A 144179-nucleotide genomic window follows, 5' to 3' on the forward strand; every position below is an offset into this window, starting at 1 on the left:
TTTTCCAAACTGCGTTCCATTGTATGCTAATATATATTGTTTGAATAAAATGTTATATGCTCAAGAATATTTAAAAGATTCTTTAACATAGGAGTCTTTAAGCCTTCTTGGGATATTTTATACTCATGTAAATTAGAAGTACCCAAGAGGGACGTTTATTTAAAAATTTTACCCATAGGCCATTAAAATATGGTTATATCTGAAGAACAACTAATTCTGTGGAAATCGCTTGTAATTCATTTTATGATGGAAAAAGAAATGATGAGGGCTTGGAAGACAAGGCTAAAGTTACATGAAAGATAGAACAGGAATATTGTTTTAGTGGCACGGTAATTTGGATTTCACACAAAGATTAGATGAATTGTTAAGAAAATGACTCAATATTTCTTTATATTCAAGAGGGATAGAATTCAACACAATTTAGTCCCTTCCCAGAGAGAAAACACAAGATATTTCACATTTACATAGATGCTGAGACCCATGTGTTCTGGAAGTGAATGTGAATACAGTGGTTCTCAAATTGCTCATATATCCAGACTATTTGTCATTTGTTGTACTGCAGTTATGACATAGGGTTATTTGTTTTTGCTTTTGTTTCAACTATAAACACACTTTGTCTCGGATTGAGGAGAAGGTAAGTAACTGGAGTAAAGAATTTACCAAGCTGTAAAGGTTCTTTCTTCATCCACACTTTAGGACAACTGTAGGAGAAAGGCTGAGGTATCACAAACAAAATCAAAGCAATTTCTTTTTGAGGTGATGAAAAAGTTTTAAAATTGTCTGTGGTGATGGTTATGTATATCTATGAACATAAAATCCTTTGGCTTATACACTTGAAATTGTATAATGTGTGAATCATATCTCAATAAAGCTTGGGCCACGCACAGTAGCTCACATCTGTAATTTTAGCACTTTGGGAGGCCAAGGTGGGCTGATAACGAGGTCAGAAGTTCAAGACCAGCCTGACCAACATGGTGAAATCCCATCTCTACTAAAAAACAAAATTTAGCCATGTGTGGTGGTGCATACCTATAATCCCAGATACTCAGGAAGCCGAGGCAGGAGAATTGTTTGAACTCGGGAGGCAGAAGTTGCAGTGAGCCAAGATTGTGCTGCTGCACTCCATCCAGCCTGGGTGACAGAGCAAGACTCCATCTAAAAAGAAATAAAATAAAAATTTTTAAAAATTATCTATCTATCTATCATGACAAGAGAACTAAATCTTAGGAATCAGTCATGGAACTCTGTAAACAGAATCTTGGCCTTGGGAAAAAAGTCACTGCTGCACTAAAAGTACTAATTTTACTCATGAAAAGCTATCTTTAAAATCAACTACTGACAAGATGTCTGCTCTAAATCAAAACTAGTTTTTTTCATATGTTGGTCTTTCATTTGAAGTCAAAGAACATTACTGTGGATACACGTGGGCTATATTTACATAAAATGTTTTGTATTTAAATTCTACTCAAATAGCTTTATCATATTAAAATATGATATACTTTAAAAATATTTTTAATGGGGACTTTTTAACTGTCATAACTGATCTATATCACATGCTCCTCAGACAATTTTTCTCTGATATATCTAAAAGGCTCCAAACTGTTTCATGTTCTGAGGTATTTTACTGCATACATAACCTTTCTATGAAACTCACAGCATATTTGGAATAATCTGCTTCAACTAAGCTAGGTTCCTATTATGTTTTTATTATTCTTCTGTTTTATTAAATATATCCTGAATCTTTTATCTGTGAACTTATAATTTTATCAGTCAGCAATTATATTCTTCAATTAGAAGGAATCCAACTTCTTATCTTAGGAAATTGCATTCTGAAACGAAGTAAATATATTTCATGATTTAAAAATATGAACCATAGTCCACATGAGACGCCCAAGTTTTCAAACTCACTTAAAAAGAGCTGGCAGAAAATATGCTGAACTAAGATAAGTATTTTAGTAAGGAAATGATTTCACTTATTTAAATCTGTCATTAAATATCCTAAGTTTTGTGAAATAACTGCATAAAACCCTGGATTTCATAGTAATTAAATAAGTCCATCTTTGACTCTTTGTCAAAGATAATTCAGTCTTTAATTATTACTAACTTGGCTCCCAAATTTAGCTGTACTTTATAACTTCTGGCCATCAAATCAATCACAGGATGAAACCAATAAAAGGGTCCATTTTTAAAAGATTTTATGCTATAACTGTTTTTGGTTAAACAGATACATTCTGAATCTTTGTTAAAATAAGAAAATTGGGTAATTACTTATAGTCTGACTTAGAACTTAACAATTACATAGATGTGTGTTTTGCCTATAGCAAAATGATTTTACAATCAGAAGAATATCCAGTGTCCTTGGAATGGTGGTTCTCACTAAAGAAAGATTGGGGCCTCTAGAATGCTAAAAAAAAGTCACAGTAGGTTGATTTCATGGTTCTCTAGATGATTGTTTAGGTAAATCCAACCTCATCACCATAAGACTTTGTTTGAATGTTCTTCATCCAGACCATGCAGGACTCACCCTTTCTGTGTCTGCATTCTTAGGTGATCTTTTAGCCCTACTCAATTTCATTCACATCAAGAAGAAATTCATTCTATCAGCAACAGCATATTAAGACCACTTAAAAGACACAAAACACACTAGAAGTAAACGTAGCAGACAGTATAAAACAGATCTTATATTCTAAGGTGTGGGAGCATGGTAGACAGACAACTAAAAGACTAACACGTATACAACAGTCTGTCAGGTGGTGTGAAGAAATCTTGAGAAAGTAGGGGTAACAGAGAGTTTATGTTCAAGTGAGGAACATTACTTCAGAGAGGATATAGTATCTCTGAATGAAGTGAAAGTTTAAGTTAGCAAAGAACTAGGAAATACCATTACAGGCAAGACAAGAAACAGCAAAAACCTTGAGGTGGCATTTTTCAGTAACAAGAACTCCAGTAAAACCAGAAAATAGTGATCCAAGCAGAGAGAGTTTAGGGAACATGATGCGTTTTGAGCTAATCGTGACCCTCAAAATGCATTTGTTGAAGTCCTAACTCCTACTCTCTCCGAATGTGATTGTTTTTGGCAATAGGATTTTTTAAATTAATTAAGTTAAAATGAGGTCATTAGAGTGGGCCATAATACAATACAACTGGTGTCCTCATAGGAGGAGATTTGGGCACAAAAAGGTACAGGAGAAAGACAGCAATCTACAAGCCAAGGAGAGGCTTTAGAAAAAATAACCCTGTTGACATTTTGATCCCATACTTCCAGACTCTAGACCTGTGGTAAGGTTATGTTGCTTATGCTACTCTGTCTGCAGTAATTTTTTATGGTAACCCTAGCAAACTAATGCAAGGTGGAGGAGGTAACTAAGAGTTAGATCAAGTGGGGTCTTGGGTTAGTATTTGGCTTCAATTTTGAGATAGATGGGAAATTATTGGATAGTATTCAGGAGGAAATGAGATTATTGATTTTCTTTTCAAAGACATCCCAACAGTTGGGTAGAACACTTCATGGAAAAGAGTATATTCTAATAACAGCCTTCAGACCACAACTAGTGTGAACACTGCCTCCATCTCAAAGGCACATGATCAATCTCTAGAGTTACTTTTGACACCTGTGAGAACCCAAAATAGTAGCAACCTTGGAAATGATTGATAGAAGGAATGAAGGAGAGAGAAGTATTTTTATATGCAAAAAGGAATAAAAATTAAAAAAAGAATCCAAATTTTGAAATTATAACCATACTCTATCACATTGTGATTTTAGTATAATTAACAGAATCTGGATAGTTTTATTAAAAGAGAGGCTGGAGAATATTGATATGAAGATTTTTACTGAAAATTATATTTTATTTGGAGTTTAATGTTAATTTAATTTATATTTTATAATGTAAAGTATTATACCATTATACTATAATAATGTATCTTAGTCTGCAAAATGAATTCAACATTGATGAAAATCAAGTGTATTCTCACAAATACTGTTTTTCAAAATGTGATAATAAGCCTTCAAAAAATCTTTTCATTCTTTATTACATTTTTATTTGGACCTAAAAAGTCTCTTCACTAAGATACAAAAATTGGGGTCTATATTAGAATATTTTAATTTTTAGTTTATATTGAATTCAGCACATTAGAACTCTAATAACTTCAAATAATTTTCATCAGTATAAAGGAATGGTCATAGATACACAATGCACAGATTTACATATGGATTTCAATCTAGTATCAATTCATTCAAATCAGCAAAGCATAAAAATAGCCAAAAAGAAAATGCTGCTGTGACTAAATGTAAGGTTCTTAAAATGGCAGTAGAAAAAACATAAACAATAGTACTTAAACATTATTTTATTTAAACCTATCAAATACCATTTTCATGAAAATAAAAATAAATACAATTTGTTTACAATTATATTTACTAGCCATAAACAAATGCAAAATATAATTCAGTGTTATTTAATATGAGCTTTCATCACAGGCATATTTCTAGAATACATTTCTGAAAATGGCATTACTGTATAAAAGAAAAAAAGTTGCAGTAGACAAGATTAGCAGACAGAAGTCAATTTTATTCTGATATTATTGACAGCAATAAGGGAGAAAGCACAGAGCAATTCTCAATACCCCGATCCACCATACCAAGACAAAGATCTGGAGGGTTTTTAAGCTCTGGGGTGACCTAGCAAAAAAGTTCTGGAAGAAATTAATGGGGTAGTTGATAAATGAAATGCGTTGAGTACACTGAGTTATTCTTGAGTTTGCAGATGGTTTTCTTGGGGCTTAGGCCATCTGTGTTTGCTAATATGTGTCCACAGAAGATAGGCTTCTCCCTCCCACAGATACTGAGAGATAGAAGCACTCTCTTCCTTGATGGTTACATTGCAAAGGGCTGGTTCCCAGGCCCTCGGGAAAGACACTCTTAGGTTGTAAAATTGCAAGAGGCTGAGGATATTTACATACGTTTAAAATTGGCAGAGAACAAATATCTAGGTGGAAATGCTCTAACAAAAGAGGAGATGGAGGCCTATAGTCAAAGAAGCCTGTCTAAAGTTTAGTCAAGCTGAGAGGAACATTAAGTCAGTTTAGGTAAACTGTAAGGTGGGTCATATTAAGCATTTTAGTTAAATTTATTTTTTTTAATTTTAGGATTAATAATTGTAGTTTTAGGTTTTAGTATGTCATTTTCTTAAAATTAGATATATCACATAATTTTACACACTCCTCAATTCTTATATACAGCAACATGCAGAAGGAAATATTTTTAGTTAGGGAAAGTATGGGCTTCAGATATCACCCTGACTCAAATCTGCCGCATAATAGCTGTGTGACCTTCAGTAGACGGTAACCTTCTTCTGTCTTGTAAAATAAAAACAAAGATAGCCATCTGACACAACCTTTGGCTAAATCTAACAAGATATAATTGTAAAACATCTAATACAGTGATCAGCACAAATACGATGGTTGTCAAATATCATTTCCCTCCTTCTAATGCCCATAAAGGTGTTGGAATAAAGCTTCGATTTAAAAAAAAATAAATAACAATTTTCTGATGGGAGAAGAAGTCTTTATTCTCTACCATTTTTTTTCCCTTCAAACACATATAATATAACTCATATGACTGAATGTTTAAAACAAGGTTGTTGAAGTTGCCAGTTTGGGAATCATGCCTTAGAGTACCAGTGGCTTCTGTGACCTTAATTGTATCTCTGGGCCAGCACTCATTCATTTCTGAAATAAATACAATACGGGAAAACATCTCTATCTCACAAGGGTGTTTTTCACATTACTGAAAAAAGTATTTTTAAGGTACACGAGATGAAAGCACTGATGATATTAAATATGTGATGAATTGTTAGTAATTCATACTCTGTGATGCAGTAAGGGTCAGTAGCTTCAGGAGACAAACACTCTCAAGAGTCTTGGGCAGAAGAAGCTGTATAATGGCAATTGAATTAGCTGCTAAATTGGAAAAAATCATTGAGAAAATCCAGTATCCCCATGGAAACAAAAGAAGCTATTATATCTCAGTAGAATAGTTATAACGCTGGAAGAGAAGTTTAAATGATCTCATTTCTTGCCCATATCTGTAAGCGTCAAGTGCTTCACTGGGACATAGCCAAGACATTTTCTTTTATAGAGCAATGCACTTTAAAAAAATTTTTTAGGTATTTAATATTTGTAAGAACTTTGTTCATATTAAGAAATTAATACATACTAATTAATTTTATCACACATATATTAATATATTGCTCACCTGTATGATCAGTAAATTTTTTTAAATTTGCAAATGGTAAAATGAATATTGAACAAAACCTTCCCAAAGTTTACAAGGTTTTTTTATAAGTTGTAAAATTTCAGCCTGAGAAAAGAGAAATTTTTTATTTAAGATGAAACAAATTTTGATAGGAAAATTCATGTTTTAAAGAAGACCAATACCTACTGGTGAGGAAATGAAGTTTATAATATTGTAGGAAGTTACAGTTAAAATACTGAATTCATTAATTATAAACAATCCTTAAAAGTTCTTCATGAAAACCCTGAAACTTGAAATCATAGCTATAAATCGCCTCTTTCTAAACTGTCCTAGCGGATCCTGACTAGCAGCACTGAATAGCAGAAATTCCTTTTTTCATTGGTCAGATAGTTTTTTTTTTTTTTTTTTTTTGAGACGGAGTTTCGCTCATGTTACCCAGGCTGGAGTGCAATGGCGCGATCTCGGCTCACCGCAACCTCCGCCTCCCGGGTTCAGGCAATTCTCCTGCCTCAGCCTCCTGAGTAGCTGGGATTACAGGCACGCGCCACCATGCCCAGCTAATTTTTTGTATTTTTAGTAGAGACGGGGTTTCACCATGTTGACCAGGATGGTCTCAATCTCTTGACCTCGTGATCCACCCGCCTCGGCCTCCCAAAGTGCTAGGATTACAGGCTTGAGCCACCGCGCCCGGCCGGTCAGATAGTTTTTAAAACACCAGGTTCTCTGTAAAACACTAGAAACATAAAGACAGGTTAGGTGTGATTTTACTTCTTGATAAGGGGCCTACAGTCTAGATGAGAAAAAAAAAAAACCGTAAAGAAATAATTCAAATAAAATAATTAGCTGCTATGATAGAAGTCTGTACATAACATAATGCAAACATAAAGAAGTCACTCTACCTGGCAGAGATAAAGGGAAGTAAATATTAATAAAGGAGGTGATATTAGACATAAGCTTTGATGACGAGGTAGATGTTCTTAAGGTGGACAGGAACAGGAAATGGTAGGTCAGGCAGAGGAGATGGAATGAGAAAAATCATAGATGAATAAAATTCTCCAGTGAATCTGAGAATTGTGTATGGGGAAACAGAATTTTTGCTTTGGACCAAGACTTAAAGAGAGGGGAGGTAGATTTTTAATATGAGCAAATGCAAACAGATGGTGGAGGAACAGATAAACCATAATGCCACAGTTCCAGAACTGTGTACCAAGGCAACTCAGGATGCCAGAGAAAACACTCAAGAATACCATGGGATACATTAAATTTCAGAAGGAAACACAGCAGTATCTGTGAAACACCATAAACATGACACCTGTTAAGTTGTTGGAACCTAACTACTTAATAAATAAAACTGCTCAATATTTATTTTGGCTGAGAAGTGCTTTGAAGAATGGACTCCAAGAAGCAAGAAAGTCTGGAAATCATGGCCTGGATGGCTTTTTAAAAACAGGGAAAGTCAGAAGAATTTTAAGCAGGGGAATAAAATGGACAAATATGTATTTAGGGATGCTCATTCTAGCAGCAATGGGAGAATATATTAGAGATTTGCCATTTTGGACACATTATGAGATGTCTAGTAGATGATGAAAATCAAAATAATAACAAAAAAAGTGTTTTTCCTTTAATATGCTAGAGGTTTTTGGAAAGACTCTTGAAATTAGTAAGTTATATGCACATTTACTTAAGATCTTCATTTAGTCACATTGTATTCACTGTTTGGCTATTTGAGTAAAGCCATTTAAAGTCTGACACAGAGCAGCAATCTGGCAGGGAGCAACATTTTTGCATGTTCCAGTAATACAGTGTGTTTAAAATACTAGGTTGGCATCACACTACACCTTTCACTTTCTTTGCAAAGAAAGTCAATATTCTACTAATTGAAAGCCAGTGATTTAGACCAATCAGGCTAATGGAAACCAAGTAGCACACATGACTCACACAGTATCTTCACATTTAACCAAAATTCCTGGTTAGCCACATCCCAAAGCTTCCCTTGCTACTGAAGTCCTTATTTATAAGATCATTTTATGACCTCAGCAACCCAAGTCCTATATTAAAAGAGAGCTCAAAATATGTTACGGTTAATATTTATTAGATTAAAATTTATTTCTATGAGCCAGGCAGTCTTCTCAACATTTGACATGCATGATTTTACTTATTCCCTACACCCACCCCATGATGAAAATGCCATTATCAGTGTTCCCAATTTACACATAAAGAAACTGCAACATAAATTGAAGTGTTCCAGGTCACATTAATACGAAGGTGGATCTGAGACACAAGCCAGATTTTATGATTCCGGAGTCCATAGTCTTAACAACTTTATATCGCTTCCATGTGGGAGAAATAACTAAATTTTGTGTTTATTCTTAATTATTTATTTTAAGCATCTTATGTGTACCTATTTGTAAAGCTTTCTTTAACTTAGATTAATTGAATAAAATTGTTATTAATTTCATTGTAAGAAAAATATTGTAATTATGGAGACATGTTAATAAATATCACAAGCCTGAGTAGAGCAGTGAGAGGGAGGTAACATTAAAAAGACAGCTTCACTAGACACACTTTGGTGCTCATGGCATAGTCCTTAAGTTTGGGAATGAAAGAAACTTGGGTTTATCAATTCTTTTAGATTTATATGGTCCTCCGGTACAGGTTGACATTAATAAAGTCATAAAACATTGATGTTTAACTTCAAATGTTAACATGTGGACACTGACATACTAGACAGGTCACTGGAATCCTGTGCCTACCAGCTGGGTACTTGATTATATCAAAGTGCTTAAAAGAAACATTTGAAAATAAATCAAATGGTTGGAAGATTGCAAGATAAAGTTAGGTCAAACAAAAACAGAAGGTCTTTGGAAGACCTTCTTCTTCCGTGATAAAGCTTAAATAATTATAACAAATTATATCTTTAAAACTGAGGTGATCAAGGGTGGGGAAATTTTTTTTTAACTTTTATTCTTCCCATGATAAAACTTAAATACTTATAATAAAGTATATCTTTAAAACTGAGGTGATAAAGGGTGGGAAAAGTTTTTCTTTTATTTTTATTTTAGGCTCAGGGCTACAAGTCCAGATTTGTTATATAGGTAAGCTGTGTGTCATGGGAGTTTGATACACAGATTATTTTGTCACATAAGTAATAAGCATACTACCTGATAGATATTTATTCTGATCCTCTCCATCCTCCCATCCTCCACCATAATTAGATCCCAGTGTCTGTTGTTTCTTTCTTTGTGTTTATGTGGTCTTGTTATTTAGTTCTGACTTATAAATTAGAACAAATGATATATTTGATTTTCCATTTCTGCATTTGGTTTTCCATTTCTACATCTGGTTTTCCATTTCTACATTAGTTTCCATTCTACATAATGACTTCCAGTTCCATCCATGTTAGTGCAAAGATTATGGTCTCATTCCTTTGTATGGCTGCACTGTATTTCATGGTGTCTACTACTGATGGACATTTAGGTTGATTCCATGGCTTTACTATTGTGAATAGTGCTGCAATGAATATATGAGTGCATAGGTCTCTATGGTAGAACAATTTATATTCCTTTGGGTACATACCCAATAATGGCATTGCTGAATCGAATAGTAATTCTCTTTGAATTTATTTGAGAAAATACCACATTGCTTTCCACAATGGCTGAATTAATGTACACTCCCACCAGCAGTGAATAAGCATTCCCTTTTCTCCTCAACTCCAGCAGTATCTTTTATTTTTTGACTTTTTAATAGTAGCCATTCTGAGTGGTGTGAGATGGTATCTCATGGTTTGGATTTGTATTTCTCTGATGATTAGTGATTTTGAGTATTTTTTGAATATGCTTCTTGGCCACATGCATGTCTTCTTTTGAAAAGTGTCTGCTTAGGTTCTTTGACTATGTTTTATAGGATTGTTTTTTGCTTTTAAATTTGTTTAAGTTCCTTATAGATGCTGTGTATTAGATCTTTGTTGGATGCATAGTTTGTAAATATTTTTCCCATTCTGTAGGTTGTCTGTTTACTCTGTTGATAGTTTCTTTTGCTGTGCAGGAGGTCTTTGGTTTAACAGGCTCCCATTTGTCAATTTTTAGTTTTGTTGCAAATGCTTTTGGTGTCTTTGTTTTGAAATCCTTGGCAAGTTCTATGTCCAGAATGGCATTTCCTAGATTACCTTTCAGAGGTTTTATAGTTTTAGGTTTTACATTTAAGCCTTTAATTCATCTTGACTTATTTTTGTGTGATATAAGGTGGGAGTCCAGTTTTAATCTTCACAAATGGCTAGCCATCTATCCCAGCAACATTTATTTACTGAAGGGCAGGTCATTTCCGCATTGATTGATTTGTCAGCTTTGTCAAAAATCAGATGGTTGTAGGTGTGTAGTCCTATTTCTGGGCTCTATTCTGTTTCATTGGTCTATGTGTCTGTTTTTGTACCAGTACCATGCTGTTTTAGTTACTGTAGCCCTGTAGTAGAGTTTGAAGCCAGGTTAACATGACACCCCCACTTTGTTCATTTTGTTGAGAATCTTCTTGGCTATTCAGGCTCTTTTTTGGTTTCATATAAACTTTAAAATATTTTATTTTCTAATTCTGTGAAAAATGTCATTGGTAGTTTGATAGGAATAGCATTGAATCTGTAAATTGCTTTGGTCTATGATCATTTTAACAATATTGATTACTCCTACCTATAAGCATGGAATGTCTTTCCATTCATTTGTTTCATTTTTTGAGCAGTTTCTTCTTGTGTAGTATCTTGCAGAGGTTCTCTGCATTTCCTGAATTTGAATGTTGGTCTCTCCAGGGAAGGTTTAAGGTGAAAGTGGGTGATCATAAAGAAAGGAGAAAACATGACAAAGAACAAGGGAAAAGAGGAAATCCAAATTTGGAAACACAAGTATTTTTAAATATCTGTTTATCTACTAATTAATAGATAGGTATACAGAGATTATGAGTAACAACTACAAGAGAGGATATAAGACTGGTCATATAATGAATGGATGTTTTCTTGAAAGCATTGATAAAATTTAGTGATGTTTACTTTAGCTACAAAGCGGAGAAGTATTTGGAGGTTTTCAACCATAGACATATTTGAGAGGCTTTTCAAAAATTACTACCACTTAATGAATCTTACTCTGTGGCAGTGAGTAAGTGAATACTTTGGATATATTAGTAAAAAGATAATTTTTCATATATTAGCTCATACAATGTTAAATAACTATTTTTGTCATAGCATTTGTTAGGAATAGAAAAAGTTATTATAAAGAACAAAAGCTCTTTATAAAAATTATTGTTATAGTCTGAGTGCAGTGGCTCACACCTGCAATCCCAGCACTTTGGGAGGCCTAGGCAGCAGATCATGAGGTCAGAAGTTCGAGATCAGCCTGGTCAGTATGGTAAAACCCTGTCCCTAGTAAAAATACAAAAAATTAGCCAGGCACGGTGGCATGCACCTATAGTCCCAGCTACTTGGGAGGCTGTTGCTTCAACATGGCAGGCTGAGGTTGCAGTGAGCCAAGATAGCACCTCTGCACTCCAGCCTCCAGCCTGGACAACAGAGCGAGACTCTGTAAAACTAAATGGAGACATTTTTTAAGTGTTAAGTTATTTTCTGTTTTGGGGGAAAATAAATATCAAAGAACCACAGCTACAGTTCCAGGTTCAAGGTGGCAAGCAGACTCCTAAGACACAGATCAGCTTTAATCTATTGCTACATTTATTTATTGTTTTGACAGAATACAAGGCAGAAACTATAGCAACTAGAGCATCTTCAACTTATGTTTTTCTTGTTCAGCAACTTCCAAGTACACAGTTGTCTGTCTCACTATATAGATATTTGGCTTTCATAGATGAGAGTCAAGATGCGTGTGGATCACCTTGACAGGTAGAAGCGACAGGCTGTGCTTTCCAAGTAATCCTTTATGATCTATAGGCCCAAAACTGCATGCCGGCTTGCAGTTCTCCTAACTCAGAGCTGACTTCACTCAATATCCAGAAATATCATTTCTCATTTTTGTTGCTTCATTCCTCCCAACACAAGAGTGCCATGGGAAACTGAAGTCATTCTCTGAGAAGCCCACATCAGGTAAGGCCAATGTTAAATTCTTACTCACAGTTTCATCTCCATGACCTCAAGTCAATATTTTCACAAAACATATTCCTTAAATGTTCCATGATATTTTTTCTGATAGGCACATCTCTAATATTTTGTACATAGGAAAAAACAAACTAGTACACTTGTGACCACCAAATTTGTACCGTTAATAGAGTATAGGTAACTTCTTCCCAAAATATGTTCATCTTAACCAACATACTAAACAAGTCTTTTGATAACTAAACAGGTCTTTTCATACCTTATTAGTGAATTACAGTTTCCCTCTCACTTAGTATCACACATACCTTTTAAAAGTTTTTAGGGACATTTAGAAGTGTGTTTAGTTTCTCTAAGGACAATTAGTTTCTATGGGGTTGTCACCAAGTGGAGAATTCAAAGCAGTTTCTCAAAATATCTTTTCATCCTAGGGGGTCAGGATCATTATACATTTTATTTCCTTTAAGTTCCATATATGAGGCTATAAAATACTTTATTATACCAAATAGCAGTAAATGAGAGATTAAAGTTATGCTTAGCACACAAACTACTTGTTAACATTACAGCAGATAGCAGCAGCTAAGGTATTAAAGTAATACTTAGCACACCAAACACTTATTTTTATTACAGTGTAATTTCCTCATCCTTCCCAACAGAACTATCTCTTACCCATATGCCATACATTTTCAATGACAGGAATAGTCACTAGAGTATTCAGTAAATTCAAAATTCTTTCTGGCCTAGGGGCCTAATCATACCTCTGCTATGAAGAAGCAGGATTTTTTTGACACTGGTTCCCACATACAAAAATAGAGCACAACCAACTTACCCTATAAAGAGGACACAGTGTTCGTCTTTTGATGGCCACTAACTGCATCACCAGAAATGGTGGCTCCTTTTAAATTCATGGTACATATATTGTCAGAATCACTTATCCCAGTGACATCCTGCTATAGTTCAGGTGGTCCTTAGCATTTTTATAGTGCATCTGTCTGGCTTGGATTTCCAAAGCACTCAGGCATTTTCCTTTAAGCACAATAGAAATAAAGCATAGCAGAGAGCACTTCTTGGATGAGCAAACAGGCCCTCTCCTAGAGGTTTTGCACAGGATAATATCCCAAATGACTTTTCCCTCCAGATAAAAATAAAGCCTCACCAAATCCCATTCTTATAAATAGATGATAGGTTTGCAGAGGTAAAAGATAACAGGTCCTCCTCTAACACTAGGTAATAAAGCAGTACTTAGGGTCAGTCCTATCTAGGTCACACTGGGCAAAATAACTATCTACAACATGTCCTTAGGAAAACATATATCCAAGTGCAAAGGAATACAATGTATTAAGTAATATACTTTAGTTGGACGAAGGGCAAATGCAATGCTCGTCTAATCCACTTGATCTGATAACACAAAAGGAAAGGTTTGTTAGGTATAAAAGAAAAAGATTTATGTCACAGCATCATTTCCCAGCCCTTTATTCCCAGTACACAAAAACCTTTCTTAAGGTTGTTCCTCCGTCAATGCTCCCCATGTTTGGGTGAAGCACACACCCCCTTATAACCTTCCTAGCCAGCCCTTCTTATGCTTTACTTCCTTAGCATCTTCTGTCATTTAAAATGAATGTTTTAGTTCACCATTCCAATTTTTAATTAACCCACTCTGATGTGGCTGGTAGGAGTATATGTCCATTACATAAGGTTCTTTTGGTCTCATTCTGGAAACTTGACTACAGTGAATTGCATTCTCCATGAAGTATAGGGAGGGGACTCAAAACACTTGTCTATCCCCAGAAAGACCCACTGGAATACTCCAGGAGCAAGAACTGGGTCTGTATGTATAATCCATCTGCCAGTGATGCGTTTGCCATTGACCTCAGGGAATTCTCTGCCATTTTTTGACTTTTCTTTTTCTTCTTGATAGCATTCAGGACAGCCTGTCACAATAGTAATGGCTTTTCTGGATGGCACTGGTCTATACCAATTGCTTCCAACTGCTGTGACATGGCTTGAGCACCACTGTCGCAGCTCGTCTCATACACTCAACTGATTTTCCCCTTTGGGAGACCGGGGCATTTACTTTGACTTTCCAGTGCTTCCCTAAGACACTACTGGGTTTTCTTTCTAGCCATCTAAAAATGTACTTCTCCCTAGGAGTTTTCAAAGAGACTTCCACAATTGCATCTCTGCACATCAAGATAATCTTGTGTATCTATGTATCAAGGAAGCATTTGCCTACCTGCCCATGCAACACAGTCCTGGGGAAGGCTCAAGGGCTTTACATATTTAGAGATAACCCTGAGGCCAAGAATCAAGTTCTTCCTGAACTATTAACATGCAACATACACTGACTTCTATCCAGGCCACTGTGTATGCTTATCATTGCCTCTTCAGCTCAGATTTTTATAGTACATTGGCAGTTAGCTGAAGCCTTCCATGGAGAGTCCCATCATTCAGTACAAGAACTCTCATTAGCAAGTAAGTCAGATATTTTGTCTCAGCAGTGTTCAGAGCCTTTGGCAATAAGGGTGGGTAGCTTTTCAGGATTGTCATTGCAGAGGCAGAGATGTTACCTGCTCATGGATACAGTGCATTTCCTCAGAGTCTATCTCTTTAGCATGTTTCCAAATATAACGTATTATTCCATTCTCACACTGCTAATGAAGACATACCCAAGAGTGTCTAAATTATAAAGAAAAGAGGTTTAATTGACTCACAGTTCAGCATGGCTGGCAAGGCATCAAGAAACTTAAAATCATGGTGGCAGGAAGGAGAAGAATGAGAGCCAAGTGAAGGAGGAAGCCCCTTATAAAACCATCAGATCTCATAAAAACTTACTATAATGAGAATAGCATGGAGTAAACTATTTACCTCACTAAGTCAATTACCTGCCACTGGGTCCCTCCCATGATATGTTGAAATTATGGGAAATTATGTGGAAACAATGGGAACCACAATTCAAGATGTGATTTGGGTGGGGATACAGCCAAACCATACCATATGTCATTTCTATTTTATTAGGGAACTTGTTGTACAACTCCCTTTTTATTGAAGTATCTTTTTTATATCACCCATGACATTGTAGATAACTCAAGCCTCAAGTCATCATAGGTAATGCAATGTAATCTGATGCTCTTTGAGTATAAGGGCTGTTTCTTACTAGAGCCAAAAAACAGCCTAATACCTGTATCACAAATAGGCTGTTTTCAGATACAATATGAGGAATGTTTTAGTCCAGAACTCCTGCAATCACCTTTAAGTAGCATTCTAAGGCTTTGGCTAGGGACTCAAGTCTGTGTGTTTTAGTAGTGGACTTCCCTAAAACCACTAGTTATATCAGGATTATAAAATCCCAAAAAGACAGCTTGACCTACCTCTGCTCTGGATCTCATTCAAATCCACTGCTTTTTCTAGTCACTTTATATATTGTGGCCAACAGGATTTCCAAATATGGCATATGTGTCCTAGAATCCAAACAACCCTTTGCGGGTTTGTACCTCTCTTGCCAGTAAAAATGGCCCAGGACAATTTGTTCTTTATGGTGTGTGAAATGCTTCTAATGGCCAGATTATTCCCAGGGAAAAGACTGACTAATATGGGTCCTGAATCTTAACCACATTATTCAGGCATCCCTTGTCTAGTCCTATTGCAGCTACAGTTTGTAAATCTTCCTTCCCTCCATTTTCAGCTTACTTCCTGAGAAGGAAAGTATCATATCATCAACTTCATGAATGAATGGGATTTCAGAAATAAAGAGACTCAAATCTTGTCTTATAGTGCAGTAGCTAAATTCTGGAGAATGTGTGTAACCTTAAAGGAAGATAGTAAAATACATGTGGTGAAATATCTATCATGCAGATACAAATGATACTTGACATTTTTTCCAGATTCCATGCTTATCAAAGCACATTCCCTGCCAAACTTTCTGGTAGTTTTGAATCATGCCTGGCATAACAGAGACTTTGGGGGAAAATTGTTTTTCTTAATTCTGTATTTTCTCACAAGATAGACATGCCTAACATGAATGAGCACAACTGCTTCCATGACCTCTTTAATCAAGACTGAGGTTTCCTGTTGCTTTCCTGGAAAATGATGCAGTTTAGTATTTATCACAGAAAAGGGCAATTGTAAAGCTTTCCACTTAGCAGATCTGATAAAAATCTGGCAAAGGGCAGATCACTAGCATTCAGCTATAGACCAGTAAGAAGGGCAAGACCTTCCATTTTTGCTTCATATCCTTTCCAGTTATTCATTCAAGTAAAGAGAACAGCACCACTATTCTTATCTATTTCCACTATTTCCTTATCATGTTCCTCTCTGGAGCTCTACTAGGGCTTTGGTGTCTTCTCTCATAGTACCTCCTTCCCTGCCCAGCCCTTAGCTTACTCTTTGGCTTCTTAATATTATATTTTTGCTCCCCACATATATTATAGTACATTATGTACCAATATTCAATTGTCTCAAAAAGTTTTGTTCACCAACCCGAGGATATTCTACTTTAACCAAAGCACATAGTCTTTGAACTGCTCTGTGGGGTGGGACAAAATATCCTGGCCTTCAAGTTAATCTTTATTGGTTAACTTGTTAATTCCATTGCCTCTACCAATGGCATTTATTTATCACGCTGGTTCAACAACTTTTGTTACTGTCCCTCAACAGCATCACTGGATTTTTAGTAGTGGACTTTTCTAAAACTACTGATAATGTCAGGTTTATAAAATATAATACAAAAGGGACAGCTTGGCTTGCCTTCTTCTCTGGATCTCATTCAAATCCTTTTTTTTTCCTAGTCTCTTTGCATATTGGGGCCGAGGGGGTTTCCAAATATGGCATTTGTGTCCTCCAGAATGCAAACAATCCTTTGAGGATTTATGCCTCTTTTACTAGTGAAAGCAGGTCAGGACAATTTGTTCTTTACCATTTGTGAAATGCTTCTAGTGGCCCTAGGCCAGATTATTCCCAGAGAAAGGATTGACTAATCTGGGTTAAATTCATACAGATTGGCTTAAAGGGAGCAATTTCATGGGATTCACTAAGGAAGACAGCTGGCAGATATGGAGCAAATGTTCCCCTTCCCAACTGGTGATAATAAACCAGTATATCTTTTCAGAGAATTCAATAAATGTCTTATCTTTTCATCCTGTGTCTTAACAGGCATCTAATGACAGCTGTATCTGATTCACCCTTTTCTTATATCTTTAACTGCCCACTCCTCTTGCCTTTCTTTGTCTATCCATTTTAACAGTTTCCTAAGAGATAAATCTGTGTAACTCAACCATCCAGGCATGAAATGTTCATCAGAATCTGCTCGCCAACCCTATGCTGTCCTACTTCCTGCATCACAATGATTTGACTCAAAGGCCTGAAAGCCAAGGCTACTTCTGACACCATTGTGTAGCATTTTGTCTTCAGCTAGAAAGCTGAGTCAGAAGACACAGGCAAGCATTAATATAATACTGTTTACTTAGCATTATAGAAGGAAATAGGCAATCCATAAAGCAGGTGTAGCATCTTCATCTCATCATCACCTCATCTCAGTAGCTACCCAAGTACAGAAATGTAATTTTTTTTAAAAAGGTTTCTTTTACATCTTCATACACATATGTATGCATGGCTGCCACAGATTATTGCCAAGATGTGTGTGCAACCTTGAAACATGGAAGCTACAGCCTCTATTTCCCACCAACTTTTTATACCATAGTTATCACACAGGCTCAATGCCCATGTGCATGACAACTCACAGCCCTTCTAACCTGAGGCAGACGTTGTGTTCTGCAAAACAAATGAGCCAGTCAAAACATTCCTCATTTGTGTTAAATCTACTGTTTCCATGGAAACAGTCCTATGAAAACCTAAGATCTTTCAGAAGCAGTCTTGATATGCAGGCCTAATAGTAACTCTTTCTTTGCAAAAGCTTTATACATATGTATGTATGTATGTATGTATGTATGTGGTTAAATGTCATGTGTTAGTCACCTTTTTAAAATTTCTGTATTTATATGTAGTTTTGATTTACCACAATCCTAACCATTTCTAATTTGTGAAACACAAAACAAACAGAAAGGTGCACAAAATATTAAATACAGTAAAATATATATATGTGTGTGTGTGTATATATATATATGTGTGTGTGTGTGTGTGTGTATATATATATAAAATCAATCCATCCCCCAGATTGAGAAACTGAACATTGTCATGACCTCAAAAGCCTCCAGGTTGTTACTTCCCCAACTAAGACTCCTCAATATTCCTTAGTCCTGTGCACGTCTTTAACTTTTATAATAATCGCAACTACATGTTGTTTTAGTTTTATCACTAAGTATGCATTGCTAAACAATACAGTTAAGGTTTTCCCATTTCAAATTTTTCATAAATACTACCTAATTATTTTTGTTTTTTTTTTCTTTGCTCAACATTCTCTAAGATAGTGCAATAGCCATTTGCTTTTCATTACTATGCAGTATTCTATTTTATAAAACGGTCACAATTTATTTAATTCAGTCTCTTATTGATGGCTATTTTATTTCAAGTTAGGGTAACACAGTGTCCTCATAATATTCTTTGCATTTCTTTAAGGTAAGCATTATCAGTTTTGTTTTGTTTATTTTAAACAAACAGAATACTATATAGAGAAAATGTCATTTACTCAACATCATGCTGCTGGTAGAATTGTACTTTAAATCTAATTCTAGAGTTGCTGTGCCTCCAGAGTCCATGTTCTCAATTTCTTCAATACTTCCTGCAATAAGAAGCATGTTGTAACGAATACAGCGACAATTGAAATTAAGAAAATTAACAAATTCTAAGAATACAGATTCAATACAATTTTATGATTAAGGCAGTTGCTGAAGGAGATGGAAAAATCAATAGTAACACTGATTAAGCACCTGGCTTGAATAAGTGATTGGTGATATCACTTAACGAAATACCAAACACAGAAAAATGACCAAGGTTGACAGATGAGGAATTCAGATGGACTTGAACATATCACATTTGGTACTGGAAAGACACCCCTTGACTAAATAACAGCTAGCATTATTGAAAACTAACAGTATGCCAAGAATTGTTCTGAAGTTTCTACATGCATTAATTTGATTCTCACAAACCTAAGGAGCAGATCCCATTGGAGTGCAATGGCACAATCTTGGCTCACCACAACCTCCGCCTCCTGGGTTCAGGCTATTCTCCTGCCTCAACCTCCTGAGTAGCTGAGATTACAGGCACGAGCCACCATGCCCAGCTAATGTTTTGTATTTTTAGTAGAGACGGGGTTTCACCATGTTGACCAGGATGGTCTCGAGCTCTTGACCTCGTGATCCACCCGCCTCGGCCTCCCAAAGTGCTGGGATTACAGGCGTGAGCCACCGCGCCCAGCCATAAGCAGCCACTTCTAAAATCCACATTCCTAAGCATAAAATATGTAAGGTCTTTTGATAAAAGGTCATGGACAATAGGCAGTTAGTTATAGAGTGTTGATGCTTAGGTAGGAGATCTGGGCTGGAATATAGATCTGAAAGTATTTACATGTCAGTGCATATATGCAGGGTCAATTACATCATTAATTCTCAGCCATAGGTGATTTTGCCCCCCAGAAAACATTCAGCAGTGTTTGGAGACATTTTGTCATAACTACAGTGGGTGCTAGCTGTATATAGTGGGTGGGGGTCAGGGATGCTGTTAAACATCCTACAATGCACAGGATAGTCCCTCACCACAACAAAATTATCCAGTTCAAAATGTCAATAGTGCCAAGATTAAGAAACCCTGTCCTACACAGCTTAATCACTGGATGGAGGCCCACCTAGGAAGAGTGATGAGGACTAGGAAACTCTTCAGTGGAGACTTGTCTACTGACAGCACTTATAGCAGGGAGGATATTATTCCTAACTAGGAATGTATCAGTGTGTCACAGCATCTGCAATAATTATGGAAGGGAGATAAAGAAACACAGCCAGATGGGTCTCCGACACAGGGGGAACCCTGCTTTCAACCACCTACTGGGTTCAACAGTGTATTAAGTCATGCCTTTCTGTTTTCTGCAATTCTGCTGCTTTGACATCTTAGGGTTTTGCTGATCCTGGAAAGCCTATCCCTTCCAAACTAGTCATCTCCTACGTAGTAAATGACTAGCCCAGGAGTGTGAGGATCAAGTGCAAACCAACAATGCAGAGCTTTCACACCCCACAACCTCCTCTAGGAGGCTCTCACACTCAGGGCCACTATCTCCTGTCCTAATCACTCCAGAGTCAAGTACTAGACAACTAGGGACAGCTCCTATACCCCAGAGTCTACTGGGATTATTCAAACAAGCCAATTCTAAACCTGTTTACTTTGCTGCAGAAACCACCATAAAGGCTCTTGCTCATGCTGTCCACCACCCCTCAACTCCTTCTGCCTCCTGACTGAACCTGGTGCTTCCCAAAGTGGCCCTAAGTGGCATGGCATACCCCCTCATCTTGGGAACAAACTGTCTATACAACGGCAATTGTCTCCTGATTTATTGGCCTCACAATATCTCAATAATAATGAAACCTACATTTTAAACTGACTAGGTTGTTTGAATGATTAATTTATATGTTAAAGTTTTATTTTTATGTATTTCTTTTCTTATTTCTTATCTTTTGTATTGAAAGCATTTAAAAACTAACTATCTGCACATGATTTGGCTATAGAGTGGGTGCTTGTATTTACTGTATTCATGCACATTTTCATTTTTAACAAATCTGTTTAATCTCTATGAGAAAAAGTATATCCACACATAGTATTTGGTTGTAAACATTATAGATGCATTGCCCTTGTCTTATTCACTATCTATTGCTAGTATATCCCACTTCTCTGATTTTGAGCCAGCCAGTTTATGAACATAAAGCTTCCACCAAATATTTAATGAAGTATTGTCATTTGTATTGCTTTGTAAACAATCTGTAATCCCCTTTGATCTGTGTTAATGAGGCATGAATTATTTTCAATTAATTTTTAACTTTTGCTATTAATATTTTGTGTTGTGACTTAATTTACATAGCATGCACAACTTCAGCTTTTCTTTTTGTAACTAACACCATTTTTCTGGCCTATTAGATGACTAGTTTTTCAAAAGATCCACTGGCTTTTAAAATAAAGTGTATATTCTTTTTATTTGGAATATACTTGGTCTCTTTATTAAGTAATTTATAAATTAGAATACTATATAGTCTTTTTCTTTTTTTTAACTTTTTTTCTTATGTGAGTATTCAAAGCCAGGCAGATGTTTCTTCCAAGCTACAAGTTTTTTCTTTTCTAACTTTACTTTGAAAAATGTTATAGCATAGATTTTACTTTAAATATATTGTAGCTACATTATTTATCATATAAAGGTTTATGATTCTAATATTTTTATTGTGAATTTCATTTTTCAATATAAAATTGAAGTCTTTTTTTATTTTATGATGATTTATTTGCCTCAAAATCTGATGTTGCTGATTTTAATGTTACGATCTTTCTTTTGTTTGCCTTTACATGATGTATTTGTGCCAGTCTCTTTTCCTATTTTTCTTTCTTTTTTTACCTCTCTAGGTCATATTCCCTTAGGTACATCTCTTGGAAATCGCATATAACTGGACTGATCTTTAATAGAACAGTTAAACCCGTTCAATATCAAAACTTTTAAGTTGTTATATCTGAAAACTTTGTTCATTTGCCATTTCAATTTTAACTTTAAAAAAATGCTTCTTTACTGTCTTTTTCTCATCTGGATCCTTATGGAATACAATGTTCTCACCTTTATTGCTAATGCTTCATATAACATACATCTTATTTTAAAATTTTACAGATACATAAAAGTTTAAAAGGCTGGGTGCAGTGGCTCACACCTGTAATCCCAGCACTTTGGGAGGCTGAGGTAGGCAGATCATGAGGTCAAGAGATTAAGACCATCTTGGCCAACATGGTGAAACCCCATCTCTATTAAAAAATACAAAAATTAGCTGGGCATGGTTGTGTGCTCCTGTAATCCCAGGACTAGGGAGGCTGAGGCAGGAGAGTTGCTTGAACCCAGGAGGCGGAGATTGCAGTGAGCCAAGATTGCGCCACTGCACTCCAGCCTGGAGCCTGGCAACAGATCAAGACACTGTCTCAAAAAAAATAAAATAAAATATTCCCTTTTGAAACACTCTTGAGGAAAGTTCTCCAGAGAAACAGAAGCAAAAAAAAAAAAAAAAAAAGTTAAAAATAAATCCCAATAATCAGTTTCACAAACCAAATAATGCTTTAACACCACCTAATAGAATTCTGAATGTTAGTATTATTTTACTTTACTTCCTTTAGCTTTTTTTCATCCCTCAGTTGTGTGAAAGGAGGTTTTTATAATCAGGAATTTGAAATCTGAATTATTATGGTTATTTTTAGATGTCATATATTCTATTTTACAAATTTCCTTTATATTTTGTTTTAAAATCTATTTAGAATATTTAATTCAATTTATTCGGTTTCACCATTTATAATGCCTAACGGTGAGCATTCTTTAGTCTTTTATGTGAATTAATCTCTTAGCTGGATATATGTACATCTTTCAGTAATATTTTTCCTCACAGAGAGATCTTGCTATTATATCTGTCATTTCAATTTTTACCTTCCTCCTCTCAATTAATATCCTACTTTTGTCAATCGGTTGATATTTCATCTAGTATTTTCATCTTTTGCACCAGAGACCATATTTTTAAAATTTGTACTAAGGACACAAGCAGATGCTTTAAAAAATGTGCTTTAAATTTCTGATAATAAACCTTTTCCAAAATATGTCCTTGCAGCTTAAATGCTGCCATATTTCTTTTATGTTGCATTTGTCAATATACTCACATATCTTTTATATATCTGCTTATCCCGATGAGGAAAATGCATATCCAAACAAGGTATTTTTCCATAACCATTGTGGGTGAAATTACAGGCCATCTGACTATTACAACCTCCCCTCACATGGATTTTGAGCCAGAGAGTTTATGGATGTGCAGAACCTCTATCAGAATTTTCTATGTCCAGAAGACATTTATCTTTTCTGGCTATCTAGTTGTTTTTTGAAAATTATAATTTATACTTCAATGATTGGAAATATTCTTTGGCTTTTCAGATACAATGAGAAGGAAATGGCAGCATTCAGAATATAGGGCTTTGCAGCTCTTTCAATCACAGTATCTTCCAATGCTGCTGCCACATGCCTCAGCAGAGAGCACCAGTTGCCTTCCATGTCTGTCTTTGGCATGAATAATATAACTTTTTATTTTATTTCTTAAATGAATAGAAAGAGCTACAGATGAGAGAAATTGGAGGATATGGTGGTCTTAGATATTTTAGAAAACAGCTCCTTTCACAATATTAGAGCATTAAAGGGTTAGTGTTGTGGTTATGTGACGTGGTAAAAGCCCCATAAAACTGCATAGCTCAACCATACCTCGGTTTTCTGTTGAAACTGCTCTCTGTAACCCTAATGTGACAGGCAAGGAGTCCAAAACCATGCCATCTTCACCCCTGTGACTTGTAATAAGTAACTAAGGTCTGTAATTTCCTAACCAGACAATGTATAAACTAACACTTATCTTGACTTCTGTGAATTACTTAAGTAACAATTGGAATGTCCGAAGCCCCTCGCCTTCACCCCCACCCAGGAGGTGGTTTACGGAATGTCCGAAGCCCCTCACCCTCACCGCCGCCCAGGAGGTGTTGTATGGGCATAAAAGGTCTTGAAACCCTCCTTTTGGGGCCATGGGTTGGAGAGACGTGAGTCCTCCATGGCCGCTGGCAATAAAGACCCTGCAATTTGGCATACTTTTGTCTTGGTGTTGACTTTCTATGCTTGCTCTGGTACAACAGTTAGTACAGACATTGGGCATTGAGGCAAGAAACTCTGTGGCACAACAATGCAGACTAATGATTTTTAGGTTTACACCTTTATTATTCCTCAAGAGGCAAAGTAAGTGTCAGTATCACCCATTAATTGAAGTTTCTCTTTCACTATTTTTCACTTGTTAAGTGTCTGGCTATCCTCTGCTCCCTGTTCTCTAACAGCTGGGGTTACCTAACCCCCACCCACAGCCCTGTACGTGCTAGGGCAAGATTTACCTAGATAGTTGTACCTATCCCAACCTCTGACACTGTAGGTTCCCCACCCACAGCCCTGTAGGTTATAGGGCAAGCTTTACCTAGATAGTTTTATCTGTCCTAAGCTTCTGACACAGCTTTGTCATCTGTGCCGCTGGTCTTGTTATTGTTTTGAAAATTTGTCCTGCCTTCATTCTCACATGAAGCTCTGAAGACTGGGCACCTGCCTTTCCCTCTGTGGATTCAATTCCCTCTCTTGGTTACCTTCCCAATACTTTAGATCCTCTGGGTTTACCCATGCCCGTGACAAAGAGAGGAAATGCAGTCTTGCCTTGAAATTCAAAGCCTGTTGTCTGGTATTAGGGGGACTTTCAGATGCCACCTTTAGCTAGTTTAAACTAGCTAGGTAAAGCTTGCCCTAAAACCTCAGATTCTCTGAGAGCACCCTATACTTTTTGTTGGCAGCATTAATATTTTGAAAAAGTATTTGTTTGAATATTTGTTTCATGTTTGTGTCTGATATTATCCTGCAAGCTTCATGAAAGTATCTGTTTAGCACATCACAGAGACTCAAACATATTTGCTCAATGAAGAAAAATGGGGGTGAACACGACATGGAAATGTTAGCATTTTACTCATAATACTAAATATTTCTTATTAATAAATTATATGTCTAGTGACAATATTAGGTATTCTGTGAAAATAGTGTTTGTGAGGAAATCTATTGCTATTTTCTTCACATACAAAAAAAGGGAGAGGGCGTAGAATATAGTTTAGTGAAAGGGAACAATATAATGACAAGTTGTAGGCCTCTGAAGAGTCTCATTTCTGAAGATATGGCAAAGGTCTTTGAAACATTTCTTAATTGTTCATATTAATATTTATCTAAAGCTGGAAAGGTGCAACCTTTATTTTTTATTCCTTTAGAGCTAATAGTGAAATAAATTTAATTTTTCTTCAAAATTTATGTAGCAGTTAAGAATATAAATGAAAATTTTTAACTTTCCATCCTAAGTGTTGTCTATAAAACTGCCAATAAAGCAGGTTCCTGCACCCTCCATCCTCTCCCCATTCTGTGCACCCAACTCTCCATTTATCTCTCGTCATGTTGTCTTCAAATAATCTAGACTTAATACAGAATGGCCTATGACACATCTGAAGTCAGCTGCTCTCAAAGAACCAAGTAATGACCCTTGTTTACTCCTCTGTGACTTTCCTTTTTCCCCTCCTGTTGATTCTTGCCTATGACCCTATAAGCAGCATTTCACAGAGGTTAATGTACAAGACTATTTGAAGGATTTGGTAAGGTTTGGGCAAAAAATCAGATTCCTAGGTCTTACCCCAGAAATTTAGATTTGATCAGTTTGAATCAGGGCCTAAACATCTGAACTCTTTTACCAACTTTTAAGTTCAGGGTACATGTGCAGGATGTGCAGGTTTGTTACATAGGTAAATGCGTGCCATGGTGGCTTGCTGCACAGATCATCCAATCACCTAGGTATTAAGCTCAGCATCCATTAGCTATTCTTCCTGATGCTCTTCCTCCTTCTACCCCCAACCCTCCAACAGGCCCCAGTATGTCCACGATGTGTCCATGTGTTCTCATCATTCAGCTCCCACTTATAAATGAGAACATGTGGTATTTGCTTTTCTGTTCCAGTGATAGTTTGCTGAGGTAATGGCTTCCAAGTCCATTTATGTCCCTGCAAAGAACATGATCTTGCTCATTTTTATGGCTGCATAGTATTCCATGGTATACACATACCACATTTTATTTATTCAGTCTATCATTGATGGGCATTTAGGTTGATTCCATGTCATTGCTGTTGTGAATAGTGCTGCAATGAATGTATGTCTGCATGTATATTTAAAACAGAATAATTTATATTCCTTTGGGTGTATACCTAGTACGTAATGGGATTGCTGAGTCAAATGGTATTTCTGCCTTTAGGTCTTTGAGAAATTGCCACACTGTCCTCCACAATGGTTGAACTAGTTTACACTCCCACCAACAGTGTAGAAGTGTTCCTTTTTCTCCACAACTTTGGCAGCATCTGTTGCTTTTTGACTTTTTGATAATAGTCATTCTTTTTTTTTCCTTGTTTTGAGACAGAGTCTAGCTCTGTTACCCAGGCTGGAGTGCAGTGGCATGATCTCAGTTCACTACAACCTCCACCTCTCTGGTTCAAACAATATCCCTGTCTCAGCCTCCCGAGTAGCTAGGATTACAGGTGCGTGCCACCATGCCCAGCTATTTTTTTTTTCATTTTTAGTAGAGATGGGGTTTCACCATGTTAGTCAGTCTGGTCTCAAACTTCTGACCTAATGATCCATCCACCTCAGCCTCCCAAAGTGCTGAGATTACAGGCGTGAGCCACCACTCCCAGCTAATGATAGTCATTCTGACTGGCGTAAGATAATATCTCATTGTAGTTTTGATTTGCAGTTCTCTAATGATGCATTATGTTGAACTTTTTTCATGTTTGTTGACCATATGTCTTCTTTTAAGCAATGTCTGTTCATGTACTTTGCCCACTCTTCAACAGGGTTGTCTATTGTTTTCTTGTAGATTTAAGTTCCTTGCAGATGTTGAATGTTAGACCTTTGTTAGATGAATAGATTACAGCTATTTTCTCTCATTCTTTAGGTTGTCTGTTCACTCTGATGATAGTTTATTTTGCAGTGCAGAATTTCTTCAGTTTAATTAGATTCCATTTGTCAGCTTTTGCTTTTGTTGCAATTGCCTTTGGTATCTTTGTCATAAAAAATTTGACCATGCCTATGTCCTGAACAGTATTGCCTAGGTTTTCTTCTAGGGTTTTTATAGTTTTGGGTCTTACATTTAAGTCATGAATTCATCCTGAGTTTATTTTTGTATACGATATAAGGAAGGGTTCCAGTTTCAATTTTCTGCACAGGGTTAGCCAGTTCTCCCAGCACCATTTATAAAATAGGGAATACTTTCCCCAATGCTTGTTTTTGTCAGGCTTCTCAAAGATCAAATAGTTATAGGTTTGTGGTCTTATTTCTGGATTCTCTATTCTGTTCTATCAGTCTATGTGTATGTTCTTATCACTATGCTGTTTTGGGTACTGTAGCCTTGTGGATAGTTTGAAATTGGGTAGCATGATACCTTCAGCTTTCTTCTTTTTGCTTAGGATTGTTTGGCTATTCTGGCACCTTTCTGGTTCTATATGAATTTCAAAATAGTTTTTTTTTTTTTCTAATTCTGTGAAGAATATTTATGGTAGTTTAAAGGAACAGCATTAAATCTATAAGTTGCTTTGGGCAATATGGCCATTTTCACGATACTGATTCTTCCTATCCACGAGCATAGAATGTTTTCCCATTTGTTTCATCTCCGATTTCTTTGAGCAGTGGTTTGTAGTTTTCATTGAAGAGGTCCTTCACTTCCCTTGTTAGCTGTATTCCTAGGTATTTTACTCTTTTTGTGGCTGTTGTGAATGACAGTTTAATAATGATTTGTTTCTCTGCTTGACTGTTGTTGGTATACAGGAATGCTAGCAATTTTTGGAAATGGATTTTGTATCCTGAGACTTTGCTGAAGTTGCTTATCATCTTAAGAAGCTTTTGGGCTGAGATGATGGGGTTTTTTAGATACAGGATCAAGTCATGTGCAAACAAAATTTGACTTCTCCTCCTATTTGAAAACGCTTTCTTTCTTTCTCTTGCCTCATTGCACTGGCCAGAACATCCAATACTATGTTGAATAAGAGTGGTGAGAGAGTTCATCCTTGTCTTGTGTGTGTTTTCAAGGGGAATGCTTCTAGTTTTTGCCTATTCAGTATGGATATCATAATTTTTAAAAAAACACAACAGCTACCCCTTATGCTTATGATCTATAGAAAACCCGTTGAAGAAAATAAAAAATAGTTTTGTTTTTTCATCTGGTCACTTATTGCCCAAAGTTGTCACACGCATCAACAAATTTTGTCACTAAAACTTCCACCTATGCATAGGGTCAGCTTCAATTAAAAAATGTTTTTCATAAATTATGATTCATTAATTTAGTATTACTTTTGATAACTTATAATCATTTACAATTAATGTGAATTTATTTCTGTTTTAAACCACTTTATTTACATATGATTGACATGTAAAAAGCTATATGTATTTGGCATATACAACTTGATATGTCTGGAAGTAAGCATATATCCATGAACCATCACCATCTTCAAGGCTATAAATATCCATCACTCCCCAAAGTTTCTTCCCACTCTTTATTTATTTTTTTAATTTGTGTGTATGTGTGTTAGAAAGAATTAACATAAGATCTACTATCTTAGTAAATTTTAACAATAAAATAGTATTCCTACTTATGGTCACTATGCTGTACAGATATCCAGAACTTATCTTAAATAACTGAAACTGTCAGAAACTGTTAGTTAATGTTCTGAAAGGCATAAGTTCTTTAATTATTTTATTTTATCTGGCTGTCAAGATAATGAATACAAACAAAATGGATTCAACTTTTGAATTTGTATATAATTTTTCTTATTCTACCACTTTGATTACATAGGTAAAAATGTTTTCAGAGAGTGCAAAAAATAACAATATACTTCAAGTGACTTTGGCAAGATGACTAAATATGCAATAATTTTTAAAGTACATTTCAACAGTTCAAATATACAGATAAAATCTGTATTATGTTACCTTTCAACTTGATTACCATATAGTACTAGCTTACCTCCAAGAAGCCTTTTTCCAGTTAAAAATGATGATAGAAATGTCATGTGTTGCATAAGACACTTGACTGAAGTATTTCTACTCATCAGACTTCTGAGACTCAACCTGCAGGTGGTTCTGCATTTATTTTAGCTGTCTGCCATATTTCTCCATTTTTAAATCTCTTTCAAGTAAAACAACTTAAAGGAATATCAGGAAGCAATTTATGGGAGATTATGTATTTATTTTAATCAACATAGATAATTAACTCGATGAGTACAATACATCATCTGGCTGCAGCTACATTCTGTGTTTTCTCATTTTAGATGAAAGACTAAAATTCTCTGTGGTTCATTAAGCGTGGTATGGTTTCCTTTCTTTTTAATTAAATTTGAATCCATATAAATAATTATTTTTCACATTAAGTACTGTTCTTCACTCCAGTTCAAGACATACTACCTCATGTTTCTAACTCATAATCATGTGCCATCTGAAATAATTTTCTATGCCTCTCAAAATCTTTATTAATTTGATTACCTTTATACTTTGCAAAAACAAATGAAATCTATATTCTTCTAACTATCTATGTCAGGGTTGAAGCAGTATATGCTTAATTGCTGATTTTTAAGATGAGGAAACCAGTATGCTTATTCTTACAGCCCCAAATTTTTGGCTCTATAATTGACATGTTTGAAACAACATAACTTTTTAATGTTATTTAACTTTTCTTTCAAAACTGTTTGTATTCATTGCCTTGTTTTACACAAAATTATAATTATTTTTTGAAATTATTTATTTAAATGATCACAGCCATAAATGACTCAATTCTTATTAGTTCAAGTTGATTTTTCTATTTTAATAGAAATAAAAGCCCATTGTTAAAAGGAAGACTATCTAAAATTGTAACAGGAAATAAAGGTCCTGTAATATCAAATAATAATATCTTTGTTTATCTTTTCACACATTTTTATACCTATATATAAAAAGTTTTATACAGCTACCTATAGCATTTCCCTATCCTTGCTGTTACATAGTCTGCTTTCCACTTAACAATGAATCATGGGTGTCTTTCCATATCGCTATACTGTACATCTTTACATTTCAAATGTATGTGTTTATATGTATATTTATATCACATTTCAGGTTGAAGCATAACATGAAACTACAGAAATGTATTCTCCAACATATAACCAATTTTTATGAACATTTACATTGGTTTACATATTTTTGTTATTATTAGCAATACTGTGATAAATATCCTTATTTTTATGTATGGTTTCAATTAGTTCCTGTAGATCTATTCCTGTAGGAAAACATGCTCAATCAAAAGTATTCACTTTAAATTTTGATATATTATTCTTGATTATTTGCAAATGGTTGAACTAAAGATGTATGAGTGTTTCTTCTAATTTCTGATGCTATATAATATCATAAGGGCTTTTATTTTATTGTTTTCAACCTGAAAAGGATTTTTAAAAATCAGGTTTTAATTTATATTTCACTGAGTATACGGGAAGCTTCACTAGGACAGCTACATAACTTGCAGGACTGAGTGCAAAATGAAAATCCAGGGCTCTTTGTTCCAAAATTGTTAAGGCTTTCAAGACTGTGACAACAGAATATCAAACCAAGTATGGGGCCATTATCAACCATTGTCCTGTGTGAATCTATAGGTTGGACACTCATAAAACTAACCCCTTAGCTTTTTAAATACATGTTATCCTTCTGACTTTGATTTCTGGCTACTATTTATGAGTGGATTTCACCCATTAAAAAAAAATGGGTGGGTGAAAATGGCTTTCACCTACTTAAAATGAATCTGCTATATTTTGTAATTGATTTATTATAAAATTACCATATAGTTCCACATCTGATTTATAGAAACACTTATCCAATTTTATTTATATATTCATGATTGTTTGATTTTATATATAAATATTTAATGTATTTACATTTTTGTTTCTTGAGGTCATATCTTAACATTTGACCTAAAATAGACCTAAAATATTTTATCTTATCATCTATAAGCTCCCCTGTGATTAGAAATGCCACAGTTTTCATGTGCCCATAGAAATTTAAGAATCAATTTCTTGCTTTTCTATGCAATTAAACTGATCTAACTTACTGATCTTTCCCCCAAATCGTACTATTTTAATTATTGTAGCTCTATGATTCTACTCATTTTTCTAATTTTTCTACTATTTTCTGACTATTTAATTTTCTAACATGATTTTAATTTTTCAAGTTGTGAAAGAGAGCTCTTGAGACTTTGATTTCAAAAATAATGACTATGTTTACCAAGGTGGATAAATGGATGTCTTTAAACATTAACTTTTGACACCTAAAATCAAGGCATAAGCCTTCATATATCTGTGTATTTTTTCATGTATCTTGGTAGAGTATAGTTTTCTTCATATAGATACTGCATATTCTTATTTTGTTTTTTAGATTTAACCTCTTCAAGGAAAATACAATCCATTAATTTTGTGTATAAATTTTATGACTGGTCACCATGCTGTTTGTTTCTCAAGATCAATTTTCCCCACCTTGCCCTGTGCCACAGGAAGAGGTCCTCTTGAACTGAATTAGTTGAGTGCCTTGTATTCTGATTTCCAGTTGGTTCCCATCAATGAAAAACAGCAAGACAAAACTGGAGAGTGAAAGGAGAGTGCAGTTAAGTGAAAGTCTTGATTAGTCCAAGGGAAAGGACTTTTTTCTATTTTGTCAGCCCAGAGAGGATATCATTTTCAATTTTCAAAGAAAATAACTTCCAAAAGAGAGGCCACATAGCCAAGTCAATTAATTCTAAGCAAAATGAACAAAGCTGCAGACATCACACTACCTGACTTCAAACTATACTACAAAGCTACAGTAATAAAAACAGCATGGTACTGGTACAGAAACAGAGATATAGACCAATGGAACAGAACAGAGGCCTCGGAGGCAACGCCACACATCTATAACCATCTGATCTTTGACAAAACTCACAAAGACAAGAAATGGGGAAAGGATTCCCTGTTTAATAAATGGTGTTAGGAAAACTGGCTAGCCATGTACAGAAAGCAGAAACTGGACCCCTTCCTGACTCTTTACACTAAAATTAACTCTAGATGGATTAAAGACTTAAACATAAGACCTAACACCATAAAAACTCTAGAAGAAAATCTAGGCAAAACCATTCAGGACATAGGCATAGGCAAGGACTTCATGACTAAAACACCCAAAGCAATGGCAACAAAAGTCAAAATAGAAAAATGGGACCTAATTAAACTCCAGAGCTTCTGCAGAGCAAAAGAAATAATCATTAGGATGAACTAGCAACCAACAGAATGGGAAAACATTTTTGCAATCTACCCATCTGACAAACAGCTACTATCCACAATCTATAAGGAACTAAAACAGATTTACAAGAAAAAAACAAACAAGCCCATTCAAAAGTGGGCAAAGGATATGAACACACACTTTACAAAAGAAGACATATATGAGGCCAACAAACATATGAAAAAATGCTCATCACTGGTCATTAGAAAAATACAAATCAAAATTACATTGAGATACCATCTCACGCCAGTTATAATGGTGATCATTAAAAAATCTGGAGACAACAGATGCTGGAGAGGATGTGAAGAAATATGAACACTTATACACTGTTGGTGGGAGCGTAAATTAGTTCAACCATTGTGGAAGACAGTATGGCGCTTCCTCAAGGACCTAGAAATAGAAATTCCATTTGACCCAGCAATCTCATTACTGGGTATATATCCAAAGGATTATAAATTGTTCTATTATAAGGGCACATGCACATGAATGTTAATTGAGGCACTGTTTATAATAGGAAAGACTTGGAACCAACCCAAATGCCCATATGATAGACTGGACAGGGAAAATGTGGCACATATACACCATAGAATACTATGCAGCCATAAAAAACGATGAGTTCATGCCCTTTGTTAGGACATGGATGAACCTGGAAGCCATCATTCTCAGCAAACTGACACAAGAACAGAAAATCAAACACTGCATGTTCTCACTCATAGGTGGGTGTTGAACAATGAGAACACATGGACACAGGGAGGGGAGCAACGCACACTGAGGTCTGTAGGGGTAAGTAGGGAAGAGACAGTGGGAGGTGGGAAGTTGGGGAGGGATAACATGGGGAGAAATGCCAGATATAGGTGATGGGGAGGAAGGCAGCAAACCACATTGCCACGTATGTACCTATGCAACCATCCTGCATGTTCTTCACATGTACCTTAAAATGCAGTAAAATATATTTTAAAAAAAGAAAATAACTTATGTGCTACAAGAATATTGTAGAATTCTTCTATGTCTTCTATGTATTGTGCTTCATTTTATCATTCACGTAGAACTCAGTTGAAGGGGCTAGAAAAGTACAGTGTTTTACCATCTGCTTAGTTGTTTAGCTGCCTAAGGAGAGTATGACCTACTATTTCAGTCTATCAAGCAACAAAATTTTTATTTTTTAAATTACTTCATTAGATACTACACTTACCAGTTGTTGCAAGAACTTGCAATATGAATTATTCTCCCATATTACGGAAAATTTGCCACACTGGTGAAGAGACAAAAATGATAATAATAATAGCATGATGCTGGTATTTTCTTTGTTGCATGACTGCCTATTTTCTCTGTACTTGTACCTTTTTACCAGTAGGTTTTCATTTACGGATTTTGGTCTAAGCAATTTTGGTGCATCTTTATATCCAAGTTTTACGTGTCCCTTTATATTATAAAAGCCCCTACTGTTAGCCAACCACCAGACCAGAGAAGCATAACAAAGTATATTCCTATGGGTAGTTTCCTGTCCAGCCACTCATTCAGTCTGATGTCCATAGTCTTTTGCTTTGACAGGAGGTGGGTAATGAAGTCTCACTACACATCTTCAGCCCAAATTGCATAAAATTAAGTAATATTAAAGAGTGTGTGTAGAATTTGAACTTAGTATTTTGTTCATCACTTCATCTTATATCTTTTGCTGCAAGAGTCCTTGTGAACTTTTTTGACAGCATAAGACAGGGACATTTTAAAAAAAATTTTGTTTGTTTCTCAAGGAAGGTGTTTTTTTTTTTTTGGTAACAATCCTTAGAGTTGTGTTCTACTACTATTATTAGAAAAATCAATTCATTTTGTATTTTCATCTTTGTTTCTCCTTCTTGAATGAAAAGAGGTCATTTATGGCCTTGTATGTGCCCAAATAGCACATGGGAGAATACCTTTTTGATGTCTTCATTGCACACCTGAACTATATTTCACACACACACACACACACACACACACACACACACACACAATATTCCAAATATATTTTTGGAACATTTCTTTAAAGTTTTAAACTGGAAGGCAATTAGTGTAAGTTTTAATAATAGAGCATTCTAAAAAGAATCAAAAGGAAGGTAGGGCATGAGCAGATCTAGTGGAACAATTTAATCTGTGTATGATTTCCTCTCTACCATTTATAAGGTTGCTGTTCTAGGGACCAGTTCTCTGTGTCTCCTTTTCCATTTGGCCCAGCCTTCAGTCTAGGAATATTATGGTATCCAATTACCTTTTCAAGATCAGTGCCCAAGCTATTAGGAAGAATCAAAAATCAGAGAAAAATTACCATATGCTGATTTCCTTTTTGAGTAGCTTACTTTCTTGTATGTCTCCCAGTACAGATAATTACAAAAGCTGCTTATCATAGAAAGCAAGGGTCTGACTTGCTCGATGCTGTGTTTGCCATTGCCTTCATTCCTCCCTACTGAAAATTATGAAGTGCCAGAATTTCCTGTATTTGCTTTCTTTAATGTCATACTACTCTTAGGAAAAAGCAATGCATCTTTCCTTGATTTGTTCTGAAGTAAATTACTTCAAGTTCAAAGTAAACTGATTAGCCATGGTTCCTACACCACGTAGGCTCACTATTTTCAGGTTCTTTTAGACATTTTAGCATTTAATTACCAGGTAATTAAGAGCACTAGGTAGCCAAAGTGTTTAGTTATACCCATGTTTAACACATTTACTTTTCTGGAAGTCATTGTCAACAGCTTCTCCTTCCCACACATTAATTCTTACTAATTTTTAACTGCTTGGAGTCCTTTGTTTTTTGGGCTCGAGTTTTTACTCACTTGATTTCAGGTGTAATGTGCTTTCACCTAAAAACTGATATAAGTATTACCAAATGTTTCATCATTTCCCATTTTCTTTTTTAACCTATATTTTCTATAGCCAATTTCATCTAGTCTTATGGCTTCAACTATATCTACTTTGTGGATGACTCTCAGATAACACTCTACTTTTGTACTTCCCGTAAGCTCTGGTTTACCCATGCAGATGATTTCCTGCTCCTGCTTGAATATTCTGGTAATGACTTTAGTCAAAGCAATATGCCCAATATTGAGATCATCATCATCTACCTTCCCAAATGTCTCTACCTGTTCATTCAGATGTTCATTGGTTCACTTATTCATTGTTGTATTTAGCAAATACCTCCTTTGCAGCAGGTCCTTTTGCTGGGGGTAATCAGTGAAAGAGGTAGATTAGGTAATGCTCCTGAGGAAATTTGCACACAATTAAGAGACACACATGCATATAAGAATACAAACATGATGCAATATAATAAGGCCAAGATATAATGAGTTTGGGATTGGACGAAAGAACAAAATGAGAAACCTAATCTTACCTTGGGTGTCAGAAAAACTTTTAAAAGGAGCAATGTCTAAATTGAGCACTAAAGCTTGAATAGTAATTAGCCATGCAAAGGTGAGAAGGAGAGAACAGTAGTGTGGATATAAGAACAAACATGGCACACAAGCAAGTCTAGAAAAAGAACTAACGTGAAGGGAGTATGGAGTAGTGAGTTTTGAGACTGAAAGGGTAATCACTAGCCAAATCCATAAGCGTTCTTTATGTTGTGTTTTAGAATTTGGACTTTATCATGAGAGACAGGGGAAGTATTGGAAGATTATAAGGACAGGAATCACATGATCGATTGAAATTTAGAAAGATCATTCTGACTGCAGTGTGGCGGTTGTATCACAAGGTAAAGGCAGGTGAAAGATCAATCAAAATGAGAGGCCTTAGATGAAAGATAATAAAATATTTCATTGGAGTGGGGATATTAGAAATAGAGATAGGTTAAAGTAATACATATTTTGAAAAATTTGGTAATTTCTCTGTTTAAGGCCTGAGGAGGAAACAGAGGCCAAAAATTATGACTTGATCATTGAGATGTATAAGGACACTTTCCACTGAGATATAGACCAGAAGAAGAGAACAAGGTTAGGGAGGAATACTTTCCACTGAGATATGGGCCAGGTTAAAGAGGAAAACTTGAGTTCAGTCTTGAACATATTATATTTGAGTATGCAGCATGGTATATGCAACATGCTTATAAATATCCTGTGGTATTTATAAGCATATATGGTTAATAGAAAGTTAATGGTCTGAAGGTTAGGAGAAATATTTGGAACTGGTATTTTGCTTTAGTAATCCTCAAGACACTGATATTTATTGAAGTCATGAAAATGAAGAGACTTCCAATAGTCAGTATGTATAATATGAGAGAGCGCCCAGACAGAAGACAGTCTATTTAAGGTCTAGAACACAGAAAAGAAGTCTACGGAGGAATTGTAGGATCCAAGAAAAGTAGGAGAAATAATATTACAACTTAATATAACATGTTTAGAACATGTGGGTGTGCACAGAGGATTGAGTTTGAGTGCAGTAAGCACTTTACATGGATGCCTAATGTCAAATTGGAGAATGTGAGGTCAAGGCAACTTGAGGAAGAAAGTGTTCAAGATGGATGGAGCTGAGTATAGAGCTGAATATAGCCAAGATATCAAATATGGTAAAAACAGAAATGTATTTACTGCATTTAGCACAAGAAATTCACTGGAGACCTTGCGAAAAGCAATTCCTGAGGAGTGTTGGGGGCAGTAACAAGTGTACAGTAGGTTTGAGAAGTCAGAAAAGGTGAGAAAATGTTTCCTATGCTTTGCCAGCAACTCTGTGAGTCTATGTATCTAGGATGAAAAATACAGTCATCTTTGATTCTTTTTTCTCATTTGTCTTCTGCTGCTCATTCTAATTGCACAATGACTCTTGGTTCTCTGGCTTCTCTTTGCCTCTAAAAGTGGCTCTAAAAGAGCCACTCTTGTTCAATCCTGCATTGATACTCTCACACTCCTACTCCATTCTTGTTTATGGAAAATCATACCATAGTTAGTTATTATTTAATACCCAGTATAAATAGTGCTTAATTGAGTAACCGCCCCCCCCCCCGAGTAATTTCATACCTAAGCAGTCTACTTTCTCTGAACTCTTACAACACTTCGTCGGAACCCTTTTTAATAACACTTATGACTTTTTGCTTTGAGTGTAGCTATCCATATGCATGTCTTATCCCCTTTCATAGACTGTTAATATCATGAGGGAAGAAATCTTATTTATTTTTATATTGTACATATTTCCTAAAACAGAACATCTAAGTACATATTTTGGTTCTGCACAATTTTGGCCTGTTGGACCTTGAGCAAGTGTTATCCAGGTCCTCTAAATATTTTTTCTTCCAAAAAGTGACAATTTTCTATGCTGCCTACTGAATATTCAAGAATGTTTTCAGAATTTATGAAAGTAATGAATTGAAAATGTTTTAGAAAGTGATAAAATAGAAAAGAAACTTTTTATATCTTTACTATGGTCACAGGAGTTAGTAGTAGTAAGTACTGTTATGATTATTATGTACTGAGAATTGCCACTCTATTTAGACATGCAGCAATTCAGCCAATCACAACTTTCAAGGTTAATTTCTTCGATTTAGAGCATGATACCTACAGTGAAGTCTGCCATTTATTTTGATGAATAATTCATGGAATATATATTTTACTCAGAGACTGTTTCTTTCCCTAGGTGTTTATACCAGAAAACATAGCAAGTGAATTTGATTGAGTGCCTGAGCCTAATTGATCAATCAATGTTTTTTTACCTTTTAAAGTACAATATTAATGTGTGCTTGTTGTACAAATACAAACCATTCTTAAACGTATACATAAAAACTGAAAACGCACTTTCTATAAGAAACACTGTTAAAGTGTTTGGTATGTTTATTTCTAAAAATTTATTCCACACACACACACACACACACACACACACACATGCGCACGCACGCACATACATTTGTTTTTTGTTCTTGATGGTCTCTCTCTCTTTATCCCTGTATGTAAACATATGTGTATATGCCTGCATATTTATATATAGTTATATTTATATAACTTATAGTTATATTTATATAACGTATTATATATATAATATAACATATATTTATATAATATAACTTATACTAAATGTACATACAGATACTGGGGTAGGTAGAATAATGGGCTCCCAAAGACATACACACCCTATTGCCCAAAACCTGAGACTATGTTATTTTATGTGACAAAGGACATCTGCACATGCAATTAACATTAAAGATTTTGAGATGGGGTGGTTATCCTGGATTATTCAGTTGGACACAATATAATCTGATATCCTTAAACACGAAATAGGAAAGCAGATGAGTGGGTTGGATAAATGTGATATGAGAAGAACTGGATCTGCCACTGCTGGTTTTGACAATGGAGGCGGAGGGCCATGAGCCAGATAATATGGAGACCTCTAGGAACTGGAAACTGCCTTCAATTTATAGCCAGCAAGAAAACATAGACCTCAGTTATACAACTGAATTCTGCCAAAAAAATTGAATAAGCAAGGAAACAATATCCCCAAGAACTTCCAGTAAGCAAGGAAGTCCTGCTGACACCTTGATTTTAGCACAGAGACCCGTGTCTGAATTCTGACTACAGAACTGTGAGATAACAAATTCATGTTGCCTAAACCACTTTAACTTGTGGTAATTTATTATGCCAACCATATAAAATTGATACAGACATAAATGTCTTTATACAACTACCTACATAATTTTGCAAATTCATTCTTTTTAAAAATTATACATGGACACCTTTTCATATCATTTACAAAGAAAACTCAGTGTGCAGTTTTTTCTCATTAGTGGTATAGTTTTGTAGAAAAAATAGCTAAATAGAACAGTCAAAGAGTAGTGCAGCCAAATTTCCCTTCAAGAAGGTTCTACCAATTAATACTCCTACCAATAAAATATGAGAGTATACATATCCCATATTCTGGCTACAACTGGATATTATCAGTCATCTTAATGTCACGGCCTTTGCCCTTTCCAGGACTCAAAATTACTTTTACACCTATTGAGTACCATTATTTCTTCTTTTTATGACTCTCACATATATTCTAATGAGACACATTAGAGATCCACACAGGATTTTATGAGAATGTCCTCTTGTTCTAGCAGATTTTCTTAGTCTTAGATGAATTGGCCATATAAAAGTTATTACTTCCGAAAACATTTAACGACAATTTTAATAAAAAGGTCCATACTCCTCGGTCTCAAAGATTGTGTTTAAACTCAACTGACTAGGCAGCTAACTCTGCAGTTCAGCTGGACACTTCCTGTACCACAATAGATGAAGTTACTAACACCTGTCTCAAGTGTAAATTCACTCCTCAGTCTGTTGCTACCATGATCACCCTTTCCACTGTAGGTTCTAAGATTACTAGTTTCTAAGCGACCTAAATGAAAACAGAGAGGTGTCTTGGGATAATTTATGAACACCTAATAGTTAATATGCACTAAATTAAGGTTAAGTTTCCAATCAAGTCTGACTTAGAAAAGTCATTCAGGGAGAATATACTTAAAATTATTCTTGCTTATCAAGTATTCCTAAATTCCTCCTAGATCTTCCTTTAGTTTTTAAATTACAAAATATTTTAAATTTGCTAAAACTATAAAAGGTATGTATCCACCACTAAGGTAAAATTTAGACCTATTTGCCTGAGATATAAGGTTATTTTGTTTCCCTGAATATTTTTTAGTTACCACTTGTAAAACTTTGTATGCCTAATGGGTTCTTGCTATTATTATATTATTGCCTCTGCAGTTGATGCTATTATTATTATTATTTTGATTAGTGTGAGTATATGTTTGATTAATGATCCATTCTTTAATATTTATTTGTCTCTTCAAGTCTTCAGGTTTCCTATTATTTTTCTCCTTCTCCTTCTTTTTTGATATGGAGTCTCAAGTGTCACCCAGGCTGGAGTGCAGTGGCACCATCTCAGCTCACTGCAACCTCTGCCTCCCAGGTTCAAGTGATTCTCCTGCCTCAGCCTCCCAAGTAGCTGGGATTACAAACACCCACCACCACACAAAGCTAATTTTTTTTGTTTTTAGTAGAGAAGGGGTTGGCCAGGCTGGTCTCAAACTCCTGATCTCATGATTTACCTGCCTTGGCCTCCTAAATTGTTAGGATTACAGGCGTGAGCCACTGCACCTGGCCAGGTTTCCTATTGAGTGTGCATTTATCATTTATACATTTAAAAAATTATATAAGTTTTCAAATGTTCCGGCAGTAAGTTATTCTTAGCATTCTCTAACGACTTTTTAAAAGTTTATGGTACTTTTAACACTCCTTTTCCATTCCTGATATTATTTGTTCCTTTCTCTTCTTGCCCTTCCTCATTTCTGTTGGAAGTCTATTTAACAGTTTTTTTTTTTTTAGACTCTGGTATCTTTATTTTCTATTTTAATACTTTCTTCTGTTATCACTATTTTTCCCTTTCTTTGACTTTTTGGGTTTATATTAATGTTCATATTTTAACATGAAGCCCTTTTAAAATAATTTTATTCTAAATATAATCTCTACTTTCAGTTCTTTTTCAATCCATGAATCATTGATCTGTGCCATTTAATTTCCATACCTGATGAATGGCTACTGTTTTGCTACTGTTTTTTAATTTCATTGAATATTTGTCAAAGAATACAGTTTATATGTTATTATTTGGTATTTCCTGAAACAATTTCTTTGTGGCCAAGAATGTGCTAAGGTTTCGTACATATTAATGTTTTCTTCAAATAAAGTGAATTAATTTTCAGGTACAGGATGCTATGTATGTACAATAAATAAATTCCCTTAAGTGCTCAGTTGAAATAATCTATATTCTAATATTTTTATACTTTACCAATTATTTCTGGTAGAAGCATGTTACAAATCTCAATATGATTATTAACCTGCAAATTCTCTTTGTATTTCTGTCAAGTTTTTAAAAAAGATTCTTACGATACAAGAATAAGTTGCCTCATTTCCTTGGGTGAATGTTACAGCTTCAGAAATTAGGAAGGAGTCTTTCATCCACATCTTCTACACCAAGCAACTGGCTTCAAATTCTTGACATTTAGAATTTTTTTTCTTTCTTTCTTTCTTTCTCTCTCTCTCTCTCTCTCTCTCTCTCTCTCACCTTTGTTACACATTAAAACCAAATATTTTAAAATTACACCTGATTTAGCATTTCTTTGTGTGGGAGAGAGATTGAATAGCCACATTAGTTAGTTCACCTGGGATTGTGTTCACCAGAAGCTTTCCCTTGAAATTTAGAGTTGATATGAAGAATCAGTGTCTCTTCTTTCCTCCTGACTGGGTATATCAGGTTGCATTGAGAATATTTTCTCAAATAGATTGTATTCTGTACTTGCAACTCATTTCTTTATTCTATTCTGGCTGTCACACTTAAAGATATTAGCAAGATGTTTTGCAAAGTTGCAGAGAATTTTTCAAGGGGTCAAAAATGTTTTGAAAGACGAGTAGAAACATATTCATTTGTTTGTAGGGCTTTTGTTGTTTCAGAAAAGGTATTATAGTATTTTGTACAGCTCCATAAAGACAGCTAGAGAACCTGTATGGAAGGAACAGGGAAACTAATTTAGACTTATTTTGGTAAAACCTTTGCAGTAATTTGTCCTTTGTGTGAATCGGTCGCCTATTCTTGGCTGATAAATATATAGTTACTACCTGTTTGGAGTGTTGTAGAAGGGATTGTTCTACTAAATAAAACAAACACTGTTCGGCTCAAATTTAATGTCTCTTAATAATCTGAAATTCTATGAGTTGCCATAAATCCAACAAAGTTCCAGCAGATTAAGACTGCAGTAATTAGACAGGAAGTTAATATGTAGCCTAAGCCAGGTACCGCTGGGCAGTAAGTGTTTTTGGAGATACAGGTTAGTATAGGTAGGGAACACCACTGAGCTGTCCACAGTAGGAGCTTGAGGGAAAATGAATCTCAGGTCTGGATGCCACAGGGACAAGTAGGAAGATGAGAGTTATCTGGGGAGCTTAAACATATGGAGAAGGAAATCACAATTGAAGGAGAAAAAATTAAGAGAAGCCAATAATTTTGTTCCTTGGTAAATAAACCCAGAATTAAATTTCCTTATCTTGTGTTTTTAATGAAATAATATCGTTGACATTCACTTGAAAAATATTTTTATAGTCAGTACTTTCACATTCTTTTGATCTTCATTCCTATACTTTTCCTGATCAAGTTATATAAATTATAAAAAAGTCAATGTTGTGGAATAAAGATACGTTGTATCTCTTAACAAATTCTATACTCATAAAGGCAGAGCAAAAGTATGCATGAAATTTGTATGTATGCATGAAATTTGCATGTATGTACTTTTAGCACATATTTTTGGGAGCACATTATCTATTTCTATGAATCATATTAGAGACAGGACATATATAGAATACATATAAATTTATATATATATATATATAAAATTACATATGAATACATATATAAAATTATATATGAATACATATAGATTATATGACTACATATATACAAATAATTTATATAGATATATACATATATTTATATATAAAAATCTTTGCTGTAAAATTATAAATGGTAACTTGATAAGCTTTGCTTTTATTGTTGCATATTTTTACTTTAAAAGATGAGTAGACATCATACTCAGGGAATTTATTTTGAAAGAAGCAAGAACAGGGAGATGTTACTACCAAATTATCATACATATGTATAAACACACACACACACACACACACATTCTTACACTGTGTTTCCTTCCTTCCTTATTCAGTCAATAAAGCATGAATTTCTGGCCACTAGATACATTCAATTAAATATTTCTGAAGCCTTACGATGTGGAAAATACTGTGCTAGATGCTGTAAAATAGATGGATGCAGAAAAGACTTCCTTGCAGGTGCAAAAACTCTTTTGAGATATAGACATGTACAAAAATAATTAAAGTAACCCAGACAGTGGTAAGTAGATAATCAATATAAATCACACAGTGTATATTTCTGTAATTTATGGCAGATGGCAAACTCCTAGGAGGTAGAGATTTGCCATGAATGTATGTATTCTGAAAGTAGGCACCCCTCAAGATTGTGAATAAATGCATAATCAAATAAAACCAATTATTATGAAGCTAACAAATTTGCCCTTCTCAACAAACCAAAATCAACCTAAACAACCAGAATAAAAATTGGTAAATAAGAGTTCAGTTTATATTAATGCAATCAACTTTTACTCTGCAGATATATTTAAAGAATGATGTTTCTCTCACATTCACAGAACCAATCTGGGTATCTTATAATTAATATAATATTTACTGAATCCCTACTGTTTATTGATTCTTTTATTCAACACATATATGTTGGAAACTGTATTAGTTTCCTGTGGCTGCTAGAAAAAATTACCACAAACTTGGTAGCTTAAAAAGCATACATTTATTCTCCTAGGCTTCAGGAGGTCCAAAGTGTGAGGTCTGTTTCGCTGGGCTGAAACTGAGGTATTATCACGGTCACTCGCCCTTCTGAAGGTTTTTCTTGCCTTTTCTGGCTTCTAGAGCTTGAATAAAACACTTGCATTCCTTTACTTTTGGCCCCTAGTCTAATCTTCAAAGCCAGCATATTGTTTAAGTAGTCCCACTGCCTTCTTCTTTGTCAAATCTCGCTTTGCCTCCCTGTTATAAAGACAATTGTGATTATATTTAGGGCCCATCCAGGTAACTCTCATCTTAACATCCTTCCTCACATCTGCAAAGTCCCTTTTGCCATTTGAATTATCATTAATTGGTTCAGAGGATTAGGACTTCTATATCTTTGGGAATTATTTTCATCCTAATATAAGCACCTACTATGTGTTGGCAGTTCAAACCCTAGTTCTGAACTAGATAATCTCTTGAACTACATTCATGGAACCTGACGTTACAGGGAGTACAAAAGATGTGCACAACACAGGCCTCCTATTTAATTGGGTTCTCTAACAGAAAATTGTTTATCAGAGAGTAAATGTACACTTTTTCTTTTTCTCCCTTAACAAGAGAAATTGTCAACTACTTCTTATAATAAGCAGGCACAGAAAATCACCCTGTAGCTGATACTGTTGAGAAGAATTACTATGGTCTCTCTTATATAAATAGAACACAAGTGAGCTCATCTATTTTGAGAAAGAACAAGACATTTTTTTTTCTTTTACTGACTTTTGCAAACTCCTACTTTTTCATGGCAGGAGAAAGATTAGGTTGATTTGGTTAAAGAACCCACGGAATCCTAGGAAGGAAGAAACCCAAACTGAATACCTCAGGAAATTCTCTGTAAAACCTGGAGTTTGAGTGATGCAACATTTGGGGAGTGGCTGATAGTGGTATGATGCTAATACTAAATCATAATACATGGGACTTCTTCCAACACACTGAGAGGCCCTATATCAAACCATGGAGTCATTTTCCAACTCAGGAAGTGCTACATCTTCCTTCTTGCTCTGGTTTCCACTAAAGACAAGCAACTGCCTTAGCTGCTACTACACCTGTGTGTAGAATAGGGCTTCCTTCGGGATAGGGTTTCCTTCAGGAGAAATGCCCCATATCTAGTAAATTAGCATCTAACAGCACCAATCAACCTGAGGTGAACTTTCTGCCTTCTTTATTTGGGAAGATAGAACCGTCTCCCATCTCTGTCACTCAGGGCCCTGACCTGGGAAAGTGCCCGGATGAGAGAATGAGAAAAACTTTCACCAAAGGGGCTGAGCCTGTTTAGTTAGAAATTACCAGCACTGAGTTTAATTCTGGGTTATATAGATCAATTCTTAGAAAAGCCTTATCCAATGGATTCAGAAGTCATCCTAAAACCTGTGACCACTCTGAGGCCAGTGAATTTTAATCCTGACCAGCCGAGGCAAGTTTTTTCTTTGGTCTGACCATAGTTCGTGAATTTATGTGGGATAGAGTTAGAATGGATTCCTTGCTATCAGGATGCTGGTAGGTATAGTGAAAGGATCAGAGCCTTAGGAGGAACAATGAAAGTTTGGCTCTCTGAATTATCTGCTGCTATAAACTGATGGAAGCTTGTGTTTTACTCATGGCACTTCTTGGGGTTACATTCTTTGCATCCCAAACCGCGTCAAGGGATACCCTAGTTACACATTCATAGATGCAAGATATAAAAAAAAAAAAAAAAAAAACAGAACAATTTAGTTAATAAATAAATTATTGTTTCATTTCACTCCTTATAAATGTAACAAGGATTAAAAGAATAAAACAATCAGTAAGTATAGCATAGCAAGGGAGAAAGTAGACTTTATATGGACAGTGAAATTGGACTATTGTTTGGGAATTTATTTTATTTTATTTTGTTACTTCCTAGAATCTAAAAATCCTTCAGGTTTTGGAAAAATAAGATATTGTGTGTTTTGTGCCCAATTTCCCATTAAAAAAGCCAAAATTTCTGGGCTCTACTTCAAGGAGACTATGGAGAAACAGACATACAGCCTAGGGTGAGTTAATCAAATGATCTCAATCCAAAATTTGAAACTTGAAGTAATGAGGCAGATAACACAGGCAGAGTTGAGAAGTCACTCACAGTGGTTTCAGCAGCATTGAGTTCAGTGAAGCCCTGAAAGCAGCAGTGCCCTAATCTGTGCTGTTATATGAGGCTGTGTTCCCAATTTCCTAGCCCCTCTTGGTTCCTATCCATTGCCATTACCTAATATACTAGCCTTCATCTTCATGCTAAACTCTATAACTTTTTGCAGTGTTTTTAGGTTTGCCAGATTCAATTTCTATTGCTTAGAAAAAATAACTCTGCTTAATTTAAGTAGAGAGTATAAGGACAGAAATTGATTTCTCATCTTAGATGAGAGGAGTAATGAGCAAAGGTACAAAATGGCATATGGCTAGGAAATGCTATAGGACAGGGGAAACTTATAGGACAGAGGAAAACTAGACATGAAATAATCAGGAGACAAACAATAGGGCCCACTAAAATAGAGGCAAGAAAAAGATGTTTGAAGGTATAACTGTTGGCCTAAGTCTCAGAAACACAAAGAAGACTCTTCATGCTGATCCTAAAAGGTAAGATAAATGACTGCTCCTTTTCTAGCAGCAAGATAGGATTAACCTCAAAGATTTTGGGGGATGGGGACTATGATTTTAATAAATGCTAATTAGGAGAAACTAAAGTCTACCATTAGTTTGTGTTAGAATCCTTCCTGACAAGAATTTGACAAAAAAGAAAAAAGAATCATGGATTTTTTAAAATCTATTCTTCCTTCTTTGGATCATTTTTGTCTTTGGACTCTCAGTGACTGATTACCCCTGATGCAACACATTTAAAAAGTCTATTTACTATACAAATGAATTTATATGCAGCCCTTTTTCTTTCCAAGAAACCATCTATTAGATGAATGGCATATTCTTCCGGTGCTGTATTTTTAATTAAAAATACATAAATATGGGCTTATATTAAAAAAAATAGCACTACAGAGAGTAAAAAGAAAATGTTCCTTCATTCTCCTTCCCTTATATCACTATAGGTAACAATGCATATATCCTTTCAGATGTTTTATATATCATACATGCACATATATATTTAAAATTTATATTAATATGAACTTCTCCTGTAAGTATTAACATACTAATCCCTTGATCATTTATCTTGGGGACCTTTCCCATCAGTACTTATTAATTTACTAAATTCTACATTGTTTACATTCAGAAAATTATTGAACTAATTAAAAATATATGTATATGAGAGATAAAAAATTCGATGTGGCAGTTACTAAGGCCATCCCATATTTGAAAATAAAATCAAGATTCAGAATGTAAAAACATTACCTATGTGATAATTACAATAAAACATTGTTTCTTTACTTTCCAGCGATGTTGAGGAAAAAAAGAAACATAATCTACATAAAAACATTTTGTGAAAAAAAGTGATGTGGAAAAAAGAGAATATTAACAACATTATTTCTATTACTGCCATCTCAACATTCTCTGACAATAGCAGGGGACAGGTAAGCAGTAAGAGTTACTAGATGAGGCACTAGCAGTTCTAATCCAGTTTATAAACACCATTGTGCAATGAATCTGACATATACAGAGGGTGATGCAACGAGAATCTACTTGTCCTAATTTATTTACACTGGCAATCATAAAGTACCCAGTTTTTAAGCAAGTGAGCATCCATTAACATGTATAAAATAAAATTCTCTCCCTCTCCTTCAACATCAGAAAATGTATTAATCATTCCCATAAATATATTAGAATAGGAAACAATGATTATCTCAGTAGATGCAGAAAAAGCATTTAATAAATTGTACTGTCACTCATGGTTAAAAAAAGCAAACAATAAAAGTTATGAACTGAAAACAGAACACTTAATAATCTTGGTAACGTATTTACCAAAAACCCACAGCAAACATTGTACTTCCTTATAAAACTTTAGCAGTATTGCAGTAACGTGAGAAATGGGACAAGAATGCCATTACTACCTCCATTAAACATTGTATTGGATGAGCTCTTAAAAAATAAAAGAAAAAACTGAGTAAGTAGTTTGAAAAGAGAAAAAGAAAGAAAGAATTCTTCTTATTCACAAGTAGTATGATTACCTATATAGGGCATCCAAAGATATAACAAGGAAATAAAGTAAACAATCAAAAAAATTCAGCAAAACTTCTGGAGATGGTACCGACATATAGAAATTGATGCTCTCTTAATACAGTATTTCTAAACAATTAGAAAACATAGTTTAAAGAGAGAAATCTGACATTTTAGTAATAAAACTAGGAGGGAATACAATGAAATATAGTCAATAAATTACAAAGCATAATAGCACATAAAGTACCTGAATAAAATAACAATACCATGTTCACAGATAGACATTTCCCTAAAATAATCTCTAAATTCAATTTTCAAGTTCCATATAATGCCCAATTAAAATCCAATTATTTTAATGGATCTTTGCTGGCTCATCCTAAAATTTAAATGAAAGAGTGAGGAGCCAAGTATAGTTAAGGTAATTTTAGAGAAGAACCATTAGGAGGAGGGGTTGCAAAATGTTGCAATACATACAGCTGAGTGCATGAGTGTTTATTACGTTATTATTTGTCCTTTTCTGTGTCTAAAATTTTTACAATTGAACTTTTAAACTTGTAGAAGAAAGAGAACAGTTTATCATCTTATGTTGGGAAGAATCTTGCAAGCAAGAAAGCAAAAAGCATAAAATTATGATGTAAAACATTATTAAATTCAAAAAGCTGTATACTGAAGTATAAAGCTTTTGACCATCAAGAAACATCATAAAAACTGGAAAGACAGTCCATAAACTAGGAGAAGGCATTCATAACATATGTAATTTACAAGAGAGAATTAAACTAGAAAAAAATAAATACAAATTTTCAAAAGCAAGCAATAAAAAAGGAGACAAAATTAAGAACAGGCTTTTAGCAAAGGGAAAAACGCAAATTAAAAGAGCAATCAGATGCTCTTGCCAGCAAAAACTTAAAACTCTGACAATAGCACATGTTAAGGATAATGATGTACCAGTCTAGTTAATGGGAAATGGACTTGCATATAGACGAATCACAAAACCTCTCAAAACCTAAATGGATAGTGAAAAAAAAGGGAAACAATGATTCACATATAAAATCAGGAAAATTGTATTTTTACGGAATTGTACATATATAACTATTTTCAGAAATGCAAGGGAATGAGTAACATAAAATTCAGCATAATGGTGAAGGGAAAAAAGAAGATGTTTTTAGAGAGGCCTTTCTAGAAGGCTTCAAAAACAGGTTTTTTGTGTGTTTTCTTAAGCTCTATAGTAGGTACCTGGGCAGTTTTCATTTTTCTTCTTTAAGATATACACATGAGATATACTCATATGTATACTTCCTAATTAAAATTGGTGTAAAAATTCTAGTGAACTTTTAAGGAGAGCTCTTACAAAACTGTTCACATCAGCATGTTCTAGCTCGAATAAGGATTTCCTGTTACTATTGGAATCAAACAAAATATAGTATTTTCTTGTTTTCTGAAACTAATGTAAGATGGAAACCTTCAGTTGCAATCCTATTTCAAAAGGTCTTGCTCTTCACATCTGACTTCTCCTCAATTATTTCTAGTATTTCAGTACTGATGTAATTTTACAGAATACATTCAAATGAAAAACGTCATCTGCATGTGCCTACCTTGGGTTTCCAAGTAAAGTTCTATTCTTAGAATCAAAACAGTTCCTCATCTTAAAAAATTTGAAAACCAGTGTACTCGGTTAAAAGCAACTTTTGAACGTTTCACATAAAAACAAACAAAAATACGTCCTCTGTAAGTTAGAGCCTCCCAACAGACCGTTTTTAAGGGCCGTAAGTTCTACTTGCAGAAATAGGACGGGAGCGCAGTTTAACTCCAATTCACGTCTTTCCGCTCTCAGAACGCCTCAAACGCCATTCTGTCTTTCATCCGCGCTCCTCCCGCCCTCGGCGTCCCAGACGCGCAACGGGAGGCGCCGGGAGACGCCGAGCCCCGCCCGCTCCGTGACCCCGCCCCCGCCCGTCCCGCCCCGGAGGGGGTCCCGGAACGCCCTGCGCGCGCCTTCGGGAGGCGGGGCTGGCTGGGCTCGCCGCGCGGCTGCGGTCGGCTCGGTGTTCTGAGTCTTAACCTCTCCGCTGGCCGAATCCCTGCAGGAAGCCAATTCCCCGACCCAGGTGAGTAGCTGCAGGATTCGGCCCCGCGGAGGCGGTTGCGGCAGGCACGAGGTCCACCGCAGGCGCCTGCGCGCTCTCCCGGCAGCCAATCTGGTGGCTGCTTTCCTGCTAGTGCCCTTTGACCCGGCGTCCCTCTGGCAGGCAGCTGCAGGCGCCGAGCGGCGAGCCTAGAGACCTCAGATGAGCCAACGCTGTCACTCTTACCCTTGTGTTAGTCTGCATTCTTTAGTTTTACTGCTTTTTACACTGCTTTATCACCCGTCCCACCGGCCCCCTTGCTGCCTCCTCTTTGGGACGGAACCTCCTGTCGCCTCGGTTTTTCCTTGTCTCCCCGGCAAGTTGGAAATTTCGGGACTGATGGAATCCTTTTTCAGCACCTTCTCCTTGTGCCCGCAGACTGCCTCTGGGCCTTGAGCAGACCGGGAGAGTGGAAGGACGGAGGCCTGCTGGGCTCAGGGTGCAGAGGAAAGGTAGCTGGCGCCTGTCTCAGCGCCTCTGGGCATCGGGAGGAGACTGCTGGATGGCGAGGCCGCTGGAGATGCTTTTTCCGTTCATCTGTTAACGTGTTTGGCACTGTCATCTTAGACTCTTACCCTTTACTAGTAAAGTCTCGGTATGCAACAGTGCTGGTTTAGTGTTTTTTTTGTTCCTTTTTCCAAAGAAGCAACTTGAAGTACAGGCAGTTATAACTATTTCGTTTTATTGTTACAAGACCCAACGGATAAGTGTCAGGGGAAGGGTGGAAGTGCTATAAAACAACTAGGGGGCCGGGCGCGGTGGCTCACGCCTGTAATCCCAGCACTTTGGGAGGCCGAGGCGGGTGGATCACGAGGTCAAGAAATCGAGACCATCCTTGTCAACATGGTGAAACCCCGTCTCTACTAAAAATACAAAAAATTAGCTGGGCATGGTGGCGCGTGCCTGTAATCCCAGCTACTCAGGAGGCTGAGGCAGGAGAATTGCCTGAACCCGGGAGGCGGAGGTTGCGGTGAGCCGAGATCGCGCCATTGCACTCCAGCCTGGGCAACAAGAGCGAAACTCCGTCTCAAAAAAAAAAAAAAAAAAAAACAAGGGGTGGGGGATACTGTTGATTATGAACTTGAAAATAAGAAAAATGGGACTGGAATAGGCTCTTCGCCTTAAAGTATTCAGGTAGTAGTTTGAAAAATATATATAAAGTAAAACAGATATTGGTGTTACTGTGTCACACTGTTTGCAAATCACTTTCATGACAACACATCTTTGTATCCCACCTGAAAAAACCAGAGTGCTGTGAATTTGTGGACTTTCAGGCTCAATGCAGAAAAACACCCTCTAAAACAAACAAGCAATAAAACATAGCAATTAAAATACCATTTCCAAAGCTGTTGCTGTTATTCGTGTGATAAATAGTGAATGTATGATCAGAAAAATAGAATAAGCTGCCTTTAGATTACGATTGGGCTACAGTTTATGAAGTAGGTAACACTTAATCGCTGTTTATTAAGTACATAATCTTTAATTGAAAACATAACCATATAGCAGCAGCTTTCATCTTATGTCACAAAAATAACCGTGATGTATCCTTTAAATTTGACTTGTCTAATACCTTAAAGGAAAGTAGAATAGTATCAGGCCAAGAACTTGAGTTCTTGAGCCAGACTTGATCTGCTCTTTGCTAAGTGATTAACCTCAGCTTGGTTGCTTGGCCATTTGCCGGCCCAGAGATTTTGAAAAAGTTACCAACTGCTCAGTTTCGTCATCTGTATAACGGGATTAAAAATTCTACTTCATAGGTTGTTGTGAAGATTAGAATGGAAGATGAAACTATATCTAACTGAATTTCTGTTAACCAGAGGGTACAAGTATTTATAGTAAAACTAATCTGGGCAAGGAAGCCTTGGTACAGAAACTGATTTTGAAAGTTACAGATGTGTCTTCTAGTATTGGGTTCTGTTTATCTCTGGTGGCTTCATATAGAATAAATTTAGAAGAAATTAAAAAAAAAAAGGCACCAGAAGCTTGTGTGATTTAATTTAGTTAATGGTAATTAAAAGGGGAAGTATTTTTGGCTTTTCTGAGTTACATGATAACAGCAAATAGTTTTTGAAGTACTAACTCATACCACCCTGCCTCTGAATCTCTTGGAGTCTCGTAGCTAGCCGGATATGTCCAGTAATTTTTTATTAAAATTCACTAAACTTCAGATCAGTATTTCAAAGGATTAAATGCACAAAACTCACAAAATAGAAGCTATAGCTTCAAAAGAACCTATTGTGTATGAGTAATGTAAAAAGGCTTTTGAGGAGAAAACAGGTTTTCAGTAGCCAATACTTTGAGTAGGTTCCTGTTTTGGAAACATACATCTGCAATTAACTTGCAATTTTTTCCTTATAGTGACTTATAAGACTTTTCTTTTTTTGAAGCTAAATTAGTTCCTCTACCCGTTTCCTGCAATATCAGATATTTCAGGGATCTCAAGGGTCATTGTGGTTTTGCAGTGTTGAAGATGGATGATTTTTTCTATTAAATTGGATTTTTAAAATTATTGGATCTTTATGATTCTATATAATATGTTCAGTATACACTGTAAACTTATCAAGTGTGTTTACTCTCAGTAATCTTTCTCTCTATATATGTATGTGTGTGTATACTCACACAAAAATATATACATATATACACATACACATATATATATATATATACTGCCCAAAAACCAATCAAACACCAAAGAGCCAGAAATTCACTTTTTTCAGCTGAACATTTAATGAACACCATGTGGAAGAGATGTTATACTGTACTAGAATGGGAAGATAAAGACTCCATTTCTGAAACTTAAGTTAGGAGCAATCTAGTAGGGGATATAAATGCATAGCATGATATAACCCATAAGAAATGACAATTTAAAAAGTAAATACTCTTAACAATAACATATATGAGGAGTAAGTACTTTTCACTGTGGAATCAAGAGGTATCAAGAAGAGGCAGCATTTCAACTTTGACTTGAAGGTGACTGGTATTTCAATAGTTGGTCGTATAGAGAAAATAGGCACTTAGAATAAAATGTGTTACATTTTAATTGCTTGCCAGACAACCATATTTAATCATCATCCTAGACAATTGTTCACATTTATTTAGCAAGCCACATGTTTCTGAGAGTTTTACAATATTAACTAATTTCATCCTCACAAAATATGAGTGAAGTTATAACTCATTTTATAGGTGAGGAAAGGAACTCAGAAAGATTAGGTCAGTTTTGTAGGTCAGATAACTAAAAAATGGCACACCTGGAATTTGGACTCAGTCATTTGACCTATAGAGATCATATTTTTATTTTTTTTATTTTTTTTTTTTTTTTTTTTTTTTTTTTTTTTTTTTTTTCCATTTATTTTTTTTTATTTTAGGTTTTGGGGTACATGTGAAGAACATGCAAAATTGTTGCATAGGAACACAACTGGCATATTTTTAATCTCCGTGTCCATCTGTGTTTATTTAGGTTGAGATGGCTTAATTTGGATACAGAGGATAAGCCAGAGCCAGTAGATCCTCTCGTAAAATTGAGCTTGTGTGTCATCTATAATAATGTGGTAAACACACATTTTAACTGAATCAACGAAGTAATGTAAAATGGGAAGATAGAGGGATCAGCTTAAGAAATTACATTTATAGGTAAGAGAGAGATAGAAAAAAAAACAGCTTCCATAAATGGACATTTTGTGCTTTGTATTCATGTGTAGATCCAGAAAATGAACCTAAGAAAATGTTTAAAGTTTCCATTGTTTCCTGTGTTTCTTCACTTTTCATTTATTTATAAATTCATTAGTATTTACTGTTTAATTAAAACATTACTCTTTCAATTTGTCTTGCATGATTCACAGAACAGTTTTGTCGTTAGGCAAAACAAATATCCTCTTTTTTAAGAAAAGGCTAAGTGACCTTCCGGGATCACACAACTAAGTCAGCATGACTGATTTGAATTTACATCTTCAGATTTTAAGACCAATATTCTTTTTATTATATATCTTGATCTTTCATGCATCTCACCATACAGCTGAAGTCAACATTTCAAAAATCAATGCCTTATTCATTTCTAAATCTGTTAGTTGTTTCTCCTTTCTCTGTAACTCTTGCAACATTGATTACCATTGATTTTTTGCTTATAGAATACCTACCTAAACTTCTTCCTTATGAAGTATTATGTTCTAGTTTTAGACAACAGAGTAAGAAAGTATCACTGTCTCACCCAGACGTAACTATTTTTTTTATTTTATGTTTATTTCCTTCTGTGTGTATCTTTAATATAGTTGATATGATATTACATCAAAATACTATTTTTGCTTCATATCTCATCAAAAATCTCCCTTTCTTTAAGAAAAGGGAAGTATTTATTGTGATGTCAATAATTTGAAAATTTCAGGAAACAAATTAAAGTTGCGTGCCAAAATGGTTGTATCACCATTTTGTATCTATTAGTGCAACAGGACTGCCACAACTCAAATGTAGAATTTCATTTCCTAGAGTCATGCAGTGCAGGGTCTGAAAGACTTTATGATTTGGCGCTTTCCAGAAATAAGAAGGTATTTAACAGCTCATATCCTTCAATTTACTGCTGGGATAAATAGCACAAATATTTTCTTTATATTTTTCCTGCACACTCACCAAATGGTAATATTTTACTACCTTTGCTTACCATTATACACACACACACACACACACACACACACACACACCCTTACCTATTATATATTGCATTGTATGTAAGCATATATATAGTGTATGTGGTGTGCATGTATGTATGAATATGTGTGTATTTATGTGTGTATATGTGTGTGTGTATCCTCTTTTAATATATTGTCTGATGCTTCCTCATGATTAGTTCTGGATTAATTTTTAACAGGAATACCATAGCAGTGATTCTGTGTTTTTCTCAGTACAACTTCTCTGGAGACTAATGGTCATACTTATTTGCCCAAAATTAACTAATGAAGCCAGTTTTGATCACTATAAATTGGTATTTTGGTAGCTTTTCCACTGTTGTTATGTCCCCATTTTTAATTAATTAGATATCTTCTGGAGGAACATTTTGCCAATATGTATATAGTTATTAAAAAAAAAATCTCCAGACCTGTCTACCTATTCCTTTACTAAAAGTTCATTTACATAGCTTTTTATTAGAGAGGGAGGGAACTGATGTGTTAGAGTGCAGGGATGGGGAAGAGTTAGGATATGAGGTAAAGTGTCAGAAAAGGTTTAGTAATCAATATTGTTTCTTAAGAGTTTTATAAATTTTAAATACATGTAATTATGTATATATATCATAGATATTTATATTATATGTAAATATATGTATGACATGTGTATCCATATATAACAAAATGCTTAATATGTAAATACACACATATGTATGTGCATGTGTACATATACACATGTATATGTGCCTGCATGCATTGATATATATGCACAGTATACATATTGTGTGTATACGTAATACATATACATACGTGTTCATAATTGTGTGTGTGTATATTTATATATATATATGCACACCATATTTACTTAAAGTTTGAAACAGACAAAACACAATTAACTTTAGTTAGATATGCTTGTGTGGTGGGAAAACTATAAAGAAAGATGAGGCATAATGGTAAACACGAAAGTCAAGCAGTTGCCCTTAGGCAGGGAGAAGAGCGGGACTGGATTCAGTGGGAATGCAAGAAGTGGAAAGGAGCTTTTAAGCTGGCATATTTCTTTTTGAATGTTTATATGTTTTAAATTAGACATGTCTTTTATACTATCCTTTATATTATTATTTATATTTATATTATTCACTATTCATAATTAAACAAGATTGACCTTAAAAATAATTCCTACAATTTTAACTGTAAAAGAAATATGCTTGGTTAGTGTTTCCGAAATACACATATAATAGAAGCAGCAGTTTGTAGGAAGTTTTGCTTGTCTGGCTTTTTTATTAGAGGTATGTTTTAACTTAATTCTCTAGAGTAACAGCACATGATATATCATAGAAACTCATAAATCAGTTAATGTCAGCATTGTGCCAAATACCTTTCTAATAAGAAATTTGTATATAAAATATTTGAATATTTCATTCATAAGATGTATATGTACTTATATAATATACTTACATATATATATATATGTACACCAATAATGCCTTTTCTTAATCAGCCAAGAAGCACTGCACTAATATGTGTCCATAAACATACTTACTAAAACAAAAACACATATAATACCATTTTAGAAGTTATAAGTTACTGTTTGTAATCTCTGTTCAGTAAGATTTTCAGAGTCATAAATTATTTTTTTATGTTTTGAGATGTTTTCTTGCTCTATCACCCAGGCTGCAGTGCAGTGGCACAGTCATGGCTTACTGCAGCCTTGACCTCCTAGGTTGAAGAAATCCTTCCCTCTCAGCCTCATGAGTAGCTGGGTAACACAGGCACATACTACCATGCTCAGCTAATTAAAAAAAAAAAAAAATAGGGCTGGGGCCTCCCAAAGTGCTAGTATTACAGGCATGAGCCACCATCCCCAGCCTAATGAATTTTGTTTAAAAAATTGGGAATATCTAACTGGTGGTTTTCTTTTTTCCCTACTGTCATTTAAAAAATTTTGTCTGATTCTATTTTACTTCAAAATGTTATTTAAAATGAGTAATTTTCCCTTTTATGAAATTGTTATACTAGTTAAAATAATTTTGGAAAATCTGTTTAATGTCTGGGATTTTTATACACTCATAAGTATATTCTTTTTATTAACTGTGATTTGTAAATTTTACACTTAGATTTAGAAAATTTTAGTGCAGGCCAGGGATGTAGTGACTCATACCTGTAATCCCAGTAATGTGAGAGGCTGAGACAGGAGGATCCCTTGAGCCCAAGACTTCAAGACCAGCCTGGTCAACATAGAGAGACCCCGTCTCTACAATAAAAAAAAAAAATGATTTATTAAAAGAAAATTTTAGTTAATATACATAAAATATTCCCTTTCTACATTCAGTAGACATGTAATCTGTTCAAGTAATGAAAACCATATTTTAATATCTTAAATACAATTTCCTAAGGGTTCATCTGACTAAATGTAGTTGGCATACACATAGTGATATATCCAAATGAATATTGTCATTTATTCTAGCCATAGACTCTTTTTGTAGACATTGATATATGATGATATAATTAATATCACACTGTACTTCCTTAATTTTACCAATATATTATGAAATCTGTTTTAATTATTCAACATAATAAAATTTATGGATTTTACTTTTAATGTTGAATATATTAGAAAATATTGTTGATAATACTAATTATCTTTTTTCAATAAATTGCAGCAAAACACTATTTTGGAGTTTAAAGTATGTCATCATGGCAAAGTTTCGGAGAAGGACTTGCATCATTTTGGCATTTTTTATTCTATTTATTTTCTCTCTGATGATGGGTTTAAAAATGCTGAGACCAAATACAGCTACATTTGGAGCTCCTTTTGGACTTGATCTTCTTCCAGAACTTCATCAACGAACTATTCATTTGGGGAAAAATTTTGACTTCCAAAAGAGTGACAAAATCAACAGTGAAACAAATAGCAAGAATTTAAAAAGTGTTGAAATCACTATGAAACCTTCCAAAGCCCCTGAACTTAACTTGGAAGAACTACCACCTCTGAATTATTATCTACATGTATTTTATTATAGTTGGTATGGAAATCCACAATTTGACGGTAAATATATACATTGGAATCATCCAGTGTTGGAGCACTGGGACCCTAGAATAGCCAAGCATTATCCGCAAGGGAGACACAACCCTCCAGATGACATTGGCTCCAGCTTTTATCCTGAATTGGGAATTTACAGTTCTCGGGATCCTTCTGTCATAGAAACTCATATGAGGCAAATGCGCTCAGCTTCAATTGGTAATTGTGTGTGTGTGTATGTGTGTGTGTGTGTATGTCTGTATATATGCTTATAAATTTTTTTGTGTAACTTTAAATTGCTAATCAGTTTTCAAATTATTATTAATTGTAGTGTTAAGCTCAAACCTCCAAATTAAACTATATATATTATCTTAAACATCCAGGCAACCACCTTTTAACACTGTCCTTAATGCCTTACTGTATATTGTTTAATTTTTAAATTTTGGACCATTTCTGGCTATATTGTTGATTTTTAATTTAATTCACTTTCTCAATTTTATTGAATTATGATGTACATTAAATACAGTGAATTTCTCACTTTAAGTTTACAGCTCATTGATGTTTCTCAAAGGTATATACCTGTATGAATATCACCCCAATCAAGAAGTAAAATATTTCTGTAGCCCAAAAAGTTTCATCATGATTCCTTTATTCAGGCCCACCTTCTACCCCACTGCTGAAAATCGTATACATACCAGCTGGGTCTGACCTCTGTCAGATCTGATTTCTATGAGATCCAGAAATGGATCTATCTTTTGCTCAGCACAATATTTTGAAATGTACTTAACTATCAGTAGCTTTGTCGTTTTTATTAATGAGTAGTATTCTATGATTTTGACAAATTTGCTTTTACATTCACCCGTTGATAGATATCGGGGCTGTTTCAAATTTTAGGCATGTAGCACATAATTTGGTGTTGCTTTTCTGTTTAAAATTATTCCTACAGTCTCTTCTTTCTTAATGTCCATTTTCATTTGTGTTTAATGTAATAATGATATGATTTTAAATCTGCTATTTTTCTGTTTATTTTCCTTTCCACCTATGTTTCTTTTTTTCCTCTTTCTTCCTTCTCTTACATTATGTATGTGTATTATTCAATTTTATATTTTCTTCTGGCTTATGTTTATTCATTCATTTTATTTATTTTATAACTGTGTAGCTTTTTACAATATACCCCTGTAACTTAACTGATTCTTATTGTTGTTCCCACCTCTTCTAACCTTTCCCTTCTTCCCTTTCCTTCTGGCACTCCAATTATATATATATATATATTTAGATAGAGTTATATTGTCTCACAGGTGAATTATAGAAAAAACATAAGTTGGTGCCTCAAAATTCTTGTTTGTTAATATGTACTCTTTGTAAAACCTTCCAGTTTCTGCTTTATTTATCTTGTTAGTGCCCCTACCAGTAGAGCTAAAAGAAGAAATTGGGTGTTCTGAATTTTTCTAGCTCTACATAAAGGCATAAATTCACTGTGGAGCTGCTGTATATAGAGAGAAACACAAGAATCTTTGGTAAACAGAACACTGTAGAATTCTGTAAATCTGTATCAGATATGTGCAAGATATCTTGTTTTCCTTGTATGGACTAACTTTTTTCCAGTAGTTATAAAATTTAACTTTCTAGTATACTAAGAACTTTAGTTTCTATGTTCTATCTGTGTTATGACATAAAATAGGCTTGGGCGGTTAAGATAACATTGACTTCTATGTGGTCAGTATGTATGTGTGTGTCTGTCTCTATTTTCTATTTGGAAGAATCTTTCCAAATGATATTTTTCTGTTTTTAACAAAATATTTGTGTAACATTTAAATCTTTATTATTATTTCAAGATTGCCTTGATATGGCTAAAAAACTATGCTAGATTGACAGAGAAAATCGTTGTGGTTTAAAGTTTTAATTTTCATTTGCAAATTGAATAGTATACAATGAGGGTTTTTTCCCCTCCGATATAAATATAACTATTATGTGAATACCTATTTATAATATATAAACATATATAAATCATATTTATAGTAAATATAAATTTTATATATAAATAATATTTCTGTTATACTATGTTTGGGATAGTTTGTAGTCAAGAAAATTTTCAGTTAATATGTTTGTTCTGATCTCATATTTATAAAGACCTTTTCCCCTGTGTAATATTTTACCATTATATCATATATATGAACATTAATTCTAAACATTTACAATAATACAGTCATTTTGATTTTAAATGTTGACAGCTTCACTACTGATAGAAATATTTTACTTTTTAATGATTTTTCTCCTAGACAAAATTAAAAAGAAACCTGGATAATAAAAGTGACATAATCAATTTATAAATAAATACTTTCTTAATGAGTTAAATATTGAATTATACTCATTGTTAGCAGGCAAAAAATAATTTGTTGGAATACTAATTGAGAACCCTACTTTAATCCAGGGAGCTGGCATGCTGACTCTGGCATTCTTTGAATTGAAGAAGTTAGCAAATAAAGGCTATTTAAGTTGTTATATGGTTGACTATGCTTTGACTACATATTTAACATTCATATTTTTCCTTTGATATAAATGGCTTCCCTTTTATCTTAAATTGAATTATTGTATGAAGTAATTATACTGTTGTATCACAGAGTACAAGTTGGTTGATTTTCTGCTTTTACAATTAGAAATGTGATGTGCATAAATCCTAATGGCTCAACCCTTCATTGAAAAGAATGATAAAATTAAACTAGTGATGTTATGTTTAAAATCCGATTATCATTATAATGTATCAGATACATTATAATAGCATGTGATAGATTTGTATCCTTTTCAAGTCTTTTAAGTAAAATATTGCGTATCATGTATTCTGTCCTCTTGTATTGCTATATTACAAATCTAAAAATACCAGATGAATACCTTCTTATTTTATACAGTTTTCTAAAACCTCAGTAGACTAGTCAGAAAATGGCCTCCAAGGTGTCCACATCCTAATTCCCACAATCTGTGAATATATTATGTGGCAAAAGAGAATTAGGGTTGCAGGTGCAAAAAGTTGCTAATCATCTGACCTTGAGATGGTATTATCCTTCATTATTTGGGTACAGATAATCTAGTCACATAAGTCCTTAAAAATAGAAGAGGGAAGAGAGAGTCAAAGGGATGCAATGAGAGACTTGACTCATTGTTGCTGTCTTTGAAGACAGAACAAGAAGTTCGTGAGCCAAAGAATGTGGTAGCCTCTACAAGCTTGAATGTCAAAGAAAGGGATTCTTTCCTAGAGCCTCCAGAAAGGGATGGTATCCAGTCCAACACCTGGCTTTGATCTTGGCATATTAAGATACATATCATCACTTCTGACATGCAAAACTGTAAGATAATAAATTTACATTGTTTTAAGCAACTAAATTTGTATTAATTTGTTATGGCAAAATAGAGGACTGCTACATTTAGCAAAACATAGTGTACTCTATGACTTTAAAATTACCTTCCCTTTCTTTCAGTTTAGCACTAAATACTGTTTGAGTTTCCATGATCTTCCAAGTTTGTGCTAGATTCTGGGGACATAAAGATGAGCAAGTTCTTCCTTTGTTTTCTTAATTCTTGTCTCACAAACACCAGATGGATGTAAACATTAGAATATTTCCTGAAAGTATGAAATATTTGTTTTAGTAAGGATACAATTCTTATTGCTGAATTTTCTGCCTTAAAAAAATGTGTACATAAAAGTAGAAGTTACAGTGAGATGAATTAGATGCATAATGTTTAAATGTACTTAATAACGTCAAATATGTTATCATAAATTTTCCTTTTATAATAACTATTTGTATTAAGTTTAAAGTTTATGTTTGTGACTGTGGAGTGGTGATATTCCATAAAGCTTTCATATTGCTATAGATGCCCAGCCTTTGGTTTCATTGATTTTCCCTAGAAAAGCATGTATACTCTGCTGTTGTTGAATGAAGTACTTTATACATTTGAATTGGTTCAGGTTCTTCCTAGCATACTAAGGCCTTCTCTATCCTTGAAGATTTTCTGTCTACTTGTTTACTGTCTACTGATAAAGGAATGTTGAAGAGTCCAAACAAATTTGTGAATATGTCTATGTCTCTTTTCAGATCTGTCAGTTTTTTCTTCATATGTTGCAAAGATCTTTTGTTACGTGCATTAAACATTTAGGATTGTTACGATTTTTGGATAATTGAATACTTTCTTACTATATAATATTTCCATTTATTTCTGGTAATTTTATTTGTTCTTAAGTCTGCTTTGACATTAATATAACTGTCTAATTTTCCTTGATCAGTGTTTGCTAGGTATATCTTTTTTCATTCTTTTATTTTATCTATGTCTTTGAAGTGGTTTTCTTGTACATTGCATATGGTTGGGTTCTCCTTTATTTAATACAACATGAAATTATATTTTAACTTGGTGCCATTATACTATTTGTACCTATGATTATTGATATGGTTGGATTGATTAAATCTACCATCTTGTTGACAGCTTCATGTTTTATTCTTTGTTTCCTTTTTTTTTCTGTTTTCTTTTCCACTAGTGGAACAATTTTTATGGTAACATTTAGTCTGCAGCATTTACTTATCATTTATAACTTTTTTCTTTTTTGTCATTAACTCAGAATTCTCCAAATATATCTTTATATAATCACTTTCTACTCGCAAATGATACATGCTTCATGTATAATGTAAGGTCTTCATCACTGATATTCCCAGTGTGTCCCTTCCATACTTTGCTATTGTCATAATTCTGTCAGATAAGACATGATATTTTACTCTCATTGCTGTAGACCAGAGGTTGGAAAGCACTTTCTATAAAGGACCACCGAATACATATTTTTGATTTTGTGAGTCCCTCACTCTCTTTGCATACCACACTCGGCTGTCTCCTTATCGTGTGAAATGGCCATAATCAATAGATAAACGAACATATAGATGAATTGGCCTGCAAAAGGCAATATTTGGCCAGTGGGTCATAGTTTGCTGATGACTGCTTTTGATAATCAGTTGTTTTTTATGGTTATTGAAAGTAAGAATGTTTTTTACATTGATTTCATTTCCAGTTTTCCCCTCTATATTTTAATGTAGATCTAAGTGAATGTCTGGTATCATATTCTTTCTCTCTTAAAAATTTCTTTTAACTTTTCTTGTTTTACTGGTCTTGCAATGAATACTTTCAAATTTTGTTTGTATTCTTTATTTTGAAAGATGTTTCATCTGCTGTGGAATTCTAAATGGGCAGGTTTTTGGGAATTGTTTTCTATTGAAATTTTGAAAATTTACTCCATTTCTTTTTTTCTTCTTTTTCTTCTGTCTTCTGTCTTTCATGGTTTCTGATGATTAGTGTGCTGTAATTTAAAAGAATCTTTTTATATCCTCATTTTCCTGTATGGATATGTTTGTTGTTGTTGTTTTCTGACTGCATAATTTTTTTTCGTTTTTTCTTTTTTTATATTTTGATTTTTAGTAGTCTGAAAATGATATGGTTAGTTGTTATTCCTGTTGCCTTTGGTATTTATCCTTCTTGGTATTCTCTGAATTTTTTAATCTGTTGCTTTGTGTCTTTCATTAATTTTGCAAAACTCGTAGTGATTATTTTTTTCTTTTTTTGAGGAAGGAGTCTTGCTCTGTCGCCAGGCTGGAGTGCAGTGGTGCGACCTCGGCTCACTGCAACCTCTGCCTCCTGGATTCAAGCTATTCTCCTGCCTCAGCCTCCCAAGTAGCTGGGACTACAGGTGCGCACCACCACTCCCAACTAGTTTTTGTGCTTTTAGTAGAGACAGGGTTTCACCATGTTGGCCAGGGTGGTCTCGAGCCCCTGACCTTATGATCCATTTGCCTTGGCCTCCCAAAGTGCTGGGATTACAGGTCTGAGCCACAGCGCCCGGCCCGATTATTTTTTTCAGGTGAAACTTCTACCTCTTCTGGGTTTCCATGTGTAGTAGAACTTTGATATTTATTTCACAACTACTAGATACATTGTTCTATTCTTTTCCCCAGTCTTTTTTCTCATTATGGTAATTTGGGTAAGGTAATTTCTTTTGACTTGTCTTGAAGTTTCCTGATTATCTCCTCCGCTCTGTCAGTGAGCTTATTAAAGGCACTAATTCATCTTTTTAAATAGTTTTTCATCCCTGGCATTTCTGTTTTATTTGTTCTTTTTTGTTGTTGTTTTATTGAGACTGGGTCTTACCCTGCCAGGCTGGAGTACAGTGGCTCCTTCTGGGTGCAAGCAATTATCTGCCTCAGCTTACCAAGTATCTAGGATTTCAGGTGCCCACCACCACACCTGGCTAATTTTCGTATTTTTAGTTGAGATGTCATTTTACCATCTTGGCCAGGCTGATCTTGAACTCCTGACCTCATGATCTACCCACCTCAGCCTCCCAAAGTGCTGAGATTACAGGTGTGAGCCACCGCACCCAGCCTGTTTTATTTGTTCCTTTTTTTGTTTGTTTTCTTCATTTTAAAGTTTTTCTTTCTCTATTTCTTTTTATTATTGTGATTATACTTTAAGTTCTGGGGTAAATGTGCAGATCGTGCAGGATTGTTACATAGGTATATGAATGCCGTGGTGGCTTACTGCATCCATCCCCGTGTCATCTACATTAGGTATTTCTCCTTTTCTTAAAAAAAATTTTTTTTAAAGCTCCCAGATGCCTTTAATATGCATCCAAGCTTGAGAACCACTGATAAAAAAACATAGGAAATATACAAAGTTTAATATATTTTTCTTTATGCCACCAAAGACCAATTACAAAATATGATGCAGAGAAAATTCCACTAATAACAGTATAAAGTATTCATATTAATAGAATTACCATGTGATTCAGTACTTCTAATTCTGGATATATACCCCAAATAATTTAAATCAGGAGCTCAAGGAGATATTTTTACACTCAAGTTTATATCGGCATTACTCACAATATCAAGAGTTGGCAGCCAATTAAGTGTTCATGGATGAATGAATGGATAAAGAAAAATTTGATATATATTATATGACAGAATATTATTGAGCCTTTAAAAGGAAAGAAATTGTGACTCATACTACAACATGAATGAAACTTGATGATGTTAAGCAAAATAAGCCAGTCACAAATGATCACCATTCGAAGTGGTATCTCAGTGTGGTTTTGATTTGCATTTCTCTAATGACTGGTGATTATGAGCATTTTTTCATATGTTTCTTTGCCTCATAAATGTCTTCGTTTGAAAAGTGTTTGTTCATACCCTTTTCCCACTTTTTGATGGGGTTGTTTTTTTATTGTAAATTTGTTTTAGTTCTTTGTAGGTTCTGGATATTAGCCCTTTGACATATGGGTAGATTGCAAAAAATTTTTCCCATTCTATTGGTTGCCGGTTCACTCTAATGATAGTTTCTTTCGCTGTGCAGAAGCTCTGGAGTTTAATTAGGTCCCATTTGTCTATCTTGGCTTTTGTTGCCATTGCTTTTGGTGTTTTAGTCATGAAGTCCTTGCCTATGCCTATGTCCTGAATGGTATTGCCTAGATTTTCTTCTAGAGTTTTTATGGTGTTAGGTCTTATGTTCAAATCTTTAATCCATCTGTAGTTAATTTGTATAAGGTGTTAGGAAGGGGTCCAGTTTCAGCTTTCTGCACATGGCTAACCAGTTTTCTCAACATCATTTATTAAACAGGGAATCCTTTCCCCATCGCTTGTTTTTGTGAGGTTTGTCAAAGATCAGATGGTTGTAGAGGTGTGGCATTTCCTCTGAGGCCTCTGTTCTGTTCCATTGATCTATTTCTATTTGTTCTTATAGTTCCCACGTCTCTTCTGAACTTTCTTACCAAAATTGTGTGTTAGGCACTTTTCCCATTAGATCCTTTAAGATATTTATTACAATTATGGTAAATTCTCTCTCTGATGATTCCAACATCTGTCTCATATGTGAGTCTGGTTCTATTGATTGCTTTGTCTCTTGGCAGTAAATTGTTTTTTCTTGCTTTTTTCTGTAACTTTTAATGGTTTTTAAAGGTGTGTCACCTGAGTAGGACAGTGATAGTTGTGTTTATGTCTGAAAATGATCTTGCCTTTTTTTCTCCTAAAGTTTTAGTTTGAAAGAGTGTTTGAGATGTTTAAAAGAGGCACTAAGTTTCCTATGAACATATAACACATTTTTAGGGGCTTGAGGTATCCAAGTTTATCTATAATTATACTGTCTCCTTGTTATTAAATGTTATTTGTAATCACTTTTTAGGTGTTTTTACTTCGTGTGATGCATTCTCTCATTTGTGCTTTTTAAAACAAACCTTTGGATTATCAAGTGAACTTATCCTTCATTTTACAGATGTGGAAGCTTATGTAAAATAATTTATCTAAAGATATATATCTATCAAGTAACAGAATAAGGACTCAATTCTCTAGGCCTATCTGATTTTTTTACCCTATATACTTAACTGTTACTTGAATGTATCACTTTACTAACAAAAACAAAAATTTGACTATCAGTTATATTGAAGGTCCTGTAATAAGGGATATGGAAGGATGACGTGAGCAACATGACATGATTGTTTGTAATTAGTTTCCTGATATTTTAAGATTGGACTTCAAAGAGCATCCTAGAATTTGCTAAGTAATTAAGATGACACAAATACAGAGTAGTAGATCTTACTTATAAGTGATACTCAGTTGGCTTATTTTGTAGATACTTCTCTGGTTACTGTATCAAGGATTCATGGCCATTGTAAATTGCCAACACTCCTCAGACATAAGACAATCACTTCCATGATTCCTACGCTAGTATTTATTCAGTGCTGTAGATCACTGTATAATGATTAATTGAACTATGGATCACAGTATAGGGATAGAATTAGATATCTGGAAGTCATAATTGATGCAATAAAGAAGCTGAAACATAACATTGTAAGAGAGAAGAAAGAACATTCCTCCCAAGCCATAGAGAGTACTTGAAAAGAGGGTAAAAGGGGAAGAGAAATTACTAGACCAAGAATGAGGTGGTTAGTTTATTAGGAGAATTAGAATAATCTGGCAGTGCTGTCCAGTAGAATTTTCTGTGATGATGAAAATGTTCTATATGTGTGCTGTCGAATACAGTAGATACATGGTCATATGTGGCTATTGAACACTTGAAATGTAGCTAGTTGTTTCTTCAAGAAAACTAAATTCTTTTAAATTTTAATTTATATGGTAGATCTGGGCATTATTTTGGATAGCATAAGACTAGAATGTAATCAAGCCGGAGGAAAGAGTAAAGAAATGGTGCAATGGAGATCATAGTATTAAGTTGCAAAAGATCTGCTGGCACAGTGGCTCATGCCTGTAATCCCAGCACTTTGTGAGGCCGAGGTGGGCGGATTATGAGATCAGGTGGGTGGATCATTGAGACCATCCTGGCCAACATGGTGAAACCCTGTCTCTGCTAAAAATACAAACATTAGCTGGGCGTGGTGGTACACTCATGTAATCCCAGCTACTGGGGAGCTGAGGCAGGAGAATTGTTTGAACCCGGGAGGCAAAGCTTGCAGTGAGCCAAGATCACACCACTGAACTTCAGCCTGGTGACTGAGCAAGAATACCATCTCAAAAAAGGAAAAAAAAAAAGATGCAAAAGATCGTGTGTGTACATGTGTTTGTGCATACTAGGAGAGGGGTATGGTTGAAGAGGGAGGGAAAAATGTGAGAAAAAAACAGAACATTGTAGTTGGACCAATATTTATTGAATACTATAGTCTATTAAATGGAATTTTATTTGTATACCTAAAATATATCATGAAAGGTAAGAATTATCTGTGTTTTGATGGTGAGGCCACAGAAGCAACAAGTTAACTTGCCCTTAGTTCATGTAGCTGAAAAGTGGTGAGATATTTAAATACATGTTTGAAGCCCCTGCATATTCTACTATACTGCCCTGCCTCTCACAAAAAGAAATGAAAAATAGTAGATGAATTAGGAAAAGGACAAAAATAACAATTTTCTGAATTTTCCAAGGTAAGTGCTGATTATCTTTTCTTTTTAAACTATGAAGATAATTGTTAAAAGTATGTGTAATGGCAATATCTAAAGTTTTCACAGGTTGTTTCTGTTGTCTTGTTTCTGCTGATTCTTGTGCATGGTGTATTTCTTTGTGTTCTTCCTTATCTTTGATTATATACTAATTATTGTTTTTTAAAAAAATACTTTTTGTAAATAATTTGAGGCCCAAGAAGAAGATGCCTTTGTGCAGAAAGGATTTTCTTTTGCTTTTGCCTGGTGACTGTTTGGAATACCATTTCTGGGTTACCTTAAATTAGGTTTAAAGCTAGAGGACTGTACAAGCATTGTGAACCTGCAATTTAATTCACTGTTTTGAGAGTTGGTTTACTTCTGTTAATTTTGCTTGGGGGAAACAGATCCTTGCTCACTTATCGTTCTGGGTTCACATTTTTCCTTCAATTTGGCCAGGAAGTTTGTTATACTTTTCAGCTCTTTGACTTTAAGACATTTTCTCCCCATGTTTTATGTAATAATAATGCTTATTTTCATGGAGAGTGCTTGGTCTACTATTAGAACAACTGTTATTTTAAACTAGTCCACTATTATTAGAAACAAGAGTCTTGTTTTATTTTTACTTTTATGGAAGAATACATTGCTTATAATTTTCATGTGATTCATGGCATAATCTTTCTGTTGTTTAATATTTACTTTTTATAATTTTTTTCTTTTTCACATATAACAATTTTTTGCTGGTCTCATGTTGATACAACTTTTGTTGTCTTTCTTATTTTCATTGGCGACATTATTCTTATAAGCTGGGCTAGTAATCTTACAAGAGTGTAAGTGATTGCTTATAAAATGTTGGATTAATTGTCTCCAGACATTTTTCTCACCAGCATTCCTCTCTAGGCTCTGCCTCCCTCTGGCTAGCCAGAGTTTCCCTGAAGCCTCATGTGTAATAGGTTGTTTTTTCTATCTTTTGTTCTAGTTGCCATACTTCTTTTCAGAGTAGACTGGGGACATAGGCATTATTTTTCTGTTAACTTTGATTTTGTTGCCCTAGATGGTACTTATTTGTACATGGCATGGCTAGCACAAAACTTAGGTCTTAAAATGTAGTTTTCTGGCAGCTTCTTTCCTTCAATTTCTTGATTTCCACATGCTTCCTTTTGGTACCAATGTTATTTATTTCCCTACCTTAAAGAGTCTATTGATTTATCTAGAAATCAGTGCCATCTTTCTAATGACTGTCCATTTCTTTATATATATAACAAGGCTTTGAATTAATTGATCTTAAATATTCTGTCTCTAGTTTGTGATTCCCATGTATTTTATGTTTCTAACATGTAATATATCAGTTTAAAAATAAGTAGACAGGCACTACAGAGAGGAGCAGTAATTATTTTATTATGTTCAAATCTTCTGTTAAAAGATATTGATCTACACAAAAACAGCATACAAATGTTTATAGCAGTTTTAATTATAATTGCCAAAAATCAGAAGCAACCAAGATGTCCTTCATTAGGTAAATGTATAAATATACATACAGTGGCATATTATGCAGCAGTAAGAAATGAACTGTCAAGTTATAAAAAGATATGAAGGAATCTAAAATACAAGTTGCTAAATAAATGAAGCCAGTTCTAAAAAGCTACATACTTTATGATTGCAACTACATGACATTCTGGAAAAGGCAAAATTATAGGCAGTAAAAAGCTCAGTTATTGCTAGGGGTGAGGGGGAGAGGGAACAGGGCTGAATCAGTATTTCACAGTGGGTTTATAGAGCATGTAAAGCTAGTTTGTCTGCTATTGTAATGGAGGGCATATGGTATAATGGAATTGTCAAAACCTGTAGAACCATACAACACAAAGCGTGAACCATAATGTAAACTATGGACTTCAGTTAATAAAAATCTTTCAACATTGGGTCATCAATTGTAGCATATATACCACACCAATGAAAGATGTTAGTAATAGGGAAAACCATGTGGAGGGTGGGGGCAGGTAGGAAGAAGAGTGCATGAGAACTCCATACATTGCTATTTTTATGTAAACTTAAAACTTACTCTAAAATAAAGTCTGTTAACTTTTACAAAAGCATATTAATGCCTTTTTATGACCTAAAGAGGTCGTAAATATTGACAAAGAAATCAAATAACTCCATGTATTCTGAAGGAACTTAACAAAACCACCTTGTGTAAATATGTTCTTTTATTGTTAACTATTTGGTACTTACTATGCCCTTTTAAGAATGTCTGCATTCATGTTCCTGTCTTTTCCCTTTGTTTTTGGTCTTTTCTATTAGGTGTACTAGCCCTCTCTTGGTACCCACCTAATGCAAATGATGAAAATGGAGAACCTACTGACGACTTGGTACCCACTGTTTTGGATAAAGCTCATAAATATAACCTGAAGGTATTTTATTTTATTTTCACGCTATACATAAGTTAATTCTTTTGGACAAGAGGATTGTAATAACAGTTTTTGAAATAGTTATTTTAATTAAAAATGATAAGGACTTAGAATCTTTTAAATACTACTATATTTCATACAGAAAATTTCTATAATTAATAGGAATTTCAATCTTATCTAAATTATATTTTAGATTCTTTACTGTGTTTCTAATCATGTTTTTAATTTTTTATTTTATTGTAGAAAAGAGAAATTGAAAGGTTCTTTTGTGAAGATAATACAGTAGTGAAGATTTTTGTGTCTAAATGTCTGAGATGTCAAACATCTACTAAAATCTAGTAGTATTGCCATATAACTTTACATATTTGTAAAGTGGTTAAAAAATAAACTTAGTCAAATATTTTTCAAAATCCAATTTTCATTTAAACTTTATTTAAAAGGCACAAACATACAAATACACACCTGTGTACATATAGAATACAGGTGAAAGTTTGAAGATAGTGGAAAATCAAGCATATTTGATGCAGATATTAAGGTGTGTTACAAATGAGGGAACATTTCTCATAGTCTAAGATTTTATTTCTTTCATAAATGAATCATGGAAACAAACAGGAGTGATGGTTAAAAGGAATTAAATAGCACTACAAAGGAAAATTTTCTACTAAATAGCAAGTAAATAAGCATTGTTTTTAATATCCAAAAATACTTTTTAAAAATTGGTCTTGTATTAGATAGCAACATTAATTCTAATAAATTCACAAAAATTATAACCAGAAAGAAATTAAAAGAATCTAAATTGACTATCCTAGAAAAAATATATTAAAGGTGATTGAACAAATGTCTTCCCCAAAGTACCAGGTTTACCTATCAGTTGTATTCAGAATAGTTGATTTTTATGATAATTGAAATACAGTGCCAACTATACTCATTATCTATTGTTGCATAACAAATTATTCCAAAACTTGGTAGCTTAAAACAATAAACATTTGTTACCTCACACAATTTCTAAGGGTCAAGCATCTGGAAGTGGGGCTTAGTTGGGAATGTCTGGTTCACAGTCTGTCAAGGAGGTTACAGGCAAGCTATTAGCTGGAGCAGCACTCTTCTGAAACTGGAGGATCCACTAACAACTTTCTCAGTGATGGTTGACAGGCTTCAGTTCCTTGCAGTAGATGTACTGGGAGACTCTGTACTTCTACATGTGGGCCTCTGCCTTCACTAGAGTAAAATTGATCTGAGAGAATCTAATATCGGGGCTGCAGAATTGTTTTTGTTTGTTTGTTTGTTTGTTTGTTTTTTGACATAAATCTTTGCAGTGACATGTTATCATTTCTGTCCCATTGGCACAATGTGGGAGGGAACTGCAAAGTTGTGAATACTAGGAGGCGGATATCAGGGAGACCATCCTAAAGAATCGCAACCACAGAAGAATTCTGAATTCATTCTACAGTAGCACAATTTTTATTTAAAAAAGGATAGAACAAGAAAGAAACTTATAGACTGATCTCACCAGTAAAGATAGATTGAAAATTCTTAAAGGAGATTTTGATAAGAAGTGTTTATTAGCAAGGATTTAAGAATGGTTCTAGGCATATGAAATCTGAATCTAAATTCAGGCCTACATTCAATCTGGCTCAACCACTTTGTAGCTATATAAATGACTCATGTCTCAGTTTCTTCATTTCTAAAATGGAAATAGCAAGAAAACCTTCCTTACATACAGAGTGCTTATAAAGAATATATGAGATAATAGATATAAAACATACATTCCTGTCTGGCACAGAGTAAGCACTAAGTAAATAAAACTTCACTGGTTATTTAAAGAAAGTAAAACATGATCATCTTAACAGATACTGGAAATTTTAGTAAATAAAAATTCATTGTTAATAAAGTCCTTAGTAACCAAATTTCTTTAGTTTGATAAAGGGTGTTTCTTAGTATCTTATTTCAAACAGTATATCTGATGGAGAAAAAGTAGTGTCATGCTCATTCAACCAAGATCAGCACAATATTATGATTTAGTACTGTTAAGGAGATTCTAAAAGCAGTTTAACTAAAAAATGCAAAAAGAAATCGTTCTAAATAAAATGATTTTGTTTTCTTTGCAAATGGCAAATACCTACAAAACCCCTGAAAATTGTCTAAAAACTATTAGAAATAATGAGTTTGTAAGGTGCCTGGAATGAAACTATGTACAATTCAGTAAGATTTCTATATTACAGCACAAAACAGCAAAGAGTACATTGAAAATAACATCAAGTATGTAGGCAAAGAAATCTTTAGCATTTTATCAAAAGATATGAAAGACCTGCATATATGACATTCCGTGACTTTGATGAGAAGATTCAAATTGCAGAAGGAGTCAATCTTGCAAACATTTCTATTTCTTTTAATAACATTTATAAATTTAATGCAGTTGTAGTTGGAAATTCTAATGAGATTTTAAACACAGAATTTAACAGACTAATTCCAAAGTTTATAAATATGTTAGAATCAAGTAAGAATTTAAAATTCTAAAAGTAGAATTTTTAAAAAATGAAGGGAAAATTTGTCTTCCCAGATAACAATATACACTATAAATTGGTGGAAATTAAAGAGTATAACATTAGCCTCAGTATGGGGAAAGAGATGGATAGAGTCCTGGCACTTAATATGGAAATATAATATGTAATTCAAAAAATCAGGTGTAAAAATAATATTTATTCATTATCTTGTCCTCATGAAACTGCTTTATTTTATTTTTTTTGTTTTGGTATTATCCTCTATATTCTGTGTCCTTGGACATCAGGTAACTCTTACTCTCTGCTTGCTCATGTTTCTTAGAGTTTATTCTTCTTGTTCAATGCATTGTGTTTGCAAATCTTAATGAAAATGTGAGGTTGGGCACAGTAGCTCACGCCTGTAATCCCAGCACTTTGGTAGGCCAAAGGTGGGTGGATCTCTTGATGCCAGGAGTTCGAGACCAGCCTGGCCAACATGTTGAAACCCTATTTCAACTAAAATACAAAAATTAGCTGGGCATAACAGTGCACACCTGTAGTCCCAGCTACTTCTTGAAAGGCTGAGGCTTGAGAATCACTTGAATCTGGGAAGCAGAAGTTGGAATGAGCTGAGATTGTGCCACTGCACTCCAGTCTGGGCAACAAAGTGAGAATCTATCTCAAAAAAAAAAAAAAAAAAAAAAGTGATTTAGTGTCTTTTAACTGGAGACCGTTTACCCTGATCTCAAGATTGCTACCACTCTTAAAATTTGCTGAAGCTTTTTATTTGCTCTGTAACTTCTTGCAGTTATATTCTAATGGAGGATAGTCTGGTTTGTCCAATACTGGTAATTGAGCCCTGTAAGATATGTTGAAATGTTGCATTTCAAATAAAAAATATTAAACATTAGTTTTATATTAATTTTCCTTTTGCAATCTAGAAACTGAGTAGTTATTGGAGAATAGAAATGGAACTCTAGGGAGTGAGAAAGAGCTAAATAGGCAAGCATTTTTTTATTCTTGACCGTAAAGCTGCCTCTTCTTTCTAATTTACTATCCTGAAACTGTTAAGACAGCATCTCTCAAATTAGCTAACTAGCCAAGAGCTGTCACCTACCACGTCCCTTGGTACCTTTCAGTGAGTTCTTATTGGCATTTGAAATCTGAAAATAGGCAAGCCTCCAGGTTCTGGCACCCAGTCTAAGATTGAGTAAGTGATTGATTTATCTTCCACAAAAGAAATCCAGGACTGCTCTTCTGTCAGGGCCCTGCCAAAATCCTGGGAGATGGGAACTCAAGAAACTGGCTATTATTTAGTGCTTTCAGGAAGTTTTTAAAGAGAAAGTGAAAATGTTATGATATATGAGGATTGGTTGGCTTTTTCTCCTGTTTAAAGTGTCTGTGTAGAAGGAGAGTGTGATGAGCTCAACCACTAATTGCCTATTTAATATTGCCAACATACTTGATCTCTCTGTGCTACCGAGTTTATATCTAATGATCAGAAAAACTTGGAACATCATAGACCAATGTTTTCAAAAATTTTTAGAACAGTTTCTTGGCCTCATGTCTGGTGAGGAGCTATATATAGACAAAGAATAGACCTGGAATCATGAGACTAGAGCTTGTTCCAACTGAGTAGCACTGAAGTCTTATATTAGTTCCTTGACCTTCTTGGCTTATCCCCTTCATTCGTACAATGACAATGAAGTCATAAGATAGTTTTATTATTGGATTTGTCTATGATTTCTGTTGTTGTGGAACAGGTATTTTTCCTAATTCAATAAAATGTAGTAAATTCCTTTTTTTTTTAAAGAATGGCAAACTTTCCTTCTTCTTGCTAATATAAGGAAATTTTGATTTGTTTAACGAATGACAATACCTTACTAGTATTACTTAATATGCTGAGGCAATATGATAGGAAAAGATTAATGAAGTTATAGGTTGTGTGCTGACAAATTGGAGCCTCCAATGCATATAACTGACCATGTCTAAATCTTTAAGTGTAAAATGTGTTCATTAGTAACATCTCTTTTTTCTGTCTAATCTTCAAAGCGTGGAAATACTCTTCCCTTTTTCCAACATGTTGATTAATATTAATTAGATTACTGCCCTCCCCCAAAAAACCCTTCCATTTGTTAATTTTATTCTAAAAATATTCTAAGGGTTTTAATGTATTCATTCTCCTTTAATCTTTATTGATGTGTTTCTCCTTTAATTAGTTTTTGTTTTTTGTTTTTTATTTTTTTTATTTTTGCTCTTTCTACTTTTGGAGGTAAAAATAATTTTTCTTTATTTTTATTCCTTTTAGTTTAGGGATGGAGTATTTTTAGGGAATGAATGTGTCTCACAGTTAAGCTTTTGTTATATAGCTCATTCATTTTGATTACATAATGTTTTTACTCATATTAGTCATTAAATATTTTGTGATTGTAATTTTGATTTGTTAACTTCAACCAAGAGTCATTTTAGGTAAATGCCTTTTAAATTCTAAACAAACCTACAAGAAGAGCAAATGATTCATGCTTTAGTTATTTTTCATTATCTTTAGCAAATGTGACTAGGGCTTTTTTTTGAAGTGTGAGTGAAACTAAAATTTTAATCATGATTTTTTCAAAGCAATACTTTTAAAATATACTTCTCTGCATGTTTGCTAGAGAAAAGGCTGTTGCACTTATAACTGTCATTGAGTAGGCTGGTTTTGCAGAGAGTATAAAAATCAGAGCTGGATTTTAATTAGATCCCATTTGTCTATTTTAGCTTTTGTTGCCATTGCTTTTGGTGTTTTAGTCATTAAGTCCTTGCCTGTGCCTATGTCATGAATGGTTTTGCCTAGGTTTTCTTCTAGGGATTTTATGGTGTTAGGTCTTGTGTTTAAGTCTTTAATCCATCTGGAGTTACTTTTAGTGTAACGTATCAGGAAGGGGTCCAGTTTCTGCTTTCTGCACATGGCTAGCCAGTTTTCCCACCATTTATTAAACAGGGATTCCTTTCCCCATTGCTTGTTTTTGTGAGGTTTGTCAAAGATCAGATGGTTGTAGATGTGTGGCGATGCCTCCAAGGCCTCTGTTCTTTCCCATTGGTCTATATCTCTGTTTTTGTACCAGTACCATGCTATTTTGATTACTGTAGCCTTGTAGTATAGTTTGAAGTCAGGTAACATGATGCCTCTGGTTTTGTTCTTTTTGCTTAGAATCGACTTGGCTATGTGGGCTCTTTTTTGGTTCCATATGAAGTTTAAGATGTTTTTTCCCAGTCTGTGAAGAGGGTCATAAGTAAACTCCAGAGCTTCTGCAAAGCAAAAAAACAATTATTAGAGTGAACTGGCAACTAACAGAATGAGAAAACATTTTTGCAATCTACCCATCTAACAAATGGCTAATATCCAGAATCTACAAAGAACTAAAACAGATTTACAAGAAAAAAACAAGCAAACCCATTGAAAAGTGGGTGAAGGATATGAACAGACAGTTTTCAAAAGAAGACATATATGAGGCCAACAAACATATGAAAAAATGCTCATCATCATTGGTCATTAGAGAAATGCAAATCAAAACCACATTGAGTTACCATCTCACGCCAGTTAGAATGGCAATCATTAAAAACTATGGAGACAACAGACGCTGGAGAGGATGTGGAGAAGTAGGAACACTTTTACACTGTTGGTGTGAGTGTAAACTAGTTCAACCATTGTGGAAGACAGTGTGGCAGCACTTCCTCAAGGACCTAGAAATAGAAATTCCATTTGACCCAGCAATCCCATTACTAAGTATATATCCAAAGGATTATAAATCGTTCCATCACAAAGACACATGCACACGTATGTTCATTACGGCACTGTTTACAATAGCAAAGACTTGGAACCAACCCAAATGCCCATCAGTGATAGACTGGACAGGGAAAATATGGCACATACACACCATGGAATACTATGCAGCTGTTAAAACCATGAGTTTGTGTCCTTTGTAGGGACATGGGTGAACCTGGAAACCATCATTCTCAGCAAACTGACACAAGAACAGAAAATCAAACACCGCATGTTTTCACTCATTGGTGGGTGTTGAACAATGAGAACTCATGGACACAGGGAGGGGAGCATCCCACACTGGGGTCGGTTGGGGGGAGACTAAGGAAGGGACTGCAGGGGAGTAGGGAGTTGGGGAGGGATAACATGGGAAGAAATGCCAGATATAGGTGATGGGGATGGAGGCAGCAAACCAAATTGCCATGTATGTACCTATGCAACAGTCCTTCATGTTCTTCACATGTACCCCAGAACCTAAAGTGCAATAAAATATATTTAAAAAAAAAAATCAGAGCTGGATCCCTTTCTCTGTCTCTTCTCTCCTGCACCATTAAGAACACAGCAATGGAACAGTTTTTTGATTGAGACATGATAGAGATGTTTGGTATATTCTGTCATTGTTTAGCAAATATTCTGTTTTTCCTTCCCTTCCATGCAAAGAGTAAGTATACTTTCTGTCCCATTCTTGTTGGTTTTGCCTTATGGCTTGCTTTTGCTGTGAGGTGTGAGAAAAGGTAATGTTTACTATGTGCTTGCATGATTGTGCTCCTATTCTCTTTTATGAGAACAGCATGCCCCCTTCTGCCTAGGACTCAGAATGACAGACACGTGGAGCTGATTTGAGAGACATCATAAGCCAGTTCATAGATTATGTTTGTCTTTTAGAGCCACTGAGATTTGTGGAGTTGTTTGTTACATGTCATCTTCTAATCAAAACTTGACTAAATTAAATCATTCATCTAAGTAAAAGAAAATTAGGCAGATTCGGTGATTTTTTTTGCTCAGTATTTTAGGGGAAAGAACCAACTTAGCCCTGATAGCCTTCTTGCATTTTAATAAATTTAGTATGTTATTTTAAAGTAGCACATTTTCTTTCTACTTTATGCAGAAATCACATTTTTTGTATTAGGTTTATCAGCATCCATTGTTTCTTCCTATATGGCTCTAGAGTCATTTTATCTGCTTTTCAGGCTTTTGCAGATTTCGACCATGTGAAATGTGCATATGTCTGTGATTCTTTTGAAAATGATTTTCACCTCCATTTGAAACATGTTATATTAGTCATGGCCTCTCCTTTTTCTTTTTCCTTGTTGTTAAATGAATATTGTGAATCCATGGCAAAACCTTTGAATCTTACCTAAATCTTACCTAAAAACTTGTGAATCTTACCTAAATACAGTATAAATGGCAGACTAAGAGTTTAACTGTTGTTCATTTTTGCATGCAAATCATTAGCCCATTTATTTATGCTTGCATTCATTCATTTAGTGCCTGCCACGTGCCAGATACAGTCCCAAATGCCTACAGTATTAAGAATAATAAAGTATTAACTCTGTCTCTAAAATATTTTGTAATCTACTGGAGGTCAGACACAAATACAAGTAAATTTCAGTAAGAGAAACGTATGAGGTATTATGGCACCACATAGGAGTAGGAAGAACTACCTCATATTGGTTGTGGCAGGGAATGGGGGGTGTACAGGGGTAAAAGTAGGGAATGGAGTTTGAGAAGGAGAAAAATACCAGATCTTCATTTAAGAAAGTTTATTTTGTTTATTAAAATTTATTTATTAAAGGTTATTAAAATGCAGGGTGGGGAAGAGATGGGAAAGATCAAAATTAAAAGCATGAGATGAGGAAATGTTTGTATTCTTATTATCTAAAGATAACAGATATTTCATTTTATGTATAGTATTCTGTCATTTTAAAATTTATTTTAGAATTGATCTAATCAGTTTTTCCAAATGGAAGAGAGAGATGGAGACTAGATCACATCATTAATTAAAACTGCAAAGTAATTTTATTATAATTAAGAAATTAGAAATACATTAGGGAAATTTTTAAATATTTTATATTTATCAGTAATAGCTTTTTGCATTTACTGCAAATATATATATATATATATATCTGCTCTTTACAAAAATAGCATGCTATTTGTTGTTTGCAACTGTAAAAGCAAATTCATTTTGATATAAGATAATTCAAGTTGGATATTGCTTAAATATGGTGTCCTTTATGTGTAAAATGGAAATTTAGAAAACACAGTGATGTATTGGAAGGAAGAATTACCCGAGGTAACATCATATAATAGTATGAAAATACCTACACACTTGACAGTTTGCTTTCAACTGAATTTAAAAAACAAATACCAAAAGTACTGAGAAATCTAACTGCCCTAGCAGTTTCTGCCCTAGCAATACTAACAATATTCTGTGAAAATGAATTAGACCTTAGTTTTTTATGACAAAACTTCTTTTTGTAATATTACTCCAATCTCATTTTGTTTAAAGTAGAAAAGTATATTTTTATTAAATACTACTTAACCTTAAAATTGATTCTGTGAAAACATGTAGCACTGATTAATGTAAAATACATTTTTTTAAATTAGGTAATTGAAAATAGAGGAGCTTCATATCACAATAGAAGTCTCTAGTTTCAGCCAGGTCTGGTGGCTCACGCCTGTAATCTCAGCACTTTGGGAGGTTGAGGCAGACAGATCATGAGGTCAAGAGATTGAGACCATCCTGGCCAACATGGTGAAACCCTGTCTACTAAAAATACAAAAATTAGCTGGACGTGATGATGTGCACCTGGAATCCCACCTACTCAGAATGCTGAGGCAGGAGAATCACTTGAACCCAGGAGGTGGAGGTACAGTGAGCCGAGATCATGCCACTGCACTCCAGCCAGGTGATGGAGCAAGACTCCGTCTCAAAAACAAACAAAAGAAGTCTCTGGTTTCATAAATACCTCATACAGCCAAAACCTGAAATTAAAACAGTATCAATAAATTTATTTAGACTGCCATAAAGATTTTTAATTAATGTTGGTAAGTCTGTAAAACTGGGAATAAAGGTGAACATCTTTGTTCTTTGTTTTATTAATCTGTAATAGATTGTCACAAGAGAAGTATCTTCTGTATTTTTTAACTTACTAGTTAGAAGTGGCATACAGAATGGCTTTACTTGCCATAATTAGTTTGTCTTCATTTATGTATAGCCATCCTTAAGTTAAAAGATTTTAGTCTGTGCACACTATTTTAAAAGAAGTATTTGTAGGTACTGCTCTCTATATATCGACATATATATATAATGTATATATGTATATATGTGTGTATATATATATATGTCTAAGGGATATCTAAACCATAACAATAACCTAGGCATTATGAAAATTATTGTCCTTTATAACACTAGTAGATATTTTGTGATTTTATTATAAATTATTTAATAGAATTAAATGTAGATTATATTATAAAATGTTGTTTTAATGATATGGAAGAATTTATCATGTAAAGAAATTTTCTAATGACTTTATTTAAATTTAAGCTTAATGGTCACATACCTGAAAAGAATCGAGATAGTTCTGGACCATGTTTTTTTTGGTCTTTTTCCTAAAAGAAACATATTTCTGAATATAGAGTATTTCCTATATATCTTATGTAGGTTATTTAAATATTTAAGATACATATTTTTATACGGAGTAAACATAAAAAGAAGCATTGCACAGTGGTTAAGCATTTGAACTCACAATTCAGATTATCAGTATTACCTCCAGCAAACTGGGTGACCCTGAGCAACTTACTAAACCTTTCTTAAGATTCTGCCTATCTTTGATTACCTCACTAAGAAAACAGAAATACCTTAGGGAGTTGTGAAGATTAACCAAGATAATAAATATAAGATGTTTAGCATGTTATTTAGCAGTAAATTTTATTAGTAAAAATTATTTGGTAGTTTATGTATTCAATAAATATTCATCTTAAATTAAGGTGATTATATCAGTTACTTTATTAAATATATGAAATATACTTCTATTTTTACATTTTAGATAATTTATCCCCTAATTGTTTCTTTTGTTTGTTCTAGGTTACTTTTCACATAGAACCATACAGCGATCGAGATGATCAAAACATGTACAATAATGTCAAGTATATTATAGACAAGTGAGTTTCTTCAATATTTATAAATATTGTTTTGTTATCCAGTGACAATTATTGTTTTAAGAATAGTGCATTAAATTATATTTGAGATTTGAATGTTTATGATCTGTCATTTTTAATAAAATTGTTAGTGAATGAATGTCACCATCATTTCAAAGAACATTGCTAAAGTTCCTTGCAATTCACTTTCTTTTTGAAAGATTGCTATTTTCACTATTTTACAGGTTTATAGGCTATGTATGATTTCTGTAATTTTGTTATTCTAAGTGGACATTATTTTCTAAACCATAGGAATATAGGGCTTTATCTTGTTTGAAAAAAGGTTCCGATTATTAAAAGTAAACTGCTGCTTTTATTGCAGTGACCTAGAGCTGATATTTTCATTTATATCTAGTCTGATCAAAAGGAAATAATTTATTAATGCAGGTTTCATTTTTTGAAAAAAATTTACTGCTAATAGTCTGTGACAGATGCCATAGTCTTATAAAGAAACTTGTCAGCAACAGTAAAACATTACTGATACATAAAAAGGCAATTTATGAATTAATGTAGAAAATAATAGGCTTTTTACTGCATGAGTCATTATTTCTAAACTTCAGTATGTGATAATCACTTGTTTGATAATGCATCCAGTATCTCATTTTCTAATGTGTAAAATTAAAAATACATTTTTAATTATTACACTTACATAACTGATTCCCCCAAGAAATGGAGCAATGTGCTCAAACTGTACTGATTCCTTCATTTTCAGTACATAAACAGTATTTATATGTGGCAAATTAGTTGTGAATATTCATTTCACTTTTATATATGCTTATATTCTAGATATGGAAATCATCCGGCCTTTTACAGGTACAAGACGAGGACTGGCAATGCTCTTCCTATGTTCTATATCTATGATTCCTATATCACCAAGCCTGAAAAATGGGCCAATCTGTTAACCACCTCAGGGTCTCAGAGTATTCGCAATTCTCCTTATGATGGATTGTTTATTGCGCTTCTAGTAGAAGAAAAACATAAGCATGATATTCTTCAAAGTGGTTTCGATGGAATTTACACATATTTTGCCACAAATGGTTTCACTTATGGCTCATCACATCAAAATTGGGCTAGCCTAAAATTATTTTGTGATAAATACAACTTGATATTTATCCCAAGCGTAGGCCCAGGATACATAGATACCAGCATCCGTCCATGGAACACGCAAAACACTCGGAACCGAATCAATGGGAAGTATTATGAAATTGCTCTGAATGCAGCACTTCAGGCACGCCCCAGTTTAATTTCTATCACCTCTTTTAATGAGTGGCATGAAGGAACTCAGATTGAAAAAGCTGTTCCCAAAAGAACCAGTAATACAGTGTACCTAGATTACCGTCCTCATAAACCGGGTCTTTACCTAGAACTGACTCGCAAGTGGTCTGAAAAATACAGTAAGGAAAGAGTAACTTATGCATTAGATCACCAGCTACCTGTTTCATAATGCATTGATTAAAGTTTAATAGTTATTAGGATCACCTAATTTTTAAAAGTAGCTTTTGTTTTGAGTTATGGAAAGAAAACTCAAAATCAGTATACATTATTATCTTTAAAAAATATTTTTTAAATTCTTTACAGATAATATTGCCAGCCTTCACAATATCACATTGAGAAAATGTCTGAGACAAAATTTGTGCAAATTATTCCTTATGGCATAATTTACTGCATTTCTGACTGAAATCAAAATTCTGATTTAATGACAATTGAATTTTTATTTTACAATGAATAAATGCTTGTGTTACCCAAAGCACTTAGCACAAGTTAAATTATATTTATATCCTAGTCCCAAAGAAATAGGATTGTGTGTATATTTGGGATATCTATTAAAGAAAAAAAAAACCCTGAAAGATAAGGTACATGTTATTTGGTACATGTATTTGGTATTTTTTAAATAATTTAATCAACTTTACTGTGTTAGTATTCAGATTCTGGATAACTCTTTAATAATGATGATATTCTTAAGAATAACAAAATCATTGTAACTTCTTTTCAGTTTTGCTGTGAACCTGAAACGGCTTTAAATTAATAGTTTTTTTAATTTAATTATATAAATTAAGCCTTACTACGATCAAATTGTATTAGGAAGACCTGCTATCTACAGCACAATGATTCACTTGCAGATTTGTGGTTACCCATAGCTTGCTAGGTTTTTGGCATGTTTAGTGTTTCTGCTTTATAGTGCTAGATTCTGTATTTTAGAAGCTTTGGAAAGTCCCATTATGAAAGTTAATGATTGCTTGTCAGTTATTAGGTAAACAATTGTGTCACAATTACTATGTAGATATGATGCCCAAAATGTCATTTTTAGTATATCTTGTCCATTTTTAAGTTGTTACCATTCTATTATTCATGTCTTTAAATCAGAGACCAAATATTTTCTAGGAAATAAAAATGTTATTACTGTCATTAGATTGTCTTTTAATATTTTAAGTTATTTTGACCAAAAGTAATAGGGAAAATTTACTTAGTATTTTAGATTTTAGAGACATGGAAATGAAAATTATTTTATATCTAGGATAAGTCCTGAAGTTGGGCTTTACATTAAGTTTAACACTGTATAATAATGGAGAAACTAATATTTTACTTAAAAGCTAATACTTTCAAATTTTTATGTAGTAATATCCCCATTTTATAGATGTTAAGACTTTTATACCTATAGGTTAAAATACTTGTGATCAGTAACTTGTCACATTATGACAAGTTGATCACTTGCGTACTAAAGATAAATATCTTTAAAAACTAAATAAAATGCACTCTATTCTTACAATTAATGTTTATAACTATAGTAAAAAAAAATGTATATCGTGTTACATAAATGTTATTTCTTAGGTGTTCTGTTAAGAAGAGCAATAGGATAATGCTAAAAACTAATGCCTATAAATCTTCAGAGTATTAAGTCACCCATTCAGAAACATAAATTAGCACTAAATTTATTATAAAATAACTCATCACAAGACAAAATTTTATTTTTAAACAGTGGTTTTGACATAAATTATGTTATTGAAGAGAGGCATTATTAATGTTAAATTTGTTTATAATTTACGAATTTGTCATTTCTCAGAGAATGATCAGGCATTAGGAAATTAATACAGCAGTAGTAATCATTATTTTCTAGAGGAAAATAAAATAGTAAGTCACTATACTGATATTTTGATATAACCAAGCACCTATATAGTAATAACTATATAGATGTAACCTGTGGATTTTTTCTTATATCCATTTAACTAGAATATATTATTTTAGGGATAATTTATAAGTGTCATACCTAATACTCTTTTATAATATACCATATTTCATTAAAGTTTTGTTAGCGAGGTATCTACCACGGAGAAATTTTTGTCATTGTTTATGTTGTGTATTTGAACCCACCACGACAGAAAATAAATTTTTGGAAATAGTTGTGAGATTAAGGGAAAGTCTATAAAAACAAGGTCAGCAAATTCTCAACACGGATACCACCACTTTTTGTCTTGTTCCCATTATAGACATGGCGAATCCACACAACATGCTTCACCTCTAAGCTTTGTTGTGATTCCTCAACACGTTACCTTAACCAGCCAGCAGTAACAGATTTCAAAGTAATCTAAAGCAGATCCTGTCTTCATTGCAAAAAGTTATTCTCAGTGGAAGAATGGCATCTCATCTCATAATTACTTACTAGTTTATATTAATATATGTTTTTTCTCCATTTTTAATAAAATAATTACAGTCATCCCTCAGTGTCTATGGAGGATTGGATTCCAATTACCCCTATAGATACCAAACTCTGCAGATGCTCAAATCCCTGATACAAACTGGTATAGTAGTTGCATATAACCTATGCACATCCTCCTGTGTACATTAAATCATCTCTGGAGTACTTACAACACTTAATACGATGTAAATGCTATGTAAATAATTGTTATACTATATTGGTTAGTGAACAATGATACGAAGAAAAGGTCTGTATATTTTCAGTGCAGACACTGTTTTTTTTTGTTTTTTTTTTTGTTTTTTTTTTCAAATATTTTCAGTAGGCAATTTCTTGGCCATGGATGTAGAACCCACAAATATGGTGAGCCAACTGCATTAGGAATTATCTCTAAAAATTCTGTTAATTCTTAGAGAGGAAAGCTTTTAAAATCTTCCTTAAGTATTCATTATCTCTGCCTTTACCTTTTTATTTGTAACAGTTTAAATTGCTATGATCACAAGTAAATAAGAACAAAGAATTTATTGAATTCAAAAAAACTATGTGTTTGAATCAGTATAGTAAAATAACTGTTAAAACACAAACTGGTGTAGTTATACAATGCATGAATCATAATGGATTCTTTTATAGGTTATTAATTTTTATGGTTTAATCAGTCTAATTATTTTGACTGTATAGAAACCAAATATTTTACCGTTTCTTTTAAGAACTAATGTTGTCAAAAACTGCTGTTATTAATGTTTACTTGAGTTGTTTAACTTTTTTTCTGTTTGATTTTAAGACTAATTAAAAATTACTATTTTGTTATATGGAATGGTTAAATTTTACCTAATAAAAACATATATGAAATACATTGTATTTTAGATGTTAAAGTCTGTCATTTCTCTTTATGAAATGTCTTATTTGATTTCCAATTAACAAATGAGAAGGAGTACCCAGTCATCATTCTTTATATGTATTTTCTTTTTAGATATGCAGCACTTACAAAGTGGTATCTTTAACTGTATATACTTTTTAAATCTATAAAGTTGTGTTAAACATACACACATAACATGCACACATAATTTTTTTTTTAATTTGGGAGCCGTTTTTCGATTTTTTTTTTCTTCTTTGGGTATAATCATATATTAGCTCCGACATCCATTAGGAAATTAATCTTCTCCTAAAACAGCAAAGTAACAAACCAGTAGAGAACCTACCAAGTTCATGCACTTTTTCAAACTGACCACAGTTAGCCAATTTAAACATGGCTGCAGCTAAACTCTACATTGCTTACAGAAACAGTCTTTAAAAATCTATGTTTAAATTTTGAATTACACTTTTACATCCCATAGTGAAGAAAAGCAAAATTTCAGTTATTTTTGCAAATGTTTATAATTTCTAAATGAAAGCTTGATGAACCACAAGCAAAAAGGCTTTATGGCTCAAAGCATTACATTTTAAATATTAAAATAATAAAATTTAAAAATTATACTAAAAATGTTTGTCTTTTGAAAAAGTGTATTCCAAATTAAATGTTATACTATGTTGTTATATATCCACATAAACGCTAAACGTTATTATGGGATTGTTGCCAGATTATTATCCTTGAGAATTTAGGTCCTATTTTGGCTTAATTACCTTGTAGAGACTCATTCATCCTTAGTCAAATCAAAGAACTTATTAGTAGCAATATTATATTCCAACTATCAATTAGGGGAGGAACATTTTTCAAAGTTGATAGCCTTTTTAAGTTGTTATATAATTACTACTTATCAAAGGATAAGGACTAATGAACAAAAATAGTCATATATCCAAAATTTGTTGAAATTAAAACAGTGGCACTTTTATATTGGATGTTCTATGTTTCATTTAAAAGGTAGTGAATTTTAGGCTTCTCAGATTACATGAAATTACCAATAAATTTAACCATAAAGTCAAAAAGATCTTTAGAAGCCAAACCCATATCAATATGAAAGAAAAGAATGATGCTCTATGTAGTAAGATAAAACTGCTTGCAATTCAACTTATGGTATATGATTGTATTACATGCTTTTGTGTATTTGTTTTTTGAAAAGAATAGGTTAAAAATCTGAACAAAGTTTATTGTAAGCAGCACAGTGAAAATCATGAGTTACTCATTATATTTAAAATAAATAGTTGATTACAATTATGTTCTTGTATAAAAGTACTTTTGAGTAACTTTTACCAAAAGCCATTATCAAAACAGTTTATTGTTGTGTTAATTTGATGAGTCTAATGTAATACAAATTTTGCCCTGAAATTGCCTTGAAAATAACAAATGAAAAAAAAAAAAAAGAAAAAGAAATCTGTTTGGAAGAAATTCAGCTGAAATGCATGTAGTAAGCTTTAGAAATTTTTATGTTTGGACACAGTCACTTAAAAGAGTAGCATGTAACAATTTTTTTTTAAAGAGTGTGTTAGGCAAGATATTTACTTTTTCCACTCTGTTAAAATACTATGCATCTCTTAGGGATTAGAAAATATATTAATTAAACTCTTAATCTTGTAAAACTGAAACATTAAGAAAATACCAATTATAGATAGATAGATAAATAGATAGAATTAAATAGTTTGTACTTACATTAAAAAGTGTTTCCAGAGAAAGCCTCGTGAAATATTACTCTTTTTGTTGAAAAATGAATTGTTTTTTAAGGTCAGAAACCAAATGCGAACACAAGTTCAACAAGTGGAAGTATGGTCCATTTATTTGTATATACATGAAAACAGTATAAAGGATAAAAAATACTATTTAAGTTATTTCTATCTTGGGAGATACAGAAAATAAGAAAAATTTCATTAACCAGAGAAAAGAACCATTAAATGTTGAAATTAGAAACTGAACAAATAACATATTTATTAACAAGTACTCTGATATTAAGAATGCATCTGCCATAACAAAATAAGGGAATATTCCTCATGCAGCTGGTATAGCATGAAGCCAAAATAAAATCATAGAGCCATGTCATTTATTCACACAGATAGCAAAATTCTAGTATGAGAAAACCAAATACCACCATGTAAAGAAAGCCTGCCATGATCCAGTCGATGTCAATCCTAGATTTAAAGGAGTGCTTTAACATTAGAAAAGCCATTAATTACATTAACAACAGACTAAAGGTAAAGTGTTGTGGTGAAGAATTGATAAAATTCTGTATTTGTTCATGTTAACTCTTGGCAAATTAGAAACTGAGGAACATTTTTAATCTGAAAAAGGATATCTACCAAAAACCCTACCGGCAAGTATTATAATTAGTGGTAAACCTTGCAATTTTTCTCTTTGAGACAGGGAACCAAGCAAGACTGCCCATTATGAATGCTACCTAACATTGTATTGGAGGTCCTAGCCACTGCAGTAAAGCAGGAACGAATTAGTGAATGAAATAATTTTTATGTATGAAATTCAAAATGTACAAATAGAGTAGTTAGCAAGTGTTATGTACAATCTTATAGAGAAATCAGTTATAAAACCTCACAAAGTTCCCTTATGAAGTTTAAAATCAAAAGGAAGTTTAGATCAAAAATATTTTTTGCATATACTAAATTTATATTTATTGAATGCTGCTATTCTGTATATTATTTTTAATTACCCAGACTTAAATATTAGCCACATGGCAGAATATTCAGTCATTAATATTAAAATAAAACAGCCTAATCTCTGATTTTATGTAAAAAATTAACTGCAATTATGATTGTTTGGTAAATTCTTTAAAATTTGCTTTGCTTGTTCTCACTCATAGGCGGGTGTTGAACGATGAGAGCACATGGACAAAGGGAGGGGAGCACTACACACTGGGGTCAGTTGGGGGGAAATAGGGGAGGGACGGTGGGGGGTGGGGAGCTGGGGGGGGATAGCAGGGGGAGAAATGCCAGATGTAGGTGATGGGGAGGAAGGCAGCAAATCACACTGCCATGAGTGTTCCTATGCAACAATTTTGCATGTTCTTCACATGTACCCCAAAACCTAAAATACAATAAAATAAATAAATGGGAAAAAAAAATTTGCTTTTCTGTAATATTTAAAGTACATTATCAAAAATTGCTCTTAGTCGGTATCTTATAAGAAAAATAGTGACAATCATATGAACAGTACCTAAGCTCAAATTCTATTTTTTTTACATATTAGTATTATGTGTAAAATAATGCAACACTGGTAATACAACATTATTTTCTCATTTTTTTCCTTGTTTTATTCTTAAGAGTTTACATAAAGTTTCCTTGTTATTAGAATATATGCACTGTCTTTGCAAAAAGCATTTGAAGTATTTTTCTACAAAAGGTAAATATTACAAAATTAATAAATAATGATGGATGAATTTTTTTTTAAGAGAATGTCTATATATAGTACTGGTGGTATATATGGTTGAGTACGTGTTTGTAGTTGAGCTTCCTGATAGGTAGTGCAAGAGGCTCTATGGCTGTTCTTGCCAGAAAAGAAGCACCTCCTTTTCCATTGGAGGCAAACTTTACCTTTTCAGTACATTTTAACATAAATTTCTCAAGTATAAATTATACCTAGGGTCAAAAATGCAAATAGCTATGGGAACCTGTCAGAAAAGTAAGTGAATTCATCAGGTTTAAGACCTTAGATAGTCCCAGGGACTGTGGACAACTCTCACCTAAAAGGAGTGCTTAGCATCTCCTGTCAACATTGCCCTTTGTTGCTATGGGTCCCTAAAATGAGGAAGTATATCTTCCTGTTTGTCTCTGTAAATTTTTCTGATTATAATATGGTCAAATATTATAAAATATTTTTAAATGTTCGCTGGTGGATCAGCTAATATATCACTAATAAGTCACTAATTTGTGACCTGTGACACAAAGAATGTAAAACTTATGAAAAATGGCCTCAACATTTCGTGACATTGATAAGGGAATTTCTTATGATAAGTCATTGTATGGTGTCTTTAATAAATTCTAAGCATATAACAATAAAAGACAAGTCAATGAAAGTGAATCCATGAGGGGCTCTGTTTTGGGGATAGTTTTATTCAGCTGTTGTCTGATGCAAAATCATAGATTAAAGCATCTAAAGAAGTGAGCTAAATGAATATCTCCGAGCTAATCTTTTCTATTATTCTTTCTAAATTGGCTTTTAAGTAGCTGATTTGAATTAATTTATATTCACTGAGAAGGACCTGGAATGCATTTATTCTATGTTGCTTATTAGTTATGGATTCATTTTTTTATGCCTGCCAAGTGAATAGAAGAAAACTATTAGTATCTGGGTTTAGTTTCAGCCTCCACTTTTGCAATCTACTTTTTGCCCTTTTGCTGCCTGCTTTTGCCTCCCTGCCCACCATTCGACCTTTCTTTCTCATTCCCAGCTTACCTGCCTTTCTTTCTTATCTGCTTTGTTTCAGAAAGGATGTGATTTATTAACTGCATAGCATATGACAATATAGTTTCAGTCAAAAGTAGAGCAAGAATAGGAACATACCTATTGAGTCCACATTGAGCACAATATTAAATGAAAACAATATTATAACATGCATTGCTATACTGGTGGTCACAAATTTAAGACTTTGAAAGCCAGTATGGAAAAGGATATCTAGTCATCTACACAGTATGCAATGTTCATAGTATAAGATACAAATAAATTTCTCAAGGAAAGTATAACTGCCTTGGTATTAAAGGGGAATTCTAAGGGTTCTCATAAAGAAGATACTGTAATATAGTGTACACTATCTTGATCAGCACATTTGGACAAAGCCAAATTTCATAAGATTATTTCCTATAAATATCTTTACAGTGTGTGATTACGATATCACACCAAAGCACAGTTCACTAAAAGTAATTATTTTGGAAAAGGTGTGTGTGTGTGTGTGTGTGTGTGTGTGTGCGCGCGCGCGCACGCATGCATACCTGTGAGACGCCCATGTACCTTCAAGCATTTTTTTGAATATTCATTAATGAAATATTTCTCGGATTTCTGCCAGACACTAGCTTCCTGCTTCCATGGTGCTGACAGTTTTTAACTGTTAAGGCACTTCGTTTTTGTACATGTAGATTTACATTTATTGATTCCTTGAGTCTAATTAGTTATTCCTTTCTCATAAATAAAAAAAAATAAGCAAAAATGTTTACTAATGACTGATCTTCCCTGTTTCCATATCTTTAAAATCAAGTCATTGAACTGGATGCCTGCTGAGATTGCTATTTAATATTAACATCATTTTTAGGTTAATCATATCATTCTCATCAAAACTGGAAATAAAAAAAGTTTGCATTTCTCTAAAACAGCTATAAAACTGTTTGGAGGGAGGCAGTAAATTATATAAAATTACAAACCTTAAATTCACATTTGTCGGCCGGGTACGGTGACGCATGCCTGTAATCCCAGCACTTTAGGGGGCTGAGGAGGTGGATCACAAGGTCAGGACATCGAGATCATCCTGGCCAACATGGGGAAACCTTATCTCTGCTAAAAATACAAAAATTACCTGGGTATGGTGGTGCGTGCCTGTAATCTCAGCTACTTGGGAGGCTAAGGCTGGAGAATCGCTTGAAACCGGGAGGCAGAGATTGCAGTGAGCCGAGATGGCGCCCCTGCACTCCAGCCTGGCAGCAGAGCAAGACTCCATCTCAAAATAAGTAAATAAATAAATAATAAAATTCACATTTGTCATCCACCCTGGATTTTGTTACTTTAATATTTGCCATTCAAGTAACATTTCACTCACTTTCAAAAACTGCTTGGTGGTTTCTTTTAAAATTAAGCATATTTTTACCATGACCAACAATTTAGCTCCCACTAGAGTAGAATTTCTTCTCTTCGCCCCTCCTTGTCTGTTCTGTATATCAATAGATGACATTCTCATTCATGTCACATAACCAGAAACCTGGGGTCATTTTTTGCCTTATCACACTTTGTCATGCCCTAAATCCCATATAGCACTAAATATGACCTTCCTTTTTTCCCAAAAATATTTATTAAGTGTTACCCTATTCTCCATCTGCACTATCTCTGACCAAATCCAGGACATGATCATCATTCACCTGGCTTATTATAGTTTAACTTATTTGTTTTTATCTATGATATTGCTTAATTTAAATTAATATCCAGAGTAAGTAAGAGTCTAGGTAATTCTCTTGCTACAAATCTTTCAGTGATTTCACATTGCCTGCAGAATGACACACAAACTTCTTCAAAAGGTATATAAAATGTTACTATTCTATGTCCACAACCACAGTCTCATCTGCTGGTGTCTGTTACATTAATATTTTACTTCAGCTAGATAAACAACACAACTTGTCATTTAATGACCTCATGAAGATCACTTTTGTGTGTGTGGTGTCTTTTCCATTGCTCCTCACTAGTTTACTCCTACTGGAAACAGGACAAGAGTGGGAGAGAAGGCAATAGAAGAAAGGAGATAAACATTTGTAGTAAGCACCTAATGTGTGTCAAACATCATATTAGGTGTTGTATGGTTTATCTAATACAATACTCATTCAGCATTCTAAGTTTTGTTTGTTTTATGGTTTAGGAAAATATATGTTGTAACTTGCCAATGTCTCACATCTGAAAAGAGATGAATCTGGACAAATTGTCCTTCTTCTATAACAAATTGTCCTTCTACTTCAACTCATCCAGAAATATTTCCCTACACTCAACCCTCGCCCTACTCTCAGAGATGTTAGTCACCTCTATTCCAGCATTTACTACATTCTATTGAGATAAGCTTCATACCAGAGCACCTTCGTCTCTTCTACAAGCCCCCTGAGGGTCAGGCATATTTTTGGTTTCATTTTAAGAATATTAAATGTCATCAGTATAAAAGAAAACAGTGCTGTGATTTCAGTGTATGCCCCAATGCTCATGTGTTGGAAACAATCCCTAATTCCAAAGTGCTGAGAGGTGAATAGGTCAGGAGGGCTCTGCTTTCATCAATGGATTAAAGCCATTATCATGGGAGTGGGTTTATTATTGCAAGCGTGGATTTATTATAAAGGTGAGTTTGGCCTTTCTCTTTCTGTCCCTTTCTCGCTTTGCTGCCTTTCTGCCTTTCAGTACAGATGAGGGAGGCATCTGACGGCCCTTACCAGATGTGGTTCCTCGAGCTGGGAAATCCCAACTTCCAGAGCCTTAAGACTAATAAACTTCTTTTCTTTATAAATTACCCAGTGTATGGTATTCCCATCTTGGATCTCTGCCCCCCACACTTAAATGCAATTTTCCTCGGCTGCTCTAGTCATGGCTCAAGTGGTCCTGGGTGTAGCTCAACCTGCCACTCCAGAGGTACAAGCCATAAGCCATGGCAGATGTATAGAATGTAAGTGGTGGTGGCATGGCTTCCTCCACCTAGATTTCAAAGGATGTCTTGGACAGCCTGAGGGCCCAGGAAGGGACTTGTCACAAGAGTGGAAGCAGATCATCACAGAAAGCCCCTACCAGGGCACTGCTAAGCAGAAGCATGAGGTTTTTCTCTGCCACCACAGAAAGTGATAATGCCATTTCCACTAGTTTATTCCTACTGGGAAGAGAACAAGAGTGAGAGAGAATGGCAATGCCTAGTGGAGCCCTGGGAGTAGGGTCATACCTAGGACCCAAGAACTATAGTGATACCAGCTTGCAGAAACAGCCTGGGAGAGCTGCAGATAGGAGAATCCAACCTCTGTCTTTCCTCTGCCTTTATATTCCAATGTTTGACAAAAGTAGGTGCAAATTTAGTGCATGCTGAATTGGAAAAAAAAAATCACATGAAGCTTTGCATATACAAAACAATGTGCTATATAGAAGTTTCTGTTCATGAATATTTCTTATCAATTGCAATTCTATTTTATTCAGCAAGAAGATTCCATGTGTTCCATGATTTGATAGTTATAGCCAAATAATACTATACTGGCATATATAATTTCCCTTTATTTTCTTTAAATAAAACATTAATAATAAAATTGTAGTTATACTTAGGGTTTTTTTAACAAATGAGCTATTTTTACAAAGTCAATTTCAGAAAGGTATTATAAGAACAATCAAAAACATAAAATAAGAATTGCTTACATAAATAAAGCTACTGTGTTGATTTAACATATTAGTGGCTGAAATTCTGGAAGTGGCCCATTTAAACCAACTTTCAATCAGTCATTTACTTTAAGAGTATAACGTTTGAGACACTCATAGCTTCCAGCCTATTTGCTTAATCCCTGTGCTCTTTCCACTAAATGTTTTGCTAAAATTAACGTTGCTATTAAAACAGAACATGCACTAGATATTATTAAAAAGTAAATATTGACATGCTTTTCAGTCAGTATTACAATTTAGAAAACCATATGTTGAATATTAACCTCATTTATTCATTAATCATGATTCCTAATATACAAATAATTCTTTAAAAGGAGAGAAAAACCAATTCTTTCTGTTTAAGACCAAGTCCTAAAAACACTACCCAGAATATTTAGTAATTGACCTAAGTATGGGAATTGGGTTGGATAATCAATTATCCTAGGAAGCCACATGGAGAAGCCCTGCAAACTTTGAAGACATTGTTTAGAGTCAAAAATAGACTCATTCTTATACATATTTCATTCATTTCCCTGTTTCTTCAAACCATCAATACTTTCTCCTCTATCTTTACTTAGAATTGATAATTTTAACTGAGAAAATACAAGCAATTGAAGATAGCACCTAACAAGCCATCCTTTATATAATTCCCTTCTTTTGAGTTTGAACAAAATCTGTAATTTACTTGTAACAGAATACAGCAAAGATAGACGCTTTTGAGGATGTAATTGAGAGCTTTAATCAGTTTACGTTTATCAACAGGTAGATATTGCTGGATGGGCTGACCTAGTCAGATGAGCCTTATAAAACAGATTTAGAGGTTAGAGACAGAAGAAATTAGAGGCACTCTCCTCTTGGCCTTTAAGAAGCAAGCCCCCATGAGTCTACAACTTCAAGGAAAGAAATTCTGCCCCTCCCCCACAAAAAAAATGTCAGCTTGGAAGAGTACCCTGAGTTTACAGGAGTCCTCAGTGCTGGCGGACACCTTAATTGTAGCTGTGTGAGACCCTGAGCAGGCAGCCTAGTCATTCCTGAAATACTGACTCATAGAAACTGACATAATAAAATGTTGTTTCAAGCTACTAAATTTGTGATAATTTGTTACAGGGCCTTAGATATTTAATATGCAATCAAAAAATATCTATATGTCTCTACCACCAAAGTACCCTCTTGCATATGTCTGTTCTATGTTCTGCAGCCCTTCTTTTCACTGTGAATAAACTGTCTTTTCTTTATCAAAACCAATCTTTCTTTTGGTTCTAAATCCTATTTCCTCCTGTCTGCTCAAAGGCATCTCTATGACAATGGTCCTCTCTCACTCCTTACCTTATTAATTTACCCCTTCTCTTTTCTGGTAAATAGTTCACAAATAGAATCTGTTTTCTTCCAAATTCAAAAACCATGTGCCCTCTGGTATTCTTTCAAAGAAAATAACCCCAGTCTAGACATACGCAAAAAACATCTGACAAACCCAAATTGAGGGTCATGCTGCAAAATATCTAACCAGTAGTCCATAAAGCGCAGGATTATGAAACAAAGAAAGATAGAGAAACTATCATAGATTAGAGGAGATTAAAAAGATATAACAAGTAAATGAAATATGATATCCAAAATTGGATCCTGGAACAGTAAATGGACATTAGGGAAGAACTGCTGAAATCTGAATAAAGTATGAGGTAACCAATGTTAGTTTCTTAATATACCACGATTGACCCCACTTTCTTCAGGTCTTAATATTATTTTCCCAGCAAGGCTTTCTTTAACACTCTATTTTATTTAAGATTACACTCCTTATTTCTATTTAATAAACATACACAGTGTGCTTACTTTTCTATGTTGAGGAAATAAAATGAACATAATTCTCCATTCCCAAGGAGTTCAGAGTTTTAAAGCAAAATAATAATTTTCTTGAAAGATATCTCGTTTTTGTTTTTTAGTTGTTTGTTCTGCCAAGTTTTTTTTTTTTTAAACACTTTCTGATGAAAAAAAAATCTCTCCTTTGCATTTGAGGAACCACTCTTCCTCACTCTATGTGGTCTCAGTGGGGTCATTAATCCCTGGACCTTTAGGTTGGTCATATGATATAAACTGGCAAATTATCTATTCACTTTCCTACAGTGACTGTCCAGGGCTAGGCATGTGAACCAAGCCCCAATGAACTTTAACAATGTAGGCTTGTAGCACACAACAGATAGATTTTTGTGCCACATGGAAAGCTTCTATGAACAAAACCAATACAGAGGAAAGCAAAAGCAAGAGGTGGGCAAAGAGACAGCTTGATGACATATTTTGAACCTTCAAATTCTGCCTTGGATTATGTCTGCCTTTAGCTTCTCCATTCCTTTAGCTGATAATTTTTTCTTTTTTGATGAAGCTAATTTAAGTTGATTTTGTGTCATGAACTGGAAGAGTCCTTATTAATAAAATCTTATATAGTGTTATAAGTCTCAAAATAGAGGTAGATATGGTGGATGCATAAGGAAGAGTCAATACTTTTTGAAATGGCAAAGTAATACAGAGGAGTCACCCCTAAGTTTTAAAGTCTCAATAAGAATGTATGGACAAACATAGGAACAACCTTATTAAATTATTCCATTCTTGCTGTGTGCCAGGCACCGTTTCAAGTATGTTACATACATCATGGAATACATCACATTACTTCTTACCAGTTTGTTAACTGAGGGAGAAAGCAGGTAAGTAAACTTGTCCAAATTTATACCTGAGAATTAAACTGTTATCCACTGAATTCCATAGGATGCCATTTTCAAGAAAACAAATTTTATAATTTGTAATTTTAAAATGTTTGTCGTTTTGTTCTGATAACTCATTAAACTGCTACACAAAATCTTTATTATCAATTGGAATATCTTATAAGAGGAATAATTTGAATGGTCTGAAACCATCTAACTTTGGTTTAATTAAGGTGAAGAAAATGCTGAAGACCAAATGAGAAAATAGACATGTTGCATAGTTAAGAAGAGAAATATTACTGTCATTTAATGATCAGTTTACTACATGTGTGCTTCTGATCCCCGACTGGAGCAGTTGTTGAAGAGCATGAACAATTGTGTACAATTCCTTATGAGAATCAAGCATTTCCTCTAGTGTGGCTGACATATTTAACTAGGTAATGCTGACAACACCTGCTTTGATGGGTTAGTGGGTATTGTTTCTAGGAGTGCAACTTAGTGAAGCAAAGAAGAAAAATTTTAAGAAACTTTAAGGCAATATTTTTTATTAGTGCAGTAGTATGATCATGGCTCAGTGCAGCTTTGAACTCTAGGGCTCAAGTTATCCTTCAGTCTCAACCTCCTGAGTAAAGTAGCTAGGATTAGGCATGTGCCACCACACCTGGATACTTTTTTAAAAATTTCTTTTTGTGGAGATGGGGGTCTCACTATGTTGCCTTAACTGTTCTCAAACTCCTGAGTTCAAGTGATCCTCCTGCCCCAGCCTCCCAAAGTGCTTGGATTACAGGTGTGAGCCACCACACCCTCCCTTATTTTAACAGAATAGTATGCTAAATTCCTTAAGGAAAGTGGCAAATGTTTTCGAAGATGCATGAATACACCTATGAAAACCTGTCAGTTTTGAGAGACCTTCAGGTTTCTTTTATTTGCTCAAAAAAAAAAATCTTGTAACATCTAACACCAGTTAATAAAGTTTTATTCTATATGCTCTAGCCTCTTTAACTTTTTGTCCTATAAATATTCCTCTTACAAAATAGTCATTCATTTTATTCAAATACTAACTCATATAGCTTGGCTGTGTCCCCACCCAAATCTCATCTTGGATCGTACCTCATATAATCCCCATGTGTCATGGAAGGGTCTAGTGGGAGGTAACTGAATCGTGGAATTGGGTTAGTGCGTTTTTCTCTCTTATAGTGTATGAACTTTCCATGTTCCTAAGACCATGATTTGAATTGTATGTTTGATCCCATTATCTCACTGCTTCTTAATGGCTTTGATTGTGTAATTATTTTTTCTCTCACCATCATCCTCACTATCACATTTTTTTCCCTATGGAATATTTTTCATTCATGTAGAAGCATATGTAATAGTGCCATCATAAAACAACAACAAAACTTTTTCTTTTTTTTTTTTTTTTTTTGAAACGGAGTTTCACTCATGTTACCCAGGCTAGAGTGCAATGGCGCGATCTCGGCTCACCACTACCTCCGCCTCCTGGGTTCAGGCAATTCTCCTGCCTCAGCCTCCTGAGTAGCCATTACAGGCACGCACCACCATGCCCAGCTAATTTGGGAGGCCGAGGCGGGTGGATCACGAGGTCAAGAGATCGAGACCATCCTGGTCAACATGGTGAAACCCCGTCTCTACTAAAAATACAAAACTTTTTCTTGACCTCATCTCCCTCCAGATACATCCATCTGCTCCTTTTTATAGCAAATTTCTCAGAATAATGATTTTACTCTCTTATGTATTTCTCCTGCCAGTCTCTTTTGGATCCAGTTAATTTTTATTTTCCTACCATTCCACTAAAAAGACTCTTGTTAAGGTCCCTGATGACTTTCAAATTGACAAATTCAAAAGGTAATCCACAGTCTACATCTTATTGAAATTCATAGCCAGGACACAATTAATCCCTTCCTTCTCCGTGAAGCACTTTCTTCCCTTAGTTTTGGTGACATCATCCACACTCTTGGGCTCAAGTGATCCTTCTGCCTTGGCTTCCCAAAGTGCTAGGATTATAGGAGTTAAATCCCTACCATGCCTGGTCCCTCCTGCCTTTCTTAACCATCAGAGCTCGCAATGCTTCAGAACTCTGTTCTTGTGTATCTTCTCTTCACCATCCACGTTCCTTTCCCAGATGGTCTCTTCTAATTCCATGACTTTAACAATCATAGATATGCATATAACATCCAAAACTGTATATGTAGCCCTGACTTTTCTTCTGATCTCCAGGTTCATACATCTAATCTGCAGTTGGATTTTTAATAGACAAGTCAAATTTAATTTTAAAAAAATTGAACTCATAATTTTTCCCATCCCATAAACATTTGCTTTCCCAAAAAGTGGCATCACCATACTTTCTGTCCCTCATGACAAAATCCTTGGAATGAATCTCGATTCCCCTTTTTATTTCACAGTTCTTATCCACTCCTTTGTTCAGAACCTTCCACTTCTACTTTTAGAATATGTTCTAAATCCGAACTTTGCTCTTAGCAGTTGTGTAATCCTTTGCAAATCTTAAGTTTCATTATGGTATTTCATTTCTCAAAACCATCCTATGACTCCCCTCAACACTAGAAAAAATATTCAAAGTATTTACATTAGCTTATAAAGTCCAAATGAGTTTTTAACACATAGCTGGTTTGTCACTTAGTGCCTAGAAATGGAATTATGCTTCTGTCCTGACCATTTTCCCTTCATTCTCTCCTTCCTCACGCCACGGCAGCCATGTAGACCTCTTTGCTAACCCTAGAACATTCCTATGCAGGTATGCTCTTCAGGTTCCTGCTTCCTTTCTCCTTGATGTTTCCCTTTCCCAGAATGATTGTCCCTGAAAAAAATCACAAAGCTGTCTGCTCCGTTATTCCATTTAGGTCTCTGCCCCAAAGTCTTAAAGATTTCTCCTTAAGTATACAATGTAAAGTGGTAGTCTAGTTTCTATTTCCTCACATTACTTCAATTTTCTTTGAGGGGTTTTTCCCCCCAAAGGCCATGTTATATAGCAATGTTTTTAGAGTTTGTCACCTCTTGTGGCATATTAGCTCCATGTCCTGCTGGGTCCTTTGTTTGCTCACTGATGTATTGCAATGCAGACGACTTCAAGTGAGTGGGTGAAGCATGAGAATAGATGCAAATCATAAAAATGGAAATACCAAACTACCATCATTTGGTGAATTATAGAAAAAATAGGTTTCCTTTAAAATTTCTATAGCTTGATGAGAATTTGCTGCTGTGTAAAAGATGCATTACCTAAGTGTCATAATTTATTTATAGCTGTTTATGTGATTTAGATGATCTCATCACGTTGCTGATAGTTCTGGTTTTGTTTTTGTTTTTTCTTTTTTTTCTTCTGGAAGGTAGGAGACTTTGTCTCCATTCTCGTTGTCCTTGGCCACTTAAAATAACTTAAAATAACTCCTCTTATAACTTAGCAAACTTAAATAACCCTTCTTATAACTTAGCAAACTGTCAAAGCAGTATATAACAGGGTTGTTAAAAATATTCTCATCAGTTTTCTGTACCTAGAAAACTCTGTAGTCTCTGCCCAAAGCCTCCTAGATTTGATAAACAACAACCTCGGCAAAGTTTTAGGATACAAAATCAATGTACAAAAATCAATAGCACTTCTATAAACTGACAATATTCAAGCTGAGAACCCAATAAAACTTCAGTCCCATTTACAAAGGCCCCCCAAAATAGAATACCTAAGGATACAGCTAACCAGGGAGGTAAAATATCTTTACAAAGAGAATTACAAAATGCTGCTGAATGAAATCAAAGATGACACAAATAAACTGAAAAACATTCCATGTTCATGGATGGAAAGGATCAATATTGTTAAAATGGCCATACTGCCCAAAGCAATTTACTCTATTTCTATCAACCTACCTAAATACATTTTGCACAGAATTAGGAAAAAAAAAAAAAAAGCTATTTTAAAGTCTATACAGCACCAAAAAAGAGCCCCAAATAGCCAAAGCAGAAAAGAACAAACCTGGAGGAATCATGCTATACAACTTCAACCTATACTACAATGCTAGAGAATTAAAACATCATGCTACTGGTACAAAAACAGACACAGACCAATTGAACATGTTAGAGAATGCAGAAATAAAGTCACACAACTACAAATACCTGATCTTCAACAAAGTTAACCATATCAAGTAATGGGGAAAGAGCTTCCTATTCCATAAATGGTGCTGGGATAACTGGCTAGCTATATGAAGAGAATTAAAATGAGACTCATTCCTTTCACTGTATACAAAAATCAACTCAAGGCAGATTAAACACTTACATATAAAATCTAAAACTATAAAAATTTTGGAAGATAAGGAAGGAAATACCATTCTGGACATAGGACCTGGCAAAGAATTCATGACAAAGACTTGAACAGCAATTGCAAGAAAAACAAAAAATTGACAATTGGTACTAAGTAAAGATATCTGCCCAGTGCATGCACACTCACACACACACACACACACACACACACACACACAACCTACAGAATGGGAGAAAATATTTCCAAACTATGCATCTGATGAAGGTCTAATAGCCAGAATCTATAAGGAACATAAACAACTGAACATGCAAAAAAATCCCATTCAAAATGGGCAAAAGACATTAATAGGCACTTCTCAAAAGAAAACATACATATGTCCGTCAAACATATGAAAAAATACTCCACATCACTAATAGTTAGAGAATTGCAATGCCAAACCACAATGAGATACACTTTAACACCAGTCAGAAGAGCTACTGTTTTAAAGTAAAAAAATAACAGCTGCTGGTGAGGTTGCAGAGAAAAGGGAACACTTACACACTGCTAGTGGGAATGTAAATTAATTCAGCCATTGTAGAAAGCAGTCTGGAGATTTCTCAAAGAACTTAGAACTATCATTTGACCCAGCAATCCCATTACTGGGCATATGCCCCAAGAAATATAAAGCATTCTGCCATAAAGACATATGCATGTGTATGTGCATTCACAATAACAAGGAAATGAAACCAACCTAGATGGCCATGAACAGTGGACTAGATAAAGAAAATATAAGTTATGTATACCATGGAATACTATGCAGTTATAACAAAAATTGGATCATGTCCTTTGCAGCAAGGTGAATGTAGTTGGAGGCCATTATCCTAAGCAAACTAGCAAACTAATGTAGTCCATATACCACATGTTCTCACTTAAAAATGGGAGGTAAATATTGAGTTCACATGGACACAAAAAACGAAACAACAGACACTGAGGTCTACTTGAGGGTGCAGGGTGGAAGGAGGGAAGGATTGAAAAACTACCTAAGGGATACTGTATTCACTACTTGGGTGACAAAATAATCTGTACACTGACCACCCACAACACACAATCCACCCATGTAATAAACTTCACATGTTCCCTCTGAACCAAAAAGTTGGAAAAAAAAGAAGTATTTACTGAGAAAAACTAAAATTAGAAAAGAAATTGAGATTGGAATGAAAAAGAAAAAAAAATCTCATCAGTTGATCTTTCTATGCTCTAGGGCTTTCACTGAGGAAAAATAATTGGATAGGAAATTTTGTAAAATTTATTGCCTAGTCAGTGATTCTCTAATTAGTTATGATCTTTCCCAGATGACAAGAAAACATTAAAATGATTTTTTAACACAGTTTAAAGAACTTTATTTTGCCCTAGCTGGCAATATCTCCTAGCTCCTTCTAACTTACTCTTTAAATGTGCCAATTTACCCAAGAATGTTTTTGAGAATATCACAAAGATTTTCTGTTTCATTAATTTGATTTCCCATTATTTATATGTTACAAAAGAATCCTACTCACTTTTTCTGAGTCTTCGTTTGTTTGACATACTTCTCACATAGCTAGTATCCTCATAGAAAGCTTTTAACACACAACCAGTTTGTCACTTAGTGCCCAGAAATGGTGTTATGCTTCCACAAAGATGAGTCTATGCCATGCTTTCACAGCTCCCCAGTGCATAATATAAACAAAAAATTGCCCTTTGTAGTGCTCTTACCTTTAAGTGGCTTTCTTGAGTTCCCTCTAAAAATGAAGATGAGAGTCTCTTATTGAAACATATTTAGTTTTCTTTTTTTTTTTTTTTTTTTTTTTTTTTTTTTTTTTTTTTTTTTGAGTGGAAGTCTCACTGTTTCACCCATGCTGGAGGGCAGTGGCTGGATCTGCTCACTGCAACCTCCGCCTCCTAGGTTCAAGCGATTCTCCTGCCTCAGCCTCCCAAGTAGTTGGGATTACAGGCATGTGCCACTACGCCCAACTAAGTTTTTTTGTATTTTTGGTAGAGATGGGGTTTCACCATGTTGGTCAGGCTGGTCCTGAACTCCTGACCTCAGGTGGCCTGCCTACCTTGGCCTAGCAAAGTGCTGGGATTACAGGCCTGAACAATGGCGCCAGCCATATTTCACTTTCAATATGCCTAGACATCTGATAAAATCAAACTTGCACACACTATTTGTAAACTATTTACATAAAACAGTACACATAACTTTAGAACTAGGCTTTAAATTTGCAAAAACCAATTACTCTATGGCTTCAAATTAGCATTTTTCCCATTACCCCATTCCTCTTCCTACATTTAGAAAGTACAGTTCTGTATTTTGTGCATTTGAGATTAAAATCTGGCACTAAGAGTTGTTCTTATAACTGCAAATAGTTTCCATGGAAACACAGGATGGCTTCTCAACTGTCAGCTTCTCAAACTCTCACTTGCAGTTGATGAAATACCCTTCATTGTAGTGTGACTATCTCTTCCACCTCTGTGAAATAAGGAGGGAATGCCGGAAGAGGAAGAACCATCAAGGCCAAACTATACAGTTAAACAGACTGTCTACATCTAAAAATATGAGGTAAAAGCCATCAATTAAAAATTGGTGTTTTAAGAAGGAAGAGTTAGCCTCCTGCATACGAATGAAAAAGCAGTGGTAAGGAAAAAAACATGGAAAGCCTATTGATTTCCTTTTTCAGAGAATATGTTAGAATAGCTGTCCCCTGCTTCTTCCACTGCTCTCAAACCTATTCACATAGCAGAATCTCCACAATCCTCCAAAGTTTTCTGGGCCTGGCCAAACACTGGGCTTAAAATGGGAAAAATGGGCATTGCCACAGTAAACACAGATGTGGGTACTGCACCCTGCAGATCTCATACAATGGGCAGGAACCCTGTGTTGAAGGAAGGTTGGCAAGTGTTAAGCTGAGCCTAGGACCTCACTCTTTTTGGATAATACCACAGGAAAACTCAAACACAGGGCTGTTTCAAGTAAAGAAAAAGTGTATGATTGGTTTGACATTCTGTACATTTGGATTTTTTTTCATGAGCACAGCTAGATTCTTCCTGTTAGGGTGTCAGACCATAAAATGAGTCTCTCCCTGATACGGTTTGGCTCTGTCCCTGCCCAAATCTCCTCTTGAATTGTAACTTCCACAAGACACATGTGTCATGGGAAGAACCCAGTGGGAAGTGACTGAATTATGGGAGTGGGTCTTTCTGTAGTGGATGAGTTCATGAGATCTGACGGTTTTAAAAAATGGGAGTTTCCCTCTATAGGTTCTTTTTGCCTACTGTTATCCATGTAAGGCATGATTTATTCCTCCTTGCCTTCTGCCAGGATTGTGAAGCCTCCCAGCCATGTGGAACTGTCAGTCCATTAAATGTCTTTCTTTCATAAATTGCCCAATCTCAGGTATGTTTTTATCAGCAGTGTAAAAATGGACTAATACGATAAATTGGTACAGTAGAGTGGGATCCTGCTGTAGATACCCAAAACTGTGGAGCAAATTTGGAACTGGGAAACAGGCAGGGGTTGGAACAATTTGGAGGGCTCAGAAGAAGACAAGAAAATGTAGGAAAATTTGGAACTTCCTAGAGACTTGCTGAATGGCTTTGCCCAAATTTCTGATAGCAATATAGACAACAAAGCCCTGGCTAAAGTGGTCTTAGATGGAGATGAGGAACTTGTTGGGAACTGGAGCAAATGTGATTCTTGCTATGTTTTAACAAAGAGACTGGGAGCATTTTGCCCCTGTCCTAGAGATTTGTAAAACTTTGGACTTGAGAGAGATGACTTAGGGTACCTGGCAGAATAAATTTCTAAGCAACAAAGCATTCAAGACGTGACATGGGTGCTGTTAAAGGCATTCTGTTTTTAAAGGAGAAACAGCATAAAAGTTCAGAAATTTGTAGCCTGACAACTCAATAGAAAAGAAAATCCCATTTTCTGAGTAGAAATTCAAGCCAGCTGCAACAATTTGCATAAGTAACAAGGAGCCAAATATTAATCCCTAAGACAACAGGGAAAATGTCTCCAGGGCATGTCAGAGGCTTTCATGGCAGCCCCTCCCATGCCTGGAGGCCTAGGAGAAAAATATGGCTTCGTGGGTAAGGCCCAGGGTCCCTGTGCTGTGTGCAGTCTAGGGATTTGGTGCCCTACATCCAAGTTGAGCAAGCTATGACTAAAAGGGGCCAAAAGCTCAGGCTGTGGCTTCAGAGAATGCAAGCCCCAAGCCTTGGCAGCTTCCATGTGGTGTTGAGCCTGTGGGTGCATAGAAGTCAAGAATTGAAGTTTGGGAACTTCCACCTAGATTTCAGAAGACACTTAGAAATGCCTGGATGTCCAGGCAGAATTTTGCTACATGAGCAGGGTTTTCATGGATAACCTCTGCTAGGGCAGTGCAGAAGGGAAATGCGAGGTCAGAGCCCCAACACAGAGTCCCTGCTGGGGTTCTGCCTACTGGAACTGTGAGAAGACGAACACCATCATCCAGCCTGCAAAATGGTAGAAACACCTACAGCTTACACTGCACCTAGAAAAGCCACATACACTCAACATCAGCCCATGAAAGCAGCTTGGAGGTAGGCTATATCCTGCAAAGACAAGACAGAGCTGCCCAAGCCCATGGGAACCCACCTCTCGCATCAGTGTGACCTGGATGTCAGACATGGAGTCAAAGGAGATCATTTTGGAGCTTTAAGATTTGACTGCCCCACTGGATTTCAGACTTGCATGGGCCATGTAGCCACTTGGTTTTGGCCAATTTCTGCCATTTGGAATGGCTGTTTTATCCAATACTTGTACCCCCATTATATCTAGGAAGTAACTAATTTGCTTTTAATTTTACAGGCTCATAGGCAGAAGGGTCTTGCCTTATCTCAGATAAGAATTGGACTGTGGATTTTTGAGCTAATGCTGAATTAAGACTTTAGGGGACTGTTGGGAAGGCATGATTGGTTTGGAAATGTGAAGACATGAAGTTTGGGAGGGCCCAGGGGCAGAATGATTTGGCTGTGTCCCCAGCCAAATCTCATCTTGAATTGTAACTCCCACAATTCCCATATGTTGTGGAAGGAACCTGGTGGGAGGCGATTGAATTATGGGGGCAGATCTTTACTGCATTGTTCTTATGACAGCGAATAAGTCTCATAAGATCTGTTGGTTTAAAATACATGAATTTTCCTGCACAAGCTCTTTTGGCCTGCAGCAATCCATGTAAGGTGTGACTTGCTACTCCTTTCCTACCGCCATGATTGTGAGGCTTCCCCAGCCACATGGAAGTGTAAATCTATTAAAACTCTTTCTTTTGTAAATTGCACAGTCTCATGTATATCTTTATCAGAAATGTGAAAATGGACTGATGCACTCCTTCATTTCTTCTTGCCATTGAGTTACTGTACTGTTTTCTCTGACAGATCTGCCACAGTCCTTGCTGACTTCACACCTTCAACATATCCCCTTCCCTCATCAAAATGCTTTGTGAATGACAATGAGTAAATCAGTGGCCCCACCAATACAGATGTGTGCTAGCCTCAGGGACCACCCCTGCAGATCTTTCAGAGGTTTAGACAGATATGAGAGAGTTGTTTGGGGCTTTCTTCTCTATAAATCCCAAAACAGGCGAAAAAGAAAAATATTAATTAGCATATTCATGTCGCTGCAGCCAGAATTCTGGTGGTAAAATTAAGCAGAAAGTTGAGGCCATGAATTCAAATAAACATAAGCCAAATAGGTTTTTGATAAAAATACATTATAAAGTATTGTTTCAGGATTTTTTGTGAACATTCCTTAATCCTGAAATTCACCTTCCTCATTTTGACTGTTGATTTCTTCATGTTAAAGAAAGATTTGAAATAACTTCTAGAACTGGTCAAGAACTTCAAAAGTTTGGTTTTTCATCCCCTGCTCCCACCTTGGGACACTGGTTGGTCAAACTTTGGTGCAGGATATTACATTAGTTGTCTAGAGAATAACCCTAGTCTTTTTCCTCCTTCCCTTTTTCTTCCTCTTTCTTTCCTTTTTTTTTTTTCTTCCTCTTCTTTCCCATTTGGATTCCTCCACCCTAAATTTCCCCCTCATCCTTCCAAATCGTTTTGGTAACTGTCACCTTTTTTTTTTTTTTAGTTAAGCATACATATGATTTAAAGAATTAAATAGTTCTATATATTGTTTTATGTAAAAACTGTATTCACTTTCTACCCAGTTTCTTTTGCATTATACACAACCACTTTTAAATCTTTTAGTTTATTCTCTTTGAATTTACTTCTATATCTTTAAGTACTATGCTAATATTGCCACTTGCTAATTTTATCAGTTTTAGGCATTATTAGTTTACTCTTATTATGGAATATTGTTTAGCTTTCACTCTCCATGTTTTCACCAATTCCTGCATGCTTTCTGTTGATTGAAATTTTGACTGAACTTCTGCAGCATTTTGTGGAAAAAAAATTGATTGGTTTTTGGTTTCCAATGTTATCCTGCAATGTAGCAAGCAAGCGAGATATTTCATCCTTGTTTGTGTTACAGCCCTTTTAGCCTTGCCATTCAACAGGTCCTGAGTCCTTGTCTAACATCCAGGAAGAATGAGGTACACAGACAAGTAGGGGTTGAGCAAGACAAAGAGGAGCTTTATTGAGCAATAGAACAGTCACAGGAGACCCACAGTGGATAGCTCCTCTCCATAGCCAAGGTTTCCCGACAAGTGGTCAACTATGGGATGGCAGATTACCTGACAAATGTTCAGTTTTCCCCAGAGAGGGTAGCTCCTCTCTGAAGTTAGTTGTACTGTTGTCTTCTCAGCTGTCAGCAGACAGGAGAACCTGGGGTGGGCAGCTCCCCTCTGCAGCTGGTTGGCCAGTCATCTCCCTATTGTCTCTCTGCCTTTTCTTCAAGTCAGGCTGAGTCCAGGGCTTTATGGGCCTCAGAGGGGAGGAAGAGTGTCCTGAGTGGTCCATGAGAGGCCATGTGTGGGACCAGGTAAAGCACTACACTTTGCCATTCCAGTCCAGGGGACTGGCCACCTTGCCCCAAGGCTTCAGGCCCTCCTTGGGTTGAAGGTAGGGCTTCACTGAGGACCCACCCACTTCTGTGCAGGAGTTTGCCTCCTGCCACTCTTCATGGCACCCAGGCTGTTCATGTCAAGGGTGCCTGCAGTCCAGCATCAGGCTGTACTCAGTCCTTCCCACCTCAGCCTCCCTCCCATGCCTATTGGTGCCCAAAGTCTGGAGTAGGCTAAGGAGGCAGGGGGCTGGTGTGACAGCACTGCCCCAAACATGCACACAGTCAGCCTGGCTGTGACAGCACCCAGCCCCATACTTGCTCTGGGATCAGAGCAGACACCAGCAGCAGGGAGAGGCCAGGCAGTAAAAGCAGATACCTCTGAGCCTCTGTAGGGCAGGGGGCCTCCCTCGGTCCCTGAGACTGCAGAGATACCTGGGTCCACAGTGGTGGCACATAGGCCGCCACTGCACCTGGGGAGCTCCCACCCTGCCGACTTAAAAGGGACAGGGCTCTCACTTGTCCCTGGCCCCTGCCAGCTCTATGGAGTGTACAGCCCCAGGTGTGCCTCCCCCTAGCTGAAGGTGGGGGCTCCAGGTCCTCACTGAGGTCCTCCTGTCTGCCTGCTTCTCCATGTCCAACCACATGGCTTTCCTACCAAGAGCAATGCACTGGCTCTTAGAGCCAGGCTTTGGGGAATGCCCACCTCCACTCCATGTTTACCCCACAGCACACAACAGGTGAGAGGTGTGCTGCCAGGCCAGGGTTCAGAGTGGCATAGGCTCTGGGCCTGGGATTAGGTCCTGCCCAACCATGCGAGATTAGGGGTGGTGAAGTCACCTGCCTTGGGGATGCAGGGCACAGGAGTCTCACTGTCACCACTGCTGCTCCTGCAGCCGCTCCTGTTGCCACTCCCCATGCCTGCCTGCTGCAGTTGGTGTGATGGCAGTGCCGCTCCAGACACACGGCTGCTACCATCAATATCTTGTTTCATAGATGAGAAATCTAACCTCAGGAAGGTTAACTGTCCACCTAAAAGAGTTAATCATAATATATTTGGGATTTAGACACAGGTTTTTTGACATTGAAATTTTAACTCTCAGAATTGACAAATGGGATCTAATTAAACTAAAGAATCTAAATTTTAAAATAAAACAAGACAAGAAATTATCTCATCAAAACCTTTATACCATGAACTGAATTTTACAGAAGTCAAGAGATTTTTTCTTGGACAGACTTCCCTCTAGGACTTGAAAAGTTCTATTTCTATTACAAGAAGACTACTCAGAGCTAGTTGGATTATTCAGAGCCTGCACAAATCATAAGATGATAAAGGTGGTTTTGATATAGAAAATGCTACTTCAAATATACAAGACCCAAACTAATTTTTGTAAAGATAAAGCAACTGTTAATGAAAATGTTCAATAATGATAAAACCGGAGTGAACTTTAACTTAAAACTAAGAAGTTAAAATAAAACAAAAATATGAAACATTCTAAACTTCTTGCCATTCTCATACTTGGAGAAAATACACAGAAACACAGTTTTATTTCAATATATATAAAAATGCAAATTATATAAGTTATTAGCTTCAGGGAATATTTACTGTCATACTATCAAACTTAGGTAATAGTGTTTTATAATAAAATGCTAATTTTAATTATAGCAAAGTGAATAATATAATAATTAACATGTAAATCATATGCAATAGACTGTTATGTAAAAATCGAGCTGAGGTTCAGTGCAAAAATACACGTTTATTGAAAACAAATTTTAAAATATGATCAAGTCACTTTAGCCTAAAGATAACCTCACAGACTATCCTAGAGTTTTATGGAAATTAAAGGAAAATGTGTAGGCTTGATAATTTGTTTTAATAAAATGTACAACTCTAGTTTATAGACATAACGTGTAAAACTGACCCAAGTAAGGCTTAACAAATAAAACATAACTTCCAAAATTGATTGACTACACAATTGGGAGTGTCAATCTTTTAGCTAGTTATTTGTCTGGTTGATTACCATTACTTAATAGTGTAAGGGAATTTTCCTTCTCTTTTTAAAATTTGATTTACCCAGAATTGACTTGAAAATCACTTGGGCTGAAAAGCAAAACAGAAGCAAAAACATGTTACAGGCTTCCTACCTGGTTCCTGCAGTAAATCCTTGACTTGGCACCATCTAAGACATCCAGTGTCAGCTCCAGGCTCTGGAGAGACTGATACTCACAGTCAAGTAAGTTGCCTTTTTGGCTGTACATTGAATAACATTCCATTGACATTTAGCAAAGTATAGTTGGGTTCCTGAGCAAAAGTGAATCTGCTTTTTCTGGATCTGAGATCAAGGCACTGATATTTGGTAAGAAAATAAAAGACACTTAAAGAATGCATTCAGAAATATTCTGCCTCCTTTCCTTCAAACCCTTGTTTCACTCTTTTTTTTAGTCTCTTTATTGTTGATTGCTGTCTCAAATGGTCAATCAAGTTCTCTTTTTTGGTGCATCTCTAGTCAGGAGCTGTTATTTATAATCTTTTCTGAACTTTCAAATTAAAAAAAAAATCCTGTGTTATCATAAGGGTAATTGTGATTAGGTAGTAACGTAAGTTTGTTGAACTCTTACTATGTGTCAATCAATCACTGGGCTCTCAGTATTAACATAACATGCAGTGGAATTATATATGGAAGTATTAATCTTGTTATTTTCTCTAATTCTATATGTGGTGCTCTGCTCTCACAGTTGCAACCTATCGTCAAAAAATTACAAGATGTTATATTTTTTAAAGCAATGTTTAACTTTTATTATGTCTTGCTGTTTTCAGATTTCTCTTGCCTTTAAAAAGGCCTGAAATAATAACTATCATCTTCAACTCATTTTTAGTTTCTGTAATTTTTTTTCTTTCTTCCTTGGTTCTAACTGTTGTTGTGGTCTGATGCTAAAAATGTTTTATCCTAAAGGTCTAAAGGAAATGTTTTGTTCCAACATAACATTCTGTGCTCTTGGTTTTAAATTGTTCTATGAATCTGAAAATTTTCACTTATGACCCAGGAAACATTCCTCCTATGTTTAACTCAAACACCCTTTTGCTTAGTTTTGATTTGCAGATTAAATAAATGGACTCCCCATGGAGAACAGTAATACCTACATGTCTTTTCTTTTACCTTTTGGTAACTGGCCTAACCATTTATCAGAATAATTCCTATGTCATTGTTATGAAGTTTTGATTTGTTTAAAAAAACTGAGATTTAAAAATTAATTAAAGTTATTATATCCATACAATTTTATGTATTTGCTTTTAAAGTCCTGTGCCATTAAGTTATAGGGCTTTGACTCTTGGCTTTAAAAAGGACAAGAAATCCTAGTAAATCTTAAACACTGCCAACAGTTCAATCCTCATCTTTAGACTCAATACAAGATGCCAATCAAAATAAACTGCTTGTGAGACACAGGGTCAGAATTTGAAATTATTCAAATCCTCAAGGCCCAGGAACTGTCATGGAATAGGTGCATGTGAGATTGTAAGGGCCAATTTTGAGACATAAAATTAGTTCAGTTATTAAATAAATTAACTTTCAGTTTCAAAGGCACACTGATGCAAAACCAACATTTGGGCCCTTGAGTCAGATTAACTAGGTTTTTGGGGGGCATTAACCCACTCCTTAATAAATAATTATAAAGGTTATAAAAATACTTATGGAAATTATATCTTATTACCAAGATAATTAAAATTTAATAGATTCTGTTTATAAAATTTTGAGATACATTTAATTGACCTCATGCTGTCTTTATCGTTAGGGCTTTATTGTTTGGGAAATTAAGTCTTCTTTCAAAGAAAAAAGAATTTTGCCTTTTTAAAAAATCTTCAAGTTATCACTTTGGCTAAATGAATGACTTATTTTACAATAACCTGTGACTCTATTTTGTGATATCAAGTGTTTTATACTTTTTATATTTGTCAATCATTGCAAAATTTAACTTTGGTCCTCATTAATTTTTGATATTAGGTACATTGGAAGTCCAAAGGAGACATATTTGGCTTGTTTGATATAATAAAATCATTGTCAAATAAAATCATTTTATTATAACAAGGCTGAATATGTCTCTTCTGAACTTCAGGCCAACAGTATTGTCAAATATATAATAGGATTCAACCTTATTAGGATTATATTCATATAGATTTGTTATTAGTATGTGTTCCAGAAATCCATGAAATTCCTGTGATTCTAATATACTAAGACATATTAGAATGTCTACTACTACTACTAAAAACCTAGTAATTATGTGACAATTACGTAGTTTAGTAGTAATTATGATTACTATGTAAAATTGTTGCATGCCCCAGAAGTAACCAAATTTCCTTGTGAATTGTGTTTTTAACCATGACTGTTCTAAGACTCTTGTTATACACAGTTGTTTTACTTTTATCTTTTCAAATAAATGTTTTTATAATCAGCTATGGGACTCTAACAGGTGCTCTTGAATGCAGGTTTCTGATAACTTTGGAGATTGTGACATGATAATAGAGGAAAAACTTCCAAGACTCCCATAGAGAGCTAATGTGATCATAAACATGAAGCAAAACAGGAGTTAATTACATAGACTAAAACTAATGGAAGATTGAAATAATCACTTTATGACTTTGTTTGAAATATTGCTAATTCTTTTATTTCAGAGTCCAGAAAAACCTTTGTCTTTGAGTTATTTACAGCTTTTAACAATTGGGTAAACTAAAGTCCTATGCACAAGTCTGAAGAATATTTCTCTCTACCTGATTTCTTCAAAGTCTGAAAACTATCTGTAGTATAGTTATTTGCAGTATAGTTTATTGCAGTATAGTTATTTGCATAAGTTCAATAAGAATCTGTTTTCTTATTGACCTCATAGTACCCTGAAGGACTTTGATTTCAATGGCATACTTTCAGATATGAACAGATTTCTTTGTGAGATCTGAGTTGATTTATAGAGCCAATAAAAGCCACTTGGGAAGGCTGGACTCATACATTTTCTGCACACCCCTGTACAGGTTACTGACCTTTGATAAATAAAGAATATCACTTTCTGACCACTCTACACTCCCAAGACATTTTAAGACTTAGAGGTGAGGAATTCACCCAATTAATGTAGGTATTCGCAGGCACAGGCTGAGCTCAAGGCATTGAAGTCTAATCTGAGATTTCTTATATTAAGTAAAATTCCAGCAAAACCTTTTTTTTTTAAGAGCCTACATAGCAAATGATTATTCTTGCTGATTCTATGCAAATATTCAGGCCAAATATAATAAGACTAACATTTATTTTACCTGTAACTTTGTCCTATGATTTGTGGTTAATGAAAGCAGGGATTGGAGAGAGAAGCATTATATTTCAGAATAAACTACAGTACACCTGTTATTAGACTCTAGTCTTGTGTAACTTTTTAAAATTTTTATTATTTTCTACAGTTTAATTTTTTCCTTCTTTTATTTATTTTTCCCCATTTATCCTGATTTGAAATTACTAAAAAGTAAGATGAAGATGTGCTTTTTTAAAACCCTATGAACTGAAGCTAGACAAACTTCTGAAGAAAATAGCAGCAACTGTGGTGACTTTCTGGCAGACACTGGGGACACTGTGGACAGCAGTTCAGGAAAACAATTCATGAGGCAAAAGAGAACATCCAGTGGATGGAGCGTGGTGAAAAGTTATGAGTCCAGACTCTGGAGCCAGACTGTTTGGGAAAGAATTATGTAGTTTCAGATTCTTGCATTGGGACTGAGTAGGAAAATCACTCGACTAATGAAGAATGAAGAAAAGCATGGGGGGTGGGTGATGACTCACCTTGTAAGTGAATTACTTGATATGAGGAGTTTAAGACTAGTCTAACCAAAATGGCAAAAAACCATCGCTACTACAAATACAGAAATTAGCTGGGTTTGGTAGTGCAAGCCTGTAATCCCAGCTAGCAGGGAGGCCAAGGCAGGAGAATTGCTTGAACACAGAAAATCATTGAAAATCTATAATATGAAATTCATTGTGATAATATCATGGTTATAAAAATGAATAGCACACAATTTCTACTTTAAAAAAGTTTATGGCCAAGTACAAAGAGGCATAATAAGAATAACATAAAATACCTACAGATAAGAAAGAAGTGATTGCTTTCCATTGAGATCATCAGGGAGAATGTCATAGTCAAGGTTTCCACCTTGAAATAAAGTCTGAGACAATAATTTCTAATAGGCAAGGTAGTTTATTTTCAGAAATATTCTCAGGGAAGAGGAGTGCCAGACAAGTCAGAGGGAAACAGAGAAGGAGGGAAAGCCAATTCCAGAATACATTCTTGAAATGATCACTACAGATGGCAAGTTGGCTTGATTCTGCCTGGACCTTTGTGGAGTCATGAAGACTGTCCCCAGAACTGCCAGTTTGAGGACAAAATAAATCAGAACTTAATAAGAACTCTTTTTCACTAATCAATCATTGCCCACTGGTGCATTAACTCCTTTGTACTTTCAGGTTGCACATGAGTGAGTGACCAAATTGATTCCTGCATGTGTCCTGTGTCAAAAAAGCTTGGACAGAGAGTATAAGACAGCTGGTACAGCTAAGGGAGGTGCTATCAGGTTCCATCTGTGTGAAGTTAGTTACCATGGCAATGGCTGAAGTAAAAGGTGGACTAAGAGCATGTGAGGGGACAGGGGAAGAGGGACAAACTATTCTTAATACAGAAAACCTTAACAGGTGGGAATATTTGAGTTAGATCTCAGAGATATATCAGGACTTTTATACACAAAGGTTGGCAAGAAGTAGTAAGATAAGAAAATTATTTAGATGTATATTGTAGGCATAGATAATCTATTAAGGATGTGGATTTGGGAGACCACAGAGTGCATCAAATGTCAGTATTGGTGGGTGAGAACATAATGTATCAGTAAGAACATTATGACAGATAAGAGTGGATATATCTTTTGGGTTGAAGAAAGATCTTAATGATGGACTCTGGAATGGACCATTGTTGTCCAGTGGTTGGAAGTCACTGACGTGATCTGATTACGTGCTAACCCATGAGTCTGGGAGACCACTATAAAAATAATTAGCATTATTTTAGCAGAAAATTAGTTCCCTGTGGAAAGCTCTTGTAGTTTTAAAATATATCCACAAATTCTTTGATAGTAATTCCTTCAAGAGGTATAGCTTAATTCCATGCCAGCTAAGTATGAGCTTTGACTTAGTAACTTGCCTCTGACACAGAATACAGTAAAGAAAGTTACAGTCAGTGACAATTCTGAGACTAGGTCATACAAAGCATGCAGCTTCTCTATGTTTTCTTTCTCGTACTGCTATAAGGGCATTGTATATGTCTTATGGGACATATGGAGAAGCTCATATGGTGAGGAATCAAGACCACTGACAAACAACCAGTGAGGAACTGAGACTTCTTGCAAAACGCCATGTGAGTGAGCATGGCAATGGATCTTCCAGCTCCAACCAAGCCTTCAGATTACAAGGTTCCAGGCTGAAATATTGATTACAATCTCATGAGTAACTCTGACCTAGAACCACTCAATGGACTACTCCCTAATTCTTGCTATACAGAAGTGTTGCAATAATAAATGTTTCTGTTTTAAGCAGTACATTTTGGGGTAATTTTTTACACTACTTTTGATAACTAATACAGAAAAAGTACTTAGGCAGAAAAACGTATGACTAGTTTAAGTTAGAAGTGCCTAATTTAGGGTGAAAATGATGGACAATAAAGGAGATAGATATGCACAGGAGACTAAAGGAGTCGAATGTGTGGAGAGTAACAAAAGAAAGGAAGAGAATTCAAGAGCACAGGCAATAACAGAATTTTACCACACCACTCAATAAAATTGAGGGTTAACATTTTATTTTTTCATCAGAGTTAGTGAATCATCCATCCCAGAGTTACATGCTCTTAAGCGTAGCTAATGTTACATAAAAGAGTCAATTCCAGATGTGGTCTACAGAATACATGGATAATAGGACAATGATAACATGTGAGACATTGCTTGTCTGAGTCTCTTAATTCAAAATAAGTTAGTGGAAATTCTAGAATAAATAAGTAGATAACTGATACGGTTTTGATGTGTCCCTACTCAAATCTCATCTTGAATTGTAGTTCCCGTAATCCCCACATGTCAAGGGTGAAACCAGGTAGAGATAACTGAATCAAGGTGATAGTTTCCCCTATGTTGTTCTTGTGATAGTGAGTGAGTTCTCTCGAGATCTATGGTTTTATAAGGGGCTTCTCCCTTTGCTCTGCATTTCTCCTTTTCTCTCCTGCTGCCAATATGAAGAAGGATGTGTTTGCTCCTCCTTCTGCCATGACCGTAAGTTTCCTCAGGTCTCCTCAGACATGCTGAACTGTGAGTCAATTAAACCTCTTTCCTTTATAAATTACCCACTCTCGGGTAACAAATATCAAGTTCAAATTGATTTCATTCTAATTCCAAACTTTCTTGCTTAACTGTAATGCAACCAATATCTCAGCATCTATTAATGTGTCTTTTTATTTTTTAGTAATGTGTTTATATTAGTCTTGTTAGTCAGCTAGAAGCAAGGCATCTCTTTGGGTTTTTCTACCTAGGGTAGCAGCTGATGCAGCAGGAATGAAAAGGAAATAAAAGTGTTAATACCATATTCAGTTAATAATGTTCAAAAGAGGATTTTTCTGAAAAAATTTTCTAGATATCTATCTAAGCTTTTCTAGTCATATGTTGTTATCCAAAATTTTTTAGTATATGAAGAAATAAGCCTAATAGACTCCACCCATAGTTTTCCTTCCATATTTCAGAGAAGATATTCCATCTGCCTATGATGATTAGGTCATAAGTCTCGCTTTCTTAAGGTACATTAGATAAAGTAGTTTCAAATCCAAAGCTCCATTCTCTTTTTTCTACTTGAGAGCCAAATTTTAAGAGGAAAGTTTTGAGAAATATTCAGATGCATAGGTTAGAGCTTGAGAACACTGTGGCAAAGGCATAGTTCTTTAGGAATTGTGTGATGGAAGCTGCCAACCCCTGGGTAAATTCTATGGATTCAATGTGTCAGCATGGTATAAAAGTACTGATCATTTTAATAATATCCATTATGACTAGTGTGAGATGGTGTCTTATTGTGGTTTTGATTTGCATTTCTTTAATGATTAGTGATGTTGAACTTTTTTTTCATGTCTATGGCTACATATATGTCTTCTTTTGGGAAGTGTCTGCTTACATTCTTTGCCCATTTTTTGTTATTGGGATTATTGTGTTTTCCTTGTTGGTTTGTTTATGTTCCTTATAGATAACTTCCTTATAGATAGCAGGTGCTGGAGAGATTGTAGAGAAAAGGAAACATTTATACACCACTGGTGTGAATGTAAATTAGTTCAGCTACTGTGGAAAGCAGTTTGGAAATTTTTGAAAGCATTTAAAATAGAACTACTATTTGATCCAGCAATCCCATTCCACTGGGTATACATCCAAATGAATATAAATCATTCTCTTAAAAGATATATGCATTCATGTCTTCATCTCAGCACTACTCACAATAACAAAGACATAAAATCAACCTAGATGCCCAACAATAGTGGACTGGATAAAGAAATGTGGGCACAAAGAGGGGAACAATAGACATTGGGACCTTCTTGAAGGTAGAGAATGGGAGGAGGGTGAAGGTCCTTGGCTGTTGTGAGATTGCAGAAATCATTGCCCTTTCTCAAAATGGAAAAATAGAAATCTGCAGAACATCTTTTTATCTAAAGAAATAAAATTGCCTAAAGAGTGGCTTAATGCTATTGATTGGAAATAAGATTACTAAATTAGGTAAATTTCGTTTTCTTTTCTTCAGCTACCCAGTGGGGCAGGGCTTCTGAGGAAATACCGATCAGATACAGAATAAATAATCTGTGCACTTTTTATTCCTCTGACCTGAAGTGGAAGTAAGTAAGTGACCCTGCTAAGTATGTTTATCTCCTTGTGAATGTGACTTATGTACTAAATTTTTCTGATTCCAGGAAACCATAGATAAAATCTGTTTATCTGTTATGTGTTTTAGTTACATTATTTTGTAATAAAATGAGACTAGGTGACAGGGAAGCCACATAATTTTTGATCCTGGCTCCTTCAACCATCATTATGTAAACACGTCCTCAGTAAGTTTTCAGACTTGCTGACAGTGTTGTCATTTTATATAATTTAGTGTGTCTATATTACAGAAACATAAGAGGCAATTTTTCTTATTGGGAGATGTCTCTATTTTTTTTTCAGTTTAAAATGTGCTTTTATGAGTGAATAGCATTAATAACCACCTTCTGAATACATATTCACTAAGTTAATTTATTTTTATTACAACAATTCTCATGTGTTAAGGCCTTTCATATTTTCAGTTAGCTTTGCATTTTCTGAGCTATAAGATATATCAACTTTAATCCTTTCTTATCTTTCTTTTGTGTGTGTGTGTGTGTGTGTGTGTGTGTGTGTGTGTGTATGTGTTTTAGTAGCCATAAAGGGATTTCTTAAAAACAAATTAACTTTCCTAAGGCTTGTATATATTCAGCCTATTAAAATTTGCATCAAAGTTTATAAGGAAAACCACTCAGATAATTTAATGATGAAGCATTTTACAGAATTAAAATAACCCCTTAGATCCTGATAAGGCTTATTATGTGAGCAAGAGTACTAAGAAAGGCAGAAAAAACTAAATAAATACATAAGTGATTCCTTTTGTAAATGTCAGTTGCCTGATTTTACCACCCTTTCTACCCCAAATAATTAAATTTAACTACTTTTCTGTATTTACTAAAACATTTAAACCTACAGTGTTAACATTATTTCTTCATCTATTTCTCCGACATTCCAACAAACACTTCTCTGAATACAGTTTCCCCATTTACAACCTCCCACTCATTCCTTCCTGCTAAAGGTACTAAACACCATCATTACTTTTACATACTTATTTATATCCTCCCTATATTATTACTGTTCTCATTCATTTGCTTTTCCACTAAACCAGAGCTTCACTGCTTTTCATTTTTTGAAGACAGCCTTGCAACCTATTTAATATGAAGGTTGAAACCAATTGGTAAGAGCTTATTCAAGTTTTCCTCCCTCCACTTAAAAAAAAAATCCTGCTAAGTCTCCCTTTCCTCTTTCCTTCTTAATACAACTCCTTTCAACCTACTTACAAACTTTTCCATCAGCTGTATCTATTTGTCTTGTATTACCAACACTGTTTCAACTGAGAATGCTTAGATCTTTGCACTAAAGAAGGAAAAACTAGTGCTTTCAATCTTGTCATCCCTTCAAATTACTACATAAATGTCTTCATCTCCCACTCACCCAACCCTAAACCCTTTACATTCTGTCTTCTATCCACAACACGTTAATACATGGTGTTGCTTATGAATTTATGGCTTATGTTTTTAGTTTCTTTCTTCTTGTTCTGTTTGTAAGTAACTGTAGATGTTTTTCATTATGGCTTTCTTGAAATACTTTTCTTCCTCACTTCCCTCTTACCACCCTTCCTCTATGTTGGCTGGCTCAGCTTTGATTTTACTCATTTGCATGTCAGATTTACCTCTGAACTTTATTTCAAGCTTTTTTTATTCCCCAAATGTCAACCCCTTCAGTGATATCTTTCCAAGGTGACTATAATCACCTCAAAGCAAATGATTTTAAAATCCATATATTAATTTCCAACAGCTCACATAAAATATATGCTTCATTATTTTGTTATCAGCTGTACAATTCCAACTTGGTACTTGATATAGTTGGAATGTTTGTTCCCTCCAGATTTCATGTTGCTATACAATCTCCGGTGTTGGAGGTGGGGCCTGGTGGGAGGTTTTTGGGTCATGGGGGTGGATCCCTCATATCTTGGTGCTGTGCTCACCATATTGAGTGAGTTCTCACAGTAACTGGCCATTTAAAAGTGTGTGGCACCTCCCCCACACTCTCTATTTCTCCTGCTCTACCATGGGCGACAACGGCTCCCCTTTCACCTTTGCCATGATTACAACCTTCATGAGGCCTCCCCAGAAGCTAAGCAGATGCCAGTGCCATGCTTTCCGTAAAGCCTGCAGAACTGTAAGCCAATTAAACCTCTTTTTTAAAAAAAATTACCCAGTCTCAGGTATTTATAGCAACACAAGAACAACTTAATACAGTATTATACCAATACTTCCAATTCAGCATAGGCAAAATTAGACACATCTCTACACATTCAAGTTATTGCATACTTTTTGTATCCCTTCTATTGCACTGATTCCATTTTCTGTGATCTACCCTGGAAGCTCCAGTCTTTAATTTATCCATCTACAGTATCTTTTAGTCCTTTTTCTTCTTCCTTCATGTTGCTGTTGTTAGAGTTCCAGTTATGGTTATTAATAGAAAATTTTTATATGTAACAGTACTCAAATTCTCTATATTCCTTTCTCAAGGAAAGAAAGCCCAATGGGTGTCACAGTGAAGAACATTTTGAGGCAGTGATACTAATGAATAAGAGCCTTTGTGATAAGCTTAAAAATGATCAGAAACTCTTGCTTTTACAAAATTTGTCCTTTTCCCTCTGGATTTTTGTGTTTATCCTATTTTTGTTTATTCTCATTCCTCCTCCTTTTGTCATGGCTTGTCTCTCTCTTCCTTCTTCACTACCTCTCTTCTCTTTTTGTCTTTGGGGGTAATATCTCTGATTTCTTTTTAGTAAAATTTACCCTCACTCTCACATCAAACTGTAAAAAGCAAAATAGAAATGAACAAGAGAGAGTTGAAGAAGAGAAGGGATATGGTCTAGGTTGTGTAAAGGCTATCTACTATAAAACAGTGTGGTATGGAAGGTTTGGCCAAATTTCAGCTAGTACTAAAGAATGATTTCTCTTTTCTCTTTCTTCTTTTATCTCTTTTGGGGTCTAGCAGGAGGCCCGTTCATGGTGAGAAAAGGAGAATATAAAGATTGTAATCTCTTTCATTCACTGTAACTTCCAGATAATCTGTTGTTTCTTTACTTTATGAAACTCATCATATGTTTAATTACTTGGTTAATGTCATAATTTCCTGCCATCAAGTAAATTTGGAAAAGACACATTTTCATTTCTAGTTGTTTTTATTTTTTTAATTGCCTATTCCTAGGTACTGACCATCATACGTGACATAAAGAAGATAATAAATATTGTGTAAATGAATGGATAGATGGATGACTAATAGCGCTTCTCTCTCGCTTGATTTACTATATCCAACACTTCCTTTAGATGCCAAGTTTCTATTGGTATGGCTCCCAGATTCATCCCCTAAAGTATTGATTTTGTTATGTCACTTCATCAGTCCTGATAGGACAGATGCAGAGTCAGCATGCTAGTCGATATTTGTCACTCTTTGGCCTTAACCTTTCTTTACAACCCAGTTTACTCCTACTCCCCTACCCTGTGCTTCCTCTAAACTTGTTTACTGTTTTCTCAATAAAACTGCTCTCCAACCTCTCCCTTCTTCTCATTGCTGTTTCTGCTACCAAGAATGTAGCCAGTTGAAATAATCTTCATTTTTCATGTCTTACTCAACTGTTATACTCAGTAAGAAATCTGCATTGATTTATTCCAATTTCATTTTGCTTATTCTTTTCTCAAAAAATTAGCATAACTTCATTTGTTTTATTATTTTCTATCTCTTTTGGATCTCATAAAATTCTGTTATATGAACAAATAGAAATTGTGTTTCTTATTTATCTCTTCCCAGGTTATAAGATTTGTAAAGGTGTGGTCTATAGTTCCTTCATCCTTATATCCACTTTGAATCATTTCAGACCTGGGAAACACTCAAGATGTACTAACTGAAAGAATGAATTTAGTAAAGACTCCATTATCAAAAATGTTCCAGAGATCCTCCTGCCTTAGGATTGATCCTCCAACCTCAGCCTCCCGAGTAGCTGGGAATACAGGTGCAAACCACCACACTTGGCTAATCTTTTAATTTTTTGTAAAGAAGTGGTGTTACCATAGTGTTTTGACTGGTCTAATATCCCTGGCCTCAAGCAGCTCTACCAGTTCAGCCTCTTGAGTTGCTAGGATTACAAGTCTGAGCCATTCCACCCAGCCTCACCCCTAGTTAAGCTGTGAGAATTTTAGTTAATATTTCAAGGAAGCTTTCCTACCTTGGTGATAATTGTTTTCAAGGCTTTATAGAGTTTTATCACCTGTAACAGCTTATGGTTAAATGCTCAACGATAAACCTCTTTGCAAATTCTGGTGGTCTTTCTCTGTGTTGGGCTCCCCTCCTCCAGTTCTGCCCTGCACACTTCAACTACCTTAGCTTCCTTGACCTCTACTTGCTGAGTCACTAACTGAGCAAGAGTGCCATTCTTATATGTGTTTCTTCTTCTTATTTTTTACTCTGTAATGTGCATCCAGTAAAGAAGCTGGCACAATTACATGTCTATTTGCTACTTTATTTGTGGGCAAATAATCCAGCTCAGTCTATTGTCTAATATCTGAACACAGTTGCTTTACATATGTTTTCCATTTATTTAGGTTTTTGTTGTTACATTGTAGGAAGGATAGTTTGGTACCAGTAATTCCCTCATGCCCAGAAATTGAATTACTCAGATACAATTTTTGTTCTCACTTTACAGAAAAGAAACTTTGGGAGTCACAGTTATAGATGCAAATTTCTGGCTTCATTACTTACTAGTTTTATGATCTGACTTTAATATCCTTATGTATTTGAAATTTACATTAAAACCTAGAGCATGGGGTTATAGAAGGGTAAAGATAATCAATTTTATTATAAGCTCAATTTCATCTCTCATGCTGCTTTAATTAGGATCATACTTCACCCATCGATAGACTTGAATATTTAGACCATGACTTGACACATCTGCTGAACCAAACTCACTGTAGGGTAAATGTATGTGTCACAGAGATATCTTCAAAACATAGACATAGCATAGAAAAAGCGTCATAATTATAATGTGGCTAACTGTTTTGTTTGTTAATTTGTTTTTGTTTTGTTTTCTAAAAGGACTTTTCTCATAATTATGAACCTTTAGAAGTCTTATATACCAACGATATCTCCTGGGGTGCATTGTAGGAGGGAAATTCCCTAACTGTGGTAGGGGAGCCTGGCTGCATCCTCCCTGTCCTCTTGACAACTTGCATCATACATTGAGAGAGCTGTTGTCTCATTTATTGTGTGCTCTCACTTGCTCCTAAACTAACATTTCTGCCACTTTTTAAAGAATTTAATATTAAAATTGTCAATGTAAGACATCCCAGAAGTCATTATTTTCAGTCCTAAAAGACTATTTTGCTCTCATGAAGTCAGGAAGCCAAAGAGCCTCTTGCTGAAACTAATCCCTGTACTGGTTTTAAAAGATTAAAAGAATAAAATGATGTCAAAACAATATAGACTGACTATGACAAATAAATATAAGAGAAATGAGGAAAGCAATAAGAAGAAAATGAGCCTACATTTGTTGTAGGACTCTGACTTGGATATAGTCTAGCCCATGTACCATATTTATACTTTCTTGCTCATTGTAGCATTCTACAGCTGTATCCATCCAGCCCTTTTTTTTTCTTCTAGATCATTCCTTCCTCTTCCCAGTTTGCCCAAGTCCATCCTCCTTGTAAAACATCAATGTCCAGGTTAAGTAATTGCACATAACCAATTTACATTATTGTTTGCACATCATTTTCTGTATTGAAGGAATTTGCACATAAAGCTTGGACTACCTCAGTATGTAAAAATCTTTTTGACATGTAAACATATGGTGCTACCACTGTGAAATATAAACACAAGTTGCTACTAATATTTGGGCAATTCAAGTTGTCAGTTACTAGAGTACATCTCTTCATGTATTATCAAAAGCCAATATTGAAAGAACAGTTAAAATTGAAAAGACTGCTCATTTCACCCTAGATTGCTACAAAGAACACACAGACCGTGTTGCATGAAAATTTTCATTGAATGACGCTGAGTGTTCTCTCTTGCATTAATTTTAGTTCAACTTGCCTGGACTGCTTTGACAAAAGCAATAGAAAGCAAAAGTAAGGCCAACTCACATCTTTTCTGGAGCATAAAATTTACTGTGCTCTTGAGCACATAATTCTTGAGTAAAGAATATGTTGTAAAAAATAACATCCTGAGCTAAATTAAAAATGCGTGTCCTTTTATGTTATGATGAACTTGTTTAATATTTTTTTAAATTCATGATCCTAGTTCTAATGCAGTTGTAGAATACAATGCCTTTACTTAATACTTAGCCAAGTTCAATGGTTATTTAATCTTATTTTTGAAATTCATGTTACTAATATGTATTTTAATTATACATAGAAGAAGAATATTTGAATATAAAGGCTGAATTATATATCTTTGTAAAATGTAAAGCTAATGAATCAAGTAATAATGTTTTTATTTTGGCTAACTCTAGTGATACATGGGAAAGTTGCCCCAAATTACATTGGTTGTAGCTATATTAATTAATGATCTATTTTATTTTTCTTATAAGTATTTGAAGGTTTAAATTTTATTTTGAAATATAATTCTGATGAAAATAACCTTCATCAAAGATTAGATTTGTTTTGTCTTCTGCATATAATTATGTTTTCAAGTATTCTATTATTCTTATTTAAGATCTACTTCTTTATTAGTCCATATTCATGCTGCTGATTGATAAAGACACACATGAGACTGGGAAGAAAGAGGTTTAATTGGATTTACAGTTTCACAGTTTCACATGGCTGGAGACACCTTAGAATCATGGCAGGAGGTGAAAGGCACTTCTTACATGGCAGCAGCAAGAGAAAATGTGGAACAAGCCAAAGCAGAATCCCCTGATAAATCTCTCAGATCTTGTGAGACTTATTAATTATCACGAGAATAGCATGGGAAAGACTGGCCATCATGATTTTATTACCTTCCCTGAGTCCCTCCCATAACACATTCTGGGAGATAAAATTCAAGTTGAGATTTGGGTGAGGACACAGCCAAACCATATCAACTTTATAAGTCTCTCTGAATAAAAGGAATTATCTAATATGGTGTAATAAGTAATAAGCATTCACCTTCTCTTTGAGAAATTAAGAAATAATTTGGTTTCATAAGATTGAAGAGCTATAATCAATTTTGGAAGTTGTTTTACATCATTGTTGAAGAGATTCAATCTGCTCTTTGTTAACGGAAGGCATACATATTAAAATGGTTGTACACATAAGTCAGACATATAAATAATAACATAAAAATTATTATAAACTTTCTTTCATCTTCTTATCCATATAAGTAAATGAACTCATTTCTATGAAATGCCAGAAGTTTGCTTTATAATTAACTTAAGTGAATGATGTGAACTAGAGTAGAAATTTCAAATGATAGTACACAAAACTTTTATATCTCTTCCTACTTGCACCCTACAGGCAGACCTCAAAGTAGAGCACTTGATATGCCAGAACTGAAAAGTGGCTTGAAAAACAATATGTGGCACTGATAGTTTTAGAGTAGGAGTCATTTGCAAAGGGAGAAGGTAGATTAAGTGTATGTTTTTTCCTTTACTTATGTGAAACAGTCACAATAACGTGTAGTACTTAAGTAGTCAATGTTGTACAAATTTTAAAAGTAGTAAATGTGTCAATTTGCTCAATGACTATTTCTGAGAAACTACTACTGTGCGCTGTGCATTTTTCCAGGAGCTACATCTGTGAATGGCAATATTTTGTTCCTATTCTCAAGTTGCCTAGGGAATAGTAAAATACAAATGTCATTATAATACCAAGACTACTCAGTGCTATAAATGAACTAAGAAAAAGGTGACCCAGAGCCATGGCAGCGTCCTGGAAAAAGGGAATAAAATGTGGGATGTGACCATCAAATGCAGTCAAAATCAAAACAGCTGTGAACATTTGAAAAAGGCAATAAATATTTGAAAATAAATAACTTCCAAAAGCAATTAATTTTGATAAGAAATAAAACAGTATTAAGGGATAGATAGTAATTGGAGAGTGGGGTTAGGAGCTATTTTAGGCTAGAGACTCTGTGATGTCACTTTCTGACTTGAGCTATGAATGATGAGAAGAAATCATAATATCTGTAGGAAGGGCATATCAGATAGACCTAACGGCTAGTGCAAATGGTCTGAGTCAAAAGAGAGGAGATTAACATGTTGTCCAAGAAACAAAATCAAGGGCAGTAGAACAGTGTGCCTGGAGCAGAGTTAGCTCAGGGGGAGGATCTTGTAGGACTTGAGCTTAAGCGCTTAGGCAGAGACTCAGGTATTAATTTGTCCTCATAGGCAATGCAAGAATCTTATTTTAAGTATAATGGAAAATTTTAACCTACAAAATGAACTGCACTTGAAATGTTCACTTCTATACCATTGTATCTAGAAGTAGGCTAGCCACAAAATAAGTTTGAAATAAATATTTATTGAGTGAATAATTGATTGTTATGGTAGTGTTTGAAGAGTTATAATTACTGTATTATGAGAGTGGTGCTCAGATTCCTTACTTCTCTATATATCATGATGTCATTATGACATGGCAAAAAGTAAAATTTAAAAAACCAAAAAAATCATCAGTCAAGTTGGTCAGTAAAATTCAATTTCCTTTCTATAGCCATAGTTTTCAGCCTAAGGTTTGTTTCTAGGTATGAATAATAATAGTGGCCCTGGGATTGCTCTACAGGAATACTATCATTTTACAAAATAATATACCCAAAATACTTCAGATTACTGGAATAGAGACTCTGTGAATATGATAGATCATGATTAAATTTTCATTTGTTAGGAAATTGAAAGAGCACAAAAGTAAGTCTGGTTCATCTTCACATGATATGCTTGGCTAATCTTAGGAGAGCACCTTAGACCACCAGGGACATTCAGAACACTCAAATCTCAAACTTTGTAATCCCTGCATGCAGTGCTGTTCAAAATTGGATTTCTTTGGAATTGTTCCATTGTATTTATGTCAAAACAGGTAATATTTTTCTGGTCCACTAAACTGAACCTCATTTCAACTTTGATGGATATAAAATAGCGCCTTTTATCTGCAAAGGATATAGCATGTAGTGCTTATGATTTGCCTTCAAAGAAGCTTATTTTATTTATACTGTGGAACAAATACATCTACTCTGTAAGGTAATGGTGTGAAAATCTCACATAGATTCTCTTCTTACCTATACTACGGGGGATTATTAACGGACATATTAGTAAGTGCGGTTAGCTAGACTAATAGTTATGAACAATGAGAAATGAGAGAAAGAGAAAAATAAAAAATCAGTACATTTTCTCAGTGTTCATATATTATTTGCTTTATCAGGATATATGCAGATGATGAAAGAAGGGGTATAAGGAGGCAAGAATAAATTCATGGAAGTGGCAAAACAGAAGAATATGCCAGTTATTACGGCAAATATTTATTGAGTCTCTGTTACGTTTCAGTTACTATTCTAAATACCTTAAATACCCTATTTAATTTAACCTGCTGTTAAGAGCCAAAAGTGCAGATCACAGGAATAAAAGAATAAGAAACAAAAGTAGGCGGCATATGGTCACTCATGCCTGCAATCCCAGCACTTTGGGAGGCAAAGGTGGGTGCATCATTTGAGGTCAGGAGCTTGACACCAGCCTGGTCAACATGGTGAAACCCCACCTCTACTAAAAATACGAAAAACTCGCCAGGTGTGATGGGTAACTGTAGTGCCAGCTACTCAGGAGGTAGAGGTAGGAGAATCACTTGAACCTGGGAGGTGGAGGTTGCAGTGAGCTGAGATTGCACCACTGCACTGCAGCCTTAAAACTCTGGGCAACAGAGTTTTAAGATTCTCTCAAAGAACAAACAAACCAAAAATAATTATTTAAAAAGGTAAATACATCGCAGAAATTTAGGATTAGGATGTTTACATCAACCTTCTCTGACTGATTTATAAAGAGAGGTCAGCAATCAACCTAGAGAATAAAACATGCAGAACAAAGACAGCCTGTGGAGTGAAAAATTATTGAGTATGGACCAATTTCACCCTTTTTAACAATAAGTCAGTTCAGAAAAAAGAACCTGGAGATTCAAAATAACTTAAGTGACTTTTTTTTAAAAGTAGATTATAAGAAAATATGGCCACTATAATAGAGGAATAGAATAGGAAGAAGAGGAAACAAATTAGTTAAATCTGAAAGTAGATGAGAAAAAGGACAATCTACAAGGAAATTAAAACCACCAGCTCCACCTTAGTGATGGTAAGAGTAAAATCAATGTCACAGAATGCTGGATCAGGAAAATAAAGGATACAATTTACCAGCTTTTCATGTATACAGGAAAAAAGAGCAAAGACAACTTGCAGTGTCTCTCTGTAGGTAGAATGCACTTCATATTTTTAAGCCTGGTCAGATGATCACTTGGGCCAAGGTGTTCCTGGTACCAAGCCTGGTTCAGCTGTATCTTCTCAAGGCCAGTAAGGAGAAGCAGACAAACTAGGAAAGAAGATAATTTATTGCTGTAACCAGATACAGGGAGAAGGCTGGAGATAATTCCACCAGACCAACTCAAACTGTTATAATTTTCTTGGTGCTTATATAGGTCGGGGTTATGTGCCTACATGCAGTGTAGCATGCACCTAAGCCTATTGGTAACAAATTTTGTTTCAGCTAGGTCAGAGGCAAAAAGTGCTTGCTAAGTCTCATTAAACCGGCTCCAGTACCTTCAAGGCCTGTCTACTGTGGTACTAGAATGACCATTTCTATCTTACCTCCTTACAGCTTGGTCCGGAGAGCTGCCATAGACTCTCCAATGAATCTATTCAAACAGTTGCCTTTGTTACCTTGACTCATCTCACATTTTGTTGAACTGAGATGAGTCCTGGCACTGGGAATGTAAGACTGTATTATTCTGACTTGCTCCAATTTAGGGAGAAGCTCATGCAAGGCTCTTACTGACCAGATGTTTCATTTCTAACTTTGATGTCTGGCCACTGATTTTCCTAGGTTTAACTATTTGCTCAAAGTTAGGGCAGTTCTGTGGAAATCTGTCCATGCAACTGAAATGTTATGCAGGCCTGACTGTGTGATTGTCAGGGAGAATTGGCCTGCCACAAAGGGAGCATGGTATTTTACTTCCAAGAGGAATTGCTAAGAGGCATTGCATATTTCTGTTTTCTCCTTTGCTTTTCTTTCTGCCACAAGAATGACATAGTCTAAAAAGCAGCTGCTCTGACAGCTTGGATCACAGAATGAGGAAATACATAAAGGAGAACATAAGTGACATACAACATAAGCAAAATATAAATGTCTGTTGTGTAAGTAACTGAGATTGGGAACCATTTTTTTTTAATTACAGCAAAGTCAATATAAAAATAAATGTTATTTGGAAGGATGATACAGAATGACTTCAATAGGAAACAGGCAAGGATAAACAGAAGACTTGCTCAGGAAAGAAATGGGCATGTAAAGAAATACATAGTTTCCCAAATGAATGCAACTAGAATTGGTGTTAACTTCTTTTTCACAGAACTGTGCAAGACACAGATGGTGCAAGACAAAGCACAATCTATGGAATTTTAGAAAATTGGGTGGCGACATTATATATGGCTAAGGCACTTATGTGAGGCTTCTGAAAAGCATTCTAAGGCTTGTGTACACTAAGAAAATGTTAATGGTATTTCTCAAGCTTTTTCACTGCAAGTGTCAAAAACATTACCTGAACTAGAAAAATGGCATTTACTGATTCTTACAATTTCAGTCTACTGATGAATGCACTTACAGAAAGGGCAAGGACATGTGATGCAGAAGCAACTGGAATCCAGGAACAGAACTCCTCCAGGTGTTTCCATTCCTTTCTGCTTCTCCCCATGTGTCACTGTCTTTTCAATGCAGAGGAAGTTGCATATTATTATGCATAATACATTTACAGCTTAGAAAGCCTTGCAAGAACTCCTGAAACCAGTGTGGAAAGAAAGATAAAAAGAGAGAGAAAATTTTAACTTCTGCTTAAATTGTGTTGAAAAACAAAATGTAGGGGTGGTGCCAAGATGGCTGACAGGAGACAATACCAGAATGCAGCTCCCAGCAAGTGAGACGCAGAGGACTAGAAGACTTCATGATTCCAAGTGAGGTGCCGGGTTCATTCTGGGGGGACTGGAAGGACTCTGAAAGTAGCCCAGGGAGGGAGCCAAAGCAGGGCAAGAGCCACCTAGGGAAAGTGAACCAAGACAGGGCGGGGCATGTCCCCACCTGGAATGTGCAGCCAGTTTGGAGGATCGGGGGACTTCACCCCCTCAGTGCTCGGATTAGGATCCTGTGCTTACCTCATCCCTCCTGTGCTTACCTTCACCCCCTCATTGCTCCAATTAGGATCCTGTGCTTACCTCATCCCCGCAACCCACTGTTCACAAAATCCCCACCAGACTGAGGGGTGCTGTGGGTTATTGATGGAAATCTGAGCCACAGCTTCTGCCTGGTGCCCTAAGTTGTCAGCCAGACCAGGACTGAAGTTTGGACTAGCGCCATCAGGACAGAACCACCCATCCCACAGAAAGAGGCAGAGTTGAAAGCAGGGAAACAGGTCATAAGGCCTGGCAAACCCCACCCCCCACAAAACTCAAACTGAAGCCCACAGGCCAGAGAGCTTGGCAATGAATACACCAGTTTGACCCCAACCAGGAAGATCCAGCTCAGGGAAGGAGAGACGCCACTGGGAAGGCGGGGCTAATCTCACCTGCAAGCAAACCCCAGGGGAAGACCACCCATCCAGCAACCTGACTGAATCTGAGGCAGCCCAGCAATGCCTCTACAGGCCAAAAAATATACAGCTCCAACTGCAACAGAAATGGCATCCATCCACTCAGAGATTTCTCCCAGAAACACCAACTTCAAAGATCAAAGAGAGATAAATCCATGAAGATGGGAAGAAACCAGTGCAAATAGGATGAAACCTTCAAAGACCAGAGCACCTCTTCTCCTCCCAGAGATCACAACTCATCAAGGGAACAAAACGAGACAAAAAATGAGTGTGAAGAATAGACAGAAACAGGCTTCAGAAGGTGGATAATAACAAACTCCTCTGAGTTAAAAGACCATGTTCTAACCCAATGCAAATAAACTAAGAACCTTGAAAAAAGGTTAGATGAAATGCTAACTAGAATAGCCACTTAGAGAAGAACGTAAATGACTTAATGGAGCTGAAAAACACAGCACAAGAACTTGGATAAGCATGCACAAGTTTCAACAGCTGAATCGATCAAGCAGAAGAAAGTATATCAGAGATAGAAGGTCAAATCAATGGAATAAAATGAGAAGAAAAGATTTGAGGAAAAAGAATGAAAAGAAATGAACAAAGCCTCCAAGAACTATGGGATTATGTGAAAAGATCTAATCTACGCTTGATTCACGTACCTGAATATGATAGGGAGAGTCAATCCAAGTTGGAAAATACGCTTCAGGGTATTATCCAAGAGAACTTCCCCAACATAACAAGGCAGGCCAACATTCAAGTCCAGAAAATACAGAAAACACCATAACAACATTCCTCAAGAAGAGCAACCCCAAGGCACATAATCGTCAGATTCAACAGGGTTGAAATGAAGGAAAAAATCCTAAGGGCAGCCAGAGAGAAAGGTCTAGTCACCCACAAAGGAAAGACCATCAGACTCACAGCGGATCTCTCCACAGAAACTATACAAGCTAGAAGGGAATGTGGGCCAACCAACCTAAATGTCCATCAATGATAGACTGGACAAAGAAAATGTGGCACGTATACACCATGGAATACTATACAGCCATAAAAAATGATGAGTTCTTGTCCTTTGTAGGGACATGGATGAATCTGGAATCCATCATTCTCAGCCAACTGACACAAGAACAGAACATCAAACACCGCATGTTCTCACTCATAGGTGGGTGTTGAACAATGAGAACACATGAACTTAGGGAGGGGAGTGTCACACACTGGGGTCTCTTGGGGAGGAATAGGAGAGGGATGACAGGGCATAGTGAGGTTGGGGAGGCATAACATTGGGAGAAGTGCCAGATGTTGGTGACGGGGGAATGGAGGAAGAAAACTACATTGTCATGCATGTACCTATGCAGTAATCCTGCATGTTCTGCACATGTACCCCAGAACCTAAAGTGCAATAAAATACATATATTTTAAAAATGTAAAACTGAAAACATTTCCAAAGGAGAAGTTCTTCAGCAGTTAAATAATGTAATAATATTGAGATTAAAAATTCCAAATCATATAATTAATTGTAGAGACTAGGATTTGGGATGGGGACTGTTGGTAAAAGTGTATTAAACTCCCTCAATAAGTTGGGCAAAGCACAGGAAATAAACAAGACAAAAACATAATTCATAGAAAATAAGTTTTGGAAATTGTACCTTTTATTATATTATTACTAACTGACAAGTAAAAATAGGCTAAGTATCTGACTCTGGAAAGACAATAATAAAGTAAGCTAAAATTAAGAAATAAAGATGTATTGAAATAAAATCATCAATAAATAAGATAAAAATATAATAGATAAACATTTGATTTTCTTGAAAAAGAGGATGTTAAACTTCTGGGAAACAGAGTAGTAAAAATACATGGCATTAACTATGAAAAAAAATAGTGATGGCAGAAAAAATTCAAAAATTAGACAGTAATGTTGAATTTTCTGCAAATACATTCAAATTTTTCTTAAAAGTAAATAATTTTCTAGCAAAATATAAATAATGAAGACTAAGCAGATGTAGAGAACCCAAAACAGACTAATGGTGAAGGAAGAAATGAAAAAAAGACAAAATACTCTCAAGAACCCACACCCACAGAAAACTAATATTATACTCTTACAGAATATAAAAAAGGTGGAGTTTGTTTTTAATGTAGGCAGTACAATAAAATATGAAGCCTAAAAAATATATTCTTACCTAACTCCTCAAAAGAATTCTAGGATAATCTATTTTAAATCTAAGTAGTGAAACTTAAGAAAATAGATGAATTCTCATACAATACTAAGGTGAAATGGACTTTGTAAACTTGAGCTAATCAGATGAAACTATGAAGCATGGTCTGCTTTTACTGTGTAAACAGGAAAAAGAATGAATAATGTTGCAAAGTAAATAACCCACAACAAACACTTTGCAATTTGATAGAAAACATTATTTTCTCAGCAGCTAAAATATCCTGTCAGATTAATCAGAAAACATGAATACTTTAGTTTAAAATGAAAATTTAGATTAGCATATAAATGGGCAATTCACAACAGAAAATGTATAAATAATTAATGAAACGTAGTTATATTCAACATTGCTTGAATTCAAAAAATTGAAAATTAAAGATACATTGAAATACCATCTTTTTATTTGTAAATTTGGTGAAAGCTCTAATATCCAGGGTTGGAGGAAGTTCTTAAAATGTAGTCTCTCACACATTCTTGTAAAGAGCATAAATTTGTAGATTTTTTCTAGAGAGAAATTTGATAATTTGTATAGGACACCAGGAAACCCTGCAAGGATTTGTACTGTAAATAATACTTTTAGGAATTTATCCTAAAGATACAATTCAGGGTGAGCATTAAGCTTTAAGTGTAAATTTTTTTTTTTAGTAAAATAATAATAACTGGAACAAAGTAAAATGTCCATTGATAGGAGATTGGTTAATTTATGAAACACTGTGTGACAAAATATGATTTAGTCAACAATGTTAATAACAAAATATTTATTTACATGGCAAGATATATATTTTTAATCACAAAATATTTCTAAAAGAGTAGGATGCCATTCTATATATTAAAAAATGAAACTTTATATAGTAAATAGTAGCCACTCTTAACTGTGATAAGTAACTTTGAAGACTTTTGTATGCGTATTTATGTAGCATTAACAGATAGGTCATTTCACAGACAAAGACTGTTTTGATGTAAGCGAAAAATTGACTTTTTAAAAATTGTGTATATCAAAATGTAGTCTGAATAATAATCTTTGACATGAATTCACAGTTGCTTGAACAATTGCATCCAAGAAGAGTTGAATCAAGGCTCTGTGTCATCCTAATACATTAAGTCCTTGTCCTTGTCCTCTAACAATTTTAACACTGTCTTATAACAAATTATTATAGGTATGACAGATGACACAAAATTGTAGAGTACAGAATGTCAGAAAACAAGGAGTGGTAGGGATTGCATGAAAGTGGAATGTATGACCCTTCTGGACATATGCTAATTCAGTTTTTTTTTTCTTTTATACACTGCATAGGCCAAACCAAAGCCAGACTGTCGATTAAAAGTTTATGACCATGATAGGGGCATTAAGTTCATTTAGTCAGCATTTACATTGTTCTGTGCATTGCACAAATAATAATGCATTTAATCTTTATAATACAGCTCTGAGACAGGTGATATTATCGTCTCTTTTAGAAATGAGAAATCTGAGACACAGAGAGATTAATTAATTTGTCTAAGCTTACACAGCTAGTGAGTGGTGATGCAGAGATTAGAACCCCAGTGTCTGTCTCCACGGCAGTTATCTTAGACAGTGTGCTGCCCTGCATTAGCCCTGTGCAAGTTGATGCAGAAGTGAGTGAAGCACAGCCTCTCAACTCAGGTCAAACAGGAGAATCAGGCATGTGATAACTGACAAATACCATGCTATGTTGAATGGATTATAATGGAGATGGAAAAGATATGTTTAAAGCAGAGAAGGATGGAGTCAGCTCTGCCTTCTGGAGGCTTATTATGTATGATTCTATTATTGTGTAAAGCCTCTCCTTCCAGCTACTCAGCCCCTCATGTGCATAGACTCCCTTTAGGCTCACTGATCTGTGTACAGGCACTCTCAGATATGCCTGAATTCCAGCCATAAACAGCTTGGGATCTAAGAAAAGAAGAAGATATTTGGGGAGTATCCTCCCTAGTATGTATCTTTCTATCACAGTTTCCATTACCAAGTGGAGCATTCTTTAAATGTCTCATTCAGTTTTTCAGCCTTTTCTACAATTTTGAATCTAGTCGTCCTTGAGAACAGAAATGTGTCCTGTGAAGAGAAATGGCTCTGTATTACTTGGACCTAAGCTAGAACCTCTGCTTTGTCAGGGACAAGTTGCACTATCTTGTAGAAGGTATTTAATCTCTCAAACACTCGGTTTCCCCCTGTACTAAATGTGGATAATAAAAAACACTGCAAGGTAGGTAGGTATTAGAAAGAATCTGCTTTTCTTCCATCTTTGCAATAAATTAATGAACTCACATATACACAGCTGAAAGTGAAAGGAAACCTGTTGAAAGTATAAAAATAAATACTTTGCAAGTATTTTTATATAAATGTGAAATTAAAGCCCAAGATACATAAAAATAAAACTATTATATTAAATTCCACCTTCTTGTCTAAGGGGAAGACCAGATTATGTTTTATTCTATCCCCAAGGCTGAGGAATCAGCAGAGTTTCCAACCTAAAATTAAATTGATAAACTATGGTTTCTAAAATAAACTCCCCCAAAATGCACTGGATTTCCCAGGCTAGGTAACCAGAAGAACTCTTGGCCTTTTGGCACTATAAAGTTAAAACTATACAAATAAATGGTCATTTGTGAAAATGAATCTTCTCGAAACTCCCTTCCTAGAAGCTGGTCCTTGGAACAGAGGGCTATGAAGAGACTGCGGGAAATTGAGCCACTAACTATTTTTAGCAGCTGTATTTTACTAATCTGGTTGTTTGTGCCATGTGAGACTGCAAAGTATTTCTAAGAGAAGGCACATCAGTACTAGTCTGGCATATGCCTAATTTGGGTAATTGCATTCTGTCATCTTTCAGGCCTCCTTGGCACTTTCAGGTAGACGTAATTTATATTCTTCACAGTTTATAGTTGAAACTGCCTTGTATTGCAGCTATGGGGTTACACAGAGACAGCAGCTAAATTAGCAAACAACTGGTAAATTATTGTTATTTTTCACTTCTCTTTTGCCATATGTTGCTATAGACTGCTAAAAGCTAGGGATCACTAGTTATATTTAAAGGAATGATCCCTAAGTCTCCAGAGTAATCTATTCACATGTATGAGGAGTTAGATTACATATTATATAATACATTTCTATTTAGTATTTATCTGTATCTTAAGACTGAAATAAAGGAAATAACAAGTTATTTCTAAAAGAAAAAAATCCCTTAACATAAATAAGAGATATGATTTGCTTATTTTTTTTTTCATTTTGTTAATGCTTAGTAAGTTTCATTTGTACTAAGTCCTGTCCCATACGTTGTAATCCAAGAATCAACCATAGATGACATTTCTCAGTTGCTTAGAATGTACCAGTCTCTGTTTAACTCAGTTAATATTCACAGGAGCTTTATCACGCAGGTAGGCGCTGCTTTCACCCCTATTTCACACATGAAAAACAGATGCAAAGTAACTTTAATAACTTTCCAGAGACAGCACAGTTATAATCAGGGGTTTAAAAGTCAGCCATTGATGCCACTAACTGTGTTCTCCACCACTTTGATCATCTCTCTTATGAAAAGGGCAGTCCTAGGCTTTAAAATAACATAGAGAAAGAAGAACACTAAACAGCTAAATAAACAAGAGAACTATCTACCAAAAATAGCACACAGGTGCTGGGAAGAAAGTTCAACTATGTGGGAAAGATAGAGTCAGGAGGTAGTTTCTTTACACTCAGTGTTAAAGAATGCTTCTATGTTTAAATTGGGAGATTAAGAACAAAAAAGGAGACAAGTAAGCAAATATAAAAGGAACCGTGTTCAAGGTAGAAGAAAGAGCTGGCGCCAGGATCTTAAGCTGAGAAAAGAATTGACGTGTTTAGGGAATCATAATAAGCCCAGAATGGTTACAGGACACAGGCTAGAGGGGAGAGAGTAAATTCTGGTTGATAACATGAATAGGCACAAGCCCTTCATAGGGCTTCAGCACTGTAAGGTGTTTAGCTTTTGTTCTTGGGGGCCCTATTCTGATTTAAGTGTTCAACAGCTTATGCTAAATGGAGAATCTATTTCAGGGATGTGCAAGAGTGGAAGATAAGTGAGTCAAGGCTTATGGTGATGGATGACTTATTTCAACTATAAAAGATTAGAAAATTATGAAAAAAAGAGGGAACAGATTTTAAATATGTTTTTGTTAACTTTACTGGTGAATATTGAAAAGTGAGAAAATGGAAGTTAATAAGTGAAAACCAGAAATTGTCATTATTCAGGTGGAACTTAGGTCTCTATTTTATCTAAGCTTTTCAGTGGTTTCTTCTAAAAATTCTTAGTTGCAACAAAAAACATTACAGTTTAAATTTTACTTTTTAAATTTCATTACCTGAGTCAGTATAACTTTATAATTTTTTTATTTATTTCAAGACATGACTTAAGAACACCATCAGCTAATATTAAGATATGACTTATGAAAATCATCAGCTTTATACAGATTATTTACTAATTTGTGTAAAATATGTTCATAATTTTGAAAAACTGCCTAGAATTCTGTTCAATTTTTATCACTACTTCTTGTCACTGAAGAAAGAGCTGTTCGGAAAGGCATCTTGGGGATGTCATCGTAGTGAACAATACACAAAGCTAAATACAGATGAGATACTATTTTTAGCAACTAAGCAAGAGAACAAATTATAGTGCTGAACTCACACCTCTCTAAATGGGAGACATTTTATTTGTATTTAAAATAAAGTGTGTGACCATACAACATAGTTTTTCAATTGTGTGATTAAGACATGTCTAAAATAAATGAAATCTATTTAGCAGATAATTTCTTCAACAAAGATTTTGAAAATTTTTACTTATAAATATTTATATTTACTATAATGTTCATACAGTTTGATTACAAAAAAATAGAAAAGATTTTATATCATATTTTCCTTTTTTTTCTAATATGATATTATTCCTCACAGGGTTTGTACTGGTGGCTATGACAGAATTTCTGTTCTGGACATTTTACCACACAATTTCTCAGATAAAAAGCATGATATCAGAGGGATTTTGGTTAACTTGAGATGATGAAGAGATGGCAGGAAGAAAGGAGATAGGATTTCAGAATTGTAGAGCATTTGAGATGATCTTTGATAAACTTCACATTGAGTATCCCCCAATCTCTCATATGTTCCAAACTCACTGGAAGTGTGTTTCTACCTGGATATCTAGCAGACTAACCAAACTTGGCTAAAATTACAAATAATTAGTATTTCTATTACCTATTAAAGTTGATAGAATCACCATAATAGAGTTCTCCAAACTCCTATGTTTAGAGTCTTCCTAACAACTTTATTATCCTCACACTCAGTCTTTCACTAAGTCTGATAAAGTTTACTTTTCAAATACAATTATGCCCCACATAATGATTTTCTGGTCAATGATGAACTGCATATATGACAGTAGTCCCATAAGATTATAATGAAGCTGAAAAGTTCCTGTTGCCTAGTGGCATTGCAGCTGTTGTAATATTATAGGACAGCACATTACTTATGTGGTGATGCTGGTCTATGATCTACTGCACTGCCAGAGGTAGGAAAGAATAGCACATGCAATCATGTACAGTGGCTAAGACTTCATGATGATAACAAACTGGCTTATATTACTGTCTTATTTGCTATACTTTTATTATTATTTTAGAGCATACATCTATTTATTAAAAAAATAGTTAACTGTAAAACTGTAATACTTCAGGTCCTTCCAGAAGTATTCCAGAAGAAGGCATTGTTATCATAGGAGATGAAAGTTCCGTGTGTGTTATTACCCATGAAGACCTTCCAGTGGAACAAAATATGGAGGTGTTAGACAGTGATACTAATGATTCTGACCTTGTGTAGGCTTAGGACAGTATGTGTGTTTGTGTCTCTGTTTTTAACAACAACAACAAAAAACACATAAAAATACAATTAAAAAGGTAACAATTTAAAACTAGAAAAAAATCTTATGAAGATATAAAGCAAGAAAATAATTTTGTACAGCTGTACACTGTTTTTTTAAGCTAAGTGTTATGGCGAAAGAGTTAAAAGTTAAAAAAATATGAAAAATATAAAGTAAAAAAGCTACAAGAATCTAATTTATTATTGAAGAAAAAGTATGTTTTAAATTTAGTGTAGCCTAAGTATACAGTGTTTATAAGGTCCACAGTAGTGTGCAGCAAAGTCCCAGGCCTTCACTTTTACTCACTGCTCACTCACTGACTCGGAGCAACATCCAGTTCAGCTCTATTCATCCTAAGTGTCCTATGCAGGTATACTATCTTTTATCTTTAATGTGGTAATTTCACTCTGTCTTTTTTATGTTTAGATGCACTAATACTTACATTTTGCTACAACTGCCTACAGTATTCAGTACAGGAACATGCTGTACAAGGCTGTTGTAGCCTAGGTACAGTAGGTTATACCAACTAGCCTAGATGTGTAGCAAACTATACTATTTAGGTTTGTGTGAGTGCCCCCTATGACATCTGCAGGACAAATGATCTAATGACATGCATATTTCTCAGAACATGGCTCCATTGTTAAGTGACATGTGATTATAACTCTTTATCCTTTCTTCTCCTCTGGTGTCCTAATTCATTCCTTCCTCCATCTCTTGGCTGAATTATTGGAGTAGCTCCCTAACTCACCACTTCTGCTTTCTCCCACCTCAATCCATCTTTCCACATTTCCCAGTAAAACCTTAACCATGTGACTTCATTTACGCTGAACATCCTTCACGTTCTACTTCAATAGTACTGAACCTTTTTATACCTTAATTCAGCTTCCTTGAATAAATTTTTATTATTTCTTTTCTGAAAATGTTTACCACAAGACTGTATTTTTACTTAATTTCTAAAAGAAAATATTTCCTTTAAAGCTCTCATAAAGATAAGTGGGGAAGAAATTATAAGGAAAGCGTGGGTGGCAGCCAACAACAAGCACTACTTCTCTAGATATTTCTCTCATGAGTTTTCTTTCTGTCCTTTTTTTTTTTGTCTCTGCCTCAGATCATTCATTCAATTTCTCAGATTTACAGTAATAGTAGTTGCTAGCAGCACCATAAACTCTAATTTCTCCATGTTCTTTCACTACATTGTTTATCAGTTCAAATCTATCGAAGGGACTTCACTAGAGCATTAAGGCTGCAATTTTCTATTCGGTAAATCTGAATTCTAGGGACATGCATCTGCTTTTTGTTTGTTTGCTATTAGAACTAAGAAAAAAGAGTGCGAAAGCATACAAAATTTAGGATGAGAAACCTAAACTCTTGTTTTGTGAATCTCCAGCACAAACTGTCTTCGCTGGACCAAATTCTGTTTCTACCCCTTTGGAACTCCTTAGTCAAAAATTTTGTCAATATATCTTACCCCTGAAGCATACTTCTTCCATATCTATTTCTTTTTTATCTTGAGAGTTCTTCACCATGCCAAATAGCTCATGGATTTTTTTTTTTTCTTTTAGGGACAAGTTTGAACCAGGAGTCTTCTGGGGAACAATAGATCCCTAAATAGATATTTACAGGGAATCACTTGGTTAGGACTCTTGAGTCTGAGTTCAGTGCCTTTTCCATCATATTACACAGCTTCAGTACTTTTCCAGAGTCTTAATAAAATATTTCTATAAGTTCCTTATTCTGTAATCATCTATCAAATAACTTACCTTTGAATCTGCGTAGAGTACAGAGTTTGGCCAAGCTGACATAGGAGGAATAGCCTAGAACACTCTCACCCTCTAAATGTGGTTTGCCTTTGTGATTAACAGGAAATGTGAGGATCTATTTAGCAATCTATTCTAGCATACCAGACACTATAGAAAATCCAGCATTGTCTTCCTCTGTGTGATGATGGATAAAGACTATTTATTAAATTTTTTCAGTGAAAAATTTGGTTCCCAGTATGTATGATAAATACTAAGGGTGTTGCTACATCTAAATGATAGGAAAGATACAGGTAGAAGACTATTATTAAGTCTCTTGTTCTAAACTACACAAAATACAAACTTTTTAAATTTTAGTGTAATAAATTGCTGGAGTTGTATAATTACTTGTCAGCTCAGGTTTTTGTTATAATTGGGAATACTTTTTTTCCTGTCTGCAACTTCTCACTTGGGGGAGAATAGATGCCAACAAACATATTTCAGACAGTACACTAAAATTGTGTGAATATTGAATCACAAAATAAGGCATAGAAAACCCTTTTGAAAAGTAAGTAATGTTGTCAATATTATCATTTGGTCTAAACCTTTTATTTTTACCCTGGAATAAATCTGGGAAATTAATTGATTTTCCGAAGGTCACATAGACTAAGATCTAATCTCTTGGTCCTAAGGACTCTCGAGTCTGACTTCAGTACCTTTTCTATGATATTACACAGCTTCAATAGTTTTTAAAAGTTTTGATAAAATATTTCCATATTTCCATATGTTCCTTCTTTTGCAATTATCTCCCAACCCTCTGTCCTTGAATTTGTCTAGAGGAGTTTGTCCAAGCTGATATAGAGGGAATAACCTAGAACAGATTTCACCCTGTAAATGTGGTTTACCTTTGTAATAATTAGCTCATTTCAGGTTTTGATGTGCACTGTCACATAAAAGTTAAACAAGGAGAGAGATGAGGCTTGAGATCCTATTAACAACATATTACAATGGATAAAACAATATTTTTTTCATTTCTCATAACAATATCATACATCCACATAATAGGCCTGGTCCTAGAGAGACTACAAATGCTATTCAAAGCTCTTTCCAGATGTGATGACTGCCCCCTGCAAAAGTGTGGATTGCTCTGGGACTCTAAATTGCGCTGTCCATGGTGTTACATATAGCCGTGCTACAAAATCTCTCTTCTGGCCAAGCGGTTGGAATAATACCTAACTGTATTTTTCAGCGCTTTTTAGCAATCTGAGTCAGCTGTGTATGACCTGCAACCCTTAAAAAACGTAACAGCTCACATAGGTAGCTCTGAGAAAAATCTCACTTATGACTGCAACTGAAGTTAAAATGAAAAGTTCATGTCATCGTAAGAAAATATTTTATTTGTAACTATTCTGCTTTTCCTAAAATAATACTCCTCATATGCTTTTTAAAATTAAAGCAAGACCTTTGGTTGTTGCTCTCCTAGTTATATTTCCCACACAAAATTTAAGTTGTGTAGTATTACATAGTGCAACTGTCAACCCAAAAATAAAATTAGCCACAGAAAATTAGATACAATGCACCTTGTGGATATAGAAACACTAGGTGGGCATTACAAGTAAGCATTAAGCTGGAATCTAAGTGAAATTACCAAGCAGGAGCAGTTTGCACAAAGAAAATTGAATGCATCTTTTATAGTGTGAACTATTACATTATTGCACAGTATGAGTTACTACACATTTGGAGGACACCTTCCATCTACACTTCATCTGTGTAAAATTATCTCCTCACTTAGTTTTCATACATTATAATATGGATATTTGTAGGAGATAGACTGCTGTACCCAATTATTCCAAATGGCCTTGGCTGTTTTGCTGAAGTAGTTACTTTGTGTTCTAATTGGTGGCTTTATCTGTGATACACCTAGGACCAGAATAGCAAACTGCCAATGGCACCCCTCTCTTCTCTCAGATAGGCAGTGGTAACATTCTTACTGGCATTAAAGACTTCTAATCTTGATGTCTGCTAGTGCTATATGTTGTCAACCAAGAATTCCCTGAAATGTGAAGTTATGTGACTAGTGAAGATTTGAGTCTCCACTTGGAGGTGGTCCTAAAATGCACATTGGGGTACTCCCACCATGCTATTATTACACTCTTCATACTCAATCTTTTTTTTTTTTGAGATGAAGTTTCACTCTTGTTGCCCAGGATGGAGCGCAGTGGTGCAATCTTGGCTCAGTGTAACCTCCGATTCCTGGGTTCAAGCTATGTTCCTGCCTCAGCCTCCCGCGTAGCTGGGATTACTGGCGCCCGTCACCAAGCCTGGCTAATTTTTGTACTTTTAGTCTTGATGGGGTTTCACCATGTTGACCAGCCTGGTCTTGAACTCTTGACCTCAGGTGATCCACTTGCCTCGGCCTCCCAAAGTGCAGGGATTACAGGCATAAACCATTGTGACCTGCCTATACTCAGTCTCTTTCACAGTGCTTCATACTGCCTAGAATCATAAGCTCAGGGCAACCATCATTAGCTATTATATAAATTGCTGCAATAGCCTTGCTTTCATTAATCCAAAGCATGACCCTTCCTCATATATTCTCTGCAAAGAAGCCATCATAATCTTTTCTATAAAACACTTTATTACATTGATCCTCTTACTTAAACCTTTTAATGGATTTTTATTATCATTAGGATAATATTAAAGCCTGTCAGAGTGGCCCGTATTTCTCCCTCTTGTCTCTTTTGATTTTCTTATCTCCCTTTGGGTTCTATCTTTCAATCATACTGTTTTTTTTAAATTGCTTGCATATGCCGTATTTTCTTTTGACTTCTGATCATCACCAGCTCTTTTTCCTACCCCAACATCTCTGTTACCTTTGTGGCTAATTCATTTATCATTCACCTCTCAGTTTGAAAGTAACATTCTCTAAGAGACCCTGACAGTAGCCCCCCATCCTCTCCTGTCTCCCACCCTCCACACAAGTTTGGATGCTCTGCTCTCTTTGCATTCAATGTATCTCCATCATATGATTTAGTTGTCATCATTTTTTTCTTTCATTTTTTTTTTATAATTAGCACAGTGCTCCACACAGATTGTACTTACTGTTCATTGAAAAAAACAAAAGAATGAAAAGTCAAAGTGTTTTTCATTGAGTAAATACTCTTCTAACTATGACAAGCACAGTGTTGGCCTTATGCAGAATACACTCATGTGTACATTTAGTGTGGCTGCAGAGGAGTGGGGAGGGGACAGAAGAGAAAAGAAGTCAGAGATGGAGAGTGGTTTCAGGCCAGTTGCAGTTCTTCAAAGCTTTAAGTCAAAACTGATAAAAGTTAAAAAGCAGTTCTTACCCTTTTTGCATCATGAAAAGACACCATTTATTCTGCATTCTAATTTTGCCCTTTTTCAGTATTTTGCGAATACTTATTAAAGAGGAGTTAAAGAATTAAAAAGACCAGACCCTGCAGGCTTCATGTGAATTCTTGTGGAAAAAAATCAAATAAAACTTTCCTTTTTGAAAAGTTTAGTCTCAGTAAAAAACAGATAAGTTATACAGGGCACCTTGTGGTGCTCCAAACACAAAATTATATCTTGGTTTATAAACTATAATATGGCCTCACAGAGGGATCAGAAAATTTGTGTTGTTCATTATGATTTGCTAAGTTGAAGATTAAAGGGACTTCGCATTACTTTTACACATGTCTGCAAAAAATGCTCTTGACGTCTGGCAAATTAATATGAGATTAAAAATTTTAATAAAAAAATTTATATCCAGAATGCTCAGTTTGTAAATAACCTAAAATCGTTATATAGGACTTTTGTTGTGCATCCATTATATAAATACTGTTAAGGTCTGAAGTGAAATATGTATTGCCTATATCACACAGTCTATATATGTACTGAAATGTTGTGCATTGGTTGACGTGACTAAAACAAAATATAACAATAAACTAAAGTAGGTGGTTTTTGGTTCTGGTAATTTATAGTGTTGTTTCACTAGCTGGCAATAAGAAAGCCAGAATTATTTTTCTTTCCAGCAGAAACTGTACATATAAATGGACATTTTAAGACAGATTTTTAAATTTACTATATAGTGGCACTCATGCTTCTGTAAGAATGTTTATAGCAGTTTTATTTCTTTGTCTTTGTAGAAACATTTGAGTCTTACTATTTTATTATTACTTCTATTTTACAAAGGGATATACTGAGGTATAGGAGTCATTTAAAACACACTTAAAAAAAAAAAAAAAAACACAGTGTATATACTCTGGTTTCCCTTTAGTGTTTATTTCCAAAGTCCTTTTTAAAATGCTGCTGTAAATACCCAATTTATTGGCTATTAGTAAATACTGAACCACAAGTGACAGCGTGCCTGGGGGAAGGGTTGGGTAAGGAGCCCAGACAGTCACCTGCTTTTCCAGAATCCTCTTCTTCCTAGGCCTCCTAACTTCCAGCTTTCCCTGCCAGTTTCT

At 35.0% G+C, this 144179-nt stretch overlaps 1 protein-coding gene and 1 long non-coding RNA gene across 3 annotated transcripts; one reads left to right on the top strand and one right to left on the bottom strand.

Moving 5' to 3' along the window:
- Positions 1–28477: 28477 nt before the first annotated feature.
- Positions 28478–49845, bottom strand: LOC119472734. The gene is made up of 2 exons (XR_005201924.1): positions 49492–49845; positions 28478–31731 (listed from the first exon to the last, which is right to left on the bottom strand). It is a non-coding gene; the product is annotated as an uncharacterized LOC119472734 (long non-coding RNA).
- A 7-nt stretch (positions 49846–49852) lies between these two features.
- Positions 49853–85076, top strand: MANEA (mannosidase endo-alpha). Of its 2 annotated transcripts, none has more exons than XM_017538884.2 (5): positions 49853–50004; positions 57335–57912; positions 69939–70048; positions 80415–80491; positions 81314–85076. In XM_017538884.2, exons 2-5 carry the CDS (start codon positions 57369–57371, stop codon positions 81969–81971), a joined length of 1389 nt encoding a protein of 462 aa, XP_017394373.1. In that variant the 5' UTR covers positions 49853–50004; positions 57335–57368; the 3' UTR covers positions 81972–85076. The 2 variants fall into 2 exon arrangements, with proteins under 2 accessions (XP_017394373.1, XP_017394374.1); XM_017538885.2 differs by having other exon boundaries at positions 57335–57720.
- The last annotated feature ends 59103 nt before the right edge of the window (positions 85077–144179 follow it).

This window comes from Cebus imitator, unplaced genomic scaffold (assembly GCF_001604975.1).
Source record: "Cebus imitator isolate Cc_AM_T3 unplaced genomic scaffold, Cebus_imitator-1.0 Scaffold116, whole genome shotgun sequence".
Classification (NCBI taxonomy): Eukaryota; Metazoa; Chordata; class Mammalia; order Primates; family Cebidae; genus Cebus; species Cebus imitator.

What these genes read in the sequence shown, in the direction of transcription:
- MANEA (XM_017538884.2), top strand. Translation starts at nt 57,369, where the DNA reads ATGGCAAAGTTTCGGAGAAGGACTTGCATCATTTTGGCATTTTTTATT. An exon ending in AATGCGCTCAGCTTCAATTG is followed by an intron (nt 57,913 to 69,938) that starts GTAATTGTGTGT and finishes CTTTTCTATTAG; the next exon opens with GTGTACTAGCCCTCTCTTGG. An exon ending in GTCAAGTATATTATAGACAA is followed by an intron (nt 80,492 to 81,313) that starts GTGAGTTTCTTC and finishes CTTATATTCTAG; the next exon opens with ATATGGAAATCATCCGGCCT.